We start from the raw sequence: 141,365 nt of genomic DNA on the forward strand, positions 1-141,365 counted from the left end.
AACGATTTAGCACCACGAGCTTATCCTGTCCAGCTAGATCAATGATGCATCCATGAGCTTAAATAATCATCCTACTACAAGCCAACAAAATCAAACAAGTGGAGCTTTCTTTTGTTTTCCCCTCACATTAGATTAAGGGACTTATTTAGAACATTGACTGCTGTCGTCGTATCCTAATTCCTTACTAGTGGCGGATTACTTGAGGATCTATAAATTCTGACAAAAAAAAAAACAAGAAGAAAACATCAGATGCTGCAAAATCTATTAGTATGTTTGATGCGGATGTCACATGGGAAATGGGATATTAATGGCATGCTGATGTTGTTGTCTTGTTGAGGAATCAATAAATAATCAATCAACCTCTGCGCAGCACGCCGTCAACCCCGGACCCGAACCTCTCGCCCGTTCGGTGAGACGTTCTTCGGCCGGCCCACTGGACGCGCCAGCGATGGCCGCCCCGTGCTCGATCGACTTCATCGGTAGCATACATAAGAGCAAGTTCAATAGCATAATCAACTACTAGCTCCAATTCATCTATAACTAATCTAATAGCTTATTCATACAATAGTTACATACTACACTATCAATAATTGGTCCCACCTATCATACACACACTGCGTCTTGGAGTCCATATTAATTAGGCTCAATAGATTTGTCTCGCAAATTAGTTCGGGGTTATGGAATAGGTTTTATCATTAGTCCATGTTTAATACTCCTTCTATCTATTTTTGATAGTCATATTTCCAAATCTGAAAAATTTATTTTTGATAGACATATTTCAATCCAACAACCTATCATCTTAATAATTTTCTCGGATTTAATGCATGACTCTCCATTCTTCCACACTAGATTAGCTACATGGGCATCGAGAAATGTAAATATTAACGAATCACTTGTTTATGAGGAATGACTAGTAACATGTTTAAATAGATGATAAGTAGAATTACTTATCCTTAGTCTGTGTGCCAAGATGAAATATGACTATCACAAGTAGATAGAGGGAGTACTTCTAATTAGTGCTCCAATATCCGATGTGATAGGGACTGAAAATAAGTCCCTAGATCCAAACAGGGTCTCCGTTGTTACACCACCCTATTATACTTCCCTTATTTTTCATTGGTGCATATGCTTTATAGCCCGCACACATTTTTTTTTTACCATTTTAAGGTATTAGGTTATTTTTGTTTTAACTTCGTGCAAAATCATTAAGGCCTTGTTCGGTTAATCCGAAGGGATTTATTCCACATCTATTATGGTGTGGAATTATTCAGCCTCAATCCTCTCTAAACCGAATAATGCCTAAATTAGGCGACCATGAGTCTATGGCTGCCTCATTGGAAGGAACATGCATATCCTTTGAGTATTGTTTTTCTCAAACAGGTCAATAGTTAATTGCTATAAACAAAATTAATCATATGAATATGTATTTTAAATATGCTCCGAATAGCTCAAGCTTGACCAATAAATCTTCACTAAAAGGATGGGGTTTATTTATAAAATAGTTTTTACTATAGGTACAAATTGTAAAATGATATGCACAAGTTTATCTTTTCCTCTCTTTATTCTCTATTTTATTTCTTTTTTGTTTCTTCTCAAGTAGACTCGTGCATCTCCGGAAGCATCTTGAATTTTACCATCGTCTTCCAAAGATTAATTCAACCTCTTTTGTCTCCCAGTGAATCTAACGGCTAATATTATCGGGATGAGGTGCCTCATCCTCATTTTATTTTGGGTTCACTTTTCATTAGTCTAAGATGCGTCAGTCAGGTTAGGTTAAGGGCTCGTTCATTTCAAAATAAATGCAAAAAAAAGTACATAAATATGCCATTCATTTTAAAGGAAATCCACCAAAGGAAAATTCCCTATCCCTCAACACAGGGAAAAAAAATAATCCACTCCAACACAATATTTTCAACCCTTTGGATTGTTTGCTGAACAACCATAAGAAAGTTTCCTATGTTTTTCTACCTTAGTTTTGCATATGTATTCTGGTACTATTTGTACGCTTTTTCTATTATTATGTTTTGAAAATCCTACAACTGAACAAGCTCCTAATTATCTCTTTCACGTGAGGGGGATGCAGCGGATGCTCTGGAATTACCTCTCGTGCAGCTGTATATGGCCAACGTGCAGGACTTCGCCGTGGTGGGGGACCTGCTCTGAACCTGACGTACCATTCACTCTTTCAGGGACAGAGCGATGCGGTGGGCCGGCGAGCCCGTATTGCAACCAAACGTGCCGAGTTTATTGGTCCAAATTCAGCTCAAAGCAGTGCAGCCGTGGACCCGTTTACTTGTCTGTGTTAAGCCCAACAGCCTGCTCGTTTGCACCCGCCCAAACTGCTCGTTTTTTTTCGATTTTGCTATATATTTATTGATAAATTTTCTTTTAAAAATTGTCAAAAGTACATACAGTATACTTATAGTGTAATTACGTTGTAATTTATATGTATGTAACTATAATAATTTGTATATAACTTTCACGTAACTTTAAATCGTTAGATTTACTTCAAGATTTATGCAAGTTGGGAAGAAAAAAACTCATAGCATGTTACCATGAGATTTGTTAGAGTTACATACAAATCGTATTATAGTGACATGCAAGTTACAATATAATTATATTATAATTGTATAATATTTATATTAGTTAAAATTTTAGGAGAAAACTTGTCGACAAATGTATAGGTATTCCTGTGATAATTTTAGTTGTAGAAAATGTTAAGAAGCCAACTCAAAATAGATTAAAGTGTGACGTGTATATACAATCAATATAACATAGAGTCATCAATAAAATAAGTAACAATCCAGCAACAATATCACAATATCGCAATTACGCATCGGCCCAAACTACTAAATCCCAACTATTGTGTAATTGCGTACACAAGCGGACACGCACCACTACGTACCTCTATAGTGTACGCCCAAACTACTACTGTGTACCATGTTCACTATAGAGGCTGAAAAATACCACATTAATAGAAGAGAAAAATATATAAGGTTTTGCACTGTTACATCATGGTTAGTCCAAATTATAAATTATAATGGTGTAGATCAATCGATAAGTCGCATATCACTAAAAGCAGAAGCTAAGAGTTGTATATCAAATTTGATCCTACTTTTAAAATATAATATAGAGGATAAGAGTTGCATATGAAATCTGATTATATTTTTAAGTATCATGGAAACATCATAATTTTACTGGTAGAAATAGGAGATAGAGTTATATATATCAAATATAATTATATTTTATCTAAAGTGTGCAAAACTATGTAGGAAAATCCATTGCTCCATGCGTCCAAAAGAAAACTCAAACTAGTGTGACATCCTGGCTCAATTAAGATTTGGCCTGTGTGGCCCATGAGAGCTGTGTGTATATTTAGTACCACCTTGCTAGTTTAGCAAGGTTGGAATCAACTTATAAGGCATCTTTTCTCCAATCACGTTACTATTGGGTTAACCCTTTTATACGAAACGAGTACGAAAATGTAAATAGAGTGGTATGTGTAAGTGGACCCTTGCTACACGATTCTTGAGGGAGAGCTATTACAAATGGTATCAGAGCTGACCCTCTCACACCCTCGTGGTTGCGCGTATGACGGGTTAGCATGCGGGCGCATGACGTATGTGGGCTCTGTGCAAGGCACATGGCATGGCATATCGCACTGACACTGGACATGCATTAAGAGGGGGTGTGTTCCTGGACATTTATTGGGCTCTGTGTAAGGCATGTGGCATGGCATATCGCACCGGCACTGGACGTACGGACGTGCATTAAGAGAGGCACCTGGATATTTTGGCATGGCATATCGCACTGGCACTGGACATGCATTAAGAGGGGGTGTGTTCCTGGACATTTTTTCCTATATGCTTGTGTGGCTATTAGGCTCTGTGTGAGGCACATGGCATGGCATATCGCACCGGCACTGGACGTACGGACGTGCATTAAGAGAGGCCCCTGGACATTTTCACATTTTCCTATATACCTGTGTGGTTATTTGGGTGAGTTGAACCAATGGGTGTATGTGACATCCTAGTCTAATTATGATTTGGCCTGTGTGACCCATAAGAGCTATGTGCATGTTTAGTACCACTTTGTTAGCCTAATTATGATTTGGCCTGTGTAACTCGTAAGAGCTGCGTGCATGTTTAGTACCACTTTGTTAATTTAGCAAGATCAGAACCAATTTATAAGGTCTCTTTCCTCCAGCCATGTCACTCCCGGATTAACTCTTTTTACACGAAGCGATGATAAAAGTATAAGTGGAGTGGTATGTGTAAGTGGGACCGATGAGATGGCTATGCGGTTCTGGTGGGAAGGCTGTTACAAATAGCTAGGATAATCACTACAGCAGAAACAACCCCTAGAGACGGTTTTTATGTGATGTAGAGACGGCTATACCCGTCTTTATTATAGGTAGAGACGGTTTTAGCACCCGTCTCATAGGCGTTGCCATTGCTCCCGTATCAAACGATTAGACACGGTTCAAATAGCCGTGTGTACGTCTAGAGACGGTCGATAGATACGGTTGGGACCGTCGCTACACGCATGACTACAAATTCAAATCAAATTTGTAGACACGCCGAAAACCGTCTCTACTTTAAATTTGACCGTCTCTAATATAAATTACGAACATTCCAAATTTGAAATACAAATTTTCAGATTAAACATGTAGAGACACTTGATGATCTTAGCCACGGTTGCTTCCGTCTTTATCATATAGTAGAGACGGTTTATGTCTTGTTTAGGCACGGTTCTAACCATCTCTATTAATGGTTAATATATTACTTATTTCTCTCCTAGAGACGATATCCATTTCTATAGACACGGGTGCACCCGTCTCTACACAGTGTCTAATTAACAAATAATACCCGCATCTAGTGCTATTAGTCACATATGCCAAACATTTCATTCAGAAAATCCATAAACACAATAATATCAGCAGACTGAGTTACTATTATACCACATTGATAATATTTTCAACACCAGTAGTTTAGCATTAAAGAAAAAGCAATATCCATACATTGTTCCTGACGAGAAAACTTAAATATGTTTCCGGCAGCAGCAAGTGCTAATTCTAATGTAACAAGTAGTGCGAAATGATGCAGTCGCCATTGTAAATCAGTCATCTTCACTTCAAGTCTGAGATGATGCTGTAGTACTAGACGATGGAGCAGTATTTGGTGGCTGGCTTCCTTGGTTAAATTCGGATCAAACTGAAGAGAGGATAGAATGGAGGATTATTTGATGACTAACTTCCTTGGTTCTGATCAACCTACATTTACATCCATGAATATGTTATTTTGTCAGCTTATGGCTATATAAGTTGCAACATTAAAAACATTAATCTTGTGCCCATACCTCTTGTCTTGGAATGAGCCTAGCAAGTGAAGGTGGCAGCCTAGACATCAAATTATCTTCTGGATATTTCTCAGCAAGATATGATACCATAAAACTAATGAAGCCATTTACATTACTGGAGCTACTCCCTTGTTCACTTCTTCCTGACATATTCGAAAATCTTCCACCATAATAGTTTGTTGGAGTAATGGTTGGACCCATGCCTCTAACTCTACCACTATGATCCTTTCCAAACACTTCTAACATAGCTTGTTCAAAATCAGCTTCAGTGAGTTCTTGGCCATCTACTCTTTTCTCAGCCAATTTCATATATACCTCATTCTACATGGAAAAATTGTACTCTTACTATAGTGTATTTTATTATAGAAAGAGTTAAAGAAAAACAAGTAATACGTCATACCATTTTGTCTTGTGTAGCATCATTAACATATCTGCCATCTTTTGTCTTATGGCATTCATCAAAGAAGGTTGCTCTGTCCACCTCCACTCCATCATGTTCCTACAGATTATACATGTCAAGTGCATGAGAAATAGAAGCAATAATGAATGAAGAAATAAATGCTAAACTTCTTACCAACTCTTTCCTCTTTCTTGCAAAGCTCTTTCTTCCTAATGTGTGTGGATGCTTAATATTTTGTGCATTCTCTTGGTTTTGATCACTGATTTTCTAATGATACAACATATACCATCAATGAGTTGATATAAATCAAAGCGATGGCTGTTCACTCACTAAAAAGTTCAACACATATTTACCTTAGAGTCCTCTGAGTACCAGTAAGAAACTAGTGTAGGCCATTGAGATTCATTAACAGTTTGGGGTACCGTTTGCAATACTCGTTCCATGGGTAAGTTAGCCTTGTAATATTTTTTCTTCAGATTTGACTTGTATTGCTTCCATTTTCCATCTAACTGGTGGAGAAGCCAATCCTTAGCTCTTCCATGAATTGCAAACTTTCTCTAGCACATATGAAAAGAGTGAATGGATTATACAGGAATCACCATAAAAATATGATTTTAAAAACCATGTGAATTAAACAAGCAATACCTGTACTTCAGAAATCAATTTTGGATGATGTATTCTCTTATAAAGTTTATCATTCCATTTAAGAATGTTCAGTGGAGCTAGATGTGGCTTCCTGACAAGTGTTCCTAAATAGGATCCAAGAACTACAGAAGATTGTGAGCAAGGTGCATTGAAACGATCCAATTTGACAATAATCTTAACACCTTCCGGAAGGTTTTCAACATTTGCCAGTTTAGTTGGTCCTCGACGTCTTTTAATGCGGCCATCAGGATCTGTCATGTTTAAAGATTTAGTCCACAAGCATACAAGTTTTAAAAGCAAATAAACAATATATCTTACGATACTAATAGCAGTTTGAATGCCATTCTGCATTTGTTATGTTCTGTTCTTCAACATAGTGATCATTTGGGACCATTTCTTGATTCTGTACTCCATTCTCTGAAAAATCCAAGCCTTGCAGTCTTTGGGACCTTGCTGCCATTTGCACTATATTTAAAAAATAGATTAGAATGTTACAGGTGCATAAGTAACAATATAACCCTTGCATATTGAGGTACATTAGAGAATGCAAATTCTAGGAATTGAGATACTCCTGTTTTATATGCAGCAGTTGTTCTGGGCTTATTAATCCAGTCCCTATTCATTTATCTAGTACTCAATTACTGAAAAACATAAAGAAAATAACATCGAGGAATTAGAATGTTAGGAGAGCCAATGTTTGATGTATTGTTGATTGTTAATAAGTTACTATGCGTTGTATTAGGTGCTATCAATATAATGGATAGAGAAGCAACAATCCAATTCATATAAATTACTGTAAATAACAGTACCAGATATTATGTGGAGCATTATTTGATTATAAATATTTCGAGATCACAACAATATACTATTGCTACATTATAGGTAATTTATCTTTTCCACTGATCAAACTAAATTGACCAAAGTATAAATTCTAATGTTTGCTGAAGTATTAAGTAGGTCTACTTCTTACAAGCTAGAGTTCAAGAGAGCATCGAAAAGTTCAGATCATGCTGTGTTCCCAATCAATTTTGGCACAAACATGATTATAAATTGGAAGATACGTATTCGAATTAGTTGACCACACATAATTAAATATTGTACTCACCAAGTTCTGCAAATTATACTGATGTTTCCCTTAGCTGCTAGCTGTTGTAAATATCCTCTACGATGGCCAAATTACAGTTGCACAAATATGCAAAGTTACATGCCAGTCACCTATACATTATAAAATAATTAGATGCAAGCAGGAAAAACAAACGATCTGTGCATTAAATTTTTTCCCCATATACTTGGGTTGCTATAACAGATAATTAAGAATTAAATACTTTGTCTGTAAGCAGAACACATATCAAACATCAGCTATGCAAGTGTGTAGAAATAGTATTGCAATTAGGATCGCTACTGTTGCCAGGATTCGATGGCTGAGGAATTTGGGCAATACCAGGAAGAAAATCACTGATGAATCTGCGGCGTGTCGATGCTGCTGCTGTGGGGCAAACGATGGGCGTGTGGCTGGCTGATGACGCGGGGGGCACGCAGCTCTGGCGGCGCTCAGCCTGGAAGGCACAGGCGGCGATGGGTGGACGGTGGGTGCTAGGCGGCACAGGCGGCGTTCACCCCGGACGGCACAGGCGGCGATGGCGTGGGCAGTAGGTGCGCAGCCCAGGTGTCGCCGGCGGCGCTGAGCCCAGACGGCACAGGCGGCGACCGTGGGGCTCGTACGCGAGAGGCCGTCGTCTTCACGGTGGAGCTAATGGAAAGATTGGAACAGATCGTATAGGAGAAGGAGATGGGTTTGTTCTCTTAGATAATATCGTAACTACTTCCGAGTTCCAAGGGAGATAAAAAAAATCCGCGGGAGTGAGGTAAAAACGTGGGAAAGATTGATCTTTTTGGAGGGAACGAGCGAAAAAAAAATTCCCACCAAATTGTTTGGCGCTGATTAATGTGATTGTAGAGACGGTCTATTATCCTGTCCCTAATTAGCATATCTACGTAAGAGGCAAAGTGGGAGATGGGTTTTAATAGGGACAACGTGCTTAGCCGTCTCTTACAGAACGCCTCTACATGCCCTTTTTGCAGTAGTGAATCTGGACAGAGGTACAACTATATTTTTTTACACAGGAATATGTTTCAAATATTTTCAAATCTAAACAAATGAACCTAAGAAAACACGTGCATTTACTCTGAATATAAATTGTATGCATATTTCTAAGTTATCATCCAAATTTATGTTTAATCTATTAGTAATACCTTATCCGTTCGATGTCCATATCTAGAAATTAAAGGTGCCTGTCAGTCATGAGTCATGACTTCAATTTTCTGCAATCACAAGCTTCGTATTATTCTCGTCATCTCTAAATAAGTTTAGTTTCAGCCTTAATATTTATTTCTAAATAAGTGTAGTTTTAGATGGTCCACTATACCTCTTTAATACTACTTTATCTGTTTCTTCTTGTCTTCAACCATCGAACCAATAACAGTCCCTCCTTATTTTCTTCTCTCCTCTTTTTCTCTCCATATTAATGAAGGTCATAGTAATCTTTTAACATCTTGCTTAATATATCTTCGAATAGCTAAAATTATACTCACTATATTATTTAGAGACGGGGCATATCACTATATTTATTTTAGATAATGTATAAAATGTAGCCCCAATTTTAAAAGAAGCTACAACCAATTATTATGTAGTTGTTGGTTGTATTGGATAGTATGAATGTCAATTAGTAACTAATTGATCTATATATGCATATTGCAAGCATGATGTGAGTCAGTTTTGCAAAAAAATCAGTGTAAAAAAGGGAAATCTTCTATCTTTGTCTGTCATAATATGGGTTCGATGTGGCACAGTGACAGCGGCACACTGGCACCTGCATGCATAGGCGAATCGCTGGCGGAGACGCCGGCAACTTGGTCCTGGCAAACAAATGTATCCCGAACCTTTCGACGTGACGTTCTTCGGCCGCCCCACCAGACGCGCGAGCGACGGCCGCCTCGTGCTCGACTTCAGAAAAAAATATTTAAAATAAATATATACATTTTTTAATAATGGAATAAAACATTTCGGTCTTTGCTCAAAAGAGGTACAACTAATTATTACTACAATCTAGCACTCTAAAAAGAGTGTAGTTCAAATAAAATTGAAAACATGACAAAATAAGAAATAACCAATGTAAGATAAGGAGTCTATTTATTAATCTTCCTTCACAATTGACAAAAAGTTGTATAACCGTCGTCTCAAGTTTACGACATAAAATTTTTATAAACTCTTAATCTTCATGACACCTTTGGAGTTGTGCCTAAAACCGGAGCTAATATTGTCTGAAAATTAACTGCAAATATGAAATAGATGGTGATTTGTCAAAAATCATATCAATCCTGCTCAACCACAGAGCCTAACATATAGCTCCAACAAGTATAAGTTTGCTCTTTTTCTTGTCCACCCCAAAAGCCACCCCTCAAAATATGAGATATGCTACTAGTAAGGTAAAAACACACCCTAGCTGGCACTATCTTCTAGGCGGCCTCTGGACTAGCACTTGCGGGACATTTTTCCTTTAGATCACGGGACAGCCGTCTGCTGTCTTGTGGCAAGCCCCGTACTCAATCTTCAATGATGGGAAAAATAATGATTGAGTGCTTACGTACTCAATCATTATTTCCCCCTCGTGAAGATTATGGTTTATTTCTAGTCCTAAGTCGTTGTTTGTGGATTGGGTCTAATTGCGTTAAGTTTTGTTGTTCTTTCTGTGTTTGCTGATTACATTTTCGAGGTTGTTTCGAAAGTGTGACCTCATATATCATACAATATCTACATTATATATAGTCGCTACGATGTATCTCCGTTGGATACCAGCAAGTTTTCTTGGGACTGGTATCGGTATTATAGTTCTGCGAGAGTTGATTCACATCGTTCACTTGTGGCACACTTTATCTGGCATCTCTATAGGTGGTATTAGAATGGGTATGAGCATGATGTGATATAGATGATATTAGAGCATAGGTTTAGTATAATGAATGAAACTCGCTCTCTCGTAGAATTCCCGTGAGGATCTTATATTGAAATACAATAGCTACTCCCTCCGTCCTAAAAAGAATTAATCTAGGAGGGGAATATAACCCCTCCGTTTAATAGATTGATGTGAGTATACAAACTCGCCGGTGACGCGCACGATCTGTCAGCAAGGATGCAAACTCGCTTGCTCCGCACGAGTTCGCTTGGCTGGACAGCGAAATGGCTACCAGATTAAATGCTAATGAATACACACCTTACCAAATAAAATGAGTACACATGCTTAAAAACGCACTTTCAGACCCTGTTCCATTGGCCGGCGGTCAAAAACACACCCTAGCTGGCACTATCTTCAGGGCGGTCTCTGGACTAGCACTTGCGGACATTTTTACTTTAGACCACGGGACAGCCGTCTGCTGCCTTGTGGCAGGCCCCGTCATGGCCGTAATGGGTTGTAACGCACGGTAAGCAGCCGAAAATGGGAGACCCAGTACCCATTTCTTTAATATAAAGTTATTTAAAATGTAGTTGGAAAGAGGTAGTAATTGTCTAGATCCGGGCTGCCACTTGCTTTAGCAAATCAAGCAGTCACAACAAATTTTAGTTAATTAGATTTAATGGTGAAATCCAACCCTGAACCGGTTGTCAGGCTACGATACTATGTTTGCATCAAGCAACTTCTATCTCTCTACTCAACTGCTAGTTCCTTTTTACTTTTGTTATTGACAAGGCATCAACGATCTCATTTTTGACTTTGGCTCCGAGAGAGCCATCTACAACTGTAGCCCACTGCTTTAACTCAAGTACCTAATTTGAACATCATTCAATATTCTCTCTATATAGGTCCGTTTCAAACTATGCAGGGTTGTAATGACCAAGCACGTTCCATACTTAGGGTTTTATGAGTGCATGCATCATCACGATGCCATCATATTGTCATCTCGACAACACAACAACTATGGACCCTAGATATGAGATATTCTACTGATACGTACTTACCTTAACGGGACCACTGTATACCAAGTCCTATATGAAAATAAACTTAATACATATGGATAAAAATTTTGAGCAGATAAGAAAAAAGTCCGACTCTCAGATGACGAAAGAAATACTCAAAAGTCCTATTTGGACCCATCTAGGATTATTCGGATTGTATCAGGACTCGTCTCTCTATTTCTACTTGAACAAAAGAGTACATGAGGGTTTAAAAACAAAGCCCCCTGAAGGGGAGAAAATTAACAACCCAAGAGAGATACAGGAACAAGATAATATTAACCACCTCTAACCTCGTCCAGTCAGCACTACATAGAGAAGCTAACGACATCTAGCCACCGACGACTACTATGCTTGAGACTGGATTAGATTTTTCCTTTGCATACTTTCTACTCATGAGGTTGATATATAATGACAACACCGGTCTCCAATCAATAATAAGAGTAGGGTTATTATTAATATAGGAATCTGAACGAGAAAGGCACGGGGTCTTCCCGGCTAGCAACGAAAGCTACGAGCTAGCCGGTCCGGGTTTGAGCCTCACTCCCTCCTTAATTAAAAATCAATCTACTCCTTCCTAGATTGGTCCCATATTGGAATCTGAACCTATATGTTGCATTTCTAGAAAATTAGAGACAGCTTAACAGCAACCACAATTTACCACAATAACCCTATTTAATAACTATACTGCATGTGCATATTCCGTATGTATACTTGATTAAATGAAATGTTGAGGAACACATTCCATATGTAAACTTAACTAAAAGGAAGGTTAGGGTACACATTCCATTTGTTGTGTCCCATCTTATCAAAAATACAATTTTTGTGGGATAAAATTAAATGATAGAAATGTAATTATTATGAGACGGATGTAGTAAAAATCTATATCTCCTCTATCTTCCTTACTCTTTGTAAAGCGCCATAATTTACATCCTCGTATCAGCCAATTGGCAAGACCTTAAAATACACGTACAAAAGTGAGGATCTACCGTCCATGGATACGAAGAATATATACTGTATATTAATTCTTAATAATCGTCTGTTTTTTTTTTTCTGATTGATCGATTAGTTCCTAGTCCATTCGAGGTTGATTCTTTCCTAAAATTGAAGAAGAGGTCCCAATCATGACTTCCCATTTTAGAGTACTATCCAACTATTCAAGAGTATCAGAGTTAGCTGAAATGTTAATGATCGAGTAATTAATTGATCTAATGCATATGGATAGCGTGAATGCGTGATGCAAGTGTCGAGAGCACCGGTTGCAAATCACTTTCGAAGAAATCTCAACAATGTCTTCCGTCACAACTACTTTAGTACTATTTATACAATATCACAGCTGCTTTCGTAGCACTCCCTCCATTTTAATTATATCATTACCCATTTTGAATTTAGACAAATTTCTTTTAATTTAATTAATTTTATAAAAAAAAACATAGCAGCATTTTCAACCCAAAAAAATAATATTAAAATATATTTAATGTTACATGTGATAGAATTAATTTGGTATTTAATGTTGCTAAATTTTTTGTAAACTTAACTTTGATTAAAAAAATAATACTACTCCATCCGTTTCATATTATAATTCGTTTGACTTTTTTTTTCCTAGTCGAACCTTATTAAGTTTGATAATATGCTTGTTTTTTTTAAATACTATTATATTGTTTATAAACTTGGTTAAACTTTAAAAAGTTTGACTAGAAAAAAAACAAATGATTTATAATATAAAACGAAGAGAGTACTAACTAGCTGTGGTAACTAAATGCCCGGTGCATGCACTGATGCACGCTGAAAAGAATGGGAGTGTGAATGGCAATTCTGCATGCAAGTACAAAACTCATGGTGTTTTGTACTAGAACGTAACCCTACTACTCAATTTCCTTATATTTCGCGGACAGAGGAAGTAACACAGTGATCTTTTATACGTATCTTAGCCAAATCGCATATGCAGCTTGCGAATGGACCGGACATTTGATTGCAGCAGCTAGATAGCCCTTGTGGGCCCCTTTGATTTGGAGGAAAAAGCATAGAAATTTTAGAGGATTTCAATCCTAAATGAAAAATTCCTATGAATGACTTTAAATTAAAGGATTAAATTCTATCCAATTCTTTGAAATTCTTATGGAATGGACAATCCTACGTAGATTTTGGATGAAATTTGGCAAGAGCTCAGAGCTCTTGAAAAATTTCCTTTGAGTCTGTCTCTCTCACCTGATTTCTGTGTTTTTCCTACGATCCAATCAAACGGTTATTCATATGTTTTTTTCTGTGTTTTGTAATCATATGTTTTACACGTTCATTCCGATTAGAATCCTATGTTTTCCCTGCTCTTTTATTTTTTCATTGCTGTGATTCAAATGGGCCTTTATTTGAAGATTACCAGATGGATGGCTGGTCTGGCCGGATGGATGGTCAATTGTTAATTTGCAACAAAATTTCGACAAATTAACCCTTACAAAAACCATCTATACATTTTAGAACAATTTAACTCTAAAACTTGACATGAACAATCATCACTAACAATTCTTAGTTAGAACTCATGGGCACTACACCTTAACATACAAGCATGCATGCCACAAGTCCACAACATCACCCACTATTAATTATATTTTAAAATTAATTCTAAATCTAATGTAAGCATGGCACACCACTTACAATTATTACATACTTGCAAGTATATTAAATATCATCTTGCACACATCATTTTCACAATATTTTAAAATATATCTATACATTGTTTCTACATTACATAATTGTTGGCTAGCTATACCTAACAACTATATTTTAAGAGTATACATGACAATAAAACTAAAGTATACGTGAGATTTTGGTAAAGAGATGCATGGGGGTGTGGTTTCATCCCAAAATTTTCCGGAACAAAACTTGTTAGGTATAAAAATCAGGAACGGTTGGTAGGCTATACCTGACAACTATATTTTAAGAGTATGCAGGGCATTGATACAAAGGTATACGTGAGATTGTGTTAAAGAGATGCATGGGGTGTGGTTGCATCCCAAAATTTTCCGGAACAAAACTTGGTAGGTATAAAAATCAGGACAGCTGCGAAATACATGTAAGTTATGTCATTTGCTTTGACGTTAATCATGTAGAGCTAATTCATTATCTTCAATATATCATGGTGAGATTACAACGCCGCACGACGGTTTACAAAAGGTATATATATGGTGGAACCCTAAAAGAGATGCCCCAAAATATATATCAGCATGGTAGTAAATTAGACACATCCTACTACTAGCCTCCGCTCCACTACGGCAGAAGCTGGCTTTTATTAAATGCAAATGAATTTGGATCACAACTCAACAATGGAAAGACTTCCCTCCATTCCCAAATATAGGTATCTAGACAGATTTCCTTCATCCTGCAATTTAACAACATAATATTAGATTAGACACATCATAGTAATACTACGTGGACGTATAGTAATAATAGGATGTATCTAACTTATTACTATGTTGTTATATTTTGAGACGAAAACATATACATATCGTAGTAGTAGGATGTGTCTAATTTACTACCACGCCGATATATATTTTGGGACATACGATGTATTTTGGATGTTGCCAGCGCTATTCCTAAAAAAATACTACCAACGCCTGTTAAAAAAAAAAATCTCTTGCTTCAGATTTTGCCGGCGCTTCTTTTTCAGAAAAAATGTTGGGCACGCTGATGAGCAAACTCAAGACCTTGGGATTAGACTAGGGATGCAACTATCACTCTCACCACTATCACTAGACCACTTGACCAATTGGTACGACATGATTGGGATGGCCCAAGTATTTAACATAAGGTCAGTTCCAGATATAGTAGCGCTGATTTCCCTAAAAAAAAAAAGATATAGTAGCGCTGAGCACTTGCCAAAGTGAATTTTGAGATTCAACGTGGCAAAATCTCAACGCCAAATATATATTGCAAATAAATATTGGACGTTGACGCTATTGAGTCTAAGTTTTTGACATTATAACAAGTACTTTAAAGGGGTTACTTCCTCCGTTTCACAATGTAAGTCATTCTAGCATTTTCCACATTCATATTGATATTAATAAATCTACATAGATATATATGTCTAGATTCATTAACATCAATATAAATGTGGAAAATGCTATAATGACTTACATTGTGAAACGGAGGGAGTAATTGTCAAAATTTTGGATTGTGCATGCCCTGCCTGAACGGCTCTGCTATGCCAAACGAAGAAGCGGTGCTGCAGCAACGCGTTGCCACTCCAATCACAATGGTGTCCCTGTAGGGTCGAATACAATAACTGAACATATCAGGGAAGTGGGGAGGGGGGTGTTGAATTGTACGAATACCAGAAACCAAAATTTTTAGCGGAAATTAAAGTTTACACTCTATCTAGATGAAATCTTTGGCGTAGCCGATCTGATCACCATGTGCACACTGGTATGACTGCACCTTTGTTGTCAGTCTGACCAGCATTGTTCTACCGGTCGAACTACCGCCTCCCTGTCTGCTCTAGCTTGCCGCCACCTATCTAACTGTTTGCCTACCGCCTGTTTGCCTACAATCAAACGTTGACCAAACCGCGATAGCATACGGACATTAGAAGTCAGGATCCAGAAACACGTATCGACGAAACTCTTGAAAATAGATCAACTTTATTGCATCAATATGTGTTTACAAAGTGTATCTAAAGTACCCCTCTCTTAACTCACGAATTACAATCGAAGCATTAAAACAAACTTAACTTTTTTTATCCCAAAAAGTCAATATCTTCTAGCCTTAACCCTTCTTTTATTTATACCCACAATGTGGCTGCCCCTAGCCATGAACCCAACTAGAAATAAGACTCTTAATCACATAGAAACCTAGCAAACAAGGGAAACATCCCCATACAACTTTACGCTCCAATCTTTTTAAACTTGGACTCTAATCCAAATTTTATTTTTCTTTCCATACGCACACAACACCACGTTTATGCCATATGGAAACCTTCACTTCCACGTGCACTATTCATTAGTCTGAGCATCGCGCGTGATATCCTTCACCATCTTGACCTCAACTTCTCTTAAGTCTAGTCCCAATCCATCACCGGCTATACTCTCATGGCCTCAAGCAACACCTGCACATGAATAGAAAAAAAAACTATATCCGAATACAAGTTTGCACCAACTTAGCTCACATCAACACACAATAGTATAACATACGAATAAAAACCATTTAGAAGTCATAAACATGAAGCAATCTAGAAATTCCACGAAAACAATCCAAGGCCGACACCCTCCCAGAATATGCCGGTTTGACCGTCGGGCTATCCGGTCAGACCACCCGGACACCTCCAGACTAACCATCACCGACAGATAACACTATTCACCGTATATTCATACACATTCACATTTGACAATTTGTTCATCACCAAAATTAATCATCACATGATTCTACAGTGGCAATACTTCAACTTGGCAAATCTGTCTATAGAGGTATGTTTTTGCCACGTCAATATATATGTATGCTGTGACAGTATAGTTTCACCACGTCAGTCTAGTTGGCGTGGTAGTTTAAAATACAAATAAAAATTTGAAGGTTCATTAATAAAAGATGTTTAATTAATGGTTCAAAAATAATTAATAAAAAAGTTCTGCAGGGCACCGGTTGCAAATCTCACTGTCAAAGAAATATTCAATTATAGTCACAACATGGACTAGCTAGTTGTGGGCTCGTGGCAAACTTGCAGATAAAAAAATAAATTGTTCATAAAACAGGTACTACAGTGCTATTTGACGCATGTGCTTCCCAAGATAAGCACACAGATTGGCCGTCCTGCCAGCCAAATAAGCAGGTGTAACATGAACTGCAGAGGACCAACTAAATCAAACACAAATCAACCGGGGAGTACATATGATGAGTACATTAGTACATACAAAAAAAAAATCATTTAGAGACATGATACACACATTTGCAGAGCAACCCAGCAGCAGAGAACTCCAAAGGCAGGGCGGCGGAGCTCCCTGTGCACGGCTGCGCGGCGGCTTTCGGACGGCGGCGGATCGCCGGACTAGGAATGTGACGGCGGTGAAGGGCCGCCGGCGACGCCATGGTACTGGAAAGATGACGGGAAACAACGCGGCGAAGACCGGTGGAAAAGGGCCGGCGACGTCGTATCAGGCGGGCAGTGAAACCTGAACTCAAATGGAACAACCATACCATTTTTTAATAGCTGGGTATTTCTGTTTTAAAAAAATGAAAGATACTACAAATATAGACCACGCATATCACAGGGAAGGAGATCTACTGTATATATATCCTCTATCTTTAATTATTATTATCTCTGTTCTAAAATAATTAGCGTTCTAGATTATTTAGGAAAGATTAATATTTAAAAAGAAATAACCATATAAAGTATCCTCTATTAAATGAAATGAGGTGGTAGTTGGGGTAGGATATAGAAAAGTTTGAATTAGAATAATTGATATGACAAAACGTACTCTAAAGTAATAAGTTTCAGGAGATAAATTTTGAATCATACAATGACAACTAATTTTAAGATGGAGGGAGTATGTTAGTATGCAACAAACCGTGAATCAACTAGAAGAGAGCTAACTTGATGGTACCAATACAAATAAAAAAAATATTAGCAATAACAGTTCTTTAAGATTTGTTAAAAATGAGAGCCCTAAACATTCAATCAAAAACCATTCAATTAAAAAATACCGTTCTTTTAATTTACACTTAATTTGTTAATTAAATATATTTTCCAAACAAATTTGACATACCTCCTTTCTAGATAATCAAGAGATGATTGATAATTGTTTATATGGATGAATTAAAAACAAGTACGGTACTCTCAACTCGCTAGTCTCAACTTACTACACATGGTTGTCTATATAACCTGAAGGATCTAATTAGTGGTGGCAACCAGCCTGAATTCCTGAAGCTCCAAAGCCCAAACCATGCAGCACTCACCTTCAAACGAAATGACCCTCCTTCTCCTTCTCTTCCTCCTTGGATGCACACACTACGGTCACGCCGGCTCAGACCGTCCCAAGATCGACTCCATCTTCAGCTTCGGCAACTCGTACGCCGACACCGGCAACTTCGTCAAGCTGGCGGCGCCGGTGTTCCCCGGCATCCCTTTCAACAACCTCCCCTACGGCGAGACCTTCTTCGGCCACCCCACCGGCCGCGCCTCCAATGGCCGCCTCAACGTCGACTTCATCGGTGCACTTCCATCCCGAATTATACATTCCCGATTAATAATTAATACAAATCTGTTTCAGTCACAGAGAAACGCACATCAGTGTGATCATTTCAACAACTTTTGCATGCGCAGCTGAGGGCCTTGGAGTCCCCTTGCTCCCCCCGTACCATGGCGAGTCGCAGGACTTCAGCCATGGCGCCAACTTCGCCGTCGTCGGCGCCACGGCGCTCGATCTCGCCTTCTTCCAGAAGAACAACATCACCAGCGTGCCCCCGTTCAACACCTCACTGAGCGTGCAGGTTGAGTGGTTCCAAAAGCTCAAGCCTACCTTGTGCTCGACAACCCAAGGTACGTAGATAGTATAATGTATGCACACGTATTTGTGATATCGGTTGATGATCAGTTTTGCAGAAGATAGTACGGTGGTTAGGGGTGTGTGATTTCAGTCTCAAGGTATCCCGTGTTCAATTCCCAATAAACTCAATTTTTTTGGAGGGACGTGGATCGATATCCCTATCTTTGATATCTTCAGGAAGTGTATATATATGCTCGGTTGGTGTCGATCAGAGAGGTTAAATGATCGTCGGTTACTTTTTCAAAAATAACAAAAATAAACACACAGCTGAAATAATAAAAACAAATTAATGACACAAAAAGTTATTTTAACATTATCAGAGAAATTAATCCATCACGCCCAGCACAATTAATACTTGAATGGTGTTGTTACAGTACTCGCGTTGAAAATCAACCCCGTAAACAGTAAACGTCAAATCGCTTTAAACTAAAAACGAAAATCAAGAACTTCACCAATTCATTCGATTTGAAATTTGAAAATAAGTTCTAGACATAGTCTAAGTTCTTTTTTAATAGAAAAACACAAAAACAACAGATAAAATTGACGGGATAGAATAAAACATTAATCTAAGCAATCTGATAGGCATGCACGAAAACGTAGGTTAAATAAAACCAACCGATAGACGTAGGTTAAATAAAACTAACCGATAGAATTGAATCATTTCTTTGAGGTAAAAGCTAAACTCACCTTGCGCAAAATCGGAATTTAATTGCGTGAATATCCTCGTCCCATATCTCTTCATCTTCATGCGAACAAGCTAGAGCATGACTATATATTAACATCTCTTGACCGATTATGACCTGAAAACCCCCACCGTAGTCTCGGTCCCTCGACACTCACCATGCATTATCACCTTCAGCTTCTCATGTGCATCAAAGATAAAAAAGAAAGAGCAATTTTATATCTCTCAGAAACAAAGTCCTTCTAACTTCATCCACCTAATTAAGTCCCTGCTTGATTCAGCTTAGGATTATTATAATCTGGATTATTAGAAGTAAGCTGAAACAAACAAGTAGATTATTATGCTAGATTATTATAATCTATAATCCAATAATCTCCTCTAGAGGAGTTTTTTTTAGATTATTGAGTGGCTAAAGACCCACTACCCTTAGATGCCTCTAATAATCCAGAGAAACAAACAACTCGTAGCTTATTTTATGTCAACTTATTACAATCCAGCTTACAGTAATCTGATTTAATAATCTAGATTACGATAATCTTAAACTGAAACAAATAGGGCCTAAGTCTAAACAATAATCATTGTAGCCAATTATTAATCACCCATGTAACACATGATATTTTACAGGGTGCAAAGACTACTTCGAGAGATCGCTCTTCTTCATGGGCGAGATCGGCGGTAACGACTACGTCTTCCTCTATGCCGCCGGCAAGACCGTCGACGAGGCCATGTCATACGTGCCAAAGGTCGTCCAAGCCATCTCTGCCGGCGTCGAGGTAGATAGATCACTGATCATAGATGTTCCTTAATCTCTCACATTCTGAGTTGCAGTCGTATCCAAGCTGGTTAACTAATTAACTAAACCAAAATGCAGGCGGTGATCAAGGAGGGAGCCAGGTACGTGGTGGTGCCGGGCCAGCTGCCGACGGGCTGCCTCCCGATCATCCTCACGCTGTACGCGAGCCCAGCCGCGGCGGACTACGACGCCGGCACCGGCTGCCTGTGGCGGTTCAACGCGCTCGCACGCTACCACAACGCGGTGCTGTTCGCGGCGGTGTCGCTGCTCCGGGCCAAGCACCCGTCGGTCGCCATCGTCTTCGCGGACTACTACCGCCCGGTGATCAAGTTCGTGCAAAACCCAGACGAATTCGGTGAGTCATTCGATCGATCACATCGGTTGGCTGATTATAAGCATAAGCCAAACGATATATTTGCAGGTGAAAAATAATTCGTGAATAAAATTTTTATATAGGTTTCCTTAAATATTTAAAAATAAAGGCTGAAAGATAAACTACGATAAAAAAAATCCTAAAATCAACTTCAAACTGATAAGTAGTATAAACAAAAAGACGAGGCTAATTGATCGATCGAAGCTTCGGCCCTAGCTGTATGTTCATGCATATCGCTAATAAACAACATGGTTCCGTTAATTGATAAACTCACGCTGCATGCAGGGTTCAGCGAGTCGTCGAAGCTCCGAGCGTGCTGCGGCGGCGGCGGCGGGGCGTACAACTACGACGTGGCGGCGGCGTGCGGCTTCCCCGGCGCGGCGGCGTGCCCGGACCCCGACGCGGCGATAAACTGGGACGGCATCCACCTCACGGAGGCGGCCTACGGCCAGGTCGCCGCCGGCTGGCTCCGCGGCCCGTACGCGCATCCGCCCATCCTCGCGGCCGTGCAACGATCTGACGAAGGAAACCCCATCCAAATGGCTACGTCGATGCCTGCCTCTTTCTGATACGCTCTCCTTTTGAGTCACTTTATCTCTGTTATTCTTAATCCAAGAGTACCCCAGCTGTTAATTGTATATGCTCCTTTAAAAAGGAGTCCATAAGTGACAGTTACTGGAAGTCGCAGCTGCTTCATCGATTGCGATGAGTTTGGCAGCGATATATAACCGGTGACGAGTCTGAGTAGTTGCGTTGTTCTGGGGTTTTGCTTATGCTTTCTGTGTGGTTTTTGCTGGTTTTTCATAAATGAACCGTGTGGTTGTATGGTTCTGTGCATGAATGGTTGTATGGTTCTGCATGCGGTTGTACCTTTTAAAAACTGATCATGTAGGATATCTAAAAATTAATAAAGTCATCATGCACAAACAATTTACTATTGACGTGTATGTCACCTATAACTGAAAACATCATATGGTCATCATAGATAGTGCGCGTGGGAGGCTCTTATTCGTGAGTGTGCTAGAAGAAAAAAGTAACGAGAATTAAGGTTTACTGGGATAATAAAGTAAGCTAGAAACAGCTCACTAAGATCTGTTAAACTCTTTGTGAACTGATATCAAACACTATTATGATGGACCGTATAAGGTCTACTTTTCATTCCAAGGCGCCAACATAAGTGATAGGATAGAATTTTATCCTCAAGTCATTTTTTCTTTTTTTTCTTTATAAAAAAAAGAGAGGCAGATTCTGCCCCGTTTCATTAAATTAAGAAACAAGAGGATTACATACGTTTTAGAAAAGAGAGAGATTACAACGGTATACCGTTTCAACGAAATAGCTAATGATGATATCGTAGGTACCAGATAGATATCGAATTTAGTACTTTCGATACCAAATGTGATTCCCCATAGGTATCAAACTTAATAAGACAACATTGGTATGATACCGTAGGTATCGAATCTGGGGCCTCCAATATTAGACGAAAGGTATCATATGCAGTATATAAGTACCATGCTGACGCCAGCATGATACCGTAGGTACCGGATCTTGTACCGAAGATACCAGATATGATCAGGCGTGGTACCATATCTATCTCGTACCTATATATCAAGATGATATCAGCTACTACCTTTGTCCTAAATTAGATGTGGTTTTGACTTTTTACTTATAACGCTTAACCATTCGTCTTATTTAAAAAATTAATGCAAATATAAAAAAGATACGTCATACTTAAATTAATTTTGATAATAAAGTAAATCACAAACAAAATAAATAATAATTCTATAATCTTTTAAATAAGACGAATGATCAACGTTACAAACAAAAACTTATAACGATAGCTATTTTGGGACGAAGGGAGTACTTCGTTAGAACAATATACCTTTATATAATATTTCTGTTAAGAAAAGCATGCAAACACAAGGTGCCATCCCACCAGATTGCAGCTTCACCAAAACGCTTTTTCCTAATCGGAAAAAAATTTGGTGCAGACCGGCTGCAAACCAAGGCCGCTGCAGCCTTGACCTGGATAGATGCCGCGTAGACAGAAGTCTAATCGAACGCTTGCTATGAATATGCCCAGAGAGGACGTTCAGCGGCTCGGTTCTCGTTCGACTCCGTGGAAAGGCGCGCGCTTGGCTCGGCGCGTTCGAGTAGGTGAATCGACATATTATTTCGATACCCTAGATCACACGGGGACGCGGAGAGAGACGACGTCTCGCCAGATTGCGGCCAAAATCGCCGGCAACCGCTGCCGCCATGACAGAAGCTTCATGGATGACGCAACCACCATGGCAAGAGGAGGGCAAGGGAAGGATCCAGCCGCCGGGTTTCTTGTGACCGGACGTAAGCCATTTTCGCCTGCACTAGCACATGGCATGGCAGCAAATGATTATTTTTATTTACACTGTTATTTGTGACAATGAATTTGGTACCAACGTTTGAGAAGGATCAGGTTTTAGACATCACATTTCAGATTTTACCTTCATGATTTCAGATTGCATAATTTTCTATATTGAATTTTTCAAAGGAATTGAATAAGAGAAAAAATCACTTTTTTTTAACACATCCATCACATTGCATGATTCAGAACACCCAACATGCCATCTATATTTCAGATTAAAGAATACATTGCACATTTATACCTTGCAAATTGACCAAAAAAAAGTACAGATTACAGCTTGCAGCATAAATCCTTGCAAACTCTACAATTTACAGATTACAAAGAAAGTCTATAATCAACAAACTACAATCCTCTTTTGCCGCATTTACAGTCCTTTCAGGCAGAGCATTTCTCTCTTTTGTATTTTGCCCAAAACATAGAGAACCACAGGGTGACATGTAGAGTATTTCCCTCTTCTATATTTTGCACAAAAGATAGAGAACCCCCATTGCTCCATCAGGCTAAGAACCTACAAAAGAATGCGGATTTTTGTCATGGATGGAGGTCTACTTGTTATGTAATTCAAGGTTTGGGAAACAATTGAAAAAACTCTGAACAACATTTGGATGCCATCTTCTGAATTTCTGACGTACGTACTGAACATTAGGCTCATCACAAACAACATAAAAAAGCTCTCATCTCTACCTAAGCTTGTAAACATGTGCAGCCACCACTCATCCTGGTTTGCCGTGCTCCATGTTGCTCCGATCTCGCAAATCAATATATGGATTTAACTTCTAATCTGATGAAATGTACACACGCTGGATGGAGTGTACACACTGACACTGCAAAACTACAGCTCTCTACACCAATGTGTTGATGGGGGTCAACGGCTAGGTACACGCGCAGAGTAGGGATGGCAATAGGTCCCCGTCCCCTGATTCTCCACAGTGAATCCTCCTATTAGGAGGCGGGGGTGGTATGAATTATGCCTCCATGGAGGATTAAATGGAGGAAAAATGTCACGCCCCGAACTAGCCCCGAACGGAACTAGCCCGTGACGCTCCAAATTAACCTGTTAATCGATACCAGTCCCAGGAAACAGTGCTGGTATCGCAGGAAGACAGAATATCACAGCAACAGAGGTCTCTTTATTACAGAGTAGGAGTACAGTCATGTTGGGTTACAGACAGATCCCGAGCTCACAATTGCATTACAAAAGGGAGAGCGAAAGCCAAGACTTGGACCATTCATCACAGGCGCGAATTGGGAACTAGGCCGAAACCCTAAAACTCATCGTAGCCGACTTGCTCCTGGAAGAACTCCTCGTCAGCGGAATCCACTTCATCTTCTTCAGCAACTGGGGGGAGATTATTTATATAGAGCAAGGGTGAGTACAGGAGTACTCAGCAAGCCATGGAAATTACGTGTTTAATGCAGGCTTCAAAGGAAGGGCTGTTGTTTTTGCAATTGATTTTATTTAAACTCCTTTTTGAAACAACTAAGTGTGTGCTTCTCAAACGACATGGATGAGACAGTGTGTCTCTTCCGGTCGGAGTATGTGCAATGTATCAGTCTTTGAATTGATTCAAGGCTGGCACCCGGCCAACGGCTTTCAACCGGCCACCCGGGCCTGGCTGATCCCATCAGCCGCAGATTTTCCAAACATCGAACCCATTCCACAACAGTAATTTCACAAGCAGTAGCCAAACAAAACTACGCTAGGAATCACCTCACATCCGCCCATGACCATGGGCACGGCTGTTCGAACAGTTTAATAACCTCTGCAGAGGGGGTACACTTTACCCACATGACGTTACTAGCCTTGGTCACCTAGCCCGTGTGGATCAGACACGTCTGGTGACTTGGGGCTTTCACGACAAGGCATTTCGAAAGCCGACACAGGTTCATCATATGCCAACGAGAGGGGTCCCAGACCGACATCAGGTTAGGTCCCAGACCATACTGTGCCAGGAAGCCCAGGGGTTCTCCCCGGCACCACCCCGTTGAATCCACATGTCTCTGGCATCATGGTTCCCCCGATTAGCTAATTACTCAGCCAGGGGTGTCCCATTCCACCCATGTGGTCGCACTTGCCTTATGTTCGGATGAAATTCCAAGGAAACGATCCTTAAGTGCAAGAACGGGAAACCGTACTCCCAGTACGTCTCCCGGTCCGCGATTTTGGAAATTCATTTTAGTTCGCAAGCACCGACCCAGGTGTCGGGTTTTCCCAGTCTTTTGTAAAACCCCAAGTTTTACCCATCATTGGATGTTTTAAATTTGAGGGGAGGTGTTCCGATGCGCGTGCCCAAAGGCCAGTGCATCGAAGCAAAACAGTCGACAAAGGAGGTTTAAGTGTTCAATAATTCAAGGAGGGTAATTGCAGCAATTAGGATTAGGGGCCGGCATGCTATCTTGCAAGCCATGGCCGAATTACTTGTGTAAATCCTATTCATACAATATTTGCGGAAAATAAATACTTAGATTTAAATTATAGGTGCAAGATGATCAAAGGTGACTTGCCTTGCTCGAGATCTTGAGCTTGATCCTCGAAATCCGCGCACTTCGGGTCTTCAGGCTCCGAGGCTACACGCGAACGAGACGACTCAACAAACGGCGAAATTAAAGCCCTATTATTGACCTCTAAGCGTGCCATTGGATAGATCTCGAAATTTGAGGAACTTTGGAAGTTGAATGCAGTCAAACGGACATACGGTTGAGAAGATATTGAATTCCTAAGATTATTGGATTTTTGGTCTAAGGAAAAAGGATTTAATTAAATCCTTTTGAAAAAGAGAAAAGAAAGAGGGAGGGGAAACAGACTTCCCTCGGGCGGCTAGGGCCCGGCCCGAGAGAAGAGGCACGGCTCGGCCAAGTTAATGGGTCGGCCGGCCCGAGAAGGCGGCCCAAGGGCACGCGCGGGGAGAGAGGGTGGGGGAACCGGTGGACTGGGCTCACCTCGTGTGGTCCCGAGTGGGACCCGCTTGTCGGTGACATGGTTCACCGTGTGGAGGGAGCACGCGGCGCGCTAGGGTTTGGGGGAGGGACGCGGTGCACGCGTGCGGCTCGCGGTGGGTGCGGATGTGGCGGGCCCACCCGCAGCCTCACGGCTCGCGGTGGATCGCGCGTGCGAGCGGGGCGGAGGGGAGCGGCGAACGGGGGTCAGCTTGACCCGGTCGCAGCCGAGGTGGCGCCTACGTGGCTGCCACGCGGGTCGGTGGGAGGAAGACGACGACGTCGGCCGGAACGGACGGCGGACGACGGCGGCGAGCGGCGGGGCGATCTACAGTGATGCAGGCAAGGGCGAGCGCACCGGGAGGTTGCGTGGGACGAGGGGAGACGAGCCAACGGCTTGGATTCGCCGGAGGGGGCTCGACGGCGGCGGATTGCGGCGGCGGCAACCGGCGGCGAGAGAAGGGGGAAACGGCGACGGCGCGACGGGAGATCGATTCGGGTGAGCTAGAGTACCTACGCGACTCCGGGAATCCGTTTCTAGTGTTGGATTGGACGGAGACACTACGAGAAAGGCCGGGGACGTGCGGGTGCTACGGAGCACGGGCGGCGACGGCGGCGAGCACACAGCTAGCGGCGGCAGCGGTCGAGGCGGCGCCAGCTAGCTACGGGGAGGCTATACAAGCTTCTACCGAAAGCTAAGGGGAAGAGGAGGAACGAGGAGGGAGAAGGGGGAGATGCCCTACCGAGACGAGGCGGGGCGCTGTGACGAGAGGCCGTCGGCACGGGAGTGATCTCTCCGGCCTCGGGCCGGGGAAGAGGAAGAAGACGAGCGCCCAGAGTCCCCTTCCGCGTCCTAGCGCGCACTGGCTCCTCCGGCACACGCGACGGCGGTGGTTGTCGATAGAGAGATAGAGGGGACGGCAATGGCGCGGTGGAGCGAGGGCGAATGGGAGAGGGAAAGGAAGGGAGGGCGCCTTGGTTTAATAGGAGGGCAATGTCGGTTTGGAAACCGACCTAGGGCGGTCAAGGAGCGAGCTGGCGCTCGGCGGTCGCGGCCAAAACGGCAACAGGGAGGATGACGCCGGCGGGGAGAAAAAGGAAGAAAAAAAAGAGGGAAAGGAGACTTGCCTCTTGCCACTTTGGGAAAAGAAGGAAGGACAGAGAGAGAGCGACGAGGCAGTGGGAGGAGGAGCTCTGCCTCCAATCCTTGGGAGCATGCGCGGCGGTGGCGGGGCCGGGTCGTGACGACGGCGATGACGGCGGGGGCGGTTTGGAAGGGTGCGGCTACAGGGCGGCAGGCGCTGACGGCGGCGGCGACTGGCCGGTCGGCCACCACGGCGCGCGCGCGCGGGAAGCAACGGCGCGGGGGATTCAAAACTCAGGGGCAGGGCTCGCCGGGGAGAGAGAGACGGGGAGTGGGAGAGAATGAGAGAGCGGGGAGAGAGAGAGAGATGGCGCTCGGCTTGGCGTTGGCTCACGCGCACGCGCATGCAACGCACGTGCAGAGCGAGGGAGAGGAGGGCTGAGGGAGGGAGAGAGAGAGAGAGAGATGGGCCGAGAGGAAATCGGCCCACCGAACCTGAGGGAGGCAAAATAGACTTTTACGGAGGAATTTGATTTGGGAAGGATTTGGATTCGGGATTTGAATTTGACGATAGATCGGGGATTCGAGATCAGGGATTGGCACGGAGACTGATAACAAGCAAAGAAACAGATTTCGCAATTAGGGTTTTTAGAATTTAAATTTTCCTGCTAGGCACCACGACGGAACGGGCGCTACATAAAATAGGCTCCATCGAGTCTGGCGGGGGCGGGTATGGTTCACCGTGCCCCGTCCCCGCCCTCCGTGGAGGCCCGATGCAACAATGTGTGTGCTTCGTTTTATGTATATTTGGCCCAGTTAGCCCATAGAAACCAGGCCCAAAACATAGAGTATATAATGAAAAACTCTAGGCACCACCCACACAGGGGATACAACTCCACTCCCTCCTATCCCTGTTCCCCACGCCTCCGTCCCAGGCTCCCAGCGGCGCCGTCCCGTGCAGGGCCACCCCGCGCGCCTGCGAGCGCCGCCAGCGCCGCCTCTCCTCGCCTCCACAGCCTGTCTCTCGGCGGCGCCGAGGACTCAGCAGTTTTCACCGGGAGTCGACCTTCTCTTCTGCCCTCCCTTTGTTCGTTCCAAATTTACGATGCGTCACATTTAGGCTTATTTGTTTTACTCTGCTGGGATGGTGGATGCAAGTGAAGGCTACGACAGCAAAGAAAGGGGAAAACGACGAGTCCACATGAACGGCAGTAGTGCCGTTGCCTGTTGCATCTGATGAACGGCCAGCAGTGCTGTTGCTGCAGTGCCGTTGCCTGTTGCATTTGTGAACTTGTGATATGAATTTGTGAACTTGTATTCTTGTATAATTATGTTGTTGCTGATGTGCTGAAATTGCATGGTTGAAATTGCTGTTTTTAGTGATAAATCTTGTGTATGAGAATTATTATTTGATATGTGAAATATACATGCTGAAAAACTTGAGAGCGGGGATGGAGCCTCCACGGGGATAAATTACCCACACGGAGGCGGTGATGGTGAAAGATGCTGCCCCGTTGCATTTCACGGGGGCGAGGACGGGGGAAATTCTCCTCCGCGGGGGCGGGTCTGGTTATGTATCCTCCGACGGGGAATTCCCCGTTGCCACCTCTAGCACAGAGTGACTGTACCATCACAATTTCAGCATCAGGAACAGATGGAGCAGTCGCTTCCTCACGTTTGCCGACACCAATCTTTCTGGGCCCGCCGCTGTTGCTGAGAGAAGAACGCGCCTCGTGCTCACCATTGCCGACCTGGCCATCGCTGGATTCGCTGCCGTCACCCATGGCCAAGAGATAGGGAGGCGGAGAGGAACGCGCCTCGTGATCACCCTTGTTGGCCCAGCCACCATCTTCAGTGAGACGAGGGAGGGGATTGTGGATGAGCGAGCCGATGCGAGACACGTCTTAACCATGGAGTTGAGCGAGCCAAAAGGGAATCGAGCCGAACGCGCCGATATCACCTGCTTGGAGCCGAGCGAATCTCACCGTTAGATCGATAGCCTATCCACGCAGCATCTATCCAGGTCGGGGCTGCAGCGGCGTTGGTTTGCAGCCGGTCCACACCAAATTTATTTTTTTTTGAGAGAATCCATTATATGCCTCTGAATTTTTCACACGTCCACGATTTGCAACTGATTTTATCACGTTCTAAAATATGCCATCATCTTTTGCTTAACTTCTATGATTTACCATCGCCATCCAGTTAGTCTCCATTAGTACTGTACAAATTTATCGAAATGACCAAAATACCCCTAGGATAAAACCTTTCAAAATGTGGATAAAAATTTTAAAATATCATATTTTAAGTTTTTGGCTAAATTTTGGATGTTAACAATCTTATGTATATAATATGATATTTTGATAATTTTATCTAAATTTTTTGAAGTTTTTGTCCTAGGGGTATTTTGGTCATTTGGATAAAATTATACAGTGCTAACGGAGGCTAACCGGACAGCGATGGCAAATCGTAGAAGTTAAGAAAAAATCGATGGCATATTATATAGAACGTGACAAAGTCAGTGGCAAATCATAGACGTGTGACAAAGTCAGTAGCATATAATGAATTCTCTCAATTTGTTTTCCCAATAGATATCAGCTTCTAACCTAATCTCAGTTGGGCCAGCCCAAAATGCACTACAGGTTGTGTAGTCCTTGCGCCGGTTTGGTCTACTACAAGCGAGGCCCCAGGTATCTGGGCTAAGATGAGAAAAAACTTCGGCATTTCTCTGCAACACTGGATCGCACTGCCGCCGCCGCCGACGCCTCGACTTATCGACAGCGATCGATAGCCACGGCCGGCGACGCACGGCACGACTCTCTCAATCGGTCGCGGCCACGCGTGGTCGGCGAGGCCACCGTGTACGCCGGTAAGAACACGCCGCCGGTAAGAACACGCCGCCCAGAGGTTAGTCGCTGGACATCGTTTTTGAAGATCAGATTAATTATGATTAATCACACCTTTGCACGTACTACCAATTAGTCCCCTAACTACTTGCCAATTGATCCAGTCACTACTCACTACTAGTGCTTAGATTCTATTTATAATGATGATTCATCTTATAAGTATTAGTATTAATGATGTTAAATACAGATCTAAAATTGCTGCTAGGGAATATTTATCGAAGGAAGATAAGAAGTTTATAACATTATATCATTACTTCACTAGTTCTCTGACTAAGAAAATATCTAGTTTTCAGAGTGTGCGCCATGATCGATTGGTATTAATTTTTGTTGTAGTTTTTAGGGATTTTAGTTGTTATTAGTTGCTACTACAATGTTTTGTGCAAATGCGTAAGATATAAATTATGCTTAAAGTACTTTAGTAATAAAATAACTTACAACAAAATAAATAATAATTATGTTTTTAATTAGATAAATTTTCAAACATGTGTTAAAAACTCAACGACGTCATCTATTAAAAAAAAAGAGGCAGTACTACCTATGTTATTTTTTATTTTGACGCTTCAATATCAACGCAATCTTCAAAGTACATATTTTATCACTAATTTTCTAACTTATATACTCCCTCTGCCCAAAAAGTCCAAAAATCTAAATTTATATTTTAAGATGAGGGCAGTATTTATCAAATTTAATAAAAGTATAACTTGAAACTATGAAGTATAAACATGTACTACTAATTGCTCTGTCATTATCAAACAAATACATGTTAATAACATGAAGGATCTCACTGGTGGCGCCAATCCTGAATTCCTGAAGGCCTAAGCTAGCAGTTGGACAAAAGCCCAAATTAACCATGGAGCACTCACCTTCAAACAGGATGACCTTCCTTCTCCTTCTCCTCCTCCAACTCCTCATTGGATGCACACACTATGCTCAGGCCAACCCTGGCCATCACATGATCGACTCCATCTTCAGCTTCGGCAACTCGTACTCCGACACCGGCAACTTCGTCAAGCTTGCCGCGCCGCTGCTTCCCGTCATCCCATTGGACAACCTCCCCTACGGCGAGACCTTCTTCGGCCACCCCGCTGGCCGTGCCTCCAATGGCCGACTCATCATCGACTTCATCGGTACAGTACATACTTGTTTTCCAATTAATGCCGGATGGCATGGTGGCTACCTGATCGACTGTCTGACGAACTAATTATCGATCGTTTGAAGCAGCCGGGCACTTTGGAGTCCCTTTCCTCCCCCCATATCTTGGCCAGGTGCAGAACTTCAGCCATGGCGCCAACTTCGCCGTCGTCGGCGCCACGGCGCTCGACCTCGCCTTCTTCCAGAAGAACAACATCACAAACGTTCCCCCGTTCAACAGCTCACTGAGCGTGCAGCTCGAGTGGTTCCACAAGCTCAGACCTACCTTGTGCTCGAAAACCCAAGGTACGTGTAAATTGTAATGTTATTTGATCGATTTGGTATTTTTTGGTCGTTGAATTCAGCAGCTAGTAAGCTAGCTAGGACGATTCATCGATCTCTCATGTTCCTTTGATCTCTTCAGGGTGCAAACATTACTTCGAGAGATCGCTCTTCTTCATGGGAGAGTTCGGCGGGAACGACTACGTCTTCCTCTTGGCCGCCGGCAAAACCGTCGACGAAGTCATGTCATGCTACGTACCAAAGGTCATCGGAGCCATCTCTGCCGGCGTCGAGGTTAGCACAGGATTTCCTTCACGTCTCTCTCAGATGCAGTCTTGCTGTTGCAGCCACGTCGACGTCCTTCACCTCTGAAAAAACCTACTCAATCCATCCCAAAATATAACAACTTTAGACCTATTCACTTTGATACCATTTTTAGCCTTATCAAATTTTGGTATTGTCAAAATTTTGGCATAATTACCAAAATTTTGGTAGCAGGATTTCTTATATAGTTACCAAAATTTGGCAGCAAACTAAATGTAGCCACTTTTTTGACAACTTTACCAAAATTTGGTAAGGTTGAAAATGGCATCAAAGTGAACAGTCCCTTTTAGCCCTCAGGATTTGTCCCAAAATATAACTTCTCCATCAATATTCTCTTCCCAACCAATCCCAACTCTCCACCATTCGCTTTTCCCACCAACATCCATTACTTATTCAATCACAATCCTTCACCATTTACTTCTACCTAATTTCTTAATAACTGTGTCCAACTCTAAAACTTTTTATATTTCGGTACAGAGGAAATAATATATAACATACCGGTTCACTTAAAACCAGCATACGAGCCATTTCTCGATTATCCCGACACACATACGTAAGGGTAAAAGTAAAAGTTAATTAAGAATCGGCATATATGAGAATATATGTGTGCGCCCCAGTTTTAAAAAATCGGTACATATGTTACTAGCACATTTACAAGTATATAACATATGCAGTAGTTTTGAAAAGTGGCACATATGAACGTCATATATGTGATGTTTTTTTTAAAAAAAATGGCATATAGAAGTGCAAGGGTATAAGTATTGGTTTTAAAGAACCAACATATATATACAATCATATATAAGTGTTTGCTCTTTGAAAAATTGACACTAAATACCAATATCACTTATTTGTGCATTTTTAAGGTGTGAATATCGAGGGATATATAGCTTTATAGTTGATATTTTTTTTTCATTTGAGATCATTTACATGTCCAATGCAAATATATATATGCGTTAGGTGTTCACTGAACTGTTTGGATAAATGGGTTTATAAGATTTTCAAACGGATTTGCTTATGAAATTTGTACATTGAGAACATGTAAAAGTATGTACTCCAGTTGACAATTAATCTTTTTGTTTGAACTTATCTAGACTACCAAATTCACTTTACAAGTTTCAACGGGAGCAGTAAAAGAAGCATCTATTTCGTAGACACGAAGTTTTTATATGTAAGATGATGAGAACGGTAGCATGCGTGGAGATGTCTTGTATTTCCTAGTAAAATATTTTTTTTTTCGCTAGAAAAAAATGTCAAAGAACTATATAAGCCTTGTCCAGTTTTCTTAGATTAAATGTGTTATATGCATTAAAAAACAGTTTATATGTGTTGTTCCAGAACCACATGCGTGCTGTTCGGTTTCCTAGGTAGGATATTAAATCTAGCTTGCTATTGTACTTGCTCTAAGAGGTTTGGAACCAACACTCTTAGAGTCTGCAGCCCGGTCCACCAACCGTGGGCCACCCAGGTCACATTAGGCCTGCTCCACCACAGGCCCAACCGGAGCTACAACTTTAGATCCTGGGCCTACACAACCCAAAAGACTAGTCTGATAGGTGAGGACCGCCCCCAACTTTTTTAAGTCGTGCTCCCCCATCATCAATTACCGATGTGAGACTAAACCCAACAATCTCCCTCGACACACATCGGGCCCAATAATCTCCCCCGTCACATCAACTCATGTGACCCCAAAGACTTGTTACCTAGCCTCCCCACCATGTGACCTATGGAAATCGTTCCGGGTTCCAAACCTTGGCTCTGATACGACTTGTTATAAAAGTTAGTTGATATAGCGGAATGAGAACTAACCTTTCCGATCGCTTCAATCATTGATCTCCCAAGATATGCCAGATGGTGACTACAATGTAGCGTAGACACGCAGGGAGAGGATGGCGGCGTGGCTATGGACTCGTAGCGGCTAGGTGCTATATTGGTTGGGGAGGAGCGCCCATAATCAGAGCCCTAAGGATGTAGGCTTATGCTGAACCTCGTTAACAAATATCGTGTGTGCCTGTGTCGTCATCTGGCATGTCTTGGAAGATCAATGTCTGAAACGATCGGGAAAGTTAGTCGTCGTTTCGCTATATCGACTAACTTTTATAACAAACATGGATTAAGTTTAATTTTTATATTTAGTGCACGCTGATTAACTAAATCAAAATGCAGGCGGTGATCGAGGAGGGAGCCAGGTACGTGGTGGTGCCGGGCCAGCAGCCCACGGGTTGCCTCCCGGTCGTCCTCACGCCATACGCGAGCCCGAACGCGACGGACTACGACGCCGGCACCGGCTGCCTGTGGCGGTTCAACGAGCTCGCACGCTACCACAACGCGGCGCTGTTGGCGGCGGTGTCGCTGCTCCGGCGCAAGTACCCGTCGGCCACCATCGTCTTTGCCGACTACTACGACCCGGTGATCGAGTTCATGCAGAAGCCAGACGATTTCGGTGAGTCATTATTGTCTCATTATTTGATCGATCTCTGATTCTCTGATTCTTTTCTTTTTAAGCTTAATTGGCAGCCGGATGGCTGCAAATCCCCATCGAAGGTAAATGCTTGCCTTATATATGAGTATCTCTCTACTTTCTCCATCCTAAAATATATAGTTTAGTACGTATAATACTATATTAGAAATAATCTAATATAATGAATCTCACATATCATTATTATTTTCTGTTGTAATTTGTGTGTATATATCATTGGTCTGATGTACTACTTTCCTTTCATATCATAAGTTTCTCTTTTTTCGCTATTTTTCTACTCAATTTTCTTTAGATTTGACTAGGTTCATAAAAAAATTAACAATATTTGCAACGCTAAATTAGTTTCATTAAATATAACATTGAGAGAAATTTTTGGTACATGAGAATGTACCTGAAGATACCTAAATTTTACACTAAAAGTTTTGATTTCTCAAGATACTTATTAGTATATAGAGGTACTAAGTTTTATGCTAGAAAATATGTATCTCCTGGTACTTTTTCAAGAATGATAAAATTACTCTAATATTAAATATATTTTGATAATATGTTTGCTTTGTGTTAAAAATATTACTATATTTTCTTTATAAACTTAACTAAACTTAAAAAGGTTTAACTAATAAAATAGTGAAAGCGACCTATAACAATTATAAATGGAGGGAGCAGTAGCGTGAAATCTGAATATAATTATTTTCTCTCTTTCTGACGTCACTAGCTAACTTGGTCACCTACACTGCAGCATTCAGTGACTCGTCCAAGCTCCGGGCGTGCTGCGGCGGCGGCGGCGGACCATACAACTACAACGCGACGGTGGCGTGCGGCCTCCCAGGCACAAGCGTGTGCCCGACCCCCAACACGTCCATCAACTGGGACGGGATCCACCTCACGGAGGCGGCCTACGCCCGCATCGCCGCCTGCTGGCTGCACGGCCCGCACGCGCATCCGCCCATCCTGGCGGCCGTGCGCCGCCGCACGTAGACGGATTTGAGGTTATGTAGAAATCCATCTACTGAAATGCTGATAATACTCTAAGCTACCCTTTGTCAACTTCACTTTAGTTTTTCACAAGCTCGTTTTGTAAACTGATAAACGATACGTTTTCTAATAAAAAATAGAATAGGAAAGTTACTTTGAAAAGATCATATTATTTTTCAACAAAAAGGTTAAGTTAATATTTAATTAATCATGTGTTCATGCATGGTTTCATTCTTCTATGTATCACGTAAGTGGATATATGGTACTTATTGAATCTTTTATGGGCCTGAGTCGGTATGTAAGATATATAAATCATACATTGTTTGTCGATGCCGATTATATAATTCTTATTATGATGTCGTAGTTGCTATTGTTAACATTGCTAGCCTCCAAAGCTGAGCAGGTCATGCGGTTGTGGGTCATCGTGTGTATTTAAATTTATAACCTCTGCTATGTAGTATGTAGTCAATTTATTGTTTTAGTGTAACCTGGAGATCGATTACTATGTAAGAGCTAGCAAAAATTACACTGATCGAAGATATATATATGAATTTGTGAGATAGGTACAATTTAGTATACAGACTTGTTTTGGTATATGTGCTTGTATAGAACGTGAAACCGGAGAAAAACAACTCACTATAAGTCTATAACTAATATATTTTTAACAAAATAATAAATATATTGAATTGGACGCTAATTCGATGTCACTTAAGGATATAACACATGCTATGTGCAAATAATCTATATTTATTATTTTCTCTTTTCTATCTATTAATTGCATCATTTCCCTATATGTGCATTTTATCTCTATTAACATAAATTGCCGTATAATTCTTAATATTAACTCTGAATAATCGTACATGGTGCATCCACGTTCTGATTAATCGATTAATTGTACATTTGTCCGTTCGACGCCGTCATGTGGACTTTCCAAACACTGAAGAAGAGGTGGCAGCCATTATTTTCCATTTTCTACAATCACGAGCTAGTTCGTATCAGCTATCCAAGAGTATCAGAAAGCTGGAATGTCAATGAGTAATTAATTGATCTATGCATATTGCAAGCATGTTGTGTGGACCTCCGGCGCAGAATCACTGTCAAAGAGATCTTCAATCTAGTCTGTCATAACATGGGCTAGTTGTGCACTCCATATACTTGCGTATAAAAAATTGCATATCGGGAAACGACAAAATTCTTCGGCCATTACAGCTAGGATTAGAATTTCAGTAGTGTAATAATAAAGAGAATCTACACCATGCCATCCAATTTACACTAGTTCAATACTTTTTCATATTTTTTCCTTTCTATAATATAGTACTGAATTCATCAATTCTTTCTACAATATGCCATTCGATCATATTTTTTTTGGAAAAAAAAACCTCGATCAAAATATCATACCTAGTGAGGAGTGTCTATAATCAGAGTCTTGGAGATATAGGTTTTGGTGGAACCTTGTTAATAAATAACGTGTATTCCTGTATCGTTATCTGATATGTCTGAGTTGATCAATGGCTGAAGCTATCGTGAATGTTAGTCGTCGTTCTGCTATCTCTGTTAACTTTTGTAATTAGTGATTGTGTCAATAGTATATTATTGAACACACGTTAACTTTTGTAATTAGTGATTGTGTCAATAGTATATTATTGAACACACGCTAACTCAGTGGCATAGAGTAGATTTTCTCAATAATAAATTGAACATTTTTCTATAGTAAGCATGGGAATGCTTCTATGTCTTACATTTTCAGTAGCAAAAAGGATAACTGCATACTACAGCTTCTTTTTAGGCCCTGTTTAGATCCCACCCTAAAATTTTTCACCCTGTCGCATTGAACGTTTAAACACCTGCATGAAGTATTAAATATAGGCTAAAAAATAACTAATTACACAAGTTGCGACTAATTTACGAGACAAATATTTTAAGCCTAATTGCTCCATGATTTGACAATGTGGTGCTACGGTAAACATTTGCTAATGATGGATTAATTAGGCTTAATAAATTCGTCTCACGGTTTACTGACGGATTCTGTAATTAGTTTTTTTATTAGTGCTCGAACATCTCATGCGACACCCTATATAATACTCGATGTGATACGCCAAAACTTTACACCCCTAAATTTAAATACCTCCTTATTTTTCTTGTATAACGCTCAAGTATCGATTCATGTATAACTTGCTGGTTGTATTCTTTTGTGGCTGGCACATAAAAGGACAGACATGGGAAACGCATGTTTGATTTTTGTCGTTGCCTGCAGAAAATTGAGGCTTATATAGGATGCCAAAAAATGCATGTAACGAGAGTAAAAGGAAATTCAAAACAATATATATTGTTATTGTTTATTTTCATGGTATACTAATTAATTCGAGGTGATATATATATATATGGAAAAAAACTTGACAATAAATCAAGTGAAACGTATTTCCAAATGTACTAGCTAAATGCTCGTGGCTTTGCATTTTTCTCTTGAATAATTTCTAAATGTACTAAATCAAGTTGAAATTAATGCAGCGGTCAAATTCTGACGTGTTTTGTCAACGTAAACGGAACTTTCCTGCAGGTGAGAAGAAGAAAAGGTACTCATCCGTTTTATATTACTATAAGTTACTTTTTTAAGTTTGATTAAGTTCACCGAAAGAACTAGCAATATAAAAAACATCGAATTAGTTTTTATTTGATCTAACATTGCATAGATTTTAATATTATATTTGTTTTATGTTAAAAATGCTAATATATTTTTCTATAAACTTGATCAAACTTAAAAAAATAAGTAGAAACAAATTCAAAGCGATTTATCCTATCATACTATAAAGTTATAACCCAATACATACAAAGATACCACGTCATCATGCATTAACAAGATGCCACATCATCATCTACTAAGAATTATTACATTTAAACATCATGTAAGCATGCTATATTATCTATAATTTTATAAGTTATTAAGTTTTAGAGTTCTAAAATATAAGCATGTTAAATCATCATCCCACATAGTTCACATAATATTTTAATATATCTCTTCATAATTTTTTATAATATCATATATATACCTATATAATTCATCCTCACTTAGTGTTATTTCTCTCTTTTCCCATTAAATCATATCACATCAATTGTTTTTAGCCTTAGATGATTAATCTATGGTCCAAAGTATCTCACTGCCTTTTTTCTTTCATAAAACCACATCATCTTACTTTTACATTTGAATCATCATTCTATATTATTTAAATTTAAATTATCATAAACCATATCAACTTATGTAAATTTATATTGTTTTGTTATCTTACACATTTTGTTTACTTATTGTTATCATGTTGAACTCCCGCAACAACGCGCGGGGTTTCACCTAGTAATATTAAATATGAAACGGAGGGAGCAGATATACGTACCTGCAATGTTTTTTTTCCCATATATTTTCTAAAAGGAGTATATGTTACTGTAAGTCAATTTAGACATGGCCGGCTGTAAAATCAATTTAGTCAACACAAGCAATGCCACTATATGGCTATATAACCTGAACTCCTGAAGGGATCTTATTGGTCGCAATCCGCCTGAATTCCTGCAGCTGCAATTGCCCCATGGAGCACTCACCTTCAAACAAAATGACCCTCCTTCTCCTCCTCCTCCTCCTCCTCCTTGGATGCACGCACCACGGTCAGGCGAACATGTACACCGGCCATCCCAAGATCGACTCCATCTTCAGCTTCGGCAACTCGTACTCCGACACCGGCAACTTCGTCAAGCTGGCGGCGCCGGTGATTCCCGTCATCGCTTTCAACAACCTCCCCTACGGCGAGACCTTCTTCGGCCACCCCACCGGCCGTGCCTCCGACGGCCGCCTCAACGTCGACTTCATCGGTGCGCGCGCTTCAATTCCCTCGTGATTACTGCACCGGCGAGCATGGATACTTGATCGATCGATCGATCGATATATTGATCATTTGAACAACATTGCAGCTGAGGACTTTGGAGTCCCCTTGCTCCCCCCGTACCTTCGCGAGTCCAAGAAATTCAGCCATGGCGCCAACTTCGCCGTCGTCGGCGCCACAGCGCTGGACCTCGCCTTCTTCCAGAAGAACAACATCACCAGCGTGCCCCCGTTCAACACCTCATTGAGCGTGCAGGTCGAGTGGTTCCACAAGCTCAAGCCTACCTTGTGCTCGACGACCCAAGGTACGTACGTCCGTGTAATGCTACATCTAATCTTGGTAATTAACCGATCATTAATTTTGGTGGAAGAGAATTTATCGATCGATCACCTGTTTGATTGATCTGTACGTCTTCAGGTTGCAGAGATTACTTCGAGAGATCGCTCTTCTTCATGGGCGAGTTCGGCGGCAACGACTACGTCTTCCTCTTGGCCGCCGGCAAGACCGTCGACGAGGCCATGTCGTACGTGCCAAAGGTCGTCGGAGCCATCTCTGCCGGCGTCGAGGTTACCACAGTTCTCTTTCCTTCAGACGCTAATTAATTAAGTTCCTGTCACGTCCTAGCTGATTAATTAATCAATTAATTAAACCAAAATGCAGGCGGTGATCGAGGAGGGAGCCAGGTACGTGGTGGTGCCGGGTCAGCTGCCGACGGGGTGCCTCCCGATCATCCTCACGCTGTACGCGAGCGCGAACGCGACGGACTACGAGTCCGGCACCGGCTGCCTGAGGCGGTTCAACGAGCTCGCACGCTACCACAACGCGGCGCTGTTCGCGGCGGTGTCGCTGCTCCGGGGCAAGCACCCGTCGGCCGCCATCGTCTTCGCCGACTACTACCAGCCGGTGATCGAGTTCGTGCGAATGCCAGAAAATTTCGGTGAGTGTATATATAATTATATGATTTGTTCGATTTCTCTGATTCTCTGCACACGTACGTACGGCTGAATTTAATGCTTCAAGAATTTTGACCTGAATTAGCAGGCGGATGGCTTAGTTGCAAGTCTCCATCGCGAAAGTAAACGTTGTCTTGTTGTTGAGTACGCTAGTTGCATGCATCGCAAAAAAAAAGTCCACGGTCGACTAGAAAATTTAGTGATGTTGAAACGAGAATTTTTGAAATTGTCTGGAATGAGCTCATGTCTCGCGCAAACAGAGTAATTAATAAAGAGTTTACGATACGAATATATCACTGGTCTGATATACTTATATGACCATATTTTCGCCGACTTGATCGATTCGGAGATCTACGAGTTGAAACATCAAAGTACTTAATTAGTGATCTGAAATGCTTTCTGTTTTGTTGCTGTCTCTCTCTGACCTCGCTAATAACTTTGGTTGCCAACGCTGCATGCAGGGTTCAGTCGCTCGTCGAGGCTCCGGGCGTGCTGCGGCGGCGGCGGGCGGTACAACTACAACGCGACGGCGGCGTGCGGCCTCGCCGGCGCGACGGCGTGCCCGGACCCCGCCGCGTCGATCAACTGGGACGGCGTCCACCTGACGGAGGCGGCCTACGGCCGCATCGCCGCCGGCTGGCTGCGCGGCCCGTACGCGCAGCCGCCCATCCTCGCGGCCGTGCGCCCGTAGCGACGACGTGACTGCGTCTCACGTGTATACGTACGTAGTTGAGTCCACGTCGTGGAGATTCGTGCGGATTCGTTTCGTCCTTTGATTGGTTTATACTGGAATGGTAATGCAAATTAGAGACGCACTTGATAGTTAATGCAGTGGAGAAATATGTGGTTTCAACTAGGAAATCTCGTGGTTTTTTTTAAAAAAAAGAATGTTTGGAGGAACGCCTCTCTCTTTAAATCTTGTTTTTTATTGTAAACTACTAAAGTGAGCCATGATGCATTATGACTTATGAGTTGGACTATTCTTCGCGGGGTGTATAGTACTAGGCCCATGAGTGAAAACATAAATTCTAGAATTGTGTTATTTCTTAGCCTAGTCTGGCCTAATATTTTTACTGTTTTGCTAACCCGTGCAACGCAACCACGTGCAGTCGTGCGCTAATCCACACGTAATATATACATTGATACCTGATATATTCATATGATCTGATTTTGAGTCACTTGTCAGTTATTCTTCTTAATCTAAAATTCCTCATGTTATATATAGAAGGGGGATTCTTTTTTTCACGAATAAAAAAAATACGCAAAAGCAGAATTCCAGTTACAAAACACAACGGCCAAAAAGACCATTGCCAAGGGACATGAAAAAAGGGAAAAGAACTGAAAGGATAGCTAAGCTTAAACCATGAAAAACAACCTAGTTTGGCCAAAAATATTCATGTTTTATCATCTAATAACAATAAAAATAATATTCTTAATTTTTTTTAAATAAGATAGAGTCAAACGTTGTATGAAAAACTAAAAAATAAAGTCTTTGTAAGATAAATGGATTAGTATCTATCATGCGTGAATTATCGAAATGAGCCATTAGACTTGTGCCAATTAGGCCATTAGAGGAGAAAGGATGGAGTAAGGCCTAGAAAGATTATTTTATTTGTTTTTTGGTTTGAATACACCCCTCGTGGCTAATAGATCACCACATTCAATGCAGTTCTTCCGATTAAATTACAAGGATTGTTCGTATTAGAGTGGAGCTCATCTTAAAGAATTTCTTGAAGTAAACTTAGGTGCATTGGTGAAGCACCTACATAAACTCCAGCACTTAGCAATCCTGCAGCTGAAAGCTCAGTCACAGCTCCTCACTCCTCACTGAACTCAAGCCATGGAGCACTCAAAACCAGTAGCTTTCGTCGTCCTCCTCCTCTTAGCCTGCCTGCATTACGCTCAGGCGAACCCCAGCCGCCGTCCCTTGATCCAGTCCATCTTCAGCTTCGGCAACTCGTACGCCGACACCGGCAACTTCGTCAGGCTGGCCGCGCCGCTGCTTCCGGTCATCCCTTTCAACAACCTCCCCTACGGCGAGACCTTCTTCGGCCACCCCACCGGCCGTGCCTCCAATGGCCGCATCATCATGGATTTCATCGGTACATATATATATATACGTTTGCTTTGTCACATTCAGATTAACAGTGAGTTGTTAACAATGGCCATTGTTAATTCGTCATGGATCCAACTTTGCAGCCGAGAAGTTTCAGGTCCCATTCGTCCCACCATCTCTTGGCCAAGGTGAGGACTTCACCCATGGCGCCAACTTCGCCGTCGTCGGCGCCAGCGCCCTCGATCTAGCCTTCTTCCTCCACAACAACATCACCAGCGTCCCACCATTCAACACCTCCCTCAGCGTGCAGCTGGAGTGGTTCCACAAGCTCAAACCTACACTGTGCTCAACAGCCCAAGGTTACACTTGCAATTAGTACACAATTTTGTTTCTCCTGATCTGATCACCTGATGCATTGCTGATTCTTCAGTGATCTGATTCAAATTAACTCATGCTTACACAGAATGCAGAGACTACTTCAGGAGATCACTCTTCTTCATGGGAGAGTTCGGCGGGAACGACTACGTCTTCCTCCAGGCAGCCGGGAAAACCGTCGAGCAGCTTGTCCCCTACGTGCCAAAGGTCGTCGGAGCCATCTCCGCCGGCATCGAGGTCTCGTACATTTTCACCGACATTTGCAGAGACACAAACTATACATATAATCCTCAATTCACAAACGGAATTGACGTTAATTACTGTGTGATCGATGCATTTATTCAGGCGGTGATAAAGGAAGGAGCGGTGCAGGTGGTGGTGCCTGGGCAGCTGCCCAACGGCTGCGTGCCCATCATCCTGACGCTGTACGCGAGCAAGAGCAGAGGCGACTACGACGCGCGCGGCTGCCTGAAGAAGCAGAACGCGCTCGCGCGATACCACAACTCGGCGCTGTTCGAGGAGGTGTCGCGGCTGAGGCACAGGTACCCTTGGGTGAAGATCGTCTACGCCGACTACTACAAGCCGGTGATCGAGTTCATCAAGAAACCGTCCAGATTCGGTGAGTGTGTGGTTAATTTGGCTGTTCGTTTCATTTCTGCAATACTGTTTGGCATCTCTTCGTTTAAGAATTATTAGAGTGGATCTAATCGGAGGGGATCCCTCCATCCCACGAAAAACGAATCTAGAACTACATGTCCACTAGTACAGATCCTTCTATCTGTGACGGGCTATAATATACTTAGAAATAGCGGGCCGTCACAAGGAAGTTATCTCAATCAGGCCGAAAAGTGCTCGATTGAGAATGGTCGCATAGACATGTTAGATGGGTATAAAACTTAAGCCCGTCACGGATGACACCTATCAGTGACGGGCCACAACTTTAGAACCGTTTGAGATAACATTCCATATCTCAAACGGGCCTCAAGTTATGGCCCGTCACATATGACCATCATCTGTGACGTGCACCAACTTGAGGCCCGTTTGAGATAACAACTAGGCCCGTCACAGATGACTTATCAGTGACGGGCTATATACTTAATCTCTATCGGACATTAACTAAAGCCCGTCACCGATGACTATTTTTCCATTTTTTATATGAAATGTTTATATTTGTAAGTTGACTATAGCAAAATAATTTTACAGGTAGTAAATGATTTCAAATGGAAAAAATATCAACAACAAAGTTGTATAACTTATCAATATTTACAACTTTTAGTTTGGTCATTTTTCAATATAACATTTTTCTGAACAGTTTGAATTTGAATTTAAAAATATGACAACTTCAAACAACATTTTCAAATACTAAATGATTTCAATTGAAAAATTCATCAACAACAAAGTTGAATAACTCATCAAGATCTAAAACTTTTATTTTTGTTATTTCTTCATCTGACGAAATGTTAGTAATATTATTCATAAATTTTATATATATGTGTTATAGTTTATAAAAAACCAGATAAGAGATATGTCAATTTTGTAAACAATGTTACTATCACTTTGTCGTATGAAGAAATGACCAAAATAAAAGTTTTAAATCTTGATGAGTTATTCAACTTTGTTGTTGATGACTTTTTCAGTTGATATCATTTAGTATTTGAAAATGTTGTTTGAAGTTGTCATATTTTTAAATTCAAATTCAAACGGTTCAAAAAATGTTATATAGAAAAATGACCAAAATAAAAGTTATAGATTTTGATGAGTTATACAACTTTGTTGTTGATGACTTTTTCAGTTGAAGTCGTTCACTGATCTAAAATTCTATTTGAACTTTTCAAACTTTGAATTTCAAATTTCAAATTGTTTAAATAGAGTCAGATGGAGAAATGACCAAAATAAAAATTTTGCACCTCGATGAGTTCTACAACTTTGGTTTTGGTAACTTTTCCATTTGAAATCATTTAATAACCCTAATTTGACATCCTGGCTTAGGGCATAATAGGATTAATAGAATATTCATACCAACATGTTACAATTACTTTTCCGGAAGCCAATATCTAAAGAACTTTGATATTAAGTGTGCTTGGTCTAGAGCAATTTCGGGATGGGTGACCGACCGGGAAGTTTGAACTTCCCGCGTGGGTGCACACGAGTGAGGGCTAGCCAAAAAATAAAATTTATTTATTTTTGAGTTAATGCCCGTCACAGATGACCCACAGATGAGTCATCTGTGACGGGCATTAACTTATGCTAGAGTTAATGCCCATCACATATGAGTTGTGGCCCGATTGAGATAGGTCATCTATGACGGGCTATAGTTTGACTGGTTGTCTAGGTCAAAGCTATCGGTGACGGGCTTTACTTAGGGCCCGATTGAGATAGAATCATCCGTGACGACCGTTTGCCCGATTGAGATAGCTCTTCACATCAGTGACTTCTAACCTGTAACGGACGCCATGCCCGATTGAGATGAGGCTTACCGCCCGATTGAGATGAGGGTATCCGTTCTAGTGGTCGCATATTGTAGGAGTACAACAAATCTGAACAGAGGTATATCTAAATTCATAGTAGTAAGATATGTCACATATAATATTAGATTTCTACGGGAAGATAAGTATGCCTAAGCGAACTAAAACCAAAATAGGTTTATAGGTTTATCGATAGTAAACGCTTTGGGTATTATCTACTCCAATTTCTGTGGTGATGCTGCACACGCAGGCTGCAGATCCCTAGCTAAAAGGTTGAAGACTGTCCCAACTACTGGGATAGCACATCGTGATTAAGTAACAATTAATCACCTTTCCCATTGACCTCGACATCCTCTTTTATCTACAGTAAATTCTTCACAAGGAGAAGAAAAAAAAAAAGAAAACCAGCTTCGAATCGATGTGCTAACCTGATCGATTGCTGACGACGCTGCAGGGTTCAGTGCCTCGTCGAGGCTCCGGGCGTGCTGCGGCGGCGGCGGCGGCGGGCCGTACAACTACAACGCGACGGCGGCGTGCGGCTTCCCCGGCGCGAGCGCGTGCCCGGACCCCGCCGCGTCCATCAGCTGGGACGGCAACCACCTCACGGAGGCGGCCTACGCCCGCATCGCCGCCGGCTGGCTGCGCGGCCCGTACGCGCATCCGCCTATCCTCGCGGCCGTGCGCCAGTAGGCCGTGGCGTCGTGGGCTCGATCGTGGTCCATGTCTGCATTTTGGCCCGTTAATGTGTGGGAGCCGTTTGTTCAATGGAAAAGTATACCGAAGGTCCCTCAACTTGTCATCGAGTTACAAAATCGTCCTCGAACCGCAAAACTGGATACAACGCATGCCTCAACTTATAAAACCAGTGCAAATTAGATCCTCAGCGGTTTTGACTCCGGTTTTATCTTACGTGGCAGCTGACTCAGCGTGGGACCAACCCACATGTCAGCCTCTTCTTCCCCTCCCCTCTCCACTTCTCTTCCTCTCTCCTCTTCTTTTCTCACTTTCTTCCTCGGTTGGACAGCGCAGCCGGTGGGGTGGGGAGGAGGCCGGTGGGGGAGGCGGGAGTCCTGTAACGTCCCGCCTTCCCCAGGCTGGGCCCGCTTACATCTGATAGCTTTCATAGGTCATAGACTGCCCTCACAGACCAACACATGTCTTTTCTGCACACTTTGTCCTCACTCGTGTGCACCCGGCTTACATCTGATAGCTTTCATAGGTCATAGACTGCCCTCACAGACCAACACATGTCTTTTCTGCACACTTTGTCCTCACTCGTGTGCACCCGGGAAGAATTTCCCGGTCGGTCACCCATCCCAAATTGCTCCAGGCCAAGCACGCTTAACCCTGGAGTTCTTTGGAGATAACCCTGGAGTTCTTTGGAGATTGGCTTCCGGAAAAGAAGTTGCAACTTGTTGATATGAGTATTCTATTAATCCTATTAAGCCCTAGGCCGGGATGTTACACCCTCACCCCCTTAAGAGAGATCGACGCCCCCGTCGATCAACCCCAGGCCAGGAACGTCCTCTCTTGGCCACGTCCATGTGTCCAGTGCCAGCGCATGTGCCATGCTGTGTAACCACTCCCGGTCTACACCAGCCATGCGCACCATGCCTGCGCAACTGCGACACACGCCCCCGTGAAACCGCCTCACCCCCTTAAGAGAGATCGACGCCCCCGTCGATCAACCCCAGGCCAGGAACGTCCTCTCTTGGCCACGTCCATGTGTCCAGTGCCAGCGCATGTGCCATGCTGTGTAACCACTCCCGGTCTACACCAGCCATGCGCACCATGCCTGCGCAACTGCGACACACGCCCCCGTGAAACCGCGAGAGTCGGCTCTGATACCATTTTGTAACGTCCCGCCTTCCCCAGGCTGGGCCCGCTTACATCTGATAGCTTTCATAGGTCATAAACTGCCCTCACAGACCAACACATGTCTTTTCTGCACACTTTGTCCTCACTCGTGTGCACCCGGGAAGAATTTCCCGGTCGGTCACCCATCCCAAATTGCTCCAGGCCAAGCACGCTTAACCCTGGAGTTCTTTGGAGATTGGCTTCCGGAAAAGAAGTTGCAACTTGTTGATATGAGTATTCTATTAATCCTATTAAGCCCTAGGCCGGGATGTTACAAGTCCGGCGGCGACGGCTGGCGATGATTCGGCGGTGGGTGACGAGGCGACGATGCTGGAGAAGGGAAACGCCTGCATCCCGCCGCCTCGCTTTCGCCTCCCAGCCCCACGGGAGATGGGGTTGGCGATGTTTGGGCACACGCCGCTGTTGCCATTACACCACACTGCCGCCGCCGCCGACGACGACGACGACAACGACACCTCCCCACCGGCGATCGAGACCAGCAGAGGCACATGCGAAGTGGGTTCCCATGGCGCCATGATGGCATGAAGCAGCGAGAGCGAGTACTACTCGGAGGAGGTGGGATGGGAGGAGGAAGGTCTCGGAAGCGAAGGCGAGGAGGAGACGAGGGAATAGGCACTGAAGCGGCTCGACAGCCTCGGCAAGCGCGGGGTGTGCTACCTCAGCCGCGTCCCTCCCAACATGAACCCGTCGCACGTCCGTCTCCGTCGGTTGCTCTCCAAGCACGGCGAGGTGTAGATGATTTACCTTGTCTTGTTCATGCCACTAGAGTTGAAGCCGTGTTCGATTCAATTTGGGATATGTATGGTGGTTAACTTCAAAGCTCGGTGCTTATTAGAGAAACCTGGAAGCTGCAATTATTATATACTACTACGGCACCGAGCGGAACAGACCAGCTCGCCGGCCTCCCGGTCCTCCTCGCCAACCCCGCCTCCTACCTCCCTGTCTCTCGCCGCCGGTCTCCCCGCCGTCCTCGACGGCTGCACGTGGCCGAGCAGCACGGCCGGGACCCACTTCTCCTTCTCCTCCTCCCCAATCTCCCCGCCTCCTTTTCTTCCCCAATCCGGCAACACGGCAGTGTGATCACGGTGAGGCAACGCGCATGAGTCGAGGGTGACCACGGTGAGAGAGCAGCTGGAGAGGAGGTTCTTGGGAAGGAACCCGCTGCGGTGCAGGCGGACGACGAGCTCAGAGAGGCCGCGGTCGGCGGATTCAGCAGAAGGCGGAGGAGTCGAGGAGACCCGCGGGGCTAGGAGGCGCAGGCGAGGCGAAGAATGCAGAGCGTCTCCCTTATCCAGCATCGTCGCCTCGTCGCCCGCCGCCGCCACCTCGTCGCCCATCGCCGCGTCGTCACCGCCGGACTCCCGCTTCCCCCACCGGCCTCCTCCTCACCCCGCCGGCTGCGCTGCCCAACCGAGGAGAAAATTTGAGAGAAAAGAAGAGAGGAGGGGAGGGGAGGGGAGGGGAGGGGAAGGGAACGAGAGGCTGACATGTGGGACCCACGATAAGTCAGCTGTCACGTCAGACAAAATCGGAGTCAAAACTGCCGAGGGACCTAGTTTGCACTGGTTTTGTAAGTTGAGGGATATGTTGTATCCGGTTTTATGGTTCGAGGATGATTTTATAACTCGATGCCAAGTTGAGGGAACTTCAGTGTACTTTTTCCTTTTCAAATGAGGCCCAGTATGGCTGGCCGTTTATATGTGTTAGGAAAAAGTACACCAAAGGTCCCTCAACTAGTCATCGGGATAAAAAACTTTCTCGAACCGCAAAACCAGATATCAACTATACAAAACCGGTCACCTGAGATCTCTCGGTGTTTTTCAACCCGATTTTATCCGATGTAGCGGCTGAGTCAGCGTGAGCCCCACATGTCAGCTGGCCACGTCATTACCCTCTCCCCTCCTCTCCCTTTCTCCTCTCTCTCATTCTTCTCGTTTGGGTAGGCAGCTGGGGAGGACATCGGCGGTTGCTGCCTTTGGCGGGGCGAGGTGGGAGAGGATGACAGCGTCAGCGGCCGGCGACGGGCGACACGACGGCGGCGGCTAGCGACTGGTGACGCGCCACCGCCGTCGGTAGCAGCAACCGTGCCTCCAGTCACGCGCGTAGCCCACACCACCACAAGGGCCGCGTCGATGGTGGCGTCCAGGTCGCCTGGAACATCTCAGCCGTCGGAATGACGAGACGGCGCGGCGGCTCGTGGTGTCTGGGCGGATCCACGAGGGAACGGCCCCTCCGAGGTCTCAGCGATGCCGGTGAGGCGGCGGCAGACACGGCGGAGGGAGACGGGGGCGGCGGAGAGGTACAGGGAGATGGGAATATCGGCCGCGCTGTCGTGGCCGTGGGACTACTCGACGGCGTGCGGCGTGATCGTCGCGCTCCTCCGAATCGGGTACGGATGTGCGGCCGAAAGCCCTCCGAGTCGCTCTGCTTCCCCCTCCTCGGCAATGGCCCACGTGCCGTCACCTGCTCTGTCTCCTTCTTGCAGTTGCAGCTCGTCGTCGTTGTCGTTGATCTTTGGCTATATAGTATTCCCTCTTGCTGCTGCTGCACGGACGCAGGGAGGAGGAAGTGCTCGTGACTTGTTCATCAGGAGGGAGTACGGTAGTACAGTTCTTAGTCGCTGATCGATCGAGGTCATCGTCGTCGCCATCCATGGCGTGGAGGAGCGGGTTCGGGGAGGAGGATGCGGTGACCGCGGGGGAGAGTGGCCTCGAGCTCAGCCTTGGCCTCCCCGCCTACTTCTCCTCCAAGCCCTCAGAGGGATCAACCGCTGCTCCTGCTTTTGCTCTCCAATACAATGGAACCACGGCCTCCAAGCCAAGGTTTGTTAATTTATTCGAGAGAAATGGAGGGGGAATCAAGCTAATTAAATATTGATGCTTCATTTGTGTGTGAATGCATGAGCAGGGAAGCAGCTGCGGCGCCGGTTGTGGGGTGGCCGCCGGTGCGGTCGTTCCGGCGGACGAGAGTGAGGTCGCCGCCCGCCTCGCTTTGCTTGCTCCGCTGCTCTCCTCGTCGCCCAACGCCGCGGGGCTGCTTCACCGCCGGCAGCGACACAACGTCGTCGACAGTATTCGCGACCGGCCGCCGCCCTCGCCTTCTCCCGCGTCGCTGCCACCGCCTCCTCTCCCGCGTCGCCCCGGCGGCCTCCTCCCCAACAATGCCACCGCCCTCCTCTCTCTCGCCTCGCTCCGGCGGCCTCCTCCCCAGCAACGCCACCGCCCTCCTCTCTCCCACCTCTCCTGTTGGCCTCTGCACCCACCGCTTTACCTCGCCCAAAGAGAGAGGAGGAGAAAGAGTGAGGGTGATGACGTGGATTACGCTGACATGTTGGGCCCACGTGGGTCCCACGCTGACTCAGTGCCACGTAGGCTAAAACCGGGGTCAAAACCGCTGAGGGATGTTTTGTGACCGGTTTTGATTAGTTAAGGGATACAAGATATCTGGTTTTGCGGTTTGGGGACGATTTTGTATTTCGATGACAAGTTGAGGGACCTTGGGTGTACCTTTTCCTATGTGTTATAGCCGTTCACTGGTACTCCCTCCGTTCCATAAAAAACGAATCTAAGACGGAGGTGATATATTCTAGTTCTACAAATTTGAACAGATTTATGTCTAGATTTATAGTACTATGATTTGTCACATCTGGTACTAGATTGGTTTTTATGAGACAGTGGGAGTATGGCTGAATTTTTTATTTAAAATGAATAATATTTTTTATTATTGAAACAAAGTAGACATTCATTTCATTTTTTTTTAAAAAAAAAGTACTTCTGTGGCCACAAATAACATGGCATGGCATGGAGGTGCTACACAATTTCAAATGGTTATAGAGCTTTATGTAATTATTTGAAATGGTGATAAAAGCTACAGCAACTTTTTATAAATATTTTTCTACCAAATATTTAACAATATACCATCGGATGATAAAATTTCTCACGAAATGGAATAGTATTATTCTATCTTAAAATATAGCAACTTTTGACTATTAATCTAAACAAATTCTTGATCAGATTTATTTAATCTTGGTCCTAAAATGGAGGTGATAGTTAAAACCATACAATGTTTTGACATTTTGACATATGTTGGTTGAGCACATAACAGTACAAACTCTATTTAATACTACCTCCGTCTCAATATATAATATTTTTTTGCAATGAATCCGGACAAACATAGCTATGAATGCTTATGTTTTGGAGAGGGAAGTATAGTTGGCCATAAGGCCCGAGGCCCGACAGCCTGATCCAAGGCACGGGATTTTGGCCCGGCCCGGCCCAGGCACGGCACGGTCCGATCGCTATCGGGCCCGTGCCGGCATAGCTCGGCTATTGGGCCGTGCCTGGGCCCATGCCTCAGCACGGTGGGCTAGCCCGGCACAGCACGAACTTCAGCGAGGTGAAATAGGCTTATTTTCAACCATATGTAAGACAGGGCACAAAGAATAAGGAGGGCAAATAGACATATTATATGGCACGACCCAAAGATTAGGGATGTAAAATAGACTTTTATATATATATATATATATATATATATATATATATATATATATATATATATATATATATATATATATATATTCACAACCCAAAGAGGAGGAAAGGAAAATAGATTTATTTTAAAAAAACATGATGGGCTGCCCGTACCTTCGAGCCGGCCTGGCACGGCGTGATCCTTATTGGGTTATGCTTAGACCACAGATGGAGCACATGGGCCAGCACAGCACGGCCCGGCGTATAGGTCAGGCCGTGCCGACCCAACAAATCTTGGCCCGGGCACGACCGGGCCTGGACCGTGCCGTGCCGAGCGGCCCATACGGCCAACTACAGGGGGAGTATATACCTACTCAGTGCAGTCGGTCGAAAGATCTTGTTGACGTTTCCTCTAAAGTTCGTCGCGTCTTCTCTGTTCTTCTTCAGATGGCGAAAGCTCTCACCAAATGGCGACAATTCACAGTACTATAGCATTTTCAAATTGGGATAGTGAATGTAACGCTGCACGGCGCATCGTAGAAGTGTACTCGCCTTTTCAAAAGGCTATATGTTTCTGTCGCCCTTTCAAAAGAAAAAAAAAATCCTTCTATCGCCATTTGTATTGGTAACAGAGGTAAATAACCGATTGAACTAGTGATGGGTACGGATTTTTGTAAAAATATCATATGGAAGTTAACTCTTGTTTTAGTAATTAAAAATATATTCCAAAATGTTTTTTTTAAAAAAATGGTATGGTTGTGATACTAGTATCACATATTGAACAGCATGAAAATTTCCACAATGTTTCATTTATTTTTCTGTTTGGATGCATTCTCATGCCTATCTAATCATAATTTTCTGTTTCATATTAAAAATTATTCTGAAGAAAATATAGTCTATTCAATTTTAGCTATAAGTTTTCTGTTTTATCCAATAGGAAAAAAATAGATACATGTGAATAGACGATTCACCATAAATTAGATACAGGTGTGGAGAAGAACGTGACTAATAGTTGATGAAAAAACAATCAACATATAGACACACCCATAAACTTTACAGGCCAAGTTAGTTTGCTTCTTTTTTTTTTCTGTTCTTCCCTAGCGATGGTTGACTTGTTACTTCTCGATCATGGCCTCTTGTGTGGGTTTCTAGATGACAACGTTGAATATAGGCATTTGGATTAAATTACATGCATAGCGCACCGGTGAAAACTCTTACATAAACTCCATTACCGGAGATGCAAAACCATAGCGCAATCCTGCACTGCGGCTGCAGCTTAAGCTAGCTAGGGTTCTTCCTAAGCTATAGCTCACTGAACTCAAACCATGGGGAACTACTCACCCTCAAAACCAGTAGCCTTCCTCCTCCTCCTCGTCGGTTGCCTCCATTACGCTCAGGCGAACCCCGGCCATCGTCGTCCCAAGATCGACTCCATCTTCAGCTTCGGCAACTCGTTCGCCGACACCGGCAACTTCGTCGAGCTGGCCGCGCCGCTGCTTCCCATCATGCCTTTCAACAACCTCCCCTACGGCGAGACCTTCTTCGGCCACCCCACCGGCCGTGCTACCAATGGCCGCATCATCATGGACTTCATCGGTACAACATATACAAATGAACATACAGTAATTTCAGTTTTTCAGTTTGCTTTCAGTTCCGATTCAAATGAACATACAGTAATTTGCCATATCCAACTTTGCAGCTGACGAGTTTCATGTGCCGTTCGTACCGCCGTTCCTTGGCCAAGGTCGTCAGAACTTCACCCATGGCGCCAACTTCGCCGTCGTCGGCGCCAGCGCTCTCGATCTGGCCTTCTTCCTCAAGAACAACATCACCAACGTGCCCCCGTTGAACATCTCCCTGAGCGTGCAGCTGGAGTGGTTCCAGAAGCTCAAGCCAACCTTGTGCCAAACCACCCAAGGTACGTACAGCACCTGCATTACACCGTGTGTTTTTGTTGTCTTGAAATCACTCGATTTCGATCCATTGCTGACCGGATTTAATCTGAACTTTTGCTTGCATGCTCGTTCTTACACAGAATGCAGAGAGTACTTCAAGAGGTCACTCTTCTTCATGGGAGAGTTTGGCGGGAACGACTACGTCTTCATCTTGGCCGCCGGAAAAACCCTCGAGGAACTTGTCCCCTACGTGCCAAAAGTCGTCCAAGCCATCTCTGCAGGCATCGAGGTCGTACAATCGTACAATTTGAACGATTTTACAATCCTTAAAGAAAATGAAACAAATTTCACAATTTACAAGCCGCCGTAAAAATTTCTCTCTTACAATTTACACAGAGCTAACACTTCCTCTGTCGCCTACGAATAATATTGTCATTCAGACGGTGATAAAGGAAGGAGCGAGATACGTGGTGGTGCCGGGGGAGCTGCCCAACGGCTGCGTGCCCATCATCCTGACGCTGTACGCGAGCAAGAGCAGAGGCGACTACGACGCGCGCGGCTGCCTGAAGAAGCAGAACGCGCTCGCGCGCTACCACAACTCGGCGCTGTTCGAGGCGGTGTCCCGGCTGAGGCACAGGTACCCTTGGGTGAAGATCGTCTACGCCGACTACTACAAGCCGGTGATCGACTTCCTCAAGAAACCGGCCAGATTCGGTGAGTCCGTTGGTTCAATGGTTAATTAATTCTTCCCCTTAATTGCACATGCGCTTTTAGAAATGCTATCTACTCAATTACTCACCATGATCATCACAGTCCTCACCATGAACAAGTTGCATTGTTTGACTTTGCACGTGTTAAAAGAAAACTAGCTAATGGATTTTTTCGCATAATTTTTACCAAGCTGCTTGATTTCAAAAGTAAAGTGGAATGGATGTACAATTCATATCTTCTATTTTTACAGGTATATATTTGTATTAGTATATAATTTATTTTAAAAGTGAATTGGGTTTAATATACAACTCTTTTCTTCTATTTACACACTTCCAATTTTTTTTTTAGATTATATGGTAGATGCATGACGCACATACAACACTATACTTACTCACCTGCGAATGAGTCCTATAACACACACGCACACTCAAAGAGACCAAAACCAGTAGTATATATCCCTGATGTTACTAAATTCATATTAAAAAATCCAATTACATGTGCATAGACTTATTTTGGAGGGCGAAATCATACACCCACAATTTCACCGATACACGATTGATGCTTCTCCTACTTCCAGTTGTATATTTATGATCATTATTTTTCTTGCTCTCTGGGTGTGTTTAGTTCTTGAAAAAAGTTGGAAATTTGGGGAAAGTTGGGAGTTTGGAAAAAAAAGTTGGAAGTTTATGTGTGTAGAAAAGTTTTTATGTGATATGATGTGATAGAAAGTTGAAAGTTTGGAGTAGTTGGAAGTGAACTAAACACGGCCTCTATTAACGTGAGAATTTCATGAGTGGAAATATGGTTACTCTACACTGAACTAAGTTTTAAAAGTTGAATTGGATTTCATACTCAGAGCTCTGGAAATATTGTGCAATGCTAGTTTTTAAAAGTAGAGGTGGACTTGATATATGTACAATCATTAACTTGTTTTTCCATAAATACAATTGTACTTGTATACACTATAATCGGTCTGAACCCATTATATGTACATCGATTGGTGTAAATGTTTCTGTTTTTCTTGGATCATTAATGTACTAATTAAGGTCGTCTCTAGAGCAAACATTATGCTAAACTTTCTTCTGATAATAATTTAATAATATGATCGATACACAGACTAACTTGGCCATTTCAAGATCTAGCAATGCCTCTACAAATTGGAATAAGTAAAGTAGACACGTTGCCCATAGTAAACGCTTCGTGTACTATGTACGTAGACTATCCCCTAAACGGGGTTGAAGTCGTGAAGATAATGCCAATCGTTGAATTCACCCATTCTTAAACTCATCGTGGCAATAATCCAAAATTGACAACTACGGTCTCATCGTGATCGATCAGGACTTAATTGGACTTCTTTCGTAGCCGTCTAGCTCTCTTGTGATCGAACCAGCTATAGCATGTGCTACTCCATCTGTTTCATATTATAAATAGTTTGACTTTTTATCTAGTCAAACTTTGTTAAATTTGATCAAGTTTATAGAAAAAAATAGTTATATTAAATCTAATATTAAATATAGTTTGATAATATATTTTTTTTTGTTAAAAATAGTACTATATCTATATCTATATCTATATCTATATCTATACCTAATAAAAAAATACGTAAGGATTCCCGTATTTCTTCGTCCGTCATCCCACACACGCGCCACTAAAATCTGTTTTAATCCGAGTCGGGTCGGTCCGTTTTTATTGTATTTGCAAAACCACAGTTGATATAGTATATTTATCTTCCATGTAATCACATAACATAAGTGGTAATTTGCCTGCTTGGTTAATGTGGAAAATCTTCACTCCGGCCACCAGAGTTCGACTCCCACCTTTCCTCTCATTTTACACACACCTATTATTACTTGCTCTGCATGCAGTCTCTCCTATAATAAGTCTATCCCTCGTGTACTGTGTCTATAGGCCACCAGGGTTCGAACTTGCTCTGCATGCGGTCTCTCTTGTAATAAGTCTATCCCTCATGTACTGTGTCTATAGGACCTCCTTGCCTAATGGGTCGGGCCGACGCACGTTGTTTTGGCCCTTATTCTTTTTTCCCTTATTTTTTCACCCAAAAATCATTAAATGTTTACATAAAAAAAATTTAATCACTTTGAACCATCATTTTAAGATATAAAATTGCTGTAAATTTTGCATGTGCGTTTTAATTTATTTCTAACTAAATGGAACCCACGTGAAGAACAAAAAAAAGTAAGTCTTCGGGTAAAGTTTTTTTCATCGTTCATCACACGCGGAATCACCTTCTTATATTTCGGCAATAATTTGTTTTTTATAACGAGGGTTTGTTCAGATTGTAGCCAAAATAAACCTTACTAAATTTTGGCATGATATTTTATGTATTTATTAGAGTATGATAAAAAACTAAATGGATACACATATTTGGTAACTTTACTAAAATTTGATAAGGTTTATTTAAACTACAATCTGAACAGGCCCTTACATCAGTTTCCTAATCTGCAAAAGCGATATAAAATTTCAAGATTTGGAAGGCATGTACAAATTTGAAATTTTGTACACATGTATCATACAAGTACACAAGCAATATTAGCAATCCATATTTGTTTGATATTCACCCGTTGCAACGTACGGGCATATTTACTATTTATTGTATAAATTTGATCAAATTCAAAGAAATTTGATTAGAAAAAAGTTAAACGAGATATAATATGAAATTGATGGAGTAATACCCAGGGGCCTGATCGGTTACTGACGCTGCAGGATTCAACGGCTCGTCGACGCTACGCGCGTGCTGCGGCGCCGGCGGCGGGCCGTACAACTACGACGCGACGGCGGCGTGCGGGCTCCCCGGCGCGGCAGCGTGCCCGGACCCGGCGGCGTTCATCAGCTGGGACGGCATCCACCTCACGGAGGCGGCCTACGCCCGCATCGCCGCCGGCTGGCTGCACGGCCCGTACGCGCATCCGCCCATCCTCTCGGCCTTGCGCCATTAGGGCCGTAGCGTAGCACCGTGGCCCATTACTGTTCATGTTTTAGGCTGATTTGTTCTATGTAATCATTTTTTGCCCTGTTTGTGCCTTAGGGCCGACTTATTTTTGTGTAACCTGCGTTTAAGTGTAATTTGATAATTTCGGCCCATCTTTGTGAGCTGGTTGGGCCGTTTCTTCGTAATAAAATCTGAGCCCATATGCCCCATGGTTGCTCTCTGGTACGTGTTATGAAAAATAACGCACAACGGAAATACGAATTTTACGTGGAAAACCCTTGCGGGAAAAAAACCACGGGCGCCGACCGGCAATGATCACTATAGAGGAGTTGATTACAAACGTAGCGAGATTAAAATGGGAACGTCACCCCTTCCCGTACGGCTTACAAGAATATATATAGGGGACAAAAGAAAGACACCTAATCAAATAGACATGGAGTCCTACTAGGAAACTAATCCGAATATATTGTGGAGTCCTACTCACAAAATTCGGATCACATATTTGACAGTACAGATGTGTTCTCGGTTTTTAAGAAATTGGACATTCTGCCACGGTTAAAAGAGGGTTTTGCTTAAATGCTATTCCGCGGATTGGATTTATTAAAAAGCCACAACCAACCAACGTCAAACCGCTACTTTGCCATATTCACCATTTCATAGGATTTCCACCATTTTTTTTACTTTGCTTAACCAAAATACCCCTTCGATCGGTAAAAAAAGACGAGATGGACACCGCCTAGTGGGTACCAGTGACAACCGCGGGGAGGAGGGAGGAGGAGGATGGGTTGGATGTGGCAAGGTTGCGCCAGTTGTCAACGTTGTTTGATGAAAACAAAACAACGAACACATAGAAAATAGGGGAACCCTGTATTTTATTAATCATGATTTATTAACATGAATGTTTACAAATACATGAGGGCTTCCGCAGGAGTTCGCCTTTTGCCTTCGCGAGGAATACTTAATGGAAAGGTATGCTGACCGCTGATTCCTGGCGCCTAGCAATGAGGCGGCCGGTTAATTACATCCATAGGACGAGCCTATGGAACACCTTCGATTAAGCTGCGCTTGTGATCGTCGTCTTCAAAATTGATTGCTCGCCGAAGGTTGAGGTTGGTGCAGAGATTTAATGATAACTGTGATATAGGTGGCTTTGTTTTGCTGAAACCTGGTCACAATATATTATCACCATGTCCATACATGAGTCAGGTATCATAATAAAGGGGATGACTTTTGCCTCGTCGGTGCCCAGTCATATATGCCAGCCTTTATTAGATGTGGATATATCGTTACTTTTGCCTCGTTGGAACCTAGTAACATGTATCCGTCCCTATCTTTTTGGACATGTTAATAATATCGTGACACCGGCCTCGTAAATACTCGGCCATAATTTTTATCTTCCAAAGATCACGAATAGCTCCCATGCGTGTGCATGGTAGCAAAATATATTTTGTAAAACACCGCTTAGATTGTCCAATCACCAATGAAAGTTGGACATATCTAGCGCCGTTGTTAGTAACAAATAGATGATTCAATCTCCAATGTGGGTCGGACATCTAGTTTTGAGCATAGAAAATATCAAATAGTATTCGGATAATCCGATCACCAATGAGGACCGGACCAACCTTATACCATTGATTGTATAAATGGAGTTTGATGATAACCGTGTTTCGGCTCTCATCGATCTGGCTTTAATCATCAAGATCAAGATAGATTAAAAACGCGTAGATGTTCCGATAGCCAATAAGGACCGAACATCTACTGTGTTTAATCTAGAAAATTAATTTTTTTTTTCAATTTGCTCACCATCCAGCGCAAATATCCCGAATGACGGCATGTTGTCGATAAATTACTCGACTTGATGATGGACGCCGGCTGCGGTGTTTAATTCTCTCCGCAGCGGCGCCGGTTTGCTATCACCGGCCGGCTTCAATCTCCTCTACTGATTTTTCTAATCTACTAAGAAGAATGTGATGAATGAAAATGGGCAGATGGGTGTCTCCTGTGGCGTCCTCGGCGTCCCCGGCTCCAGATGGGGTCTGCTCCTTATATAGGCATCGGCGACGAAAACCGCCTCCGAATTTCCAGCGCCCGCGCCAATCTTCGTAATAAGCCGACGCAAAGATGAGCCAATCGTCGACGTGTACTGAAGTCTGGAGAATAATGATGCGATTAACATGGCTAATGACAGTGGGCCCCATGTGTTTAATCGCCACTGTCAATTTCCAAATTAGAGATAATGATCCTCATGTAGCAAAGCATGTAACGATAGCACCTGCTTATTTCTTTTCTTTTAATAGCTCCAATCTTTTGAATCGTATATCAGATTTAAAATCCATTTGAACCATTACTTTCTATTCAAATTATACAACAAAACGAGTCCAATATCGAATATATTCGGACACCATGATATTTAAAATTTCTAGGCCCACATGTCATATAGACATGTCTTGTATATATTTAGTAAAATTGGGTGGCAAATAATATTCACGTATAAAATTAATGCCCAACAATTTATTATTTTTTCTATGAATTTTTAGCACAAAAATTCATCAAACAAATGCCCCCCACCGTGTGTAGTTTGTACGCGAAGCAGGACGAGCTACACTCGGTGAAATATTCAGTAGTATTATTTCGGAGGATTAATCCATCTCCGTGTGGTATATGGTTTGATCCACAAGCTGGCTGGCCATCACAATGAATCTAGCAGATTAAGATATTGAAGCCGAGTTTATGTATCATACGGACTCCTGGCCAGACGTAAGTATGAATAGCCTCTTAATCGAGAGCAATCAAAAACAGAGCTCCTGTTAGATCGCTGGGACCCTGTTCAGGTGTAGTAACTAAAATCTTCGATCAGAGCATCAAATCAAACTTCACGATAAAGACCTGGTAAGCATATAGCTTCCTTTCTCCTTTCTATTTTGCTCTGCGTTGTTTCTTTCTCTCCTTTTTTTTTGGAATTTGGTCTTAGCAACGCGCAGGGAAGAAGTTGCTCCAGCGTTTTTTTTTTCATGGTTATCATAACAGCCATCGTTTTTTTTTCTTTGCTTATTAATTTTCCACGCATGTTATTTATTGGTAGCAGCAAAAATTAACAGAGATCGACTAGGAAGAGTAGTCGATCGAGTTCCTTTGCTACTGATCAAGACAAGAAAATGCAGAAGGCTAGTGATCATGCTGATCAAGCCAGCGCGTGTAACCCCACTTATACTTGGTAGGAGATTCCAGATGATCCACCATTGTCTGGCCATGATAGTGATGAAGGCGTAAGAAAATTGCCCGGCAAGAGAAGGGCCATGGCATGCGAAAAATCACACGGCGAAAAGATCATTATAAGAAAAAGGGACAGACTGGATGGAGTTTCTTGACAAAGCAGTGGACCCCAAAGCCACTAGTAAAGATTGTAATGGGGATAATTCTGTCGTACGGGCAGGAGGAACTACTCTGCAAGATACAACTGATTTATTTTATTTTATACTTCTCTCTGTACATTCATTTTTTTCCTTTTTGTATGTAATCAATTTCACACACTGCCCTTCTTCTCATGTGCTCCAGCAAGGATTCAACAATTGTCCAGTGAATCCAAGAAGTTGTCTGAACATGGCCCAGAGGAAAACTCCCTGCTCAAAGAATTTGATGGGAACAACCCCGTGACCCTGCCGAAACTTTCAGATGTTGTTTCGGCCCGTGGTCTTAAACATGTTTGGTCTGAGATCAAAGCGTTTCAAGAATTACTCAAGCAACGCCCAGTACAAAAGGATGTTGTACTTAAAGAGATAAGCATCAATCTGGATTTGTGGAGTAACTTCTTCTCAAAGCCACCTCCTGAAATAATCACTGGGCGTGCCATTTTGTTTGATGAAAACAAAACAACGAACACACAGAAAATAGGGGAACCCTGTATTTTATTAATTATGATTTATTAACATGAATGTTTACAAATACATGAGGACTCCCGCAGGAGTTCGCCTTTTGCCTTCGCGAGGAATGCTTAATAGAAAGATATGCTGACTGGAGATTGCGTGCAGTCCGTTGATTCCCGGCGCCTAGCAATGAGGCGGCCGGTTAATTACTTCCATAGGCCGAGCCTATGGAATACCTCCGATTAAGTTGCGCTTCGTGATCGTCGTCTTCAAAATTATTTGCTCGCCGAAGGTTGAGGTTGGTGCAGTTTTAATGTTGAATATAGTGAATGTGGAACGGGTAGCTTTGTTTCGCCAAAACCCGGTCACAGTACACTACCACTACGTCGGTGTGCGGAAAGAATTTGGTGAAGCGGGTGACCTTTGCCTCATCGGTGCCCAGTCATGTACCCCGGTCTTCATCAAACATGGATTTTGTAGTTGCTTTTGCCTCGTCGGTGCCCAACAACGGTGCATCCGGTTCCCGTCCATTTTAGACGTGTTAATAGTATAATGACCTGGCCTTGTCGGCACTTGGCCATGGTTTCGTCTAGCCTTGTCGGTCATAGACAAATGAAATGAATGAACAGCTGTAGCCTTGTTAGCTTTAGCCAATACGTCGTCCGGCCTCGTCGGTCTCAGACATAGCATAAATAATAATAAATCGGCCATTTTATATCGTCGACACTCGGCCAAGATGTCGACGTGTGTTTTAAATCTGCACGCCTCGCCCTCATGGCTAGCGTTATTTTATTTAGCGAATAATGCTTGTCTTCAGGAATTGTGAGAATTGCTCCTGTCCATCCAGTACAATTTGGAGAGGGAAGGAATTGCTCCCGTAAATGACATGCATGAGGCAATATGTGACTCATTCGGCATGAATATAAATATGTATAAATCATGGTTGGTCTGATGCCAATAAGACTCAAACTCATCCCAAGTTTATATAAATAAATATCCACATCCAATATTTGATATTGATAATTTAGATGGTCCAACCCTCATGAAGGTCAGGCTCGCCTTGTATATATTTGTAGCTCATATTAATCGCTTGACAAAGATGACGTGTGCGTGTGCATGCGCCACTGGGGATACTTATATCCATGGCTACAAGTTCACAACACGTCCACGACATATTCGTCAGTGCTCCACTTTACTATTTTACCGGTCGAGCTACGCAACTTCACAACACTACGGTGTATATTTGCTCCCTCCAGGAGATAATGCCGGGCTATGCATAATATCTGCACAGCACTACGGCGTTGTTGTGTTATCTTGGATAAGCAGCTTGACGGAGAACGAGATCGGCTTCTTGTTGAGGACTCGCCGATAGAGATGCCATCAGCACTAGCGACTATAGATCGCTGATCCGCGATCCGCACCTTGCGCTATGGGCGTGCATCTTCTTTCTGATCTCTCTCTCTGAATATACGTGGGTGCGTGTGTGAACCTCTCTAGGGCATATAGCTGTTTAATGGCGCAGCACTTGTGCCGTGTGTTCCTCTTCTTCCTCCCGTCACGAGAGACGGAGTCGGTGCCTTTTATAGGCAGAGCTAACGATGGATGGATCAGGCTGAGACTTTCAACCGCGTCCGAATACAGCGGCTGATCACGCGTTAATTCCTTGGATAAGAAAACAAACATGCGGGTTAATTCGCTAATCCGCCGATCTGCTCGAGAAGTCGAGATAAAGTCATGGCTACTGCCGATTAAATGATCCTGGGATTAACGGTGCTAATGACAGTGGGCCCATGTGTTTAATCGCCATCGCCAAACTCCAAATTAGAGATAATGACTGCGTGCTCACGTACCAAACTAAAGCAAATAACGATAGCAATTGCTTATTTCTTTTCTTTCTGTAGATGGATTTAAAATCTGCTTGAACCATTATTTTCTATTTGAAATATACAACAAACCAAGTCCAATATTGATTATATTCGGACATCGTGTGATATTTAAATTTTCCGGACCCACATATCATAGAGACACACCTATCATGTATTCAGTAAAATTGGGCTGCAAATAATATTCTCATATAAAATTAAGTACCCAATAATTTATTATTTCTTCTATGAATTTTTAGCACAAAAATTCATCAAATAGACGTAAAAGGGGGTTTCTCGAGCTTGACTTCGGCGGGGATGGCATCGGCCATCGTAGCGGCAGTGGGGGAGAGCTCGAGTTGCTCGCCGCCAGCAGGCCGCCGCCGCCGAGGCGCTGACCGCGGGGTGGAGGACGGGTTGGATGCAATGGGGTCACGCCAGTTGTGGCCGTAGAAGGGAGCCAGGCTCCCTGAGCTCGGCTTCGGCGGGAGTGACACGGCGTCAGCAGCAACGACATCGGCTGCCACGGCAGGCACGTGAGAGCTCGGGTTGCTCGCCGCCCAGCGGGCTGTCGACGGCGACCGTGGGGAGAAGGGAGGAGGACAGGTTAGACTTGGCGGGGTTGTGCCAGTTATCGCCATAGAAGGGGCTCCCCGAGCTCGGCTTCGGTGAGAGCGGTGCGGCATTGGCCGCTGTGGCGGGGACGGGGGAGAGCTTAGGTTGCTCGGGTTTCTGGGAGAGCTTGGGTCTTCAGCCGTCTCCTTCGATGATGGCAACAAATTCATGTGGACAACGTGCTTCGACCATGTGAGCGGGAGGTGGAAACGGCGAAGGAGCGGCCGACGGCGATCGAATGGGTATTTTGTTTAGGCTAAGTGTGAAAAATGATAGAAATCATGTGATATGGCGAATATAGTAAAGCAGCGGTTTGGCATAGGCTTTTTAATGAATCCAATCCGCAGAGTGACATTAGAGTGAAACCCTCTTTCAGCAATGGCAGAATGTACAATTTCTAGTTCTTATGTCACATGTAAACAGCATGAAATTTTCCATATCAGCGACCTTTCTCTTGTCTTGTTCAAATTAAAAAATGCTGGAAGAGAATTCCATAGACTTCTAAAGGAAGCCCAAGCATGAATATTGCCACCAAAACAAAGTATTAAGTTAGACCAGATAACTGCCAAAACAATCTGTTTATCTTTATAGCCACATGGAACAATTAATTCTTTCTTATCCTTCTTTGCCAATCAATTACAGCATCTTTAATTCACCCCCATTTCTGAAAGAGAATCAGGCATTTCTTCTGTCACTTTGGTAACAATAATCTTCTGTTTCTTTTTTTTCGAGAAAAATTCTTTCCATATAGACCTATATAAAATCAATCTGTATCTATAATTCTTTTTTCCTGTTGATTAATTATTTCCACTATATCCTATCTCAATCATATCACCGGCCGTGATGACAGCAGGTCAGCAGCCGGCCATCAGTGCTGGCCGGTGAGCGCGGCGTAGAAGAGGACGTTCCAGGTGTCCGGGAGGCCGGCGACGCACCAGTGGGTGCAGTCGTCGCCGAAGATGCCGCCGTTGTACTTGGTCGGGTGCGCGTCCTTCCTCAGCTGCGACAGGTAGGTGAAGTCCAGCAGGTACACCGGCTTCGCCATGCCGGCGAGGGCGCTCCTCAGCACCGCCTGCTGCGGGATCGGCCCCCCGGGGTACGCCGTGCCGTTCACCGGCCGCGTCTGCCCCATGCACGTCGCACTCGCCGTGTCGCCCCAATCTTGGCCCCTGCATTGCAGCAATTTACGGGGTGGTTAGATCTAGGGTATAAAGTTTTTAGCTTACACTAATAAAAAAATTAATAACCGTGAGACAAATTTATTAAACCTAATTAATCTATCATTAGCAAATGTTTATTTTAGCACCAAATTATCAAATCATGAAGCAATTAGGCTTAAAAAAATTATCTCATAAATTAGTCGCAATATGTGCAATTAATTATTGTTTTAAGCATATATTTAATAATTCATGTAAATGTTCGAACGTTTGATGTGACAGGGTAAAAAATTTTAGAGTGGGATCTAAACAGGGTCTTAGCTAGGAGTATGTTACTACTGCATGACAATTTGTCGCAGAGTTCATTGCAGAATCAGATGTTTAACCTGTAGTGAGAGGGGGAGATGCCCTGGAAGAAGACTCTGGTGTTGGTCTGGAGGAGGTTGGCGTCGACCCATCTAGCCCAGGTGTTGAGCGCCTTGCTGAACGCCTCCGTCCTGTCCATGTCCTTCACCACCGTGTTGCCCTCCTGGATGTAGTCCCATCTGCAGCAAATTCAGCAATTTTCAGTATGTCACAAAGCGAACCAAACCTGCAGAATTTGAAGATTGAGGAGGAGGTCTCACGGTTGGGTCGGGCCGGAGCGCGGCCACCAGTGCCAGGAATCGAAGACGAGCACGTCGGCGCCGAGCCAGTTGCGTGCCTGGTCGATGGCGTCCAGCTTGAGTACTCGCCCGGCCTTCTCGTTGACAATGTCCACCAGGTAGTGCGTCAGGTAGTACACGATCGTCACGTTGAACTCCTGCATATCCCAGAGTCAGATACTCAGATACCCTGGCTGTTCAGCCGCCAACCCATCTGGCACAACAATGTGCGCGCAGCAACAGAACGCCTCACAGCCACAGCCAGCCAGGACATCGTACATTCGTACTAGTGTATTACTACACATTCTAAGGCTTTGGACGATGTCAGTTGTCACGCTACTTGTGTCCGTCTCGCCATTGAAGAGTGACCTACCAAAACAGTGCTAAAAACGGCAGCGCAACCACCGAAAATGCACGCGCGGTCGCGGGCGCGTCGGCGAGCGTACGTACGTGTCGGCGCGAAATAACGCCCAAGAGCTGGACGCCAGCAAAAAGGGCTAAGAAGGGACACTGGCTGATCAATACTTTCAGGACCTCACGGCCTGACACGGACACATGAAACGCACACAGGGGCAAGTTTAACGAGGAGATCGGAGGCAGAGCCCCCAACCAAACGGAACAGTCAGTGGCAATGTTAGTACTAGTTTTACTTTTTGCCGTGCAGATTTTGTGCACACCTACCACGAGCATCGCCACGCGAGATCTGTCCTGATAGATACATCAAACAACACCAGCGCCACCACCAGCAACAGCAAGCATGCACACAGCGAGGCAGCAAATCGTCCAGGCCAGCTCACTTTGTGTCAGCTCTTGTGTTTGTGCTAGACTGCTCTGTCTGTCCGCTCTCTACCTTGTTTTTTCTCCAAGAGGAAACGGAAAACAAGAAAGAAACGCCTACGCGGGGCAGTCAAAATCGCCAGAGAGAAAACCGCAGAATTTGATGTGCGCGGCGCGGTGCGAGACCTCGCGGCGACCGCAAGAGACCCAATTAAACTTTGGCCTTTATTTCCATTGACTTCCGCATCCCGCGCGCCGCGACGGACAATGCCAGCGCAGCCGTTGTCCGTATCAATCACCCCGCCATGCCCGTGCCCGCCGCCCCGGTGGCGCGCACGCGCGGCGCCTCTCCGGCCACACTCCCCGCCATCCAATTCTCCTCACCGCGACGAGCAAAGCCATGGTCATGTCGCGACGCGAGCGGCTCACGTCGCACTAAGCAGCTGCTGGTGGTGGTGGTGGTCACTGGCTCACTGCTCATCATGGTGAGGCGGCCCCAGGGCTCCAACCGCCATAGCCGTCGGTTTCGTGAAGAAGGGAAGGGACTAGCTAGGGAGGGGAGGAGAGGTGTACCTCGAAGCGGGCGGTGGTGAGGGGATCGACCTTCCCCGACGCCGGCGTGACGGTGGTCCGGGCGTTGGGCGCGGCGGCGTGCAGCATGCACAGCAGCGACTCGTACTGGTTCAGCGCCAGCGAGTCCCCCACGAACATCACCTTCTTCCCGCTCCACATCCTCAGCAACGCCACCCCGTCGAACCTGCACCCAAATTTCCGGCGAGAATTCTCACAAACACGCGGAGATATACAGCTAACACGGGTGAGTCGCCGCCGCCGCCATTACCGACCTGGGCGTGGAGCACGGCGGGCTGGGCTGCCACCGGTACTTGAGGTACTCCTTGTCGGGGCGGCCGTACCGGCGGCAGTCGAACTCGGCGCGGATGAAGGGGCAGGTCGCCGAGTCGTAGAGCGGGTACGACTCGTCCACCACCCAGCTCCCCGCCGCGAACACGTCGCACGCCGCCTTCGCCGCCGCCCCGGACGCCGGCCTGTGCTGGTGCTTCCTCGAGATGGTAATCGCCGCCGCCGCCGCCGCGGCGGTGCACGCCACCAGGAACACGACCAGCACCGCCGCGAACACCGCCGCCCGGCCCCTCATCCTCCTACCAATACAACACAATCGACAACAATGGAGAGGTGAGCGAGCGCGAGGAGGAAGAAGAAGAAGAAGCTGCCAAGAAATGGCCGGTTCTTGTGAGCGCGGAGTCGCGGGAAGTGTGACGAGGTGGGAGGCGGAATGTGACAATATATGTAGGGTGGCTTGATACGCTTTCTTTATGGTAGGAGGGTTTTCCATCCATGGCTGCACAAGGGTGACCACCACATGTGCATGGATTTGCTAGGGTCCAAAGGGAGGAATCACTGGAAGAAGCAGAGTAAATGGTAGGGATTTCATCCATTGATGACTGCTGATTTCGCTCACTGACTGGTTTATTATGCGCGTGATTTCACTCACTGATTGGCAGTAAAAAACGGCCAAACCTTCTGAGAATTGCAGGGAATCCGGATGGGATCAGCCGCCTGATGAGCCCCATGCTTATGAACAATGGATTCTTCCTCCAGCTAGTCCACTGCTGCTGATGTAGTAGTACAAGTGTAGAATTGAGTATTGATTAGAGTAGTGTTGCTGCTGCTTATTATTGAGTGAGTGGAAGAAGTGTTGTCTGATACTGCTACTGATGGAGAACACTGAATTCCAGCTCTGTTTCATGTCACTTTAGAAGTTGACATGTTGGGTTTCAGGATATGTTTTTTTTTTTGGGTCATGTATGGGAATATGTATGTGCGAATTGCACTTGATGTGGAAAATGAATTCCTGAAATTGTATTCCCCTGGATCATGCTGTTAATTTTTGTATTATCCACCCAAAGCACAACATAAGATTCTAGCACCTTTTTTAGGTTCCATGCATGGCACCACTAAATTCATTGTTGTCAATAATTTCATTATCTTAATTGATTTCCTTTTAATGAAAGACAGCTGGTAGTGGGAGGAGAGAGGGATATATCTGCATCAATTCAGCAATCCTAATCCTGATCCTTACCTTGGCTAACTGGCTTTACTGCCATTGACAAAGACCCAAGAGCAAAGTAAAGATACCATCATCAGAATTCGTAATGGAATGGTATAACTGCACGTATAGGGCGGGGCAAAATCTTAGACCACCCAATACAATCATCCTCTCCATCAAGTTATTCCAAGTTCGTTTTTCCTATTATCCCCACTCTGCTGTTCGTGCGTGCTATGCTAAATCATTCGTTGCCTTTCTCTGACTGAAATGTAAGATTCTTTCTTCCAGGGACAAAACAAGATTATACTATCTGCTTCACTAGAAAGAACTCGCCTTTCTTTCACTTCTGCCATCTTTTCTCCATCCCAGTTTCTACTGTAGCACACTAGTGTAGTACTGTCCCACTGCTAGCTTCAAGATGCAATCTTGTGCTGCCCATTGGCTAGATCAGAGAAAAGAAAGCATGTTGGGCAGAAAAAAGAGAAGGGCTAAATGACAGCACAGCAGAATCAGCTTTAGTATAGTACAGAGCCCTAGATTGAGATCCTCTCATACAGACCAACATCTTGTGAGTGAGAAACGTGCTGTAGGAGGAATCACACATGAACCACATCTGTGTTCTCTCTCGCGATCCAATGCAGAACCAAACAGTATCGCCTCCAACCACATGTCTGTAACATGGAGTAGCTCACAGTTTTGTACTTTGCGAAATCAAGGTCAATTCACTGGAGCATGTACTTGAAGAGTAACTACAGCAACTGTCCGAATTAATTACCAGTTGAGGAATATAACTGATTGCAGAAAAAAGGTCTAGTTGTGCAGAGAGAATAACCCCCACTGACATTGTTATTATAGGTTCAGAAGCTGCATGCTAACTAACGCCGAAAACTTGCATCACAAGTGTTACTAAAGGATCCTTTCCAGTTTCCATTAACTTAGCTTTGGGGTCTACAGGCAGTTAGGATTAGAAGCTTTTAGAATCGTTATGTCCTGCTTGCCTCAATTAGTGGCTGTCATATGTAATGCAGTAACGATTACGGTACGTGACTTCAGAAATAAAAACCGGTGAAACGGAACAACGAAAAGGTGACAATGACAGGGCAAATTCTTCTCCCCAGAAATGACATTTGTGACATGATATTCAGAGTTTCAGGCGAAACAAAATTCATATGAGAAAGAAGCAGATGTGTACAAATTAGCACTGTGGCATATGGCTTGATTCCGTCGGACAGGACAGCAAGAGTTGGCACTTCTTGCCATGCTTGCCTGTTTTTTTCTTACTTTGACAAGGATTTGGTTATGAGAACGCTGTTTAATTAACCAGATTAGATGGTGAGATTGGATCAATGATTAGGGCTGCAGTGCAAGCAAGTGAACGAAGTGGCTGCTGGGCTATTTCTGATGCTTGGGGCCACATACTGTTAGTAGTAGTATATGCTTGCAGACGCACGGGCTAACTAACTACCTTAGCTCCCTTCCAATGTACTTGTCTTCCTGACCGGGAAAGAGGTGGCTGGACGCTTCAACCACACACCAATCATGCCAGCTTACGGACCAGCGAAACAGTGTCTTGATTAATGGCAACCACCTTCTGCTCTGTAAACATGCCTCAGCCTCGTTTAATGCAGAAGTTCCACAGAAAATTTGCAGAAATTTCAGTAGAACATGGCTTATAAATTATACGGAGTACTAACCTGTTTGGAACATAGAAAAAAGGTACCCGATTATTGTGAAAAAACTAAGCTGTCCATGAAATTCATTCGCTTGATCAAACAGTGCTTTAATTCCAGCAGCGATAAAGAATTTTCCCCCCTTTCAAAACTGAGGCTTTCAAAATCTACGCTAGTGGACGAAGGTTTTGGTGCGTTTTGGGTCCGTGAACCCACAGTAAAAGACTAGAGATGAATCGATGATGTCCTACTAAATTCGACGCAGATTAGAGCAGTCAGCTTCAGCTAAAGCAGCGTCCCAGACGCGAAGCGAAGTGGACGTGCTCGCCCATAACCGGTGACCTCAGTTTGATATCGTGTTGAAACCGCTCTTCTTTCACGGGCGATTGCCTGATCCGATCGATAATTCTAACGTCGCCGTCGTCATCATTTGTCAATCAGTGACAGTCACGAGAGCCAGTAATGGCGTCTCGTCCGACGACGACGAGCTCGCGCCACCGACGCCACCTCACCCGAAGCCGGCCGGAGTGGTCCGGCCCAGTATGGTAATGGGCCTTCATGGGCCGTACTAGCCGCAAAGCGACAGTGGGTGAAAGGAAAAAGTACACCGAAATGTCCCTCAACTTGTCATCGAGATACAAAATCGTCCCTTAACCGCAAAACCAGATATCCGGCGTACTCCAACTTACAAAACCAGTGCAAACTAGGTCCGTCAGCAGTTTTGACTCCGGTTTTATTCGATGTGGCAGCTGACTCAGCGTGGGACCCACGCGTCAGCCTCTTCTTACGCTCCCCTCTCCATCTCTCTTCCTCTCTCCTCTCTCCTCTCTTCTTCACAGGCGCGGGTGGGGGAGCAGCTGCACGGGCAGCAGCCGGCGGGCGCAGGTGGTGGGGGAAGGAGGCGTGTGTTTGCGGCTAGAGGAGCGGCGCGTGAGAGGGCGAAGGCGGCGGGGAGCAGCTTCATGGGCGACGACACCGACTGCGGAGGCGGCGGCGGCAGCCGCCTCGTGGCCGTAATCCTCGTGGCGGCGCCATGTCTCTGATGAGGCCGCGCTCCTCCAACGCAAGCTCGACGCCGGTGGCGGCGAAGAAGGAGAAGACGGCGACGAGGTGGTGCTCGCAATCCGCCCAAGAGAAGGTCGTCGTCGTTCGCGTGCAAGGTGTCAGGTTTATCGTGGTCGCTGGTGGGCACGAATAATTTGGTACTTCTGCAATGTTTGACGGCAAAATTAGCCCCTTGCACATGCGCTATCAACCATTTTATCGTTTCACTGATTGATGACGACTCCAAGTTGGCAAGTTCCAGCCTTCCATTGCTGCTAGACCTGTGGACGACGAGCACTAGGCGCATCTTGTTGTTTATCCTTTTTCTGAACCTCACAATGAGCAATGCTGCTGAAATTCAGCTGCAGATTACAGGTCTCTGTCTCGGTCATGAACTGCCAAATCGATCACGGTTTAGAATGAGATATGGTGTGAGATCGATCAAAACTACTCCAGTCTTTATACTGATGAGACGGATGATTCGTATGTGCAGGTGTTCGAGGCCAAGAAGACGTGGTAGCAGAGTCTGACAAGGGCACGTCTCGAGCAGATGCAACTGCGGCGGCCGCGGCGGCGGCGCCGCCTGTGTCCAGCAAGCGGCTGCGGTGGTGGGCGGTGGTCCTTGCCAACATCGTGTTCGTCCTCGGCGGGCAGAGCGTGGGATGCTTCTCGGCCGGATATACTACGATCAGGGGCGGCGACAGCTTGTGGCTGGCGACGGTGGTGCAGTCCTGCGGAGCGCCTCTCATCGTCCTGCTGCTGCTCTACTTCCAAATGGGCTCACCGGCCCCTCCCTTGATCGAGCCCAGCGAGCGGTGGTGGCGGCAGAGCTCGGCTGGGGCCGGGCTCGACGGCCGCCTCTCCCCATCTGCCGCCGGCTGTGTCGAGAAGAGAGGAGAAGAGAAGAAATAAAAAGAAAAGAGAAAAAAAAGAAATAAGACGAGAATAATGATGTAGCGTCTTGACATGTGGGGCCCACGTGGGTCCCACGCCAACTCAGCCGCCACATCAGACAAAACCGGGGTCAAAAGTACCGAGGGATCTGAAGTGAACGGTTTTGTAGATTGAAGGATGTCATATATCTGGTATTGTGGTTCGGGGACGATTTTGTAACTCGACTACAAGTTGAGGGACCTTTGGTGTACTTTTTCCTGGGTGAAACAATCAAGGAATAAGTCTATTATACCTCCCTCCACTCTTGCTCATGGATAAATCGTATTCCTCAGCCGTAAAACCGGATGTAATGTGTCTCTCATCTTCGAAAACCAGTGCAAATAACCTCCTTTAGTGGTTTGGAAGGTGATTTCGTCCGACGTGGTTGCTTTGACTCCGTTGATTGGTTGAGTCAGCTGGTGGGACCCATATGTCAATGACTAGTAACTAGGTCAAACCACCAAAGGAGGCTGTCTGCACGGGTTTTCAAAAATGGAAGAGGTTTTATAGCTAGTTTTACGGTTGAAGGATGCGATTCATCTGGGAGCAAGATATTTGAGGTAATTAAAATAGACTTATTCCAATAATTAACTAAGGCCCATCTATGGACGAGGCCAGAAAATCTCGGCCCATATAACATTATAGTGGGCTCGATGTCGGGACGGAGGAAGAAGAAGATGACGAGGAGGACGGCGGCGATGGCGGTGGCGGTTACACGGTGGGGTAGAAGGGCGAGACGGCGACGCCGCAGGTGCCGTGCGGCGAGGCGACGTCCTTCTCGAGGAGGATGTATCCCTTCTCGCCCCACGTCTTGCCCCACGAGTTCTTGGCCACCCAGTACTTCTTCCCCGACGCGCCGTCCTGGCAGTAGCCGACCAGCGTCACGGCGTGGTTGGTCGTGGGCGCCGCCGCGGCCGCGCCGCTCCCGCTCCCGCACGGGCCCGGGAACACGCCGGAGCCGTAGAACTGGAACGCCGGCCCGCTCGCGTCGATGTACGCCGTCACCGGCTGCCGCGCCACGGCCGTCGCCAGCTGCCGCTCGTCGCCCGGCGGCACGGCGCGGTGCCCGCCGATGCGCGCCGCGTGGTTGAACAGCGCGTCGTCCGCGCGGCACCTGCCCCGGTACCCCTCGTACCGGTACTCGCTCTCCGCCGTGATGCCGCCCTTCGCGGCGACGAGCTCGAACGCGCGGTCGGTGTGCCCGCCGGCGCACCCGGAGCTGCCGGTGTCGCAGTCCACCAGCTCCTGCTCCGACAGCGGCGTCAGCTTCCCCGTCCTGATCTGCGTCAGCCCCTCGATCGCCGCCACCGCCGCGAACGCCCAGCAAGACCCTGCAACGACGACGACCGTCGTGTTAACGTCAGCGAGCAACAGCCAACAGCTACCGGCCGGTCGCCGCCGGCGATGGCGGCGACGGCGAGCGAGCTTCTTACCGCAGGCGCCCTGATCCTTGACATCGGTGACGGCGCCCTTGTACCTCCAGTCGATGCAGCACGGCAGCCAGATGGGATCCACCCCGCGGGGCGCGTCCTTGGGGCACGGCGGCTTGGCGCCGGTGTGGGTGGAGACGAACTCGTCGTTGGTGAGGTCGGCGAACTGGTTGACGCGCAGGGCGGAGTTGTAGCCCGCCGGCGGCCGGTAGCTCCGGATGAAGCGGACGTTGTCGCGGAAGACGCCGAACCTGTACTCCTTCTCGCCGTGGCACGGGTACTTCTTGCCGAACTTGGCCATCCACTCCTCGAACATCTGCATCGTCACGCCGTCGCCGCCGCCGCCGCCGTAGGCGTCCGCCGCCATCGCCTGAAACGCCAGGAACGTGCACAAGAGAATGACAGCAATAGCCACTGGACGCGAAGGCGCCATTGTTGCAAGTGTGATCAAATCACCAGTTTATCACTTCTAATCCTACACTTAATTATTTCGATCGAGATGTTGGTAAAGTTTGATGTTTTAGTCTTGTACTTATACTGGAGTCTAGCTAGCTGCTGGTGCAGCTATATATTGAGATTGTGATGAAGGTCATCAAGTGTTGTGAAACAACCAGGCCTTAAATAAGGGGTTTGTCTTAGTAATGGTTTATGGTACCTGTAACAATGACTAGGTTAGGAACTTAGGATAGACCATGCAAGTGTGTAGTTCACTTCAGTATGCTGTCACATGCAGAAATGTCGTGGCTGTTTTGTCGTCTAAATTATTTACAGAAATGTATCGATCAATAGTTGTTAAAGAATGTGTTAAGTTCGTGCATGGAAGAAGTTTCTTTTGACTATTTACAGCAGATCGTGATGTTTAGTAATTAGTATCCTAATGATTATTTTGATACAACTGTACATAAAAATCAGCTCTTTGCGAAGTGAGCATAACTCAACTAGATATATTCCTTGTAGTGGAACCAGTCCACCCAAATTTAAATTTTAGACTTACATGAGTACTCGTATTTACGACTAATTATTATTTTTAAGTAGTAGGCGCCGTAAGTACTTGTCAATAGCGAGACGTCCATGGTGATTTTGTCAATCTCTAAATTTGTCGACCCAGTCGTTCATTTATGGTAACTTCGTCAATCTCAAGATTTGTCAATCCAGTCTTTTGTCCATGGTGATTTCGTTAAATATCAAAAATTACTGATCCAGGAGGTGCTCATAGAGATAGGATATACGTGTGCATTTATAGGGACTAGCGTGCGCGTGTTGTGAGCGTACGTGTTTACAGTGTGTTTTTGTAAATAATAAAAAAAAGCTCTTTGACATGCACATTCCGACGACCTTTTTCCCTTTGACATGTTCTGTCCGTACGTAGGTAGACACTGAAGTCTGAACCATGCATGCTCAAGAAGAAATTAAGCACAAGGTTTCTCGTTAGCATGATCGTGATTAATGAAAAACCATCCACAGTTTTAAGATACTGGTACGAACTTACGAAGAGTGCGCTGCACTGCTTTCCTGCGACAAATTTCATGTAAACAAAATGCAGAAATTACATTCACGATTTACATATTATTGTCAAATGCAGACGCAAACGCTTGATATTTTCTCGATCGCTCACTGCTGGGAGGATATATAATTAAGTACACTCTGCTTCTAGTGTTACACATAAAACAGTTGCATTACTTGTCGATTCGATATAACGATCAGTCTAGCTAGTAGGTAGTTCGTCAGTAGTTCGTGACAGAGAAACGCACGTGACCAATTCGATCAAAAGCATGGAGTTTCAACTTCCAAATCATCAATTTCGGTTTCTAGCTAGCTACTAGCACACAATGCAGATGTTTTAATCGTTTTATTACAAGCTGCTTGCCTTCATTACGCATTCATGTATAGCAACTTTGGTTAATTGATAACTGCTGTGTCGACGTACGCGTTGACGACCAGAATAGGGCAAATCTTACTGCGATTTGGCAGCCATTGACCGATCGCCATCGCTATTCGATGTCTTAGTTTGCTAAATACAAGTACATTCTTACGTACAAAAGCGTGTACTTTGGCATATACGTATGAAATTAGCGCGTGAGTTAGTTTATGCTAATTCTGAAGATGCTAAAATTAACTAATTCTCTGAAGTGTTCATCACCCTCTCCACGGATTGAAAGGTTTCCTGTTCGTCTTCGACGTCAGTACATTTACAATTGACTTGACCTGCAGTACAACATCGATCGAGCGAGATGTAGTATTCAGGCCAGCAAATTAATTAATTAGTTCTCGAATTCCACTTGTCACTGATACTTAATGTGCCCAGAAGGTAATACCAGCTGCTGTGACGTGTCGTGCTGCTCTATCATCAAAGATGTTTAAGTACATGTAGTTACTAGCACAATCAATAAAAACAGTTAAAATTGGCAAAATGAAAGCTTTTAGAGAAACACTCCAGTGTAAAACTAAAATTAGAACTTGTCGCCACCGAAGACCTCGAACAATTAGATTGAGACTCACACGGTCAAAGGATTTGGGGTCCATTTTATTTATTCCCCTCAACACACATCAAGCACATAGTTCCTTGCAAAGTAATTCGCAAGCATTTTCATATTAGCAACTAAAATGTACTGGGACTAATTAAGTCTATCAACACCGTACCATATTCTGAACATATTTCCACCGCTTCAGATAGTGATTTATTAATTGCTAGTTGACTAAATTCATAAACCTTCTGGCCTGTTAATCAACACTAGCTAAATTATGCCAATGTTGCAATATAGGAATATCCTTCTGGCCTGTTCTATTTATAGTTTATTCATCGGATTATTTGCTCCAAGCTTAAAAAATATGTTTTCTAAAAAAAAATCTTCTAATGCATCGTTTGTACCCCTTATTTTAAGTTATATGTTAAGTTTATATTTTTAAATGTTTAATTTATCCTTATCATCAAATCAATAATCTGTACCGGCAGATTTTGGACTGAAAGCAGCTGTTCAATTTGCCAATCAAACTAAAAGGAAGCTCAGGCAAAGAGCACAAAAAATTTGAGGGAGAAAACTGTGATAAAAATTCTCAAGAAGTTTATTAGACGACCTTATGGCAGATTTCCTCAAAGAAAATGTGGCTCATTCCTTTGTTGCAAAGACATTAGCCGACAATTTGGGTGTGATCCATCTTATTCGTCTCACAAAATTCTTTTATTTTTTTTCTATCAAGGTGGCCTGGCAAGTTATTAGCAAATACGGAAAACTATTCTAAACTCTCGAGGGGATGTCCCCTCGTTGTTTATGTGTCACTCAAATTATTATGAAAAAACTGAAAAAAAATCAACAAAATAGATTATTATGTGATAGATCGATCCACAAACATTCAAGGTAAAATTTAACTTCTACATGATGCAATGAAAAAAAAACAAATTTAACTATAAATATACGTTAACTAGCTGCAATTTTTTTTTGTTGCGATTTGTAGAAGTTAAAATTTAACTTGCATATTTATGGAGTGCACACGCAAATTAAGAGGGGACGTCCCTCGAGAGTTTAAAATCTACTCTAGCTTTAGCAGATACTCAGGTTACCGCATTGAAACATACTTTGATACTACTTCCTATGACCAAATAACTTTCCTCTTAGTTACACATACACAAAAATTCCCAAGTCACAAATCACAACATGTCTATATAAACCTTGCTCTACACCACAACATACGTCTCCCATACAACAAAAGGCATCATAAAGCAGCACGCACTAAGTACACTTAACATAATCTAATCAAAATGGCCTCTCCTAAGCCTAGTTACTACCTAAGCCTTCTCTTCTCCATCGCTTGCCTCCTCTTGCAGCTCCCACTCTCGGCGGCGAACCCGTCGCCGTCGCCGCCGTCGCCGCCGCCGCCATGCGAGAAGTCCGACAAGGAGATGAGGTTCTTGTTCTCGCGGTGGATGGCCCAGTACGGGAAGGCGTACTTGTGCCCGATCGAGCACGAGAAGCGGTACCAGATATGGAAGGACAACTCCAACTTCATCGGCTCGTTCCGGAGCGAGACGGAGATCTTCTCCGGCGTCGGCGCGTTCGCGCCGCAGACCGTCACGGACTCCTTCGTCGGCATGAACAGGTTCGGCGACCTCACCCCTGGCGAGTTCGCCGAGCAGTTCACCGGGTTCAACGCCACCGGCGGGCTGTTCCACGCCGCCCCGCCGCCGTGCCCGATCCCGCCCGACTCGTGGCTGCCGTGCTGCGTCGACTGGCGATCCAGCGGCGCCGTCACCGGCGTCAAGTTCCAGCGCTCCTGCGGTAAGTAAGATCGACGCCGACATGTTCTCTTCTCTCGGCTAAGCTCTCGGACTGATTGGGTGAATCACCAATGGCAGCGTCGTGCTGGGCGTTCGCGGCGGCGGCGGCCATCGAGGGGCTGAACAAGATCAGGACTGGCGAGCTGGTGTCGCTGTCGGAGCAGGTTGATGGTGGACTGCGACACCGGGAGCCGCGGCTGCAGCGGCGGCCGGGCCGACACGGCGCTCGGCCTGGTGGCCGCCCGCGGCGGCGTCGCGTCGGAGGAGGAGTACCCGTACACCGGCGTCAGGGGCGGCTGCGACGTGGGGAAGCTGCTGTCCGGCCACTCGGCGTCGCTGTCGGGGTTCCGCGCCGTGCCGCCCAACGACGAGCGGCAGCTGGCGGTGGCGGTGGCGCGGCAGCCAGTGACGGCGTACATCGACGCCGGGGCGCGCGAGTTCATGTTCTACAAGGGCGGCGTGTACCGGGGGCCCTGCTCCGCCGAGAGGGTGAACCACGCCGTCGCCATCGTCGGCTACTGCGAGGGCTTCGGCGGCGACAAGTACTGGATCGCCAAGAACTCGTGGGGCAGCGACTGGGGCGAGCAGGGCTACGTCTACCTCGCCAAGGACGTGTGGTGGCCGCAGGGCACCTGCGGCCTCGCCACCTCGCCCTTCTACCCGACGGCCTGACGCCGACGCCGCCGCCGGCGGTGATGGCGCCGCCGCGGCGCGCTCGTCAGCGTGCATGCTCAAGTGTAGTGCTGCTAGTGTCTAGTATAACTCTCTACCTGTTGATCACACGGACGGCTCAGATTGAAGGATTGATTTGTACTCCCTCTGTTTTATATTATAAGTCGTTTTGATTTTTTCAAAGTCAAACTATTTCAAGTTTAACTAAGTTTGAAAACAAATATAGCGATATTTACAATATCAAATTAGTTTCATTAAATCAATAATTGAATATATTTTCATAATATATTTGTCTTGGGTTGAAAATGTATCTACTTTTTTCTACAAACTTGGTTAAACTTAAAGCAATTTAATTTTCACCAAAGTCAAAATGACTTATAATCTGGAATGGAGTGAGTAGTTTTCAACCGCTGTGACAATGCAATCATGCAAGTGAATAATATAAATTTCTTCTCCTTTGATCAATAAACCAGTGGTTTTTCAGATACGCTACAGTAAAATCTTACTCTGAGTCTGAAGAAGCTTACATGCATGTTAAGCCAAAAATGGGATCCAACAGTTTGATTTGCAAACTAAACAAATCTTCTATATTAACATTAAGAGAAAACAATGCAATGACCTGTACACCCAAACTGGGCTTTGTACTCAAATTTCCCAGTCCACTATTGAGAACTGCCAACAAAAAAAACTGGAGTGAAAAATTTTAATCAGAAGAAAGTGTTGAGGTCAGAAGTTCAGATCAAGAAGAGAAAAACTTGAAGGAGCTGCTCACAGCCTCATCTGGAATTTACAGTTATGCCGATGGATAAAAACTCTCACTTTTTCATCCTTCACTGAGATATTAGGAAGGAATTAAGGGAAGTTCTCTTTGCATGAACGTTTCCCCCTCTAACAGCAGACATGGAGCTTTCTGCAGATTTACAAGAGCTCCCAATCATCGTCCAGATCATCCGAGGATGAAACTGCTTGATACCTGACATTTCCTGCTTCTGCCTGGTTCAAATTCCTCTCCTTCTTCGACCACCGGAATTTATTCGCTAAGCTTCTCATCATTTTTTTCTGCAACGAACAAGAACATCAGACGCCTTTATGACGAGCTAAACATACATCACACAGTTGTTTAGTCATATAGACAGGGTTTACAATTTCGATTTCGGTAGGACCGAAATTTATGAAATTTCGTGATTTTCGGCACTTTTCGGACTGAAACTTTTTGAAATTTTGAAACATTTTGACTGAATTTGAATAAACTTTGATCAAATTCCACAAAAAATTGAGAAAATCCAAAAATTCCGGTCAGTATATTGATTTGCCGATGGGGTCCGAAATTGTAAACTCTGCATATAGATATAGCATTGTTCTGTTAATCCTGAAATTTTCTTGACCATGTGTAGGAACAAATAAATTCAGAAACAGCAACGCTTGGTTGAAAGAAGAGATCTGCCTAGTGCAATTTACATAAAACTGACAAGATAATGTAACAAAATCAATCTACCACGACCCCATTTTTTTTTCAATTGACACTGAGTAGTACCTTGAATGATGTCTTCTTTGGTTGACGAACTGGGGAGACATCTGCCTCTGTCTGCTCCTGATCATCCTGGAGGTCTATATCAAGCCACACATTTGAATCGTCATCGTTGGACATGTCTGTGGTCAAATCATGCGAGATAGTCACGCCGGAAAATTTTGATAGGTCACCTGTTTAGCACAAAGGGACATGAATCCAGTGCAAGTTAGAGGACTTGAATAATTGAATGTTGTCACTATATGCGATTTTTTGGAATAATGTTTCAATGCTGTGTGGGAATATAAAGTTGCGTGACACATTTCAAAAGTGGTACAAATGGCACAAACCATGCTTTCCTGATTCTTCAGTGTCCTTTGTACTGTGTTCTGGCTCTTCACAATTTACAGTAGTCCCTTCAGGAATAATTGCGTCATCACAAGCAGAAGATTCTGCAAGAGAATTGATATTAGGTGAATATTATGGAAATTTTAGTGGAGAAATTACTTAAATGATTGTTAAGATTGAATTGTTCTGGGATAATTACTTAAATTTTAGTGAATATTATGGAAGGAGGTTCTATAAGCTATTTAATTGAATGGACAGAACCATGAAATTCAAACATACTCCATTACTTTATCTTTGTTCACTACTCCATTACTTTATCTTTGTTCACTTCATGATTTACAAAGTCTTGGGATATGTTTTGAGGACATGCGAACCATCTCCGTCGAATTAACTACTGCAGGTAAATCGAAATATTGATGGAAGAAGGCAGACAACCGGTGTGTTGTCAAATCATGTGACTGGCTGACTGCAATTTTAGGTGCAATCTGGATATCTAGTTTTGATTTATGTATGCCAGAGTCTACTGAAAATGTTCTATGATCTGAAAAATCATATAAAGGAAAGCTAGATACTTACCAGGTGATTGCGGTTCTACAGGTTTCCTCCATAAAATTAATTCCTTCCCAATTGAAATTGGGTCTTCAAATGTGCAGGAATCCGAGGGCTTCTCTGAATTGCCTGAAAGAACTTCCTCATCGACATCAATAGATTTCCCACCTAAAAACAGGGGAACTAACAGTTATTCTGATGAAATAATTTCATGATAACTGCATCTATCTGAAGGCAAAAGGGACCTGAAATGTAAGAAGTTAGAACAACTGATACCTGATATTTCAGCTGCTGAGGTGTCCACGGGCAACATGCACTGTTCATTCACTTCTATATTACCCCCTTCAGAAGAATCGCTTTCTGCACAACAATAATACAAGTTAAATGACAACGAAGAATAACTGATTCAGAAACCTAACCAATCCCACATGCTTTCATCAAGAGCAAACCTGGACTTTTCGTTAAAATTGATTCAGTTTTGGGAGCATCAGCAACAACTGAGCCTGCAAAACTGTCTTCAGCAGTAACAGTGGAAGTACTGGGACTAGATAGTTCCTTGTTAGAAGCTACGAACTCCATTCTAACGGATGTTGCCGATGATCCAGTGATTGCATTGTCATAGAATGAATCCTTCAGTATTTCATTTGCTTTATTAGCTTCATCGCTAGGGGAAGGAGCAAACATTCTTTCATGGATGTCTTCCATAAACTCAACGGCTGTATCAACAGCTGTATCGAGATAGTTTATGGGTAACTGTCAAAAATTAGAAAGCCAATTTCCAAAAATTGTCAGTAAATCCTATCTCACGCTACAATATTCTGCTAAACGAAACATTACTGACATTATCATGTTTGTTATGAGAAGAACCACACACCTCAATGAATCTTTTCACATTTTCCTCAAACTTATCAAAACTAAAGCCTATGTCAAAGTCGAGTCCACCCATTAGTGACAGAGGACTGGTATAATCTGAACCTGCGTCTCCCTCCACCAGCTTTTAGCTTTTCTTCGCGCCAGTAGAAGAACTGAAACATATCATGTCTATGAGTTGCATGGTGGAAATTCAGTATACAGTAATCATAATATCCTGATCAATATAACCGTTTATTGAGGAATCTAGACCACTCTGGGCACAAGAAAATCCCAAAGTACTACTACAGTATAGTTCGCGACCTTGTTGAAAGCATGCCAATCTCTCATCACGTTATAATTTGTGAATTGCAAATTTGCAATGCCACCGTATTTATCCACGCAAACAAATTCTAAAAATACATCAGGTCCTAACAAAAACTATGAAGTGCAGCATCTGCCAATTGACATAAACAAACAGTTTGGTTCGAATCATAGAAAAAGCTTCACGGGAATTCAAAGACGGAACCGAACCCAAAACAAACAAAAAAAAAAGGGTGCAGTTTGTGTCTGAACTATCGACGAACTATTCTAATCTCTCTATACCTGCAAACTTCTTGCCCAAACGAATATAATATGCTCGTAAAACCCTTGTACTAAACCCCAATTCGTTCGGGAACACAGCTGTTTAAGGCGTAGATGGATGAGAAAGAGGATAGCGCTGCTCACCGGCGACCGGCGAGAGGATGCGGCGGGAAGTGAGACGGAGATCGGTCGGCGCAGGCGGCGGGGGGAGGAGACACGGAGTCGTCGAGGGGTATGGAGGACGAGCGAACGGAGAGATCGATCGACTAAGGAGCGAGCCCGCTACGAGTCGGAGAGCAGTTTGCGGGTTTATGTAAAACCCCGGTTACTTGGGAATCGATCGACTGGTCTGCCACGGCTGAAACGAACTCAAATAAAAATCACTGAGCCCCAATTCCAATAGACGTACTACGTGGTACGTGTGAGTTATTATGTAATTTTACCCGTACATGGTTAATGGTTTCGCGTGAGTTTTAGATGTGTATCATATGGAGTGTCTTTTTCGTGCTATTATGATCCGTGTGGTTTTCACATGCATCTCATTGGAGTTTTTTTTTTTTTTTTTTTTTTTTGCGCTATACGTGGGGTGCACTCATGGTGTGAAGGAAATTACTCTAGGAGTGGGGCCATCCAAATGAGAGAATTTACTATTTACTATCTTTCCAAAAAGCCATTGCTCAAATGCCACTCTTCCACATTTTTATTCTCTTTGACACCCGGTCCCAGTCAAACTCTCCCATGTGCCACTTTTCTCATCCATGTAGCACCAATTTTAGAAATAACCCCTATCCGATATAGAGCTCCAGGCAAAAAAGATAGAAATACCCTTGTGCCCACTTTTAAGTCTTTCCCTTTCCCACGCTGAGCTAAGCAGAGGGGCGGAGGAGGGAGACGAGCAACCATCGATGAGATTGAAGGAGTTTTGGAGTCAACATGTCTTCCCTAGTAGTGGATGTGGTGGCAACGCCGCTGCCGATTTCAGCCACAACCCACAGGAGATAATCTTGATGATGCGACGGCGATTCTCCTCTCCTCGTGCTGGCGAGGCTTCCGGGTAGTGAAAACATGCATGTCGTCATTGTCTTCTACCTCGAGGATGGCCATGGCCGGGGCCCCTAGGTTGTCGACGTACAGTCATCATTGTGGTCTGCCTTGGCGATAGAACAATGCCGTTGAGCCCCCTCCGTCACCGACACATCAGCTGACCCTGCGACAGGAGTCCATACCGAGCGCCTTCCGCCACCGACGCTGCAAATCTGCACCTAATCTGCCCTCATCGACTACCTCTTCTGCCTAGGCTCCTTAGACCTCAATTGGCCCGCTCCTCCTCACACTACGTACCTCTTCCCGAGCCCAGGGGTAGAGAGAGTCTCGCCCCTCCTCCTCCCCCAGCCAGTCCAACTCCTGCCCCTCGTGTACTCCCGTTCACCATTGCCCCTCCTCCTAGCTTGCCCTTCTGACTCCATGGCCACCATGTGATCTCTTTGCCCCCTACTGCTCAATCTCTTCTCCTTCCCCCCTTCTCTCTCTCTCTCTCACTGGTTAAGTTCAAGTTCAGGTGTTTCGGTGGGGAAAAAGTCTTATATGTGGCCCATGGACATTACCATCTTTTTGCTTGGAACTCCACGTCGGACACTCGGACTGGGCCTATTTGCAAAAAGAAAAGGGCATCACGTGGACAAGAAAAATGGTAAAAGTGGCACATGAGAGAGTTTGAGTGAGGGCTGGATGGCAGATAGGAATGAAAATTTAGGAGAGTGGAATTCAGGAACCGACTTTTTAGGATTTTAAAATTGAATTCTCGTGCTAATCTCACAATTGTTTTTTTACAAGAATCTCACAACTAATTCTCTCGTGACAATATATCCCATTGGTCGACACATATTTTGAGAAGTAGAGAAAAAAAGACTAGATCTCTATCCCTAATTATTAAACCTAGTTGCTCTATCCGATGAATGTGGAGAGCAAGGGGGAAAATGTTTTAATCACCCGGGTCGATGTTCACCCGTTTAGGCATGTCATCTAAGTGGTTAAAAAAATTAAAAATAATTAATAAGATAGATCAATATGTAATATATTACTCCATAGACATGCAAGTTAAAATTCAATTTCTACAAATTTGTAAAAAAATAACAAACAAAACTCAAATTACTATACGTATATTTACAGTTAAATTTGTTATAATTTGTAGATGTTGAATTTAAACTTGCATGTTTGTGGAGTGATATATTACATATCAATCTATCTTGTCATTTTTTTTGAATTTTTTCGTAATCATTTAGTTGATATGCAATAAATAGGTGGACGTCCACTTGAGTTATTAGAATCCATCTCCAAGAGCAAGGTCATCGTTTTGGTTGATGGCTAAGTTTGCCACTCCTCATTTTGTTACAAGTGTGTCATGCCACACAAAGTAAGAATATATAGAATTTTGTTGCCACAAATGTGACTAAGTTTAGCAAGAACTTGAGCCTATAATCTCATATATATATATATATATATATATATATATATATATATATATATATATATATATATATAAAGAATTTGAGCCTACAATGCGTGGGCCCAAGAACTAGAAAAGTAAGACATGACACTGGTGTGACAACCAACTAAACACTACAAGGAGTAACAAGTTGTGATATACCTAAGGTTTGACGTGATAACCTCTTAGAGCCAACCAAACAACCCCTAAAAGCTATTGTTTGTTTTGATTGCAGTTTGGACTTTGGAGTACGAATTGAAAGAAACACTCACCTTAGCGTTGATAACTCGAAATAATGAGCATGTCCTCTCTCTCGCTCCGATCGCCGTCACTCACCGCCGGGAAACGAGAACGAATTAAGCTGGCAGCCAATCAAACAATTTCTGAAAATGCTACACTAACAAATTGTGATATGCCTAAGGTTTGGCGCGAGAGCCAACCAAACAACCGCGGCCTAGAAGTTGTTGTTTGTTTGGAGTAGTACGAATCGAAATAATGAGCATGTCGTCCTTTTTCTCACTCCGATCGCCGTCACTCACCGCCGGGAAACGAGAACGAAGCTGGCAGCTGGAGACGACGTGCAGGGCGGGCGGCTGGTCAAGTCAATGTAACTGTACACAGGCGACCTTCAAGTATTCTCCCTTCACTGCATCTGCACACATCCACTGATCTGAGTCTGAGCTGAGCTCTCGTCGACTGACACCACATGTTTCCTCTTCTTCTATTAAAGAAACCCCATGCTGTCGGTTTACCCAGCTCGTTCAATGCGCCCGGTGTCTCCTCCTCCCAACTACACACCCCCGCAATCTCGCTCGCTAGCTCGCTGATAGATCAAGCTCAAGCTCAAGCTAGCTTCGGTCGTCGGCAATGGCGGCGCAGGCGTCTCCTCCAACGAAGAAGGTAACATATGATGATTATAGTGTGTGCATGTTCGCGCGGAGTGTTTGATTCGATCGTACGCGTGTGCAGGTGTTGGTGCCGATCGTCGCCGGCACGGAGCCGGTGGAGGCGGCGGTGCCCATCGACGTCCTCCGCCGCGCCGGCGCGGACGTCACCGTGGCTTCCGCCGATGATGGCGAGCTGGTCGTCGAGGTCATGTACGGAGTCAGGATCGTCGCGGACGCGCTCGTCGCCGGCGGCGACTGCGCCGCCGCTCACTTCGACCTCATCGTCCTCCCGGTACGTACAATATATTGCGGCCAATGGCGACACCGATGGATGCGTCATGGAAGAAGCTCATCTTGAATTCTGCGAGATGTGCCGCGCGCAGGGAGGGGTTCCAGGCGCGGCGAACCTCGGCGGCTGCGCGGCGCTGGAAGCCATGGTGAGGAGGCACGCGGCGGCCAGAGGTCTCTACGCCGCCATCTGCGCCGCGCCGCCGCTGGCGCTGGCGTCCTGGGGCATGCTCAACGGCCTCAAGGTTGCTAAAGCTAGCAAGTGGTCACTCCAGTCCACTGCTCACTATTGCTATTCTCCACTATCACAATTCACTGCTTAATTTCCAGCTGGTTTTTTTTTTCTAAAATTATACTCCCTCCATTTCAAAATGTTTGACACCGTTGACTTTTTAGTACGTGTTTGACCATTCGTCTTATTCAAAAAATTTAACTAATTATTTATTCTTTTCATATCATTCGATTTATTGTTAAATATACTTTCATGTACACATATAGTTTTACATATTTCACAAAAATTTTTGAATAAGACGAACGGTCAAACATATGCTAAAAAGTCAGCGGTGTCAAATATTTTGAAACGGAGGGAGTACATAGGTACTTGAGATATACTCCATCCGTTTCAGGTTATAAGATGTTTTAACTTTGGTCAAAGTCAATCTGCTTTAAGTTTGATCAAGTTTGTAAAAAAAAGTAGTAGCATTTTCAACCTAAGATAAATTTATTATGAAAATATATTCAATTATTGATTCAATGAAACTAATTTAATATTATAAATAGTATTATATTTATCTATAAACTTAGTTAAACTTAAAACAGTTTAACTTTGATTAAAGTCAAAACGTCTTATAACCTGAAACAGAGGGATAAGTATTTACCACAAAACACATGTTTAACAGACGACCTCAAAGAAACGAAGGGTGTCGGTAAATACCTAATCTCACTAAATCATGTCCATAATTTAAAACACATGTGTACGTTTTGACATGGAGTATTTTTTAAGAAACCGTATACTTACATAAAATACTTCACCGATTGATTTACATGTATTCAATTAGATAAAAAATGGTTATGGAACCAAGTAACAAATTAATGTTTGTTCAAAAGATTAAAAATACCACATAGTGGAACATTTTTGCCATTATCTAGAAAAATAGAACATTTTGCCATAAAAGGATTCCTCAAAATAAATTATAATAAACGGTGTTTGCGTTTTCCTCATTTTATATATGAAATTTACTCTACAGAGAGAAAAGGCACCAAAACTGTGGTGCAAAAAGGTTTTGGGGCATTTGCAAATTTGCCACCAGTTTTCAATTTTGTAAGGATGCCACTCGAATAATAGTTCTAGTGATATTTTTGTAAATTTTTAGTGCAGTCTTGTAATAACAATTCAAAACAGTGGTAAGTTTGCAATTGCCCCCAAAGGTTTTAAAGTTGAGCTACGATGGTGTACGCACCTACACTCCCAGTAAGCTAATTTTGAAATACACAAAATTAACCACAAATCGTTAATTTATTAATCATGATTCATAACCGTCAAATATGATATGTCTTTGCATGATGAAGGCAACTGCTCATCCGCTGTTCGTGGACAAGTTCCCACCGGAGGTGGCCGCCGTGGATGCGAGCGTGGTGGTGGACGCGAGCGCCGTCACGAGCCGTGGCCCGGCGACGTCGACGGAGTTCGCTCTCGCTCTGGTAGAGCAACTCTACAGCAAGAACAAGGCCGAGCAGATCGCAAAAGAAATGGTAATTAATTATATATATGGTTCTACTAACTTTGGCACTTGATTAATAGCTACCTAACTCCGTCTTAGAGTATAGCACTTAAAGATCGGATGTCTCATCCAATTTTAAACTGGTAGATTGCTATATTCTAGCACGGAGGTAGTAAAATTTCTCTCATTGGATCTTATCCATTGTTACTCTTGTTGATTTTTTTTTACCATGGCAAGACCTGTCCATTAATTGTTAAGATTTTGAAAAATGTTTTTGTTTGAATTTTTATTTTTAAAGTAAGATTGGCTAGGCTGCTAGCTACTTCCTTCATCTTGCAGTATCAGGCTTGTAAGCATCTTGATATTCAACTTTTAAAATTATTGACCAACAATAATCAGTCTAATAAAAGTCAAATTTTATTTGATGAAAATAATATAATTGGATTGACATTTAAATCCCCTTTCCTACTATAGTTGTAGAATATGATAAACTAAAAGTTAAAGATTAGTTTTATAAACCAAGCTAAATTTGACCGCGTATTATTTGGTGGGAAAATGGTGTGGTACCTCCTATTTTTAATATATGATACTATTGTCTTTTTTGAAAAAAAAATTGACCAACAATATTTATTTATTTAGATCTCTGATCAAAAGTACTTTAAGCATGGCTAGTATGTTTGCCTATTTACATAAATATTTAAAAGAAAATAATAGCCAAACGAATTAGAATAATCATATTAAAAGACAGGTATTTTTAGTTTACTATCAAATGGGTGCTAACATTTTCGACAAAGTTGTGTTTGGTATGTTACCTGAAGTAGTAAACGACCATGGTCCATGGACTATGCCAAACTTAACTAAATTACATAATCTGGTAATCTATATATTTATATAAGCAAGTATATATACTCTCTATATATAGGTGGACCAAATAGACTATAATTAAGCTTGTTTTTTAAAGAGTATATGGAGTACATCTGCCCATGTACGTCTATATTCATTATTATTTTTTTAGAAGAAATGAACTCGAGAAATATAGGATACTCCCTTCGTACGTACTTGTAAAGGAGGTCATTTTGGACAGCGACACGGTCTCCAAAACATAATTTTGACTTCTTATTTCTATAAAAATATTTATTCACAAGTGATATATATGTATACTTTTCAAGACAAATCTATTCATATAATTTTTACATTTTCAAACTCAACAACTTAAGAGTTATTCATGATTTATACATCTGCCCATGTACGTATTGTCGGAGATATGGGCCCGGAGATATGCGAAGTGAGAGGAGTTTACCTTCCCATCCTGTCGCGTGACCCTACAGCCTGGCCCTACCCCCGCACCCCGCGAATCGCAGGAGCGGCCCGAGGGGCCTCGGGGTGCCACGTCATGCCCCTTGGGCCCTTGCGTCGCTTTGCCCCGAGGCCCTCGCCCAGCTGCCATCTGGCGGGGGGAGCAAGCGGGGAGGGGGCCCAGGCTGAACCGCCTTTAATGCGCACAGCGCCCTAACTGCCCCTTGCGGGCAGACGTACGGCGTGCCCGACTGGCGTGTGTCAGACAGGAATGGCTGGTCTGTGACCGGCCTGTCGCCGGTCACGTCTGACTGGACGGACGGCCGTGCCCCCACGTCGCATCTGTCTCCGGCAAAGTGGAGGTAATTATGACCCGTCCCATCGGAGGGTCATTCGGAGCTCTCTCCACGAGAGGGCGGCCACCACAAGTCTTCACCCATTAATGAGGGAATGATAGGGCTGCCCCCCGTGTCAGGCGGGGGACGGCGCTGGGCCCCACTCAAGGACGAGCTGTGGCTTAGCTTCCAGGCGAAGGCACGAGTCGAGATCCGGTCAAGGTAGGGTGGGTCCCCACCCGGTAGAAGAGTAGGTAGAGGCGGTGCATGTGGTATCCTCTTGAGCTATAAAAGGAGGACCTTGCCCACCGAGAAAAGGGGGACGACTCTCAGAAAACCTGGGCTCTAGGAGAAGAGGACCGAGAACGCTCTCCGGAGTTTAGGAACCTTTGTAACTCTTACCCTGAATCCCACACACAGGAGTAGGGTATTACGCTTCATAGCAGCCCAAACCTGTATAATCTTGTCGTGTACACGCTGCCTAGCAGCCTTCAGGGCAGATACGTGATTTCTAGAGGCGAGCTCTTTCCCTCGGCCGAACTCACAAAAGGGGATCCCACGATCTCCCGCTAGAGAGGTTTACATGATTAGTTTTTTTAGAAGAAATGAACTCGAGAAATATAGGATACTCCCTTCGTACTTGTAAAGGAAGTCGTTTTGGACAGCGACACGGTCTCCAAAACACAATTTTAACTTCTTGTTTCTATAAAAATATTTATTGACAAGTGATATATGTATACTTTTCAAGACAAATCTATTCATATAATTTTTACATTTTCAAACTCAACAACTTAAGAGTTATTCATGATTTATATTTTCAAGGTTTGACTTAAACATTATTCTAAACAACTTTCCTTACGAGTACAGAAGGAGTAGTTAGGACACATTTTCTAGTTCCTCGTTTCCAGGAATGGGTGGCATAATTTATGAGGAAATGGACGGTACATTGCGGCGGTCTAATAATTGTCTAACGTTGTATTGAATGTTCACTTCACATGTGCCGTTGTCAGCTCAAAATCGGTTGTCGAAAGTCAGGGCAGGAATTTATTGTCTAGATAAGCCCTCATGGCCTCATGGTCATATGGGCCATATGCCGATAGCTGTTGATACTTGATAGTATGATGGTGTGTGTTGACTGCTGCTATGGTCATGGGGCCAAATGTTTCTGAAATGCAGTCAGAGAACTTCATGAGCACTAGAACGGAATGTACTGAAAATAAATACTCCATATTTTCCCACCTACTCCATATAATACTTATTGGGTTGAAATAAAATTCTATATGGTCATACTTGGATAATATGTCATACTAATTTGTATAGTATTTGCGATTTCGTTGCTAAAAAAACCATAGGCGATCCCTGATGTGCTCTCTTTTTTTTAAAAAAAAAATCATTGCTAAAATAAGTGTGGTTAAATTTTAAATGTGAATATAGTAGTTGGATTATTTGAGATCTTCTTTTTTTTTTAGAAAATAGATTAAAACCTGGCCTCTATATCTAACACAGATGTACGCAGCTAAGGTGGATTATTTGTGAATGAAACATACACGCCAAAGTTCTGCAATTGCTCTCTTCAAACCCTAAACTCGTGCTAATAGTTCATTAAGAAATGTACTCCCCCATCCCAAAATATAAGAATCTAGAACCGGATAAGACATTTTTTTTATATATTTTAGAATGAAGATAGTATACATTAATCTTAAAAGTAGTCAGTGTACCAAGCCAGTCTACTTGATTTGACTATGATAGGACTTTTGGAGAGTGTAGTAGTACTTATATAAGAGAAATTTTACGGTCGTTGAGAAGGTACCGATAGTGTAAATTTTCATAAATTAATTAACATTGGAAAATGTTATTGTAATATATTGTGGAGCATTCTTTTAAACAAAGAAAGTCCATAATACAAGTGTTGACAAATAGGTGGACCAGAAATTAATCAACAAAGTTACCTTGTCCACGGTCCCACCCATCAACTACCTAGGACTAGGAAGCTGGCATTTGTAAGCATGGCAGATTTGAGCTCTGCTCCTTGACTCATCACTTTATGAACAGCAAATCATCCCCCCCCCCCCCCCCCCTTTTGTTGTTTTTACTGTCATAGCTTGATCAACATATGAGTTAACTCCCTATATCTTGTGCCTCAAATTGTCAGCTTGTCAGATACGATGCTGGGTATACCATCGATGAAGTCAACTCGGTTCAATGGAAATGTAACGGCACGCCCAAGGTACATATACAAGAGATGAAACCTAAACATACACTTATCTTAACACTAGCTAGCATTTCATACCTCATAAGTGATCGATGGAGCTCTTCCAAATCACCATGGAGAGAAAAAAAAAGGATAGCATTTCTTATACAATATAAAAGCCAGAACTTCTCTGAAAATTTGCCTCTGTTTTGTGTCAGGTCCTTGTTCCAGTAGCCAATGGCACCGAGGAGATGGAGCTGATAACAATCATCGACGTCCTGCGCAGAGCCGACGCGGACGTCGTCGTTGCGTCGGCGGAAAACGCCGGCGTCGAGATCGTCGCGCGCCACGGGATGAGGATCGTGGCTGACACGACGCTGGACGAGGCGGCTGCCGATGATCAGACGAGCAGCTTCGACCTGATCATCCTACCGGCAAGCAGCAAACACGAACTCTCGCTGTCCAAACCCATTTTGATCTGAACATGTTCAGATCACTGAACGTCTGAAACACTTTCTCTCCTCGTCTCAAACAACAGGGTGGCACGCCTGGCGCGAAGACGATGAGCAGCAACGAGAAGCTTGTCGCTCTACTGAAGAAGCAGGCGGCGGCGAGCAAGCCCTACGGCGCCATTGGCGCCGCGACGGCTCATGTGCTCGAGCCCCACGGTCTGCTCGAGGTAAATTAAAGAACATTAGACAAGATCGCTTGCTTTTGATCAGTGATATTCTGTCGAGACCTGACACACATCGAGCGGCCGCGCGATTGATTTCAGGGCAAGAAAGCGGCGGATCAGGATGGCGGCGGCGAGTGCGAGAGCAGAGTGGTGGTTGATGGGAACGTGATCACGAGCGGAGGCACCGGCACCGCCATGGAGTTCGCCGTGGCCGCCGTCGAGAAGCTGCTCGGCCGCGACGTGGCGCAGAGGGTTGCGGAAGGCTTGCTTTTTGCCTGATCGATCTTCTGTTGGTTTTAGGTGATCAAACCAATGAAAGTTTTCATAATGCAGATGTGTGATCTGTGAAAGAGATAATTTTCCTTCCAAGAAAGAGACATAAAGAGTTGTCATTTGTCAAACCATCAACATTTGTTCTCCCATAAACTTATAAGGGTGTTTTCTTAATTTATAGCTGATGGATTGATTGATGGATAGAAATGAGTTTTTATGACAATTATTCGAGAGCGCACAAATAAATGATTGTCATTAAAATGGTAAAAGATTGATTTGAAAAAAAATTATGGTAAAAGATTGATTTGAAAAAAATTATGTTGCCGATGAATAAATACAGTTTTTGCAAAGATTGTACCGTTTAGAAACTTGAGAAGTATGCTTCTCATAATCTGCAAGTTGAAAAGAGCTTAACCGTTTAAAGTAGTATCAACGCAACGTAAAATTGGTTTTATAACACTAAAAGATTAGGAGTTTAAAAATATAATATTTGAAGTTCTGGTAACGTCTGAATTCATCTAAATTTTAGGATGTTGTGAGAATTGGATTTTAGAGAGACGTCTCAATCAAGCATAACCATACTGCAATAATTTTTTTTATCAAATGATGAGTTGTTACCTTTCTTTTGTGTGTAAAAATGAAATAGGATGCTAGATAAAACATATTTGTTAATTATTATTTGACATAAAACTAGGGAGCAAATCTTACAGATTTTGGATCATCTAATTGGCTTGAAGATTCGTTACATGTTGAGGTGGAAATATGTTACATGTTGTATAGGTAGCACTGAAAGAAGAAGAAGAATGAGGGTGTCCACAATGTATGACATAAGGAGAGTCTTAAGTCTCAAGAGTGAGCATTATACATTGTATAAGTAGTTTTTATAGGTGATCTTTGGATGAGCCATACTTATGCATAAGGGCCGGTCACAAGCACACCACAAGCAATAAAAAAGGCAAAATTGGTTATATAGCATCGAAAGTTCACGTTTTTGGTTTTATAGCACCGAAAGTTACCGGTTCACTTTAATAGCATCCAAAGTTCACCTTGTTCACATTTTTAGCACTTCCGTCAATTTTTCTGTCCGTCTTGATCGTTATTGATCCAGCCACACACATGATATGACATTTCTACCCTCATTGACATGCATTATACTTATACTTGTGAGGGGTACAAACGTCACATTGTGTGTGTGGCTGGGTCAAGACGGACGGAAAACGATCGAGAATTGACGGAAGTGTTAAAAATGGGAACATAGTGAACTTTGGGTGCTATTAAAGTGAACCGGTAACTTTCGGTGCTATAAAACCAAAAACGTGAACTTTCGATACTATATAACCAATTTTGCCAATAAAAAAATACACACTCTCTCACTGCTACTTTTTCTCCCAAACTGTTTCTTACCGCCATGGGAGAGAAGGGAAGAAGAATGGAAGCCTTGCCATGGAAAGGGGAAGAAAGCTCGAAACACCCGGATGGAGTTGCCGTCGCCGGAGATCCGCTTGCGAGAGTCGCCTCCGCCGCCGATGGATCCGGCCATGCCTGTGAGCGCCGACACCGCCGAATCCAGCCACGCCCACGAGCGCCGACGCCACCGTCGATTCCGGTCCTGCCCGTGAGCACCGTCGCCTACAGATCTAGCCACGCTTGCGAGTACCGATGCCGGATCCGGGCGTGCCTGCGACCGCCGACGCCACTATCAGAACCGGCTGCGCCCGTGAGCGCTCGCGAGAGAAGAACATGAGAAAGAAAGGGGATCGGATGAAGATGAGGAGAAGAGAAGGGGTAGTTGAGGAGTGGTAAGATTTTTTATTTAGATGGGACCCACCTTGAGGACCAATTTGCTATGTATACATTGTAGCAAGTGTTGAGGCGTCTATAAATCGAGTGTTGTTTTATCAAGTAGACCGGAATTGTTTCAATATTTTTTTTTAAAAAAAAGCTGAAACATAACCAAATGACCTCGTGAAACATTTTGCTACAACATATGAAACAACGATTTCCAAAAAAAATTGGTGTTGTTTCACCCTATATAAAAAAAATATTTCAGCAAATAACGAAAGAATGTTTTAATTCGCTGCAATATTTGATCAATACATAGTGAAACATCACGAATACACTTGCTAAAACATTGTTGGTGGAACAAAAAATGAAACGGATTCCCTTAATAGAGCGTTTCCGTAATATGCGGGTGATTTGTTGCAACGACGCGTGTGGTGGGGCGCGTGGGGGGACAGCGCGAAGGCGCGGGCGTCGGCAGGCGCCCGATTTTTCTGCCGCTAATCGGGCACGCGATCGCTGGCATTTTCCAGCAAGTGTTAGTATTAGTTAAAGACCGAATTCACATGGGCCCACCTTAAGGACCACTTGAGCTATATACATTGCTCATGCCCAATGGGTTGATCTTACTTCAATACGGATGTTTGGATGTTTGATATCCTGTATCATTTTTGGCTGCGTTCTATATTACATTTTCACAACTTCTACCCCCTCGTTTTCACACGCACGTTTCCTAAACCGTTAACGACGCTTTTTTATAAACAATTTCTATAGAACAGTTACTCTAAAGATTACTATATTGATCATTTAAGTTTATTTAGTTAAAACTTAATTATTCATGTGTTAATCCACTGGTCTATTTTTACGTGCTGGTGAAGGCTTCCTAAACCCCCGAGAACACAGCCAGATTGCAGATTTTCACTTTTCCAATATTCAAAACTAAAACTCCGATCAGGGCCGGCCCTGGCGGGGGGCAAGCGGTGCCGCCGATCTGGGCCCCCAGATCGCAGGGGCCCCCACCCACCTCCCCCACCCCCTCCCTCCCGCGTCCCTGGCCCGCAGATCGAGCGCATGCATGCGCGGAAGCCGGAAAGCGAAGCGCCCCGCGGCGAAAAGAAAACAGAAACGCGCGTGATTGCCGCCGCCCACATCCCCTCCTCTACTCTTCACGCGCATGCACTCAGCGATCGGCGACCGGGCGATAGCGAATTGGCGAAAAGCCAAAAATCGAAACTGTATCGCGTGTCGCCCGCGGCCGGCGCCGACGTAATTCACTCCATGGCCATCACCAGCTGCTCGGCACCGACGCAATCTCCCTGGTTGCTGCTGCCAGCTGCTCAGCAATGACGCAATCTACTGCGTCGCTGCTGCTCGGCATCTCCTAGCCTCCATCGCCTGCCTTCCCCTCGGCAAGGTTAGCAATCAGCACACCAATACACCATCTCCGTAGCCCAATTATTAATTTAATTACTGTTGTCCAATCTCTCGATATCAAAACATAAACATATGTAAGTCATCTCGACGCACGGCATCATGGGCATTAGCGCTTAATTGTTTGTTTTGTAGTAGTATGTTAAGAGCAGGTACAATTGCGGGCTATTAGCCAGCTATAAGCATATTTTAATGAGATAAAAGATGAGAGAGAAGAGTAGCGGGCTACAGATCTGTAGCCAGCTGCAGCACGGACTCCAAGACATAATATGTGTATGGTAGGTGGGACCATGTGTTAATAGTATAGTAAGCAACTATTGTACGAATTGGCTATTAGATCGGTTATAAATAAATTGGAGTTAGTAGTGGGCTATACTATTGAACTTGCTCTAAGGGCCCCTATATTTAGTTTTGCACTGGGCCTGCCCTGACTCCGATTTGGAAAGATGTACACGTTTCACTTTGCAATAGTACAATATTCTTTGGAGACATGAAACCAACCTCACTTGCCCGCTACCCACTCTGGTCTATCTCCACTGTCCTCTGTTCACATTAAGCCCTTGTTTAGTTAGAAAAAAAAATTGAGTTTAATTATCACATCAGATATGCAGACACACATTTGTAGTATTAAACGTAATATAATACAAAACAAATTACAGATTCTGCCAGGAAATGCGAGACAAATTTATTAAGCCTAATTAATCCGTCATTATCAAATGTGTACTGTAGCACCATATTATCAAATCATGGCATAATAAGGCTTAAAAGATTCGTCTCACAATTTACATATAATCTGTATAATTGGTTTTTTCGTGTATATTTAATACTTTATAAATTTATCAAACATTCGATGTGACAGCGTGGATTTTTTTTAACTAAATGGGACTAAAAAGAAGTTGGAGTACTAACTGTTCACCTAACTTGGTTCACCTAAAAAGATTGTGCCGTTTAGAAAATTGGGAAGTATGCTTCTTATAACCTGCAAGTTGAAAAGAACCGAACCGTTTAAAGTATTATTGACGTAACGTAAAATTGGTTTTGTAACACTAAAAGATTAGGAGTTTAAAATTATCTATACTAATATAAAAAGGAGGAGTTGCCACTTCCAATCCTACAGGTGAAATCATCATCCCTAATCCCTACCGTCCATCCTCATCACATCACATCATCTACCGTGAGTTTGAAATGCAACAGGTGAACTTATGCATCCACGGATCCAATCACCAACGGAGCAATCTCCTCCTCAATTCTCGCAAATGTCGCCCCCATCATCATTTCCTGATTACTCCCCCAATTCATGCTCCCTCTTCCCCGGGATTAAACATCGCACATTCGGCGCCGTCCCCTGCACCACCATGCGATGGAGAGATCGCTTCAGGTATCATTGATCCGCTGCACCTTGATCGCCACCAGGCCACTATCTCCAACTCTCCTCGCACCGCTGTCGCCTGACGACCAACAGACGGGCCCTTCGCTATGCGCGGCTCCGCAAGATTGCTGGGGCACCTCCGCTACACCTCCGACGTGCCTCGCGATAGGCTCTTGGTCGAATTGGCATGACTACATCTCGATGGCACCAGCACCAGAGCCGACGTCCACTTTCTCCGGCGCCAACCTTGTTGCCGGCTGCTGGCTTCAGCAGTTCTAGCCATCTGCATAATCAGCCAACCAACATGCTTGGTTGTGTGTCGTCCACTGCTTCCGTGCGAGCATAGAGGACAGGTTGCTGCTCGGGGCACTACTCCACCGGCTGGACCTGATTGGTTCGATCAGAGCGGTTGGAGCTGACTGGTTCGATTAGATTAAGGGTATCCAAAGTCGAAACACATATGAGAATTCATATGCTCCCTTCTGATTCATTTGTTTAGTACTTTTGTGAATGAGCATAGATGAGCATCCATGAATAAATTACATATATATTAAGTAGTTCACAAAGTAATTATATATCTAACCTGAGTCTATGTAATATAGCAGTTCATATGTGTTACCTCCCTTTTTTTTGTCTAAAGAAAAACATTATTGCTTCAGAAAGAGTTGTAAAGTTTTGGGATACTATTAACTAACAAGTTACACATATCTGACAGGTTATGTGTTCAATTTTTTTCCCGGATCGGCATTATAGCAGTTTAATCTGTGCTACCTCCACCTGAAGAAAACGTTCTCAGAACATGATGGGCAGCGGCCTTCGTTTCTCTGGTACCCCAGGTATCCCTTCATCCCCTGCGGCAATTTGTTCAATCGAATCATTAAGAGTAGCGATGGTCAAGCAAATAGGAGCGGCTTTTGACTAGGAGAAGAAGATGCCTGACTCAATGTTGTGGCAAATGCTGCATCAGACGGTAGTTGGCGGGACCTGTGCTTTGGAAGAGCATGTGTGGAGCTGATCAGTATATTGGGTATTTAGAGATGTTCTAATTCTTTGACTCTTTTGGTTCAATCTCTCTTGGTTATAACGAAACATTCTTTTTTTTACTTTTGGCATAGAAAGCTAATTTGCACAAAAATTATGGCTACTCCCAAGGATGTGGTTAAAGTTGAAAAGTTTGATTTTATTGGTTATTCCTGAGAACATGAAAGATTTATATTTTATTTCTGTAGCCTAAAAAGGTATATCTGAATTTCTGATTTAATGTGGCACTGCAATCCACTATTTGATACTGCTAGCCATGCTAAAAAAACTACCATAATTGTCTCTAAAGTTAATACAAGCATATGCAGATATGCTGGGGATGGAGTAAGCATAATGGAAGAACAATAGGCCTTTATTTGATGGCTTTTAACTTTAAGATGCTCAATGAGGAGGGTCAAGGAGATTTTGTTCTTTTATTTGCCATTGATTGGCCTTTGGTTGATATATCTGATTTCATGTACTCCACAGGCACAACAAAAAGGTAATATCCATATATGCAGGATTATTTCTTTACTTTAGGTTTTTTACTATTTTACTATGATTAGGCAAGGATAAATGGATATATTTTGTATGAACCTATTAGATAAACTCAGCTTAGTGTATGCAGAGGTACAAGCATGAACCAGCTGATTCTGAATAGGAATTACTACTACTCTTTTTTTTTACGAATTTGAGTGTGTACCTTTTCATTAGCATGGCTTAAATGCTTCCAACTAGCAGTAGTTGGTGAATTGATAGAATTTTGGTGCTTTTTGGTGAAATATATTCTCCAAAGAGATAAACCTTATTTTAGATAAAGAAGATATTTTATTTTGAAGCAGAAGATGTGCTATATCCCTAGCCTCTGCCCCAGGGGCATGCGGCGCGACCAAAACACATTCCATGATGCTCTAGAAGTCTAGAACTACTACAACATACATAATTTTATTTTTATATAGAGCACTACTACAACATACATAATTTTCATTTTTATATCGGCATTGATCTGGGATTATCCTAGCCATTGCTCACAAGCTGCTAATAGGCATTCTTTTTATTTTCTTCTTTGCAAGAGGAGGCAACCTGGTGGCACCTTTGACCACAGGTTTGGAGGATGGAATTAGGCACAACGTGATGCATATGACTTCAGTGGAGCAATTTTATCAGGATTGCAGGTTTGGAGGATGGCATTAGGCAAGGTGATGGACATGACTTAAGTGGAGCAAGTTAATCACGATTGTAAGTTTGGAGGACACCATTACTTAAGCATATTTGCCTATCAAAATAATATTTGACATTCACATGTTTGTACTTACAGATCGCTTGATCTCTCAGTTCTATATTTCCGCTAACAACTACATGACCATATCTACATGTTGCTCAATGTTTTGATTTTCTGTGAGCTAATTAAAGTTATGAGTTCTTATAGCTTAAGTACTGAAAGTTTACAAATTCACCAATAGATGTAAGGTTTGTCTGAGTTTAGTGTCTGACCTTGGCCCTTGCAGTGTGTGTAAACAATATACTCATGTTACCATTTAAGGTTACGATTTATTCTCTACAAATTCATACTAAATTCATATTATACAAGTTCATACTTAACAATTGATTTGGATTTCTAGGTATTTATAAAATCCAGATTATTTTGTGAACGTGAACATGGAATGTATCTAAATTCTGCGTGTAGATACAGCATTGCCATGTTTCTCAAGTATGAATATATCCTTGCACACACTGTTTCCCCCCTATTTTTACTTTTCTTAAATATATATTATACAAATGTGCTTTTGATTAGGCAACTTTTCTCTCTGTTGTTGTAGCTATCAAGTTGCTTTCTTGTGTGCTTTTGATGAAGTCGCAGACTTTTATCGGTCCCAGCTTATCACAAGTGAAACTCGACGTGGCATAGTTGTTGCCACGGCATTGGAGGTTGATAAAGCTTCAAGTAAGTCGTATTTTCATGTTTCGATCAATTCATTGTCTTTTACTTGCTGTCATTATTAAACACGAAAGACATTTATGTTTCAGATTGCCTATCCACCATAGCTGCAACTACAATGATGTTTTTGCACAATCGTGACTACCAACGGTATGCTTTGTTTGAAGGTACAACATCTCAATATTTTGCTATTACTTTTGAAGAACCATTAACAAAATGTATGTGTAATCTTTGTTAAAATGGATGCAGAGGTGAGAAACTCCTTGTTGAAAGAACCAACCCTGCATGACGCCATTAAGATTGCTGTGACCTATAGAAAGCAAGAGCTACTGCAATTGGAAGAACAAAACAACGATCCAGCGCACCGGCAATAAGGGATTCACTATCCCTCAGGAGTTGGGGGGGGGGGGCCTAATGCGATCGGTCCTTCCCCCGCTCCGCACTCCTCCCACTTCTCCCCTTCCTCCTCCCCTTCTTCTCTTCCTATTACAGTACACCACAAAAAAATTTTAAAAAACAAAAAGTTAGAAAAATTTATGTATAAATAATTTGAATTCAAATTCAAATTTGAATCGGGTATGTAAACTTTTGACTTATAAACTTTGGATCTATAAACTTTAGGTGTATAAACTTTAGATGTATAGAAATACTATATATAGAAAATATTTGAATTATTTGAATTCAAATTCAAATTTGAATCGGATATAATTCAAATTCAAATTTGAATCGGGTATATAAACTTTAGGTCTATAAACTTTAGGTGTATAAACTTTAGATGTATAGAAATACTATATATGAAAAATATTTGAATTCAAATTCAAATTTGAATCGGATATATAAACTTTAGGTCTATAAACTTTAAACTTTAGGTGTATAAACTTTAGATGTATAGATATACTATATATAAAAAATATTTGAATTCAAATTTAAATTTGAATCGGATATATAAACTTTTGACTTATAAACTTTTGATCTCTAAACTTTAGATGTGTAAACTTGAGGTGTATAAACTTTAGGTGCATAAATTTACTAAAATAGGAAAGTGGTGGAGGGAGGGAGGGGGAGGAGGGGGGGAATCGATCGCTCTGGGCGAGCGAGGAGCATTTCCACCAGGAGTTGAAGTTATCGATATACCCTCTACCCCTTAGGCATAATAGTTATAGGAGAAAATGTGCACAACTCAATCATTTTGCAGTCCCATTGCGCCTTTTAGAATAAATAATATTGTGCACCACTATCATAGTATGGATTTTGGTTTATGCTATAGAATGTTTACTATTTATCAAATATAATTAGTGTCAATGGCAAATAATGGTGGTGCTTGCGGTTTAATTCTTTTGTGTAATCACTAGAAGTAAGCATGCACTGTTATAGGCCCTTCATGTCATATTTTCCCTTTTTTTAGGGAAGGGGGCAGATATGTTATAATGCCACTGCTCAATAATAAATTTATTCATAGTTTATATTTTGTTTAATTAGATGCTAGACTATGAAATTTCATCACCTGTTGTCAAGCTGGAGTCCCCAGTGAAAACCTCTGTATGGAACCATTATGCTTTCATTAAATACCATCACCTTGGAAAACTGGTTTTGGGTAATAGTAATCCCTGTAATCTGTATATTTTGGTCTGTGCCTAATTGTATGCATTGAAAGATTGCATTAAGTTATGAGCACTAACCAAATGGACAGGCTTGCTTTCAGTCTCCTGACTTTTGCCTAATTGTCTCTATTCCTCTGAAATCCGTCATGCATGTGCAGCGTTTTGAGGATTTGGATAAACAATACTTTATTGTCAAACTTGATGATGATGACTTCTCACGCACTGAAAATCATCACCATGGTTTTTCATTTTTATCATATGAATTACTCTTTGTGATTGCTTAAGGAATAGTGGACTTCTAACTGAATATGATACCGACATGCCTTGCACGTGCACAATTACTAGTAATATTTGAAGTTCTGGTAACGTCTGAATTCATCTACTAATCTTTTACTTCCTCCGTTTCGTATTATAAGACTTTTTAGCATTTTCCACATTCATATATATGTTAATGAATCTAGACATATATGTGTGTCTAGATTCATTAATATCTATATGAATGTGGGCAATGCTAGAAAGTCTTATAACCTGAAACAGAGGTAGTAGAAGTTGAGAAAATTGGATTTTAGAGAGACGTCTCAATCAAGCATAACCATACTGCAATAACTTTTTTTATCAAATGATGAGTTGTTACTTTTTTTTTGTGTAAAAATGAAACAGGATGCTAGATAAAACAGATTTGTTAATTGTTATTTGACATAAAACTAGGGAGCAAATCTTACGGGATTTGGACCATCTAATTGGCTTGAAGATTCGTTACATGTTGAGGTGGAAATATGTCACATGTTGTATAGGTAGCACTGAGACTTAAAAGAAGAAAAAAAACACAAATAAGGGTGTCCACAATGTATCACATAAGGAGGGTAGAGTAGTTTTTATATGTGCTCTTTGGATGAGCCATCCTTATTGTATAAGGACCGGTCACAAGCGCACCACATGCAATAAAAAACACACACGCACACTCTCTCACTACTACTTTTTCTCCCAAACGGTTTCTTACCGCCATGGGAAAGAAGAGAAGAAGAATATAATGGAACCTTGCCATGGAAAGGGGAAGAAAGCTCGAAACACCTGGATGGAGTTGCTGTTGCCGGAGATCCGCCTGCGAGAGTCGCCTCCGCCGCTGCTTTCTCCGTCACGAGCACCGACGCTGGTGCCAACGCCTCTGCCGCCGCCGGATCGCCCGCGAGCATCGTCACTGATGCTGATGCATCCGGCCAAGCCTGCGAGCACCGACGCCACCGTCGATTCCGGTCCTGCCTGCGAGCACCGTCGCCTACAATGACGGATCTAGCCACGCCTGCGAGTGCTGACGCCGGATCCGGCCGTGCCCGCGTGCACCCACGCCACTGCCAGAACCGGCCGCGCCTGCAAGCGCTCGCGAGAGAAAAGGGGATCAGATGAAGAGAAGGAGAAGAGAAGGGGTAGTTGAGGAGTGGTAAAAAAATTTATTTAGATGGGACCCACCTTGAGGACCAACCAATTTGCTATGTATACATTGTAGCAAGTTGTCAGGGTTATGGATACCACATACCTAATAGTACTTGACTAAATCTCGGCAGGACCCACCACATACCATGTCCTATACGGAAACAACCTGCGGATATAGGAGGAGTTCCGGATAAGGAAAGACAACCAGAATTCTACGTGGAAACGACAAGGACTACTCGGATTGTATCCATATTGGTTTCCCTAGTTCTACTTGGACAAGGGGACACCTATGGGTATAAATACAAGACCCCCTAGGAGGAAAGAGGAGACACCCACCACAATCTACGGAACAATAGATCAAGACAGAAGATCAATATACAAGCCAACATATGCCAAGACAAGACGCCGGGTATCGACTTCAGAGATAGGCACGGCTAGTCCCCTACGGTGTCTCCAGATACTGTCAGGAGAGACGAAAGCGCTATCTTTGATCTCGCCGGGCACGGATTCGAGGAGGAAGACTACCCGGTTGTCGACTACGAGTCAGACCTTCAGACCGTCATGTCGACAACAGTTAGATAGGCTACCCCAAATATTGTACTGGTGTGATTATGGTGAATAAGAGCAATATCGGCTTCGGCCAACAGGATGTAGGGTTATTACCTGACAATTCAAGGGCCCGAACCTGTATAAAAATCATCGTCTCTATCTCTTTTACCTCAGTCTCGCGTATACCCTAGTACCAACGATCCCTATACCATGCAAATACCGGAATCGCGACATCAAACATCGACACAAGTATTATTAGTTAAAGGCTGAATTCATATGGGCCCACCTTAAGGACCACTTAGCCATATACATTGGTCATATCCGATTTAGCCATATACATTGGTCATATCCGATGGGTTGATCTTACTACAATATGGATGTTTGGTGCCCCGTATCATTTTTGGCTCTATTCTATATTATATTTTCGCAAATTCTACTCCCTCGTTTTCACGTGCATGTTTCCTAAACCGTTAACGTCACTTTTTAAAAACAATTTATATAGAACAGTTACTCTAAAGATCACTATATTGATCATTTAAGTTTATTTAAGTTAAAACTTAATTAGTCACGTGTTAATCCATCGGCCTATTTTTACGTGCTGGTGAAGGTTTCCTAAACCTCCGAGAACACAGCCAAATTGCAGATTTTTCACCTGTCCAATATTCAAAACTAAAACTCCGATTTGGAAAGATGTACACGTTTCACTTTGCAATATACAATATTCTTTGGAGACATGAAACCAACCACACTTGCCCGCTACCCACTCTGGTCTATCTCCACTGTCCTCTGTTCACATTAGGCCCTTGTTTAGTTAAAAAAAATTAAGTTTAATTATCACATAGGATATACATACGAATAATTGAAGTATTACACATAACCTAATAACAAAACAAATTACAGATTCTGCTAAGAAACTGTTAGACAAGTTTATTAAGTCTAATTAATCCGTCATTATCAAATGTATACTGTAGCACCACATTGTCAAATCATGACGTAATTAGGCTTAAAAGATTCATCTCGCAATTTACACGTAATCTGTGTAATTGGTTTTTTCACCTACATTTAATATTTCATACATTTTATCAAACATTTGATGTGACAGCGTGAATTTTTTTTAACTAAGTGGGACTAAAAAGAAGTTGTAGTACTAAGGGTGTCTTTGGATAATGGAAAATGGGGGGTGGGATTGGGATTGGAAAATGAATGAAAGGTTAAGATTAAATGAAAGAGGGAGAATGAATTGTTAGGATTTAAAAATGACTTTTGATGGGTGGAAAATCATTTCCCCTATCCCATTAGCCAAACTCTGCCTAACTGTTCACCTAACTGGTTCAACTGTACTGTAGTAGTACAGCGCACAGGCCACGCGTGCGCGTCCACCGAAACAGCGGCGGCGACGACGAGGCGATCGATTCCTGGACACTCGCGCCACGCCACCCCACTCTCCCTGCACGCTGCAGCTACCCCTACTCTACCACTGCCCTCTCCGGCAGGGAAGCGAGGAAGAGGCACGCACCACGAAGTCGCCACCTCGATTTTTCCGGCGAACGACGCAAGAATAACCCCCCCCCCCCCCCCTACCTACGGGGACAGTGATACGATGGCGATGGCGGCCGCTTCCGCCTCCGCCATGGCGAGGCGGGCCGCGTCGTGGCCACGGCTCCTCCTCCTCTCCCGCGCCTTCGCCGCCGCCGCCGCTGAGCCGAAGCGGGTGCTCGTGCCGGTCGCGGACGGCACGGAGCCGGTGGAGGCGGCCGCCACCGCCGACGTGCTCAACCGCGCTGGCGCGCGGGTCACCGTCGCCACGGCTGACCCCGCGGGCGACGACCGTGGCCTCCTGGTGGAGGCCGCGTTCGGGGTCAAGCTCGTCGCCGACGGCCGCGTCGCCGACCTGGAAGGCGAGGCCTTTGACCTCATCGCCCTACCCGTGCGTCCACCCTTTACTCCTAAAATTACTTCTTTTTTTTCTCCCCCTTAACAACTACTCCCTCCGTTGCTCCCTCCGTTTCATATTACTAGTCGATTTAACTTTTGCAAACATTTTTAAGTTTGACCAAATTTATAGAAAAATATAACAATACGAAGCAAACATATTATGAAAATATATTTAACATTACATTTAATTGAACTAATCTAGTGTTCCAGATATTGCTAAATTTTTCATTAAATTTGGTCAAACATAAAGAAATTTGACGAAGAAAAAAAAAAGGTCAAAGTGACTTATAATATGAAATGGAGGGAGTACTAATTCTGCTTTACTGTGCCATTGATTCGCGCTCTGTGAGGATGTTCTTGCTTAATAAGAGAGAACTTGTATGGACTAGCAAAAGTGTGACAATTCAGTGATGCTGGTTACTTGGTGTAGGGAGGAATGCCGGGATCAGCTAACCTCAGAGATTGCAAGGTGCTGGAGAAGATGGTCAAGAAGCAGGCAGAGCAGGGTGGCCTCTACGCCGCCATCTGCGCCACGCCAGCGGTGACGCTGGCTCACTGGGGCTTGCTCAAAGGCTTAAAGGTTGCAACATGGATCATCATTCAGTCAGGGTCAATTCACTGTTGCGGGGGTGGTTTTGTTGGAAATATGTATCATGTTGAGAGACAGATATGATTTTTGTTATTTCAGGCGACTTGCTATCCATCATTCATGGAGAAGTTCACCGCTGAAATTATCCCTGTGAACTCTAGGGTGGTGGTAGATAGAAATGCAGTGACCAGCCAAGGGCCAGCAACAGCAATTGAATATGCTCTCGCTTTGGTGGAGCAACTGTACGGCAAAGAGAAGTCGGAGGAGGTTGCAGGACCCTTGGTAAGCTATATAGCCTGTAAGCCATCACATACTTGTTTTTTTTACTTCTATCTGCTATGTTAGGTGATATGATATTATTACCAGGCGATGATCTCAAAGAGATGTTTATGGGCTGTTGGATTTTCCTAAAATTCTGCCTGCAGTGATTCAATCAATTATCTGAGTGATTTATGGTTTCTAACTAGTTGACATAATTATAATCATACTGAAATTTAGAGTAAGGCAATATGTCGCAATCTTTTAGGACATTTAATTGTTACTGTAATCTCTCCCTTCAAATCTTAATACAAATGATACGCCATGCTTATGCGTGTTCCCTAAAAAAAGTTACTTTTGCTGAGTTCACTCGAATTGTTTTCGTGCATATTGTATCAACATCAGCTGCTTAAATTAACATTGCCTAATGATTGTGTGGTTCTTCTAATTCAGTATGTTCGTCCTCAACCTGGGGTTGACTATGTCATAGATGAGTTCAATTCAGTTGAGTGGAAATGCAGTGGTACACCTCAGGTATGAAATAAAATTGAATCCTTTTGTTAAAAAATGTCTCCTTATATACATTTTTAAGGTTGCATGAATAGGTTCTTGTCCCATGGCACAGGTCTTCGCCTGCTTAAAAATGTTTTAGCTGTTGCTATGAAATTCTGTCATTTTTTTTTCGCTGGGCTGCAGGAAGGAATCCCTGGTCAGGGTTTATTAAGTAAGCATAAGGTGTGATTTACATGACTCAACAACCATGCTAGCACTTCCCTTTTTTGGGTCTTCTGCAGGTTCTTGTGCCAGTTGCTAATGGTTCGGAGGAAATGGAAGCTCTTAATTTAATAGATATCTTGCGTAGAGCAGGAGCAAATGTTACTGTTGCATCAGTTGAGGATAAGTTGCAAGTTGTGACCCGTCGCCACAAATTTAACCTGATAGCTGATATTATGGTGGAAGAAGCTGCCAAAAGGGAATTCGATCTGATTGTCATGCCGGTACATTCCATAGCTAGAGTTACGTTTTGATTGATCTGGTGTTGATCTTTTGAATACTTCGCTGATACTGGTGTCATATATAGGGTGGTCTGCCAGGTGCTCAAAAGCTTTCTAGTACAAAGGTACTTGTAGATTTACTAAAGAAACAGGCAGAATCTAATAAACCATATGGTGCAATATGCGCTTCTCCTGCTTATGTTCTCGAGCCCCATGGTTTACTGAAGGTATTCCCCTTTATATGTGCATGAGTGTTAATCCCTCTCGGTAGTCAGCTCTTTTTTTTTTTTGGAACAAATTCAGTAGTCAGCTCCATAGGCATATAAATGATTATTCCTCAAAGTAGCAGATTAACCATCAAGCTGTATTTCCTTTTGAAAAAAAACTGTCAAGCTGTATTAACATAGATGTTTCCATCATTTTAGGGGAAGAAGGCAACATCATTTCCACCAATGGCACACCTGCTTACTGATCAGAGTGCATGTGACAGTAGGGTGGTTGTTGATGGTAACCTTATCACTAGCAAAGCCCCAGGCTCCGCGACAGAGTTCGCGCTAGCCATTGTTGAGAAGCTGTTTGGTCGAGAGAAAGCGGTCAGTATAGCGAAGGAGTTGATTTTTATGTGATTATACAGTTGGGCATTTATGCATCAGGTGCCTGTCACCTGTGAGTGATGCTTCTGTGAATAACTACTTATGCTGCTTTCCTAGGAATGCATAATATAAGCCTATAGCAGCATGTGGCAATCCATGTGAATGAGGAATAAATGTACATTATGAGTATCATGTGTAAAGAGTCGTCGTTGTTAGATTTCGGTGAGTTTACGCTGTCTTACAGTTACCTGGATAGATCTTGACTCTTGTTTCTGAGGCCCAAGGCTTGCAGAAAAATGGCATGGCAATGTTTAGTTCTCAAAGGCACAGGATCTGAATCCTGTCATGTGGAACTAATACGATCTGAGATAGAGGGACTGCATTGAGAACCTGTTTGATGGATAGAAAGAAAGGAACCTGTTGAGACTTTGGAATCTGTTGCATCAATCTTTTCGAATGTTTAGCAAAATACTTTCTATTATGATTGTCACTTTCACATCATCATCAGGAGGACTAATGTGTGATTGAAACGACATGAGTGTAATGCACTAGGAAAGTACATCTTTCTGTGTCTTGAAAACGAAAATTGTGCCATGACATAGTAATTCTGTGCCTTTTTTTGGCTCTCAATGCATTATATGCTTCTATTTATCATACTGTTGAGTGACTCATTTTAAGTCTGTTTTTAGCACTGCTATCTGTTAAGCAATGGACTCCTGGGAAGTAGGCAGACATTACTTGGCTAATGGCTATCCATATCACCATGTGTTTAGTCAAACACTTTGTTCATTGCTGGTTTCGCACAATGTGGGCTCAACATTAATGTCAAAAGAATAGATTCTGCTAGATCAGTGCAAGAACCAATTTCAGTTTTGCTACATCAGCATTGCAAGGGTAATTTTTCACACCAATCATATTCAGAATTTCAGATGCATAGCATTTTTTTGTGCTTCCACTGTGCCCTTTGCGTGATATGTGTACCATGGAAGAAATTGACAGTGACGACACAAATGTTGCTTTTGGCAGAGCTGCAAAACAATATTTATTTATTTTCCCCCTCAAACTTTCCGAGGATTATGGTCACTGCAAGCCGTTTGAGGTTTACACAGACAAGATTATAAAAATTTCATGATTCTTAAAACGAAGTCCACTAGAAAAAAAGAGTAAATATTATACTTTTAAACTTTCCAGAGAGGACAAACTCATACTCGATATAAAATTCAGAAACAAGGCCATCTGAACGCCAGGTGTTCAAGATTATGCTTGATTACTCATTGGTCCCCTTAAGGAATTAGCTAATTGCAGTGGCTATAAGCTATGAGTTGCTTAACCAATCATAGCCGGTTAATTACCTCCGATAGATTCTCTTTTAGATATGGATGAAAATCCAGCCTCTATATCCATTGGTGGATATACACAGCCTAAAATCTCTGATAGATGAACATCAACGTCTATAGAAGATCACAGTCAACACATCCTGGAGCTCCCACGCTTGCGTTGACAAAGTTTGCCATGTATGATCGCTTGAAATAATATATTTAGATGGGTATTTCTTCCCAGCGACCATCTTAAAAAGAACAACACAACTAGAGGCAGAGTCTACAACCTTCGTGAAAAAAACAAATCCCAAAATCATTGTCTATGAATTTGGAGAGCCGTAAAAAACAATCATGTATATATTTAATATTGTCTATATTTATATGAATGGATTGATATTTTTTAAGATGGAGGATGTACATCACTGGAGCTAAAGAAAAAGAACAGTTGACAGGTGGTGACTGAATGAACAGAAAAGAACTGTTAGACAAACGGTGCGAACGCCAGACCTAAACTCATGGGAGAGACAAGATGTTCTTGAATCCTACTCCTAAATTGGAAATCCTTAACATCAACCTGATTATCCTAATAGTAGGGCTGGGGCAAATATAGTACTCAATTCTCCATTTTAGGGAAAAATATATAACTCATGGTTTTTCAATGGCAGAATGACAATTCAAACCTTTTTGTGCACTATTGGCATACGAGCAATTCTTTCCAACATTATTTATATACAAAGAAGTGTTATTGTTTTTTTGCGGTGACAAAGAAGTGTTATATACAAGCTGGCTTATTTCTTAAGAGTAACATGCTATTGTTTATTTATTATGAAGCCATTAAGAGGTCCCTTTTTTGTTGAATTCATTCATAGGTCCAGTTTTGTGTATAATTTATTTCTTTTGTTGTTAATATGTAAAGTGGTGATTCTATCACATCAATATTTTCCAGAAGAATGTGATCTTATTATACAAGAATTATACGGTGAAATTAGTTAATTTATGCCATATGCTCAATGATATGCCTTAAAATATTGTTTGAATATTTTATATTTTCCTCTCTTTTTAAATTGTTTGACTGTTTTTGCCTTCTAGCTAGTCATTGCCTTACAACCGATATGATTGTTCAAACTACAGTTCAATGTCCAAGTCTTATTTAAGCAGAGTTTCGATACTCTTTGGACCACCTAGAGCCAACGTGGCCTACTTGATCACTTGGCAAAATAGCAGTTGGGAAACACGTGAAGTTTGGATGAATAGCAGTTGTTCCCCTCAACTTTTTTGTACAACCTCCTGTAGTCTCTCCCCATTTCATGTTTTTTCATCACCATTCATCGGTACATGTGATGAAAGTCCTTACGTACTAATGGGGTATTAAGATTGATAGGACCATGAATTCAATTGCCACTACGGAATTCAATTACAAGAAAAATTCTGTACCATCATATATAAGGTTATATCTACCAGAAACCATAATTCATGCGAAACGAAAATACCTTGCATTACTAAAGAAGAAAGGAATTTTGAAATTACGAGGGGATAAATCTTATAAGAATTGCAGTATGTGCCCTTTGAAATAATCATTCTAGTAAAAAAAATTGACGTTCAGAGTAAAATTCGGTCAAAATTTTGAGACTTTGACTATCAATCTTATACCATTATTTTGAATCAAATATGCATATACCCTTTTTCCAAACTAAGTATTTGAGAAATTAATGATGCCTAGAGTTTCAAAAGTTTAACCAAACCTTATCTTAAATGTCATTTTATGATTAGAGGGATTATCAAATTTGAACTTAAAAAGGGAAAAGCGAAATAAATACCTCCCAAATAAAACGTTACGTACCTTTCGTTGTTACATCATTATTGATATTTTATAAATATTCTTCCTTATAATTACAAAAACATGAAACACTAAGATTGTATTTGGTTGGTGAGATATGGGTGGATAAGACATGGCTGCCACTTTTTTGAGGTGTTTGGTTGAAGGGATGAGTGTGGGATATGCCCACCACCTATAAGAAGTATTGTCTGTAGATACTGGATATCTGGGTCTAGGCGAATAGGTCGGATGAAACGTTTAGGGGAAAGATTAAGGCTCTGTTTGATTCATCCTAGGATTATTATAATCTAAATTATTAGAAATAATATGAAACAAACTAATAGCTTATTATTGATAAATTATTATAATCTATAAGCCAGATTACTATAATTTGGTAATCCACTCTAAATGTGCTTTTTTTTCAAATTATTGGGCGGCTAAAAACCCACTTTCCCTAGCTACATACTTAAAAAAATTACCCACCTTGCCATCGAACCAAACAAATTGGGCTCCTTCACCCACTCGGCGCACGCATTAACCTTCTCCTCCCCCGGCTGCACGTGCATCGGCCTCCTCCGCACGCATTGCCCTCCTCCTTCTCGGCCGTGCCGCCGCCTTTCCCACTCTGCACCTGGCTTCTTGCCCAATCCGCGCCGCTGCCGCGCCCTGGCTCCTTCCCAAGGCCGTGACGCCGCCGCCATTCCACAGTGACGAAGAGTTTGATTGGTGTGATAACGATGAAAACTATATGCCGATACCTTCATCTCAAGGGAATGCTAGTCGATTGGGAGACGAAGAGGGGGACACAAATATCTTCTGTGATAATATTGCCGATGCTTTATTTGATAGGAGATAATAAATTTGATGCTCAGTCTATTGTAAAAAAGAAAGTATTCATGAATGTTTTATTTATTACTATTTCAAATTATTTTTTTGTTGTTTACATCGACAAAAGGATGAACAAGACATCTAAAATAGCTGAGGGCACTATAGACATTAGCATTTCAATCCCAGTAATCCATGTCTCCAATAATAATAAGCTAAAATAAACACGGCCTAAGTTAGGCCCTGTTTGTTTCAGCTTATGATTATTATAATCTAGATTATTAAACCAGATTGCTATAAGCTGGATTATAATAAGCTGATATAACATAAGCTGCGAGTTGTTTGTTTGTCTGGATTATTGGAGGCATGAATTATTGGGTTTGAAAGGCTAAAGTCTATAATGCCCTCAGCTATATGTTCGGTTGATGGCATAGATGGGTAATTTTTCTCAAGTATGTAGGAGTAGTGGGTCTTTAACCACTTAATAATCTAAAAAAAACTCCTTTAGAGCAGCTTATTAGATTATAATAATCTGGCTTATAGATTATAATAATCTGCTATAATAATCTACTTGTTTGTTTCAACTTACTCCTAATAAGCTAGATTATAATAATCCTAAGCTGAATCAAACAGGGCCTTAATCATGCTAATTCGTGCTGGCTCAGGCATGCGAGTCCTCTAGTCGGCCTAGGCACAGTTCGACATGGTTGGTCATGGGGCATCCTATGCTTGGGCCGCTACCACGGCACGTCACAACCCGGTTGTTATAGTGGGCCAGCATGACACAAAGCATGCAAGCATGCATGTCCCAGTCCAACTTCCTTTTTTTTCATATTTTTCATGTGGGAATCAATTTTCTTATGGTTTCCCTATATTTTTATGATTTTTCCATTTTTTTATGGGCCAGTCAGGCCGATAGATCGTCCTTGGCGCATGGGCCTACTTATGCCTGGGCTATCACGACATGCCCTGTAGCCTCCTTGTGTCGTGCCTAGGTTGAGGCCTCGACATGTGGGCCCGCACGGGTCATGCAACTGTGGTGCTCATGCCATGCTGGGCTGGGCTACCCGTTTCGACACAAATGAACGAAGCGTAACGTTAATGCATGCACTTCTTACACTCAATGGAGAGGCTCCTAGTTTGCTTAGCTGCCTAGCGGCAAAAGTAGCGTTCTCCTCCATGTCCGGATCGAAGCCCATCATCAATGTATTTGGATCAGAGCCACACGTTGAGCTGCGCTTCACGACGGGACCACCGCCAAAACACTTGTTTTTCTTTCGTTTAATATTCTAGTTTACAACTTTCTATAATAAAATATTAATTCAAGGTTTTAACATTTTAGTTGAAAGTTTTAAAAATTGTGTTGGAACTTTTAAATTTTATATTGGAAGTTTCAAATTTTGTGTTGTAAGTTTCAAACTTTGGATTGACTTTTTTTTAGCAAATGTTTTAAATTTTGAGTTGAGACTTTTAAATTTGAGTTAAAAGTTTCAAATATGGGTAGTGTTTTTAGATTTTGTACCGAATGTTTTAGAATTTGAGTTGAAACTTTTAGAATTTAAGTTGAGAATTTTAAATTTTGAGTTGAATGTTTTGAAATTTTGGGTTGAGTTTTTAAAACTGTCGATAAAAAAAATTTTGAGCTAAAAGTTTCAAATTTTGAGTAGAGTTTTTCAAATTTGAGTTGATTGTTTTAAACCATTGAAAAAGCTGGAGCATGGGAACTCAAGAGTTACGATTCTTTTTTTTTCAGGGAAGGGGTGAATTGTATTGATTAAACAGATTGATTACAATCCCGTAGGACAATATCATGAATACAAGGAGGAGCATCAAGTCTCCACACTGCATTATTGCTAGTCCTTTTGGTTAATTGAGCTAGTTCATAAGACACTCTATTACACCCTCTTCCAACATGATTTAGATGGACTTCAGGAAGTAAACCAACAAAACTTCTCGCTTCCACCAACAAGGCACACCATCTTGATTTATTTTGCCCAAGGGCCATGAGCTTAATCACTTAATCACTTCTGAGCAATCAGTTTCGAGGATAATAGACATATTGATCCATTTAGCCGATAATGCCAATCCTTCTTTGCACGCCATGACTTCAACTTCTTCGGGCTGAGGTGCTGTGAAAAAGGGTCCACCGTGAGGAAAGAAGTACTTCCCCTCTACAATTCTTGATAACCACTCCCACTCCGACGTCTCTTGTTTAAATCTATTCAAAATCACTTCAAATATCGAATTGCTAAAAATGAACTTATTGTGCTCATATTTCAGGTAGGCCCATCCAAACCCATCAAGCGAGCTATAGTTATCGATGCCACGCGTCAAGCACTCAGCTGGCGTATGTGTGAGGGAGATATTTGAAAGTTGGCAAAATTACATAAACCATCCCATACCCCATTTTGTTATAGAAGCCCACCCACCGAACACTACCAGACTGAGATTGCTCTCTTCATGGATAGTTGGTTATGCCCATATTCTTCAAATATGACACCAAATTGAGTGTTAGGGCAAAATTGCATAAACAAAGTTGATATGGTACTCTGCGAATCTACGTTGAAAAAAATGGACCGAATCAGCTACTCACTTTGTGTTGGGTGGGTATGGTTTTTATTTTAACAAAATGGATTATCAAGTGGAATTTCAAAACAAAATGACTATGCAACTCCATTCCAATTTATCATATTGTTCATGTGCGCAACATCGATGGTGGGAGTGGAGTCACTCAGTCTGGACTCTGTAGTGGAGTTACTTGGTCACGTACTCACATGACATATCTTCAAATGGATAGCTGATTCGGCCTGTTTCTTTAAATGTGATAACAAATAAAGTGTCAAGGCAAAATAGCCTATGCCAATTCACTGTGAATCCACGTCGAAAGAAATAAGCCAAATTAGCCACTCACATGTGTTGGTTGGGTGGGCTTTTAACAAAACAAACCTCAAAACAAAATGATTGAGTGACTCCACTCCATTTTATCATATTATTCACGTGCAAGGCAGCGGTGGTGAGAGTGGGGGCCACTCAATCTGGACTCTAGAGTAGAGTTACTTAGTCACATGAGTTATCGTTAAATAGGTAGTTAATTTGGCCCATTTCTTCAAATGCGACAACAAATAAAGTGTCAAGGCAAAAAAAAAAACATAAAGCATATATTGCTGCAAATCCACGTCAAAAGAAAATAAGCCAAATTAGCTACGTATGCGTATTGTTTGTGTGGGGGTTTTCAACAAAATGGGTTATCGTGTGGATCTCAAAACAAAATGACTCAGAGTAACTCCGCTCTATTTTATCACATTATTCACGTGTAAGGCAGCGATGGAGAGAGTGGACCACTTAGTCTGGACTTTATATTAAAGTTACTGAGTTGCACACTCTTAAATGAATAGTTGATTCCACCCATTTCTTAAAATGTAACAACAAACAAAGTGCCCAGGCAAAAATACACAAAACCAAATTAGCTACTCATGTTTATTAGTTAGGTGAGTTTTGCAACAAAATAAACTATCATACAAAATCCCAAAACAAAATAGCTGAGCGACTCCGTTCTATTTTATCACATTATTCACGTGTCGGACAGCGACAGCGGGGCAGTGAAGTCACTCAGTCTGGACTCTCTGAAGTGGAGTTACTACTCACGTGACGTTACTTTTTTTGGGAAGTGTGTGCGCTGCGATCAGAAGTAGCCAAGCGTGCGCGAAATAGCATTCCCGACGCTCACCTCCCCTCCCCCCTCCCCCCGCATCGTTTTCTCTCACTCTCCTTTCCTCACTTTTCCTCTCTCTGACCGAATCTCTCTCTCCCACTCCTCTCTACTCCTCTCAACCCTAGCTCGCCTCTACCCTCTCTGCTCATCGGGCGGCGCAGGGGAAGGAAGGCGGCGTCCGGCTGCGCGGAGCCCGGCGAGGGAGGAGGCGGCGTCAGGGGGGACCGGCGCGGGAGGGCGGCGTTCGGCGTTCGGCGTTCGGCGCGGGGGGCGGCGGCGTCCGGCCGACTGCGGCGGCGGCTAGATCCGGCGAAAGAGGCTGCATCAGCGCCGATTCCCCGACTCCCCAACCCTCAAACGGTAGCGAGGTATACTCGGTTGTTTTCCCCTCAGGTCTCAGGCTGATCAGACGCCGCACTGCCGATTTCCCCCTCGGGCGAGCCATCGGAGCGGGGGCCGTTGGCTCCCAAAGCAGACGCGAGAATTCACTGAAATTACCGCGCCATCTTATCTCCCCAAGTTGAAGAATATAATTCGGGCGCAGTAATTTTTAGTGAATTCATGTGTCTACTACTACATATGTCTGCTTGGGAGCCAACCGCGTTTCGACGGCTCGCCTGAGGGGAAATCGGCGGGAGGCGTTTGGTCAGCTTTGCTGGTAGTGGGGGGAATTTCACCTAATGATTGAATGATGGGATATGCTGGGTGAAGGAAGGTATGGTTATTTTATATTATCTAGAAGAGGGTAAAAAAGGGAGATGGTCCTTTGGGGGCTGTTTGTCTTGTTTACATGGGTTTAGGAAATATTGCTTAAATGGATATAAAGTTGAAAAATGTACTTGAGGGAAGTTGTAGGTGCACGTGGGGTCCCACAATTTTTCTTCACTAGTGCACCTTTAGTTATATATTTTTTGCGCAAGAGGACAAAGGCGCACCGTGTAATTTTGAGTAAGGGCCGGCGGGATATTTATTTATGTGTAAAGGACCTAGCCAAGAAAAGCATGATAGTGCATATGTATCCTTTCTTTTTCTTTTCTTTTGTTTTCATAACTGTCTTACAGAATTTCATGTTGGCTGGTGACACTTGTCTCACTCATTATTTGGTATATTTTGACTAAATGCAACGTGTTGGTGCTCGGTAGTTTATATTTGTTTTTACGCATTCTTCATTGACTATGTATTTGATGTCGATACCCTGGGCTGTCTTATTTTATAGGTGGATGCTGGGAGGCCACATAGGAGGCCTGTGTGATCCAAGTGTGCTGCTCCTGAGTTGAAATTGCAATGCCATATAGCAACTACTGGTGTAAACTTGAGAGATGAAGTAGTGAAAGGAAATATGCAGGATTTTGGACAATGGCTGCCTCAATCTCAGACCACTGCCGATCTATATTTCTCCAGTATTCCAATACCATCACAGTTCGATACTTCCATAGAGACGCAGACTAGAACTTCTGCAGTTGTATCGTCAGAGAAAGAATCTGCTAATTCGTTCGTCCCTCATAATGGTACTGGGCTTGTTGAACGCATTAGCAATGATGCTGGGCTAACTGAAGTAGTTGGAAGTAGTGCTGGACCAACTGAATGTATTGACTTGAACAAGACACCAGCACGGAAACCCAAGAAGAAAAAGCACAGGCCAAAGGTGCTAAAGGACGATAAACCATCGAAGACACCTAAATCTGCTACTCCAATACCTTCAACAGAAAAGGTAGAAAAACCATCTGGAAAGAGAAAATATGTCCGCAAGAAGACATCTCCAGGCCAACCTCCTGCAGAACAGGCGGCTAGCTCACACTGCAGATCTGAGCTGAAGTCAGTTAAACGAAGTTTGGACTTTGGTGGAGAAGTACTGCAAGAGAGTACACAATCTGGATCTCAAGTTCCGGTGGCAGAAATATGTACTGGTCCCAAGCGTCAATCAATACCTTCTACCATCCAAAGAGATTCGCAAAGCCAGTTGGCTTGCCACGTGGTTTCTAGCACCAGCTCAATTCACACTTCAGCTAGTCAGATGGTTAATGCACATTTTTTTCCTCCTGATAACATGCCAAATGGAGTATTGCTTGACCTCAATAATTCTACTAGTCAGTTACAAAACGAACATGCTAAATTTGTGGACAGTCCGGCACGTCTTTTTGGTTCCGGAATAAGACAGACATCAGGTACAAATTCTTTGCTAGAAATCTATGCTGGCATGTCAGATAGAAATGTACCTGATCTCAACAGTTCAATCAGTCAGACGCATAGCATGTCTACTGATTTTGCTCAATACTTGCTTTCATCCTCACAAGCTTCTGTAAGGGAAACACAAATGGCCAATCAGATGCTTAATGGTCATAGGATGCCAGAAAATCCAATTTCACCTAGTCATTGTATTGAAAGGGCTGCATTGAAGGAACATTTGAATCATGTTCCTCACGCAAATGCCGCAGTGATGAATGGCCAAATGCCCCATGGTTACAGGTTGGCGCAAAATCCCATCCTACCTCCAAAGCATATTGAAGGGTATCAAGTGATGGAAAATTTGAGTGAACTTGTCACGACAAATGACTATCTAACTGCTAGTCCTTTCAGTCAAACTGGAGCTGCAAATAGGCAGCATAATATTGGTGACTCCATGCATATACATGCATTGGATCCTAGAAGAGAGAGTAATGCTTCAAGTGGTTCTTGGATATCATTAGGTGTGAACTTTAACCAACAAAATAATGGATGGGCATCTGCAGGTGCTGCCGATGCTGCGAGCTCACATGCCCCATATTTTTCAGAACCTCACAAAAGAATGAGGACAGCTTATCTTAACAATTATCCAAATGGAGTCGTGGGACATTTTTCTACCTCTACGGATTTGTCAAATAATGAGAATGAAAATGTGGCCTCAGCAATCAACTCAAACGTTTTTACCCTTGCTGATGCACAAAGATTGATAGCCCGTGAGAAATCACGAGCTTCCCAAAGAATGATCAGTTTTAGATCATCTAAAAATGATATGGTTAACAGATCAGAAATGGTCCATCAACATGGCAGACCTGCTCCGCATGGCTCTGCATGCAGGGAGTCTATTGAAGTACCTGACAAACAGTTCGGGCTCATGACAGAAGAACTCACACAATTACCTAGTATGCCAAATAACCCACAAAGGGAAAAATATATTCCGCAAACTGGAAGTTGCCAACTTCAGTCTTTGGAACATGACATGGTTAAAGGGCATAACTTGGCAGGTGAATTGCATAAGCAAGTAACTTCACCTCAAGTTGTTATTCAGAGCAATTTCTGTGTTACCCCTCCTGATGTGCTCGGCAGAAGCACCAGCGGGGAGCATTTAAGAACCCTTATAGCTCCAACACATGCATCGACATGTAAGGACACTCTGAAAGCTTTAAGTTGTCAACTGGAGAGTTCTAGAGACATTATTAGGCCTCCTGGCAATCCTATAGGGCCATCCTCTGCCGATGTTCCAAGAACTGATAACCATCAAGTCAAGGTTTCTGAAGAAACCGTTACAGCCAAACTCCCTGAGAAGCGAAAAGTAGGACGTCCCAGAAAAGAGTTAAAACCTGGTGAGAAACCAAAACCTAGAGGCCGTCCAAGGAAGGGAAAAGTTGTTGGTGGAGAACTTGCATCAAAGGATAGTCACACTAATCCATTGCAAAATGAGAGTACTTCATGTTCTTATGGTCCTTATGCAGGGGAGGCTTCTGTTGGAAGAGCAGTTAAAGCAAATAGAGTTGGAGAAAACATTTCTGGAGCTATGGTATCCCTACTGGATTCTTTAGATATTGTTATTCAAAAGATAAAGGTCTTGGACATAAACAAATCAGAAGACCCTGTGACAGCTGAACCTCATGGTGCTCTTGTCCCTTACAATGGAGAATTTGGTCCTATTGTTCCTTTTGAGGGGAAAGTGAAAAGAAAACGCTCTCGAGCCAAAGTGGATCTTGACCCTGTAACTGCTTTAATGTGGAAGTTACTAATGGGACCAGATATGAGTGATTGTGCTGAAGGTATGGATAAGGATAAAGAGAAATGGCTAAATGAAGAAAGAAAAATATTCCAAGGGCGTGTTGATTCATTTATTGCTCGAATGCATCTAGTTCAAGGTATTTCTGTCATTTCAAAATTGTTTTCCTAACATGAACATGATGGCTCCCATCTTGTGATTGCTGCACTCACATTAGTGAATGGTCTCAAATCTTCAATATTTACTGTGTGCCCAAATCCTATTTCTTCATCCCAATATATTCATGTTTGTACTCGTACTGTCCCATTAGACTTGCATTGTGCTGTGAAGATCAACACCTTTACTTTTAGGATTACCTCTATGTTTGCAGGAGATCGGCGTTTTTCTCCTTGGAAAGGATCAGTTGTAGATTCTGTAGTGGGAGTATTTCTTACACAGAATGTTTCGGACCATCTTTCCAGGTGAATAATGCCTAGAGCCTATTTGAAAACTGTGACTTGACTTGCATTGTGAGGTTATGTTGTTTTTCTGTCTGACTATTTCCTTTTTTTTCAGCTCTGCATTTATGGCTCTTGCTGCAAAATTTCCTGTAAAGCCAGAAGCCTCTGAAAAACCCGCAAATGTGATGTTTCATACAATTTCAGAAAATGGTGATTGTTCTGGTTTGTTTGGTAATTCTGTCAAGCTACAGGGTGAGATCCTTGTTCAGGAGGCCAGCAACACAGCAGCCTCTTTTATCACAACTGAGGATAAGGAAGGAAGTAACAGTGTGGAATTGCTTGGAAGTTCTTGTGGGGATGGAGTGGATGGTGCAGCAGGAGTTTATTCTAATATTTATGAGAATCTGCCGGCTAGACTGCATGCTACTAGGCGTCCAGTCGTTCAAACTGGAAACGCTGTCGAAGCGGAAGATGGGTCACTGGAGGGTGTTGTTTCATCAGAAAACTCCACTATTTCATCTCAAAATTCATCAGATTATCTATTTCACATGTCTGATCATATGTTTTCGAGCATGTTACTAAATTTCACTGCCGAAGACATTGGCAGCAGAAATATGCCCAAAGCAACAAGAACCACATATACAGAACTTCTACGAATGCAGGAGCTGAAGAACAAGTCTAATGAAACCATTGAATCATCAGAGTATCATGGGGTTCCAGTCTCATGTAGTAACAACATTCAAGTTCTCAATGGAATACAAAATATCGGCAGTAAACATCAGCCTTTACATTCCTCTATTTCATATCACCAGACTGGCCAAGTTCACCTCCCAGGCATAGTACATGCGAGTGATTTGGAGCAATCAGTATACACTGGCCTTAATAGAGTGCTTGATTCTAATGTTACACAAACCAGTTATTATCCTTCACCTCATCCTGGAATTGCCTGTAACAATGAAACACAAAAGGCTTACTCTTTAAGCAACATGTTATATGATATAGATAGATCAGATAAGACTACTTCCCTGTCTGAGCCTACACCAAGAATCGATAACTGTTTTCAACCATTAAGTTCAGAGAAAATGTCATTTGCTAGGGAACAGTCCTCTTCTGAAAATTATCTTTCAAGGAATGAAGCTGAAGCTGCATTTGTTAAACAGCATGGAACATCAAATGTGCAAGGTGATAATACTATCAGGACAGAGCAAAATGGAGGTGAAAATTCTCAATCAGGATACAGCCAACAGGATGATAATGTTGGATTTCAAACAGCGACAACCAGTAATCTTTATTCTTCAAACTTATGCCAAAACCAGAAAGCAAATTCTGAAGTACTACATGGAGTTTCTTCCAACTTGATAGAGAATTCTAAAGATGACAAAAAGACTTCCCCCAAAGTTCCAGTCGATGGATCAAAAGCAAAGAGGCCAAGAGTTGGGGCTGGTAAAAAGAAAACATATGATTGGGATATGTTGAGAAAAGAAGTTCTTTACAGTCATGGTAATAAAGAAAGATCCCAGAATGCTAAGGACTCAATTGATTGGGAAACAATAAGACAAGCAGAGGTGAAGGAAATATCTGACACAATTAGAGAGCGAGGAATGAATAACATGCTGGCAGAACGGATAAAAGTAAGTATGGCATAAAACAGTTTACATTGAAAGTTGACATAACTCTAGTCATATGTGCATGCATGCTATTCCATATAGATTTGCTTATTTGTTGGAATTCCAAGTTTTGGATCAACCATACTCATCTTTAGCAATTCATGTTGCAGGACTTCCTAAACCGATTGGTGAGAGACCATGGGAGCATCGATCTTGAGTGGTTGCGCTATGTCGATTCAGATAAAGCGAAGTAAGCTAACTAAATTTATTTTGAGCAAACATTCATAATGCAATTGGCCCTTGGGCATTCTATAATTTGTCATTTTGACCTCTGCATTGCTTAGCAATGACAATTGGATGTAGTGAGCATGGGTAATAATGTAAGCAATGACAATTGGATGTAGTGGGCATGGTTAATAATTGAACATGTCTGTGTTTGCGGGATGATAATGCCTATCACCTGTGAGCCTGTGACATGCAAACCTTGAACGTTGAACCTTGAACCCCCTACCTCGCACTGTGTGCTCTCAACCAACTGAGCAAGTGAGGGACCTTGTTGTATGGAAAAAATAATTTTAAATAACCCTTGATTCAACCAAAGCTTCATAAAAGAATATATTTTCTATTATTCATTTGAACCAGTGAACCGATGGTCTTGCTGGTCCGGATTTAATAGTAACTATGGCTAGAACAGATTAGAGCACCGAATACTTGCGCGATGCTAAATATTTCAATGGGGACACACCTGCTCGTGTGTTGCATCAACTACCTAAGCCACACAGGCATGGCAATCAAATCAGCTTGCCCATGTAACATCAACTATCTGATCGTGAGAAGGCCGGAGCTCTCATTTGATGTTTGTCATTCAAAAAATAGTTATTCACCAATGCAATGTCAAGCTCCCGTAAAGACCATGAATGTAGTTTATCCTTCTTTGATCAAGTTTTTATTTATATTAAAGTGTTTACCAATGTGATCCTACATTATTTGTACCTGGTTTTTACATATAAATACATTGTACCTTTTGTGTTTCTTCCAGGGACTATCTCTTAAGCATTAGAGGACTTGGACTTAAAAGTGTTGAGTGTGTGCGTCTTTTGACACTCCATCACATGGCTTTTCCTGTATGTTTCCTTTCACAAATAATTTTCAAGAATCTTCGTTTCTTTATTTCTGGAGAAGTGGAGATTTTATCTGTATCTGTTGATGATGTAGGTGGATACAAATGTTGGTAGAATATGTGTGAGGCTTGGATGGGTGCCACTTCAGCCCCTACCCGAGTCTCTTCAGTTGCACCTGTTGGAGATGTAAGTATCTTAAATCCACTGGTTGGCTTCACTAATGCTGGAGAGTGATAGGAGTTTGATCATCTGCTATTGAAGGTATCCAATGCTGGAGAACATACAGAAATACCTCTGGCCGAGGTTATGCAAGCTTGATCAACGGACATTGTGAGTTTTAGAAATGCAGTTAAAAACTATATATATAAGAGCATGTCATTATCTGAGAGTGTATAACAGGTTCTTGATGATATGTAGGTATGAGCTTCACTATCAAATGATAACTTTTGGAAAGGTATGAGACAACAACTTTGATAAAGTGAATTCAACCCAATTACTGTGTTTTGATGGACCATCTGTGTTACTTTCCTTCTAGGTATTTTGTACAAAAAGTAAGCCCAATTGCAACGCATGCCCAATGAGAGCTGAGTGCAAGCACTTTGCAAGTGCATTTGCCAGGTAATTCTCAAGATGTACATATTTTATATATGTGAAATCACGGTGATGATTGTTAGGTATGAACAATTGGCTGAGATCCCCCCCCCCCTCCCCCCTCCCATCCTTTTCCTGGTCCTACAAGTTCTCCTAGGCTAATTTAACTGGTGCATACCACATTTATGTTATTTTGATACATCAAAGATTATGTTTGTGGTTGTGAGGCTATATTAGTGTGTTGTATGTAACTCAGTTTTGCAATTGTAGTTTTAGTTAGAACACGTTGTTCTCTACATTTTAATAAATACTTTTTGACTGGACATCAATGACTGGTGTATTTCCGATATAAAAAGGTTGATTGTTGCCGAGGGATTTCAATTCGGTCCGAATAGGTTCAACAAATGCAGTGGGCCTATTAGTTTAAGAGTGAAAGTTCTATCAGCTGTTTGACTCCACTGCGACCTTTACACTTTGTACTTTTGAAGAAACAGACTAACCTGCTCATATTAAAGTCTTGGAATGACTCCATTGCGACCTTTACGCTTTGTACTTTAGAAGAAACAGACTAACCTGTTCATATTAGAGTCTTGGAACTGTGTGTGTGTGTGTGTTTTTTTTTTTTTTTTTTTTTTTTTTTTGGGGGGGGGGGGGGGGGGGGCATGGAGATTTAATCCAACATCATGGAGATTTAATCCAACATTCCTGAATGACCTTATATTGGTAATGATATGGTTTTTTATGATATAGTGCAAGGCTCGCTCTTCCTGGACCTGAAGAGAAGAGTTTAGTTACATCTGGAACCCCAATAGCTGCAGAAACCTTCCACCAGACATATATAAGTTCTAGGCCTGTAGTAAGTCAGCTCGAGTGGAATTCAAACACCTGTCACCATGGTATGAACAATCGCCAGCCAATCATTGAGGAGCCAGCAAGCCCAGATCCTGAACATGAGACAGAAGAGATGAAAGAGTGTGCAATAGAGGATAGTTTTGTCGATGATCCAGAAGAAATCCCTACTATCAAGCTTAATTTTGAGGAGTTTACACAGAACCTGAAGAGTTATATGCAAGCAAATAACATTGAGATTGAAGATGCTGATATGTCAAAGGCTTTGGTCGCTATAACTCCTGAAGTTGCTTCTATCCCAACTCCTAAGCTCAAGAATGTCAGTCGCCTAAGGACAGAGCACCAAGTGTATGATCTTGTCCCTCTTGCAAAACCAATCTCATGAATATTTACTATTGACTATCATGTGTTTTGCTGCATTGCTTACTTCTCTGTTTTCAACATATCTGTAGCTATGAACTGCCAGATTCACATCCACTTCTTGAAGGAGTAAGTTCATAAAACATTATAGAATTCTGTACTTTCCTTATCACCAACTGAGAATATATTGATGCTTATTTTCTTACAATACACAGTTCAACCAAAGAGAACCAGATGATCCTTGCCCATACCTACTCTCTATATGGACCCCAGGTAAGAAGTGCATAAACAGAACACAATATCATGGGAACCAAACTTTTTTCATTGGTTACTTATAATTGTTGAATATGCAACAGGTGAAACAGCTCAATCAACTGATGCACCTAAGTCGGTCTGCAATTCACAAGAGAATGGTGAACTATGTGCAAGCAATACATGCTTTAGTTGCAACAGTATAAGAGAAGCGCAGGCCCAAAAAGTTCGAGGGACACTGCTGGTAAGTAGTTGTTTCTGTAACATATGCTCAGTTGCCCTTGGTTCAAGATGTGCTATTCAAGTTTATCATGTTCACAAATAGTGATAAAGCTGCTATCTGTCCTAGCTATTGTCCAAGCTATAACAGTTCTGATTCACTGGTTGGGCACCGGCTAGGGAATAGGATGTAGAAAACTTATCCCGCAGTTTGTTGACAATCTGTTTTTCTTTGTTGAAAATTAAAAATAGATACCATGCCGAACAGCAATGAGAGGAAGCTTTCCACTTAATGGGACATATTTCCAAGTCAATGAGGTGAAAACAGAAAGTTCTTAAAGTTGATCTTAGTTTAATTATTATAATACCATTAAAATATATGCAAGTTTCTACTTTCTAGTATCTCTTTTATTAGTGTTCAAATGTTATGCGGCAGGTATTTGCTGATCATGACTCAAGCCGGAACCCGATTGATGTTCCAAGGAGTTGGATATGGAATCTCCCTAGGAGAACTGTTTACTTTGGAACTTCAATTCCGACAATATTTAAAGGTATTTCACTAATAAATTTTGACCAAGAATAGGATTTTTGGCAGCGCCAAATGTGCCACTATCTTTATTGTGTGAAGTCCATTATGTGATTGTAATAATTTGAATCACCAAGAGGACTAAGGCCTGCTTTGGGACATATTATGAGCAGCTTTTGCTTGCAAAGAAACCAGATTCTGGTGCCGCACCTTCTCCGCTCTTCTGCCACCCAAGTCCGTCCAATACCCCTCATTGAGCGTTTGGATCCTAACCCCATCTGCCATCATGCATCATCCTGCTAACAACTGCTTCCACCATTGCCTGTTTCTGTTGTTGGGAGGCACTCACGCTGCTTGCTATAGTCTAGGTTTTCTTTGTGTCCTGATTTAGATGGAATTTCCAGCTGCTGTCTTTTACATAACTAGCTAAATGTCCGCGCTTTGCTACGGATAATAGAAAATATATTATAATATTGTCAAATAAATTAAATATGTTTTATACGAAATGTGTTAACAATCCTTTTGCTATAGGGAATATTGACCTTAATTTGATTTTATATGTGGCTATCCATTTAGATTTGTTTGTTTTTCTAATAATAATAAGTTCAAGGGCTAATTTACAAAATTGACAATGGGAGTAGGTGGGGTGGCAGATTCACTGCCACCACCACTACCTTCTTTTAAAGGGGTATATAGATTTGCAGCAGTGGTTGCTTGATCTGTGATTTGAAATGTCAAGTACACGCTCATGCATCAGCACCATATGTCTACGCTCCTGACCCAACATGCAACCAATGCAATTGAGGGTTGGCTCTGATACAATTACTAATGTCCTATATCCAAAACAACTATAGGCCTATGACCAAACATAATTAATAACCTCGCTTGCGCTTTTGTCCTCACTTGCTCCATGTAAAAGGGTTAACCCGAGGTTACTATGTTAGGAATAGCTGGGTTTATGAAATGGTTCAACTCTCAACTCCTCATATAGCACTAATTCATGTATTGCTGTCAGCAGTGATTTGAGTTCCAGATCATGCTCATAAGATAGGACCAAATTGTCCTTACTATCTACTCCCTCCGTCCCAAAATATAAGGTATTTCCGGTCAAAATATCTTATATTTTGGGATGGAGGGAGTACTATACTACGGACCCACCAAATAGTGCCGCAGAAGAGAGAGAGAGAGAGAGAAGAGGGGATGGGGGGTGGGGGTGTATGGGTGAAATAAGAATAGTGCCAAGCATTTGCCAACAAATGAGGCGGTCAAATGTGTCACATCAATTGGGAAGTATGTCAGATCAACTGAAAATTTGATTGGGAAATTATTATTCATGCAACAAAGCTGTACAACTGATCCCATGTTTCTATCGCAGGTTTGACAACTGAAGAAATACAACATTGCTTTTGGAGAGGTAATCATTTTTTTTTTTGTATGTACGTTTTGGTTTCCATAACAAAGAGAGATATAGTGTATAGGTACTATGTTTACTGACAAGGATAATAATAGTAGCAAGTATATAGGCAGAGGAGCATGTCTCTATTCTACCAGTATTATTACTCATAATAACTAGTATATCCTTTTTTTTGCCATTTCAGCTGATAGCTACTCTCCAGTCAAAATATTTGCCATCTGTATTGGACTTTTCATTGTCTTCTGAATGTATCTTACTCTTGGATCATTAATATTTCATTTTGTCACGATATAGTGGTATAGGACAATAAAATCATGGGAAGTATTTATTTTCATCACCAATCTACTCATATAATTTTCAAATGACAATTATAAATATCTTAAAAATATATTGTTAGTTGTCCTGTATAAAATAATTGTCACACCCTAGTCCACAGCGACAAGAATTTGTGTCTACAGGCTAGAGTGAGTACTCTAGAAGTATCTTCATAGGAATCGGAATAAAATGCCAATGTGAATGAACAAGGATATCAAGTATACCCTCAAAATCTCTAGGGAGGATTGCGTAAATATGTAGGTGTAATTAAACAATTGTTTCATATGGAGGGTTTTCTTAAAGGAGGTACAAGACTTATCAATATTGGTAAAGTAGTTTTTATCCATAGGCATTGTTGGCAGAAAGCTGCTTAGGGTAGAATGCTACTCCCTCCGTCCCACAATATAAGGGATTTTGAGTTTTTACTTGCAACGTTTGACCACTCGGCTTATTCAAAAAATTTTGAAATTATTATTTATTTTATTTGTGACTTACTTTATTATCCACAGTACTTTAAGTACAACTTTTCGTTTTTTATATTTGCAAAAAAAATTTGAATAAGACGAGTGGTCAAACGTTGTACGCAAAAACTCAAAATCCCTTATATTGTGGGACGGAGGGAATACTTATGGATGCCTTTTTTGTCCAAGATGTCAGTAACATTTTCTTTCAGGGATGTGGATTTTTACTTCTTTTTTCCCTAACTTTTTCAGGATTTGTGTGCGTGAGAGGCTTTGATAGGACATCAAGAGCACCCAGACCACTGTATGCAAGACTCCACTTTCCAGCAAGCAAAATTACCAGGAATAAAAAATCTGCAGGTTCTGCTCCAGGAAGAGATGATGAATAGGCCATCTGGAAAACCAGAAAAGAAATAAAGAGGAGGTACATACGATCTGCCACAAGATCACTGACCTGAAATGGATCGCTGACCAATAAGTTGCCGTAGGCAATTCAATTATTTCTGGCCATATACATCTGCTGAAAGTTATGAACTCCAGCCACTCACGAATTCGTGGTGCTGGTATTCTTCGGCAACATGATCCATCATACAGATTCTATGCTTGGTTGTTGCAAGCAATTCTTATGCGGTGACAGTTGCTGCTGATAGGGAGAAAAGGCATGTCCGGCGGCTCAGCGGCTCTAACTGTACTTTCATATGAGTGGAACCGATTGTTGTACATGTGAAAAGTTTGCCATTCAAAATGGTCATTCATGTTGTTAGGTCATTCATGTAGTCGATGTCAAATTAATCATCAATTATTTGATTTGATTCATTCACAAGTTTAATTGGCTCTAGATACTTGTGAGCTGCAGGCCAGCAATGTCATAATGTATGTCGGGAAAAGGTAGATATAAATCGTCAGCATTTACCTGAAATACTCTTCATCTGTCCATAAATACAAGGGATTTTGGATTGTTAAGCGTATTTTAAGTTCGATATGAAATTACTTTGATGTTCCGAAGGGCTTATTTTGTCTTGGGTTGTTTAGCATGTCATAAGGTTGATATTAAATTACTTTCATGCCCTTAGGAGTTTTGGAAAGTTGACGCTTAACAGATGCGACTAGCAGTAAGCAATAAATGTCTAGATGGATTAAGAAAGTAGTATTTCTACCGTCTCAAAATATTGCTATAAGCTCTGTTTGGTAGGGTTCTAACTTCTAAATTAACTTCAGAAGTTAGGTATATAGTGAAGTTGTGGAACTATTTAAATATAGTTATATCTCTCTAGTTTATTTTTTATTTTATGAGAGCACTTCAATTCATTCCACTCTTTTTTTTTTTGGAATTGAAATCATTTGGTTGTGCTTCAGTTCTAGAAAATGTGGAGCTAGAGTTGAAGATGTGTCAAATGGGTCCTTAGTATTGGATGAGAGTATTTCAGGAAATTCGAAGGGTATCTTGCTTTGGTACGGTTTTTCATCTCTTTTAAGTTTTGAACTAAATCATAACGTTTTGAAAAAAAAAACTACCTTTTCCAAACAGGAATTAACAGAAACCGGAGTTTTTTTTTTCTAGTCGTATTCTAGAGTTCTTCCCACTATACTAAATATAACTATTTTTAGCACTTAGGATTTGTTCCAAAATATAACAACTTCTCCATTAATATTTCCTTCCCAACCAATCACAATCCTCCACCATTCACTTTTTCTACCTACCTCCACTTCTCAACCAATCAAAACATCTTTCTATTCAATTCTACCTATTAACTTAATAACAGTATCTAACTCTAAAACTTTTTATATTCTGGGATGGATGTAGTAATTGTTTTCGTAACTGTTGTCACCCTCATCGAACGCCCTTAAAATTTAACATTATTAAAATTCTTGATATTCTTGCAAATTGAGGCTTCAACTATGTAAAAAGTGACATCAGGCAATCTTAATTATTTCACCTATCTACAGCAAGACGTTGGTGTGTACTTCATCAATCTCAAGATCTATTGGTCCAATTCTCGAAGGTGTTTATAGATGAAGAGTATACGTGTGTGTTCGTAGGGTGAGTGCGCGCGTATATATAAATGTCTCGTCTGTACAATGTATACCAGGCAGGGTTTTGAATCTACAACCCAAAATACTGGACGGCTTTTTTGAATGGAAAATACTTAGACACCTGGTGAACAGCAGACCACTGTAGCAGTCCCAGTTGACAAAATTCACAATGCTTTGCCAAGTTACCAACCAAATGTTTAGTTCTTTCATTCATCACTAATGGCATGTGCCAAATTTGCTAAGCAAGCAAAATAATCTCTTATTCATGGTGTTGTCTGGAGGTTTTGGGGATGGAATTATTCATTGATTTTTTTTAACGAACCGGTGCTTGGAGGATGCCAATTTTATTGTAGTAAGAGTAAAAGAAGTTGTACTAGTACGAGGAACTGTATAAAGAAAAAATAAAGCTAAGCAAGGGGATAATCTCCGAGAGTTGTTTTGCTCCTTATATGGCCTAGGTTTTGGCCTCCTTAATATCCGCCAGTAGAGTTATTGTTGAAAGTTCCTTATGTTGGAACAATTTCTGATTTCTCTCTTTCTAAATTTTTAATACCATTAGTAGGATGAGGGTGTGGAATCATTTTTTTTTTGGTAGCCGCTTATTGGTAGCTTGATATTGTATTAAACAGGCAATGAAACATACTCTCTTTGTCTCATTAAAAAAAACAACATAGGATTCTACATCCCATAAAAAACAATCTAGGATGGAATGCAATATTTTCTAGTACAATGATTCTGGATAGGAGCGTGTCCAGATTCCTATACTAAAAAATGTCATATCTAATCCTAGATTGATTTTTTTTATATAACGGAGAAAGTATATACCTAGATTCGTTCTTTTATGAAATAATATTATTTTAATAGAAAATCACAAAAATGGAGGCCACCCGGATACAATGGCCAAAGCAGGGCCATGTCGAAATTCGATAGGGCCCCGAACGGCGGATGTTCGACAAGTGAATGCATATGGTATCGCGCATACCTTATCGAACTGCGGTTGTTTGACATGTCCTAGCCACCACCCCTATTGAACAATGGGCGTTCGATATGTCCATTTATATCCCATTCCCCACCCTTCGGCAAGGGTTATTTTCGGGTGAAAGGAGGTGAGGACCACATAGCTGGGCTGTCGTCACCACGGGGAGGGGAGGCGATGTCCGTGACAGTGCAGGGGAGACGATGGTGGAGGTATAAATCTCTAATCCCTAAGTGTGACGCTAGTGATTTGTTAATCATTGTTGAATATTAGTATGGATATTAAATTAGTAGCATGTTGAAGTTGGTACTAGATTTGTACATATTGTTTTGAGGTGAGTTAGTAGAAATCGACATGAAGTTATTTTTAAGTAGTGACAAATTAAGTTATTTTACGTCAGAGTAAAATTTAATCATTGGTGAAGTTATTGGATAGTACCGTAGTAAGACAATTTGTTATGTTTTATCAGGATGTCAGGTGATGTGGCCGTTCATGTGTATTATGGCAATGCTCCTATACAAATTTGTTATAATGGGGTGGATTTGACTGTATATACCTTTTTTTTATTCTAGCCTGGATGCATCGGAGCAGTTGGTTATAAACGACGTGTTAGGGTGATTGTATAATATGTTTGGGGTAGACCCAGTGTTGAAAAATTTTATCATAAAAGTTGTGTGATCAGTAAGGGGTGAATGCGGATGGCAGTAGAGAGCATCTACCGGGAGTTGGAGAAAGTTTATGACTAGAGTAAGGGAGAAAAAGGTATAGTCTGGCAATACTGGTGAAAAGGAAAACATATGTTTTTGAAACCGGCGAGACAAGTCATGAGGAGTTGGAACAAACTCCAATGGAGGCTGTGCAACAGTGCAAGAGGGTGATTGTATAATATGTTAGGGTGATTATATATATCTGGATGGTCACCATTTATATGATTATCCATTAAAATAACAATATTTTTTAAAAAATGGATAAATGATACGGGGAATGCATAATACTATTTGCCAATCAAGAATCCCAAGAGTCTTCTTCCTCCAGCCCAGCCTTGCCCTTCCCACTCTTGTTGTCGTTTCACACGTCCTGGAAGCAACGGCATGGCTCTGCTTTTCTTGCGATCTGGTTGGAAGTTCCTGCTCCTATGATCTTGCCATTTCATAGGCGATCTTGGGAGAAGGACTGGTACAGGAGTACTCCCTTCATAAAAGAATAATTTTTAACTACGAATCTAGACGTAGACTCAGATTTATAGTTAGGAATTGGTTTTTCTCGAGGACGAGGACAGAATCTGAATCCCAACATGGCAACATGTGAAATTAATAGAGTCTGAGATAGAGGGACTGGAAGCTGTTTGATGGACAGAAAGAGCCTTGCCTCGCCGGAACACCAAGAACCTGTTGTTGTTGATGAGAATTTGGAATCTGTTGCATCAATCTTTTCGAATGTTTAGCAAAATATTGTACTTTCTGTTATGATTGTCACTTTCACATCATAATCAGGAATACTAATGTGTGATTGAAAAGACATGAGTGTAACGCACTGTAGAAAAGTGCATCTTTCTGTGTCTTGAGAGAGGGTGATAAGTGCAGACGAGTCACCTTATCTTTACTCCTCAAGAACAAAATGGACCTTATTAAAAAGGAAATGGAGTATATTTCACAAATAAATGGATCTTGTCCCACCTTTTTAACGTAAATTTTGCCATGACGTGATAATTCTGTGGCAATTTTTTGGTTTATATTATGATTCTCTTTTAAGTTTTTTTTATCCTTGTTGGATGGCTCATTTTAAGTTTTTTTAAGACTATCTTTGAATAAATAGAGTCCTGGGATATTGGCAAAAACTTTGCTATCCATGTATTTTAGTCAGCAGTTAGTCCACAGCGGGTTCCCCACAATGTGTGTTCACCATGAATGCCAAAAGGATAGATTCTGCAAGATCATTGCAAAAGCCAATTTTAGTTTTACTACTTCAGCTTTGCATTCTCATTATTTCCAGTTTTAGAGCTTGTACTGTTCCCTTTGCATGTTCCGAGATTATGTGTACCATGAAAAAGAAATTGACACGGACAAATGACAATTACTTCTGATAGAGCTGAATGCCAAATTGCCAATTCTCAGGTACCTTTCCCCTTAAATTTTCCAAGGATTATTCACTCTAAGCCTTTTGAGGTGAATATAAAAATTCCAAGATTCTCAAAACAAAGTCCACTAGAAAAGAAGGTAAAATATTATAATCCTTTTAAATTTTCCAGAGAGGACAAAACTCATACTTACCAAGACGGTGATGCTCAATATAAAATTTCAGAAACACAAGGCTATCTGAACGCCAGGTGTTCAAGATTATCCTTGATTCCTCATTGGCCCCCTCGAGGAATTAGCTAATGCTGGCTGCTATCAGCTTATGAGTTTCTTAACCAATCATCGCCGGTTACTTCTGATAGATGAACATCAACGTCTGTAGAAGATCACAAGCAACACAACTAGAGGCAGTCTCACGTCACTAGAGCCTCAGATAATGAACTGTTTGACAGATGGTGATTGAATTTCCCCTTTCTTAGTCAGATGCAACAATGTGAATCCAAAGCTAATTTTCCCAGTATATAATCATGGAGATGTTTTTCTTGTTGACATTTTTAATAATTCATTCATGGTAGGCATGGTTCTTTTTTTTTTTTTTGCGGGGATGGTAGGCATGGTTCTTGCAGATGAGCTAAATGGTTTGGTCAAACATGTTGCATTATTTCTAGAATCAGACTTGTTGAAGGTTACAAGTCAAACAAAAACAATTGAGTTGAGTCATCTGATAGCTTGATTGATAAGGTCAAGGACAAATGCTGGCCACTGTGTACTTACTGGCCTAGTGATTAGGTCATATAAACAAAAACAAACATTATTTCATGACATATTATAAGCTTTCAAGACTTGAAAAGGCAGAATCTTGTGTGGAAAACTTCATTGGTGATACCATAGCTCACTTAGGGCCAACAGAGATGGTTGAAATGGCAACATCAAGACGCTTAGAGCCGGTTTGGTCGGCAAGATCACAAAACTCAGAAGCAAACAATTTCATGTAGGGACGGCATACAAGTACACAATTAGTTGAACAAACCAATTTATCTATCACTCCCTTTTCTCAATTTTCTTCCAAGGTCTCCAAAATAATGGTACTCCATCCGGCCCTCCGTATTTAAATATATGATACTGTTGACAAATTTTTAAAACTTCGACCATCAATAGCTCTCAAAATACTTATTTTGAAAAAACAAAAATCATCTTCATAAGAACTTTTACGATATTATAATTCTGTTAGGCGGTATTGTTGCTTTCTAATAGAAAATTAGTTTCTTCTATGCAAGTACTTTATCACTATGCCAAAATTATGAGCGTTATGTTTCTTCTGTGTAAGAACATCACATTTGACCACATACAAATTCAGGTGATCATCAACCTTGAAGGAAAATCAAGTCACCATAGATTATTTGTATGATATGCTTCAAGGCTCTCCACGCTAAAATATACTTGTTGGATAAGGATGATGAGAAGCTTGATGGCAGAATTCATGATTAACAATAACAAGAAGAAATGAAGAATATTAAAGTTATCAATACAGCAGTTGCCCTAAAAACCGAATAATCTTATGGGACTGTCTATATATCTATTGACAGAAAATCCCACCTCCCATCTTTCAAATTTTGGACCATCGGATATGCTTTAAGATTCGTGCGGAGACATTAACCCTAGCTCTCCTCCTTCCGTTCCCCTCTCATCGCTCGTTCCGCCGCCACCATCGCGTTTTCCTCCACTCCGCCCGATCCCCCGCCGCCACCTCCCCACCGTGTCGTTGCCCGCTTCGTTGGCTGGCCGGAGGGCGTCAATGGCGCCGGCGACCCCCCCCCCTGTAGCGCCCGTTCCGTCTTGGCGCCTAGCGGGAAAACTAGCTCTTAAAAATCCTATTTGCGAAATCCGTTTCTTTGCTTGTTGTCTAGTGCCCGTGCCATCTCAGGTCTCAAATCCCCGATCCATCGTCGAGTTCAATCCCGAATCCAAATCCTTCCCAAATCAAATCCCTCCGCAAAAGTCTATTTTGCCTCCCTAGGGTTCGATGGGCCGAATCCCTCTCGGCCCATCTCCCCCTCCCTCCCCGGCTCGCTCTCTCTCTCTCTCTCTCTCTCTCTCTCTCTCCCTCTCCCCCGCTCTGCCCGAGCGCTGCTCGCGCGAGCGCGCGAGCCGCGCCGAGCCCTCCCTCCTGCTCCCGCTGTCGTTCCCGCCGACGCCGCCCAAATAGCCGTGGCTTCCCGCGCGCGCGCGCCGTGGTGGCCGACCGCCTGGTCGCCGCCGCCGTCAGGCTCTGCCCGCGCCTGCCCGCGCCTGCCGCCCGTGTCGCCGCTCCGCTCCAAGCCGGTCCGCCGTCATCGCCGTCGTCACAACCCGGCCCCGCCACTCCGCGCGCTAGCCTCCAAGGGCCGGAGGCAGAGCCCTCCGCCCTCTCTGCCGCGTCGCCCTCTCTCCCTCCTCCTTTTCCCGAAATGGCAAGGAGGCAAGCCTCCTTTCCCTCTTCCTTTCTCCCTTTTCCTCCCATTGCCGGCGTCATCCTCCCCCCCCCCTCTGTCGCCGTTTTGGCTGCGAGCGCCGAGCGCCAGCTCGCGCCTTGACCGCCCAAGGTCGGTTTCCAAACCGTCATTGCCGCCCTTTAAAGCCCAGGTGCCCTCCCTCCCTTTCTCTTCTCGTTTTGTCCCATCGTCTCCACTCCATTGTCGCCGCCTCCCGTGCTCTGTTCGCCGTCGCTGTTCGCCGTCGCGCGTGTCGGAGGAGCCGGCACGAGCGAGGACACGGAAGGGGACTCCGGGCGCACCCTCTCCTTCCTCTTCCCCGGCCCGAGGCCGGAGAGATCGCTCCCGTGCCGTCGGCCTCTCGTCACCGCGCCCTTCCCCGCACGGTAGTGTCGCCCTCCGTTCTCCCTCCTCGTTCCATCTCCTCCCCTTAGACTCGGGTAGTAGCACGAGTAGCCTCCCCGTAGCTAGCTGGCGCCGCCCCGACCGTTGCCGCCGCCCGCCGTGTGCTCGCCGCCGTCGCCGCCCGAGCTCGGAAGCGCCGCTCGTCGCCGGCCCCGCTCGGCATAGCTCCGCCCAATCCGTCGCTAGCAACGGATTCCCGTAGCCGCGTAGATGCTCTCACCGCCGGGAATCGACCCCTCGTGACCTCATCGCCGTTTCCCCCTTCTCCTGCCGCCGGTTGCCGCCGCCGCAATCCGCCGCCGTCGAGCATCCCCCGGCGAATCCGAGCCGTTGGCTCGTCTCCTCTCGTCCCGTGCAACCTCCCGGTGTGCTCGCTTTCGCCTGTATCGCCGTGGTTCGCTCCGCCGCTCGCCGCCGCCGCCCGCCGTCCGTTTCGGCCGACGTCGTCGTCTACCTCCCGCCGGCCCGCGTGGCAGCCACGTAGGCGCCACGTCGGCGCCACCTCGGCCACGACCGGATCGGCTGACCCGGCCAGCCGCCCCCTCCGTTTCTCTCCCCGTGCGCGCGGTCCACCGCGAGCCGTGAGGCTGCGCGTGGGCCCGTCGCACCGCGTCCTCCGCGAACCGCGCGCATGCGCCGCGCCCCCCTCCCCAAACCCTAGCACGCCCGCGTGCACCTCGCTCACGGTGAGCCGAGCCGCCGACAAGCGGGTCCCACTCGGGACCACGCGGAATGGACCCGGCCCACCGGCTCTTTCTCTCCCCTCCCCGCTCGCGGGCGCCATGGGCCGCCTTCTTGGGCCGGCCGGCCCATTAAGCTCGGCCGAGCCGCCCCTTTCTCTCGGGCCGCGCCCTAGCCGCCCGAGGGAAGTCTAATTTCCCTCCCTCTTTCTTTTTCTTTTCTTTTCTTTTTCAAAAAGGGTTTAAATAAATCCTTTTCCTTTAGACCAAAAATCCAATAATCTTAGAAATTCAATATCTTCCCAACCGTAAGTCCGTTTGACTCCGTTCAACTTCCAAAATTCCTCAAATCTCGAGATCTATCTAATGGCACGCTTAGAGGTCAATAATAGGGCTTTATTTTCGCCGTTTGTTGAATTGTCCCGTTTCGCGTGTAGTTTCGGAGCCCGAAGACCCGCAGTGCGAGGATTTCGAGGATCAAGCTCAAGATCTCGAGCAAGGCAAGCCACCTTTGAACATCTTGAGCCTATATTTGAACTTAATTAATTTGCTTGCAAAATATTATGCATTGATAGGATTGCACTTGATCTGTTTGCCCCGTCTGCAAGGCAGACCGGTGGGCCTACCCAACTTGTTGCATCTGATCCTTCCACTGTTAATTGTTATACCATGTTCCCTTGTAACCACCTAGTTGCGCCTCGATATTCGTGCACTCTGTGCGAGTATCGACGGTCGCCTTCAAACTTAAAATCTGAGTAAGTTCTTGGGTAAAACTTGGGTTTTTACAAAAGACTTGGAAAACCCGACACCTGGGTCGGTGCTTGCGAACTAAATGAATTTCCAAAACCGCGGACCGGGGAACGTACCGGGAGTACGGTTTCCCGCTCTTGCACTTAAGGACCGTTTCCTTGGAATTTCATCCGAACATAAGACAAGTACGACCACATGGGTGGAATGGGACACCCCTGGCTGAGTAATTAGCCAATCGGGGGAGCCTTGATGCCAAGAGACATGTGGATTCGCCGGGGTGGTGTCGGGGAGGACCCCTGGGCTTCCTGGCACAGTATGGTCTGGGACCTAATCTGGTGTTGGTCTGGGACCCCTCTCGTTGGCATATGGCGAACCTGTGTCGGCTTTCGAAATGCCTTGTCATGAAAGCCTTAAGGTCTCTAGTCGTGGCCGTTCTGCACGGGCTGGATGATCCGGGTTAGTAATGTCGTGTGGGTAAAGTGTACCCCCTCTGCAGAGGTTATTAAGCTGTCCGAACAGCCGTGCCCACGGTCATGGGCGGATGTGAGGTGATTCCTAGCGTAGTTTTGTTTGACTACTGCCTTGTGAAATTTTGCTGTTGTGAAATGGGTTTGATGTTTGGAAAATCTGCGGCTGATGGGACCAGCAAGGCCCGGGTGGCCGTTTGAAAGCTATTGGCCGGGTGCCAATCTTGATCAATTCAAAAGATTGATACATTGCACAAACTCCGACCGGACGAGACGCACTTTCTCATCCGTGTCGTTTGAGAAGCACTCACTTAGTTGTTTCAGGAAAGAGTTCAAATAAAATCAATTGCAAAAACAGCAGCCCTTCTTTGAAGCCTGCATTAAACACTTATTTCCCATGGCTTGCTGAGTACTCTCGTACTCACCCTTGCTCCATATAAATAATTTCCCCCCCCCCCCCCCCCCCCAGTTGCTGAAGAAGATGAAGCGGATCCCGCTGACGAGGAGTTCCTTCAGGAGAAAGCCGGCTACGATGAGTTTTAGGGTTTCGGCCTAGTTCCCAAGTCGCGCCTGTGATGTGTGGTCCAAGTCTTGGCTTCCGCGTTCCTTTTGTAATGCAGTTGTGAGCTCGGGATCTGTCCGCAGCCCAACATGACTGTACCCCTACTCTATAATAAAGAGACCTCGGTTGCTGTGATATTCTGTCTTCCTGTTATACCAGCACTGTTTCCTGGGACTGGTATCAATTAACAGGTTAATTTGGAGCGTCACGGGCTAGTTCCGCTCGGGACTAGTTCGGGGCGTGACACCCCCCCCCAGCCTCCTCCCCGAGCCGTCGGCGACGAGATGCCCTCCGCCACCAACGCCGGCCCACCGCCCTCCTCCAGCCCCGTGGCTCCAGCGCTGCTGCCAGCGCCTCGCCACCCGCCCGATTTGCCGCCCACCGCCGGGCTGCCGCCTCCCCCGGCCATCCCTCTAGAGTCAGCGAACTCCTCCCCTTCCTCCTCCCCCTCCACCTCGACCCCACCCTAGGACCCTAACCTGTAGGGTTCCCTGCTGGAGTCTAAGGTGTCACCGGTGTCGGAGAAGAATAGGAGGTCGTCAGAGTTAGAGAAGAAGGTCTGGAGCATGAATCTCGAAGCTCATATGGTGTCCCAAAATCTGCAAGATTTAGGGATGCAGGTTCTGTTAAAAGAAGGTTAGCAATTCCGTAATGGTTATTCCTTGTCGCGTAGTATAATCCCTGTAACGAGCAACAAAACAGTGAATTATGACACTGATCATTGATTAGAGAACCTATATCCTGTTCAACCATATTAGCTCAACACTTCTCACAGTACAATAATCAAAATCAGATAAAACATAAAGTTTTTCGCCTGCGGAAAAAATAATAAACCCTGCACAATTACGTGAGCGCTTGGAGAAAAATTCTCGCGGCGCCGTCAGGAAAGGGAAAAGATATCCAAACAAAGAGCAAGAATCCAAGAAAGCAAACAAGAAATTAAACAAGCCCAACAAGCAACATAGAAAATGTGCAACATGTCCTTATCCCTCTATGTCAAAGTCAGAAGAACAAAAACCTCAAGCCAAAGCCTGCACACATAACATAAGCTCCTGCATCATCTCCATCAAGAATCTCATAGTCCTCTTCCTCCTCAGTTCATCCTTGCCTGTTGCCTACTCCCTCCTCAATCCTGCAGAAGTTTCTGAAGAGATCAATTACCAAGAAACTGAGAGGAAACACACAGATTATCTGCACACAGATCATCACCATACTTGCATCTGTCGTTGAGAGAAGATGATCCCGTTCACAAAGCAGAGAAGCACCAAGATGAAACGTGCCCTGCACTAAGCTATGCTGTTCGGCAGGAGCTTGGTGAGGCCAGTGATGGAAGCACGCCGCCGCACGCCAAGATTCTGCAAGGCGGACTCGGAGTCGGAGCAGAGGAAGCTACGGCGTGTCAGGCTCCCCTTCTGGTCGTGCCCGCCGAATCGGCCGCCGGGCACCTGACCTGACCTGACCTCTCTTCCTCTTCCTCTGCATCTTCCACTTCCTCTTCCTCTTTTCTCGGTGTCTGAATCTCTCCTGAGTTGTTGAACAGCCTGAGGAAGACACGGGCTACGATCCTTGTGCCATCCTGATTTGTCCCTCCCTGTCGCCTCACTGTTTCACGCGTCCTGGAAGCAAGCAGGCAAACGACATGGCGGCTCTGCTTTTCTTGTGATCTGGGTTGGAAGCTTCTGCTCCTTCGATCTTCGCCATTTCTGAGGCGTTCTTGGGAGCAGGGCCCTTGGTCTTGCTGCTGTCTGCCACCACTCTGCCCTGCTTGCCCCTGTGTGTTCTTCTTGCTGGCTTTCTCGTCCTTGTCTGAATCTTGCAGGTTCTTGTCTGTGACATCCTGGAGACGCGTTTCAGGTGTTCTTGATCTTGGAGCTTATGCCTGCGAGTTCTTGGGTGCAGGAGGAGTTGTTAGTTGTTACCTTTGTCTCCTTCATTGATCCATTGAAAGAGGCAGTGGCTGTTTGCTCTTTGATCTGCATGTCCTTTGGCCTTCACCGACGACGAGATGGGCTCTGCTCCGTTCGGTGACGCCGTCGCCGGCGGTGGGCTCTATGAGTACCAGGGGTATCACGGTGGCTTCGCCGGCGGCCATGGTCTCGGCCAACCGGCCGGCCGAGCGCCCGCGTTGGACGACGGTGAAACTGAGGGGATGGACGCATCCGCCGCCGCCGCCGCAGTCGCCGCCATGGAGATGGCAAAGAGGAATTGTGGAGGCGGCCGGGAGGAGAAGGCGGCGATGGCGCTCAAGAGCCACAGCGAGGCGGAGCGGCGGCGGCGGGAGAGGATCAACGCCCACCTCGCCACGCTCCGCACCATGGTGCCCTGCACCGACAAGGTGAGCACCTCCCCCACCTCGTTGCCGGCGAGGTCTCGCGGCGGCGGCGGCGGCGGCGGCGCAGTCAATTGCACCAAGCGACGGCGAACTCTCACGCGGCCCACGACACGTTGGGCCGAGATGGGCCTTTTTTATTTGGGCCAGAAACTGATTCTCTCCTGGGCTTTTTCAGATGGACAAGGCCGCGCTGCTGGCCGAGGTGGTGGGCCACGTCAAGAGGCTGAAGAGCGCCGCGGCGCGCGTCGGCCGGCGCGCCACCGTCCCGTCCGGCGCCGACGAGGTCGCCGTCGACGAAGCGTCCGCCACCGGAGGCGGAGGAGAAGGCCCCCTCCTCCTCAGGGCGACGCTGAGCTGCGACGACCGCGCCGACCTCTTCGTGGACGTCAAGCGCGCGCTGCAGCCGCTCGGGCTGGAGGTGGTCGGCTCCGAGGTCACCACGCTGGGCGGCCGCGTCCGCCTCGCCTTCCTGGTCTCGTGCGGGTCTCGCGGCGGCGCCGCCGCCGCCGCCATGGCCTCGGTGCGCCAGGCGCTCCAGTCCGTGCTCGACAAGGCCAGCTCCGGCTTCGACTTCGCGCCCAGGGCGGCGTCGCTGCTGGGCAGCAAACGCCGGAAGGTCTCCACGTTCGAGTCGTCGAGCTCCTCGTCTTGACAAGTTTCAGAGAAAATTACGCCAAAGTCAAAAGGATCTGATCGGTTGCAGTGATTTTTGCTTCTGATAAATTAATCGATCATGGTTGTAAAAGAAAGATACAAAGCTGAAGTGAGTTTCTTCTTTAATTTCTTTCTTTCTTTCTTTTTGGCAAGATTAATTACTGAAGTGGCTTCTCAACATTGGTTAGCACTTAGCATTTTGCTGCTGCTTATCTTTTCGAAGAGCATTGTGCTCCATGCATGATTAATTACCTTGCATTTGACATATATATATTTGACATTTTCACATTTCACTGCAACTTCAGTTTAACTAGTAACTAGGAGCTTTGCTCCTTCATGCATGATGCATGACATCATCACAATGTGTCAATGTCTATTTTTATCCAGCTTTAATGGGCATATCTGTGAACCTGATATGAGAGTGAATGAGTTGTTTGCCTAGTATACTTCGTTTCAGTAGGAGATGTAAATTCTCAGTCCGTGCTGATTCAGACTAGTGAATTAAAATTAGTAGTACTAGTTAGTACTGTCTCCGTGCATTCAAAAAAAAAAAAGGAAGCTAATGCAGTACTGCTCCTGAACTCAGAATTCAAGGAGTGCAGAAGTTGAATTAAATCTGAATCTTTCAAACCACTGATCACATCTATCGCAGCTATAGCCTCGCATTGCATCTGAATTAATTCTTCGCGTCATGGCGCAACAGTAAATCCCAATATTAGCGCCACTATTCAATTGGATGTTCAGGGAATAATCAATGATGCGTAC

General features: G+C 43.3%; 13 protein-coding genes and 3 pseudogenes across 13 annotated transcripts; 13 read left to right on the plus strand and 3 right to left on the minus strand.

Annotated features, from left to right (window-relative positions):
* The first annotated feature begins 18,317 nt into the window (after positions 1–18,317).
* LOC127760152 (GDSL esterase/lipase At5g45910-like) lies at positions 18,318–21,532 on the plus strand. The gene is made up of 5 exons (XM_052284369.1): positions 18,318–18,602; positions 18,715–18,930; positions 20,244–20,392; positions 20,491–20,767; positions 21,071–21,532. The coding sequence occupies exons 1-5, from the start codon at positions 18,335–18,337 to the stop codon at positions 21,352–21,354; spliced, it is 1,194 nt and encodes a 397-aa protein (XP_052140329.1). The 5' UTR covers positions 18,318–18,334; the 3' UTR covers positions 21,355–21,532.
* A 9,367-nt stretch (positions 21,533–30,899) lies between these two features.
* Positions 30,900–35,409, plus strand: LOC127755767 (GDSL esterase/lipase At5g45910-like). Its single transcript, XM_052281425.1, has 5 exons — positions 30,900–31,240; positions 31,335–31,550; positions 31,669–31,820; positions 34,014–34,290; positions 35,063–35,409. Exons 1-5 carry the CDS (start codon positions 30,964–30,966, stop codon positions 35,299–35,301), a joined length of 1,161 nt encoding a protein of 386 aa, XP_052137385.1. The 5' UTR covers positions 30,900–30,963; the 3' UTR covers positions 35,302–35,409.
* Positions 35,410–38,851: 3,442 nt separating this feature from the next.
* On the plus strand, positions 38,852–41,159 carry LOC127755777 (GDSL esterase/lipase At5g45910-like). Its single transcript, XM_052281430.1, has 5 exons — positions 38,852–39,153; positions 39,253–39,468; positions 39,582–39,730; positions 39,825–40,101; positions 40,579–41,159. The coding sequence occupies exons 1-5, from the start codon at positions 38,874–38,876 to the stop codon at positions 40,806–40,808; spliced, it is 1,152 nt and encodes a 383-aa protein (XP_052137390.1). The 5' UTR covers positions 38,852–38,873; the 3' UTR covers positions 40,809–41,159.
* Positions 41,160–41,957: 798 nt separating this feature from the next.
* Positions 41,958–45,703, plus strand: LOC127754365 (GDSL esterase/lipase At5g45910-like). The gene is made up of 5 exons (XM_052279871.1): positions 41,958–42,219; positions 42,317–42,532; positions 42,637–42,785; positions 42,894–43,167; positions 45,468–45,703. The coding sequence occupies exons 1-5, from the start codon at positions 41,958–41,960 to the stop codon at positions 45,701–45,703; spliced, it is 1,137 nt and encodes a 378-aa protein (XP_052135831.1).
* A 1,557-nt stretch (positions 45,704–47,260) lies between these two features.
* On the plus strand, positions 47,261–47,626 carry LOC127768756 (pre-rRNA-processing protein ESF2-like; annotated as a pseudogene).
* A 1,511-nt stretch (positions 47,627–49,137) lies between these two features.
* Positions 49,138–50,267, plus strand: LOC127771616 (uncharacterized; annotated as a pseudogene).
* Positions 50,268–52,641: 2,374 nt separating this feature from the next.
* On the plus strand, positions 52,642–57,106 carry LOC127767947 (GDSL esterase/lipase At5g45910-like). The gene is made up of 5 exons (XM_052293476.1): positions 52,642–52,956; positions 53,060–53,278; positions 53,396–53,544; positions 53,696–53,969; positions 56,691–57,106. The coding sequence occupies exons 1-5, from the start codon at positions 52,686–52,688 to the stop codon at positions 56,921–56,923; spliced, it is 1,146 nt and encodes a 381-aa protein (XP_052149436.1). The 5' UTR covers positions 52,642–52,685; the 3' UTR covers positions 56,924–57,106.
* Positions 57,107–63,778: 6,672 nt separating this feature from the next.
* Positions 63,779–67,396, minus strand: LOC127767862 (protein trichome birefringence-like 38). Its single transcript, XM_052293363.1, has 5 exons — positions 66,680–67,396; positions 66,408–66,591; positions 65,040–65,215; positions 64,800–64,958; positions 63,779–64,425 (listed from the first exon to the last, which is right to left on the minus strand). The coding sequence occupies exons 1-5, from the start codon at positions 67,186–67,188 to the stop codon at positions 64,125–64,127; spliced, it is 1,329 nt and encodes a 442-aa protein (XP_052149323.1). The 5' UTR covers positions 67,189–67,396; the 3' UTR covers positions 63,779–64,124.
* A 2,999-nt stretch (positions 67,397–70,395) lies between these two features.
* Positions 70,396–72,069, plus strand: LOC127757091 (probable purine permease 11). The gene is made up of 2 exons (XM_052282516.1): positions 70,396–70,991; positions 71,110–72,069. The coding sequence occupies exons 1-2, from the start codon at positions 70,955–70,957 to the stop codon at positions 71,526–71,528; spliced, it is 456 nt and encodes a 151-aa protein (XP_052138476.1). The 5' UTR covers positions 70,396–70,954; the 3' UTR covers positions 71,529–72,069.
* A 191-nt stretch (positions 72,070–72,260) lies between these two features.
* Positions 72,261–73,412, minus strand: LOC127760712 (ervatamin-B-like). Its single transcript, XM_052285012.1, has 2 exons — positions 72,983–73,412; positions 72,261–72,880 (listed from the first exon to the last, which is right to left on the minus strand). The coding sequence occupies exons 1-2, from the start codon at positions 73,410–73,412 to the stop codon at positions 72,261–72,263; spliced, it is 1,050 nt and encodes a 349-aa protein (XP_052140972.1).
* A 3,324-nt stretch (positions 73,413–76,736) lies between these two features.
* Positions 76,737–77,924, plus strand: LOC127760625 (ervatamin-B-like; annotated as a pseudogene).
* A 507-nt stretch (positions 77,925–78,431) lies between these two features.
* Positions 78,432–82,866, minus strand: LOC127755644 (uncharacterized). Its single transcript, XM_052281339.1, has 8 exons — positions 82,752–82,866; positions 81,203–81,303; positions 80,778–81,081; positions 80,605–80,688; positions 80,356–80,496; positions 79,782–79,883; positions 79,459–79,625; positions 78,432–78,983 (listed from the first exon to the last, which is right to left on the minus strand). Exons 1-8 carry the CDS (start codon positions 82,864–82,866, stop codon positions 78,843–78,845), a joined length of 1,155 nt encoding a protein of 384 aa, XP_052137299.1. The 3' UTR covers positions 78,432–78,842.
* A 2,061-nt stretch (positions 82,867–84,927) lies between these two features.
* Positions 84,928–92,146, plus strand: LOC127766733 (protein DJ-1 homolog B-like). Its single transcript, XM_052291863.1, has 8 exons — positions 84,928–85,147; positions 85,217–85,426; positions 85,518–85,667; positions 86,992–87,174; positions 90,927–91,001; positions 91,184–91,399; positions 91,504–91,644; positions 91,741–92,146. Exons 1-8 carry the CDS (start codon positions 85,115–85,117, stop codon positions 91,918–91,920), a joined length of 1,188 nt encoding a protein of 395 aa, XP_052147823.1. The 5' UTR covers positions 84,928–85,114; the 3' UTR covers positions 91,921–92,146.
* A 12,226-nt stretch (positions 92,147–104,372) lies between these two features.
* Positions 104,373–107,872, plus strand: LOC127763466 (protein DJ-1 homolog A-like). The gene is made up of 7 exons (XM_052288215.1): positions 104,373–104,960; positions 105,399–105,548; positions 105,657–105,839; positions 106,269–106,349; positions 106,610–106,813; positions 106,897–107,037; positions 107,236–107,872. Exons 1-7 carry the CDS (start codon positions 104,634–104,636, stop codon positions 107,434–107,436), a joined length of 1,287 nt encoding a protein of 428 aa, XP_052144175.1. The 5' UTR covers positions 104,373–104,633; the 3' UTR covers positions 107,437–107,872.
* A 7,246-nt stretch (positions 107,873–115,118) lies between these two features.
* Positions 115,119–128,162, plus strand: LOC127783889 (protein ROS1A). Its single transcript, XM_052311042.1, has 18 exons — positions 115,119–115,443; positions 116,292–119,178; positions 119,410–119,500; positions 119,595–121,110; positions 121,257–121,336; positions 122,126–122,210; positions 122,302–122,393; positions 122,469–122,537; positions 122,625–122,661; positions 122,743–122,825; positions 123,549–123,995; positions 124,100–124,136; positions 124,223–124,280; positions 124,364–124,503; positions 124,731–124,796; positions 124,915–125,029; positions 126,380–126,418; positions 127,447–128,162. Exons 2-18 carry the CDS (start codon positions 116,415–116,417, stop codon positions 127,581–127,583), a joined length of 5,856 nt encoding a protein of 1,951 aa, XP_052167002.1. The 5' UTR covers positions 115,119–115,443; positions 116,292–116,414; the 3' UTR covers positions 127,584–128,162.
* A 10,396-nt stretch (positions 128,163–138,558) lies between these two features.
* On the plus strand, positions 138,559–140,726 carry LOC127766433 (transcription factor bHLH30-like). The gene is made up of 2 exons (XM_052291479.1): positions 138,559–139,949; positions 140,122–140,726. The coding sequence occupies exons 1-2, from the start codon at positions 139,620–139,622 to the stop codon at positions 140,596–140,598; spliced, it is 807 nt and encodes a 268-aa protein (XP_052147439.1). The 5' UTR covers positions 138,559–139,619; the 3' UTR covers positions 140,599–140,726.
* Positions 140,727–141,365: the final 639 nt, after the last annotated feature.

Source organism: Oryza glaberrima, chromosome 1, assembly GCF_000147395.1.
Source record: "Oryza glaberrima chromosome 1, OglaRS2, whole genome shotgun sequence".
NCBI lineage: Eukaryota > Viridiplantae > Streptophyta > Magnoliopsida > Poales > Poaceae > Oryza > Oryza glaberrima.

Excerpts from the sequence above, each read along its gene's own strand:
- LOC127757091 (XM_052282516.1), top strand. The coding sequence starts at position 70,955 with ATGAGCAATGCTGCTGAAATTCAGCTGCAGATTACAG. Across the intron at positions 70,992-71,109 it reads AATTCAGCTGCAGATTACAG|GTGTTCGAGGCCAAGAAGAC; the intron begins GTCTCTGTCTCG and ends TCGTATGTGCAG.
- LOC127763466 (XM_052288215.1), top strand. The coding sequence starts at position 104,634 with ATGGCGATGGCGGCCGCTTCCGCCTCCGCCATGGCGAGGCGGGCCGCG. Across the intron at positions 106,350-106,609 it reads AATGCAGTGGTACACCTCAG|GTTCTTGTGCCAGTTGCTAA; the intron begins GTATGAAATAAA and ends GGTCTTCTGCAG. Across the intron at positions 107,038-107,235 it reads AGCCCCATGGTTTACTGAAG|GGGAAGAAGGCAACATCATT; the intron begins GTATTCCCCTTT and ends CCATCATTTTAG.
- LOC127755644 (XM_052281339.1), bottom strand. The coding sequence starts at position 82,866 with ATGGCCATCCTCGAGGTAGAAGACAATGACGACATGCATGTTTTCACT. Across the intron at positions 81,304-82,751 it reads ATCAAGATTATCTCCTGTGG|GTTCAGATTATACCAGTCCT; the intron begins GTTGTGGCTGAA and ends AGGGAGACGCAG. Across the intron at positions 79,884-80,355 it reads TGTAGAACCGCAATCACCTG|AATCTTCTGCTTGTGATGAC; the intron begins GTAAGTATCTAG and ends ATTCTCTTGCAG.
- LOC127767947 (XM_052293476.1), top strand. The coding sequence starts at position 52,686 with ATGGGGAACTACTCACCCTCAAAACCAGTAGCCTTCCTCCTCCTCCTC. Across the intron at positions 52,957-53,059 it reads CATCATCATGGACTTCATCG|CTGACGAGTTTCATGTGCCG; the intron begins GTACAACATATA and ends CCAACTTTGCAG. Across the intron at positions 53,545-53,695 it reads CCATCTCTGCAGGCATCGAG|ACGGTGATAAAGGAAGGAGC; the intron begins GTCGTACAATCG and ends ATTGTCATTCAG.
- LOC127760712 (XM_052285012.1), bottom strand. The coding sequence starts at position 73,412 with ATGGCGCCTTCGCGTCCAGTGGCTATTGCTGTCATTCTCTTGTGCACG. Across the intron at positions 72,881-72,982 it reads CAAGGATCAGGGCGCCTGCG|GGTCTTGCTGGGCGTTCGCG; the intron begins GTAAGAAGCTCG and ends TCGTCGTTGCAG.
- LOC127767862 (XM_052293363.1), bottom strand. The coding sequence starts at position 67,188 with ATGGAAAACCCTCCTACCATAAAGAAAGCGTATCAAGCCACCCTACAT. Across the intron at positions 64,959-65,039 it reads CGCTCCGGCCCGACCCAACC|ATGGGACTACATCCAGGAGG; the intron begins GTGAGACCTCCT and ends AATTTGCTGCAG. Across the intron at positions 64,426-64,799 it reads ATCTCCCCCTCTCACTACAG|GGGCCAAGATTGGGGCGACA; the intron begins GTTAAACATCTG and ends GCTGCAATGCAG.
- LOC127755777 (XM_052281430.1), top strand. The coding sequence starts at position 38,874 with ATGGAGCACTCACCTTCAAACAAAATGACCCTCCTTCTCCTCCTCCTC. Across the intron at positions 39,154-39,252 it reads CCTCAACGTCGACTTCATCG|CTGAGGACTTTGGAGTCCCC; the intron begins GTGCGCGCGCTT and ends ACAACATTGCAG. Across the intron at positions 39,469-39,581 it reads CTTGTGCTCGACGACCCAAG|GTTGCAGAGATTACTTCGAG; the intron begins GTACGTACGTCC and ends GTACGTCTTCAG.
- LOC127766733 (XM_052291863.1), top strand. The coding sequence starts at position 85,115 with ATGGCGGCGCAGGCGTCTCCTCCAACGAAGAAG. Across the intron at positions 85,427-85,517 it reads TCGACCTCATCGTCCTCCCG|GGAGGGGTTCCAGGCGCGGC; the intron begins GTACGTACAATA and ends TGCCGCGCGCAG. Across the intron at positions 87,175-90,926 it reads AGCAGATCGCAAAAGAAATG|CTTGTCAGATACGATGCTGG; the intron begins GTAATTAATTAT and ends TCAAATTGTCAG.
- LOC127760152 (XM_052284369.1), top strand. The coding sequence starts at position 18,335 with ATGCAGCACTCACCTTCAAACGAAATGACCCTCCTTCTCCTTCTCTTC. Across the intron at positions 18,931-20,243 it reads CTTGTGCTCGACAACCCAAG|GGTGCAAAGACTACTTCGAG; the intron begins GTACGTAGATAG and ends GATATTTTACAG. Across the intron at positions 20,768-21,070 it reads GCAAAACCCAGACGAATTCG|GGTTCAGCGAGTCGTCGAAG; the intron begins GTGAGTCATTCG and ends CGCTGCATGCAG.
- LOC127754365 (XM_052279871.1), top strand. The coding sequence starts at position 41,958 with ATGGAGCACTCAAAACCAGTAGCTTTCGTCGTCCTCCTCCTCTTAGCC. Across the intron at positions 42,786-42,893 it reads CCATCTCCGCCGGCATCGAG|GCGGTGATAAAGGAAGGAGC; the intron begins GTCTCGTACATT and ends GCATTTATTCAG. Across the intron at positions 43,168-45,467 it reads CAAGAAACCGTCCAGATTCG|GGTTCAGTGCCTCGTCGAGG; the intron begins GTGAGTGTGTGG and ends ACGACGCTGCAG.
- LOC127755767 (XM_052281425.1), top strand. The coding sequence starts at position 30,964 with ATGGAGCACTCACCTTCAAACAGGATGACCTTCCTTCTCCTTCTCCTC. Across the intron at positions 31,241-31,334 it reads ACTCATCATCGACTTCATCG|CCGGGCACTTTGGAGTCCCT; the intron begins GTACAGTACATA and ends CGTTTGAAGCAG. Across the intron at positions 31,821-34,013 it reads CCATCTCTGCCGGCGTCGAG|GCGGTGATCGAGGAGGGAGC; the intron begins GTTAGCACAGGA and ends ATCAAAATGCAG.
- LOC127766433 (XM_052291479.1), top strand. The coding sequence starts at position 139,620 with ATGGGCTCTGCTCCGTTCGGTGACGCCGTCGCCGGCGGTGGGCTCTAT. Across the intron at positions 139,950-140,121 it reads TGGTGCCCTGCACCGACAAG|ATGGACAAGGCCGCGCTGCT; the intron begins GTGAGCACCTCC and ends GGGCTTTTTCAG.
- LOC127783889 (XM_052311042.1), top strand. The coding sequence starts at position 116,415 with ATGCAGGATTTTGGACAATGGCTGCCTCAATCTCAGACCACTGCCGAT. Across the intron at positions 119,501-119,594 it reads GTTTCGGACCATCTTTCCAG|CTCTGCATTTATGGCTCTTG; the intron begins GTGAATAATGCC and ends CTTTTTTTTCAG. Across the intron at positions 126,419-127,446 it reads ACAACATTGCTTTTGGAGAG|GATTTGTGTGCGTGAGAGGC; the intron begins GTAATCATTTTT and ends TAACTTTTTCAG.